Source organism: Marmota monax, unplaced genomic scaffold (genome assembly GCF_021218885.2).
Source record: "Marmota monax isolate L192 unplaced genomic scaffold, Marmota_monax_Labrador192_F-V1.1 WCK01_AAM20220418_F8-fsc00172, whole genome shotgun sequence".
NCBI lineage: Eukaryota > Metazoa > Chordata > Mammalia > Rodentia > Sciuridae > Marmota > Marmota monax.
In genome coordinates this window covers 3791457-3935635 of record NW_026693633.1, presented here as the reverse complement: position 1 = coordinate 3935635, position 144179 = coordinate 3791457, and the positions used below count along the sequence as shown (strand labels likewise).

Genomic DNA, 144179 nt, shown 5'->3' with positions numbered 1-144179 from the left:
GCTTTAGCTGGGGTTGCCTGGTTTTAGGTAACTAGTGCTGTTCTCTCCCCACCCTCACCCCCACCCCAGGTGCCCTTGGGAAGATGAGGCCAGTAGTAGAATTGCCATTGGACCTGTATGTTGTGACCCACATCTACCTCTTTTTGTGCTGATTAGTTTCTTTTTTTTTTTTTTTTTTTTGGTGTTGGGCGTTATTGGGGATTGAACCCCTGGGTTCTTTACCACTGAGATTTTTATGTTGAGATAGTACCTTGTTATGTTGCTGAGGCTGACCTCAAACTTGTGATTCTCCTCCCAAGTCTCTGGATTACAAGCATGAACCACTGTGCCCAGCTTCAACTTCATGATTTACAGGACATATCAGGGATGGGCATATGTTCTAAAAGTTAGGAAAACCAGCAGTGCTAGTTTTCTATGATTTCAGATCTGTGGGTGTCACAAACCATGGTATGTAGAAAGTTGTATCTGACTGAATAATACTGTCTTCTGGTTAAAATACGTTTAAGAACAGAAGAACCAATATATTTCTGAGTGAATCAGAACTTCAATGTGTGCTGTAAAATTTCTCTTAGAAAAATAATTGCTTTTTAGTGAGGTTTTTTTTTTTTTTTTTTTTTTGGAAAGTATTTCTGTGGGATTATGTAAGGGATTCCCCTGAGGGTTAATTTCTCAATGTAGCATTTACTGTTTGTTCTAAGTTTTACTTTCTTTTATGTTTGTATGGAGGGCGAGGGTACTGTGGTAGAACCCAGGCGTGTTCTACCTTCCAGCTATATTCTGTGTCTTTTTTATTTTGAGACAGAGTCTTGCTAAATTGCTGAGGCTGGTCTTTTTATTTGTAATCCTGGCTCAGCCTCCAGAGTAAATGGGATTATAGTCATGTGTCACTGTTCCAATTACTGCCCTGTCTCCCACCCACCCTACTATGGATTAAACTCAGGGGTACCCCCAGCCCTATTTTGTATCTTATTTAGAGACAGGGTCTCACTGAGTTACTTAGCACCTCGCTTTTGCTGAAGCTGGCTTTGAACTCCCAATCTTTCTGCCTCAGCCTCCCAAGCAGCTGGAATTACAGGCGTGCCTGGCCCTGTTTTTTAATTAGTTTTAATTTCAGTTTCTCACTTTGAGGTGTTTTGTTTTGTTTTGTTTGGTGCTGGGGATGGAACCACCCAGGCCTCCTTGCACATACCAGCTGTACATTCTGCCTTAAACTTCACCCCAGCCCTGTGATCTACCGCCCCCAGTCAAAATCTCAGACTAGCTGAAGTATAACCACTTAGAATTAAGCTCCACCAGGTGTTAAGCACCTTGTAATATGAAGAGGGTAACTGTCATCAAGATTAGAATGATCCCAACTTCATTTTCATTAGCTAGGCCTGCCCTTTACAAGCATAAGTTCAAAGAGAGAAATCTCTCAGTGTATTTAAAGCCTAGCTGAGTCGTAAGATTAGCCTGTCCAGTCCCCCACCCCCACCTGGCGTTTTTTGTTTTTTTTTTTTTTTTAAATCAAGCAGGGCCAATTTCTCACTACTTAACAGCTACCTGCCCAGCCCCTTCAGTAGCAGGCTGATGGTTGGTTTCTGCCCAGGGCCTCTGCTCTGGGGTAAGGAGACTGAAGCCTCAGACATGCAGTTTAAGGAGACATCAGAAAATATAGTAATCATGATTAATTTTACATATACTTTTTTTTTAATATGATATTAGTCATGGAACCTAGGAGCATTCTGCCTCTAAGCAACGGCTCTAGCCCTTGTTTTTAAATTTTATTTTGAGACAGTGGCTTGCTAAGTTTTCCAGGCTGGCCTTGAACTTGATGGTGATGATCCTCCTGCCTCAGCCTCCTGAGTAGTTGAGATTACAGGTGGTTTAGTAATATTTTCTTCCTTGTTCCCTTTCTCATTTCTTGTCTTCCTCCCCTCATACCCTTCCCCGCTCCATTCCTCTGAGGATGGAACTCAGGGCCTCATGCATTTTAGGCAAGTACCGAGATAAATCCTAGCCCAGTAATAGTTTCGGCACAGGTACAATTTTGGGGGGGTGGGTACATACTGGGGATTGAACCCAGGACCTTACACATGCGAGGCAAGCATTCTAGCTACCACTGAGATTCACTCTAAGTCTGATAAAATATTTTAAAAATTCAAAATGAATACCCCCCAAATCCACACAGAACAAAATATCAGAATTTCCTCTAAGGATGGGAATGAGCAATGTCAAGGTCAGATTAAGGTGATGCAAGGGAGGCAGAGCTGGGCCAGTGTGGGGGTCAGAACCTCCCCCTCTTCCTGCTGGGAGTGGCTGTGACCTGTAGGATCTGCCTTGGTTCTGTTTCTTTCACTAAGATTATTTAATTAGGAACTAGACATGTCACTAGATTCCAGGGCTTCAGGTTCCCTTTTTGTAAATGAGGGAGTTATAGATTGAAGTCTGTTGGCCTCACATGGCAGGAATCATCCCAGCACACTCCACAGAACCAGCACTGCTTGTGGAATTTGAGGAGAGTCCTTTGCCAGAGGGCTTAAGATGTTCTTCCAAATAATGTTTATTAAAAAAAGCAGAAAGGAAATCTGTTTCTTTAGTAAATATTTAAATAAACCATCATGAGTGGTAGTTAAATTAAAGATATATTCATTTACTGGCTCATGGGGCCATTTTATGCATCCAGAGAGCAGATTTTTTGCTCTTGGTTGCTCAACCTCTGTGCCCTCCAGCAGCAGAATGACCAGGAGGGAACTGAGAAACTTGGCCCTTCACTTTGACCAACTCAGTTCCCCACTCCCACCATTGCTTACTGTTGCCTCAGATTTTCTTTTAGATTGAAATTCTTACAGCTAGTATCTTTATTGTGGAGTATTTAGAATAGCACTTTTTAATTCAATTTTAGATAGCTTTTTTTGTCAGTTGGCTTATTCAACAAGATCAGGCGTTTATACTTTCAGAATAGCTCTCACTAATGATATTGGAGATTTCTTCAGTAAAATGTATACCATAGGATGGTTCGTGGGGGAGAAACATGAGGCACTAGGATTACAGGCGTGCGCCATCTTGCCGGGTTCCAACTTGATGTTTTAAGTAGTTATTGTGTATAGGCAGGAGGTAGGTGTGTACAGGTAGTGATTGATGCATGGTTTCATCTGGAAAATGAAATAATTTACACTGAAATTTTAACATATTCTGATATTCAAGTATTGCCATTCACTTAATTTAATAAAAAAGGTCTCAAATAATTGTTTGCAAAAATAAAATGTTTTAAAAATTGCCCAGTTGGTTGACTGTCCAGTCACTATAATGTTTTTTGAAATGTTGAAATATATGGTTTTATCAAATAATATGTGATTTAACACAATTACATATTTCATTATTTAACATTAATCTTTTTGGTGAGGGAGATCTAACCCAGGGCCTCACATACTTGCTAGGAAGTGCTGTACCTCTGAGCTAAGTCCCCTGCCCTTCTAGTTTTGGTACTATACTGGGGATTAAACATAGGAGTGTGCTGTACTACTAAGCTACATTCCCCAGTCCTTTTTTTTTTTTTTTTTTTTTTTTGGTGCTGGGGATCAAACCCAGGGCCTTATGCATGCAAGGTAAGCACTCTCTACCAACTAAGCTGTATCCCCAGCCCCTCCCAGTCCTTTTTTTTTTTTTTTTAACTTTTTATTTTGAGACAGGGCCCAGGCTGTCTGTCCTCAATTTGACACTTTGCCTTAGCCTCCCAATTTGCTGGGATCATAGGTGTGCACTGTTGTGCCTGTCATAAGGTTTAAATTTTTAATAATTCCATTTACCTGCTTTGAATCATAATTGTTTACTCCCTTCCCCTTCACGCTTACATTGTGGGTATAAAAAGCAAATTTCTCCTTTTATTTTTTATAAGGAAATTTTATTTTTTAATTTTTTATTGTGCTGGAGATCAAACCCAGGGCGTTGGCGTGCTGTACAAGCATTTTACCACTGAGATACATCTCAGCCCTACTTTGTCATTTTTTGACCACAAAATTTGTTAGCAGAAAAAAGGGTGGGGTACTGGTCATTTTTGGTTAAAGAAAAAATGAGCCAGGCATGGTGGTGCATACCCATTAATCCCAGCAACTCAGGGGTCTGAGGCAGGAAGATTACAAGCTTGAGGCCAGCCTCATCAACTTTATCGAGACCTCAAAATAAAAGGACTGGTCATGTGCTCAGTGGCACAGTGCCCTTGGGTTCAGTTCCTTGTAGCCCCCACAAAAAAACAAACCAAAACAAAAAACCTTGGAGGAGAACAAAATCTGAAGATTCTATCAATTGAATTAAAATTTTCATCTGTCAAATAGAAAAAATTATTATGTGGGGCATGTCCACAAATGTGTAAGCTTCCTGAAAAGGGTAGAATTGTGTAAACAACCTGCTGAGCATCCCTGAAATCTCTTCTCAATGTGCTAATAGATATTCATTAGATAGTTATTACCCATTAGGTGAGGTGGGGGTAGGCTTTGAGAATGTAGGTACATTTGAACTTTCACACCGAAGTAGCCCCTATGAATGGATATTTTAAATGGAGAGGTTAAAATAAAAGTGCTACATGTCAGGGCACTCCCTAAGTTGGACCCTAGGGTATATCCTTTTCTACCTCGGAGACTAACCTACTTCAGACCTATCTGCTCCTTGCAGCTCTAACCCTGGAATGGGAGAACCTTTAAGATGGTAAATGCTGTACAATGCTGTACCTCATCAGGTGTGGCTTTGGGGCTTTGGGCCTTTGTAAGTTTTATTTCCCACTCTTGCCTGTCACTCGTAGCCTTCTGTGTCTGCCCCTGACTGCTGCTTCATTCATATTTGGCTCCATCTCCTTCTTTTCCTTGTATACCCTTTAATCCAGTCTTTTCATACTGAAACTGAGTTTCTTGTTTCCTTCATAAACAGTCCAGGCCTTTTTGGTCAGACTTCACAGGCCTTCCTCAGCTTTCTCCAAGGTCTCATTCAGATACACTGCCTATTTCCCTCAGGGCCTTCCATGAGGGCACCAAGAGCAGGCTGTCACACCCTTACTTTGCTGTGTTCTGTCATAAGGTTTGTTCTCGTGCCTCTGTTATTACTCCAACTAGGTTGTAGTCCACTCCAAGCTTGAGCGTGAGGTGTGTCTACCTTCCCAGTGAGTTCTGCGGTATAGGTGCTTGGTATATAGTGTATTTAGTGTATTCCTCATGTATAGTGGTAGTTGCAGGTGTTTTGGGTCCTGAACATTTGAAAGTTGAAACCTATTTTGCAAAAAAAAAAGTTGTACAATTTTTTTTTTTTTTTAAACACAAGCACACAACATTGCTCTACCCAACAATTTTGTTTGTGTACATCTCAAGATTCTTCTGCAAGTCCATGAAATCCAGGTTAAAAACTTAGAGTGCCGGAAGGGATCCTTAAGCAAAAATTTAAAAATGAAATCTGTTCATTGTGGTTGTAATAATCTCATCTAACCACTTCTTGTTTTTCTTTTGGAAAGGTGATTCACAGAATATCCATTGAGATATCTTAATGAGGAGTTTAATTATAGTAATGCATTTGGATTTGAACTTAAAAAGAGGAAACAAAAGTAGCATGTTGCTGAGGCCTGGGTTTTGGTGTGAATTGATGTGTGCATACATTACTGTCCCTGGAACTGTCACGGATTGCTTAAGGACAACCACAGCTGCCAATAGGGTTGTGGATAAATTACATTACAAGCTTCTTGCAAGGCATTACATTTGACTTAATCACCAGTTTTCTTGGTAATATAATGACTATGACTATTGATTAGTAAAGTCCTTGCATTGGCCCTAAACTCTCCTAAACATCTGAATTTTGAAAAATTTTAAATCAACAGAAAAGGAGAGAGAAATACACAGTGAACACCCATCTTACACCCACCTCTCTTGTACCTGGAGTCTGTAAATTAACATTTTATAATACCTGCATGTTGAATATCTCCTACATGGAGCCATTCCCTTCCCTCCTGGGGGGAAGAATCTGGAGAATTTGGAAGGGCTTGTCAGAGGATCAGGCCTGTCTTTAGCTACTAACATCAGTCTAGACTCAATGTGAAAGAGGGATTTTCATGTATATGTGAAGAGTTCTGCCTTAGCAGGTTTTCATAAGATTTTTCTACTAGACTTGCCCCCTTGTGTTTTGGGCATGATTGTGTTAAGTTCTCCAGCATTTTTTGGTGTTAAGGTGCTTTCTTTATCAAGTGGAAGCATAGATTTGTACTTGAACAAAAAAAACTAGACTCCCCTTACCAAGCTTTCCTGTCTACCTTCCTTTTGGCCCTTTAATGAAACTTGCATTATAATGCACCTTTAAGATCTGACCAATGTTTTGCTAGGGGGGATGGCTTTAGTGTGGATGGGTAGTAAGCTGGAGAATGATTTTGCAAAAGGAGTCTTGATTTTTGAACTTTGTTTAGAAACTGTCCTGGTGGGGAATTTCACCTGTGGGTGGCACGGGGGTGTGAAGGGCCAGAAAACAAAACCTCTTTCAGGTCCCCAGCATGCTGAGCTGTCTCTCTAAGGCTGTGTCCTCCAGGTCGGCTCTTCAGGAGCCCAGCCTTTGTTCCTTCCTGTGCCCTCTTGATTCCTTGAGCAAACAGCTGGTCAGAGCCGCTTATAAGTACGGTGACCAGCCAGTGTATTGACATACTCAGACACAATAGAAAACTGCATCTGGAGGCAAGCCATTGGGATTTGCAGTAAATATATTACAGAACACAAGTGACTTGCCGATACTGCTTGTTTAGCAGTTCGCAAGGCCAATGGCAGTATGGATTTTTGAATTAGAAGGGAAGGGCTGTTCTTTCTCTGTGCGGGAACATCTAGTTGATGTCTAGGGAGAAAATTGATTTAGAGAACAAAATGCAGCCGCCTTTATTTGTGCCATTTGAAAGGCTTCTATGGATTAGTGAGTGAAAATAAAAAGGTCACTTTGAGTTTAGGGAAGGGGGTCTTAACATTGACCTGCATCTTGGTTTGGGATGGAGAAAATAAAGAATGGGACACCAGGATAGAAGCAGGGCATCCCGTCCCCATGCAGCCTGCAGCTACAGGTGCCTGCTCCATTCTCAGATGGTTGTCTTTTTCAGTTACTTGGTTGTCAAAAATCAGCTTATTTTATTTTTGTAGAATGAGCTTTTTCAGGGGGGTTGGCAGGGGGACATTAGAGTAAGCCATAATCCCCATCCATGGAACTCATAGGAATTGTTCTCCAGGAGCTGTCAACCTTCCCAACCTCCTTTTCTGTGGATATTAATTTTATTTCTCCTTTAAAAAGAAAACAGGCAAGTAGAGTTAGGGGATGACAACAGTACCTACCCCATTGGATACTTACGTGGATTTAGTTAGTTATCGTATATAGGAGCAGTTAACATTGGATCCTGGCACAGGGACACATAGCTCTTATCTAAATCTCTTAGCAATCGCTTTAGAACTCTATCCTGTCTGTTGGACTTGCAGGCTGTGTGAATCAGCTTTTTGTCACTGTGACTAAAATACCTGAATAGAACAACTTAGTGGAGGAAAGGTTTATTTGACTCAGGGGTTCAGGGGTTCAGTCCATGGTTGGGCAGCAGCATTTTTCTGGGCCCAAGGTGAGGCAGAATGTCCTGGCAGAAGGGCATGGTGGAGGAAAGCTTTACTCATGGCAGCTGGAAAGCAGAGAGAGAGAGAGAGAGAGAGAGAGAGAGAGAGATGTGTGTTTGGAGGAGAGGGAGAGGGAGAGAGAGTTCACGCAAGCATGCGCAAAGGGACTGCAAAGCAGATGCACCCTTCTAGCCATGGGCCACCCATTCAGTCCATTCAAACTGAAATGGACTGATTAGGTTACAGTTCCCATAACCTAATCATTTCACCTCTGAGTATTCCTGCATTGACAACAGGGGCTTTGGAGGGACACGTCAGATCCGAACTGTAACATAGGCCTTGCTTAATTTATACCTGTCTACTTCTTGTTTTTCCAAGCCTGGCTTCTTTCCTCTCTACTTCTGAATCAGTTCACTTTTCCTTTCCCTCTCTTATACTGTGAGTGTTTTATTTGTTTCCTTCTAAGTTCATAAGCATTTATCTTTAGGCTCAAAAGGAAAAATTTAAAAAACAAACAACTTTAAAAAAAGAAACAGCCTGCGTTGGCAGTCCCTACAGTCTAAGGAATATGAAGGAATTAAAATGCCTTATATAGACCAAACAGCAAAATATTCTCTCCATTTTTGACAACATTAAGTAATTAATTATGCTACCAGGGAGGACAAAGTTGTGTTTTTTCACTTAAGGCGCTGGATAAAGAAGAAATAGGATTTGGTTGTTTTATTGAATTGAGTTTTGGCAGCATAAAGGGTGGGTTGTATTTGAGATGTTTTTCTTTTTAGCATAATATGGAAAACTGTTCATTGAAGAATTTGTCATCCTGAAAACAGGATGGAGGGGAGATTGTGTGTGGAACTATAAGGTATGTTGTTTTCTTGGTTAGAGAAAGGAAGAGCCTCAAGCCTTGAGGGGGGTGTGTGAGTGTGTGTGAAATCTGTAAAGTGTGATATGAAGGTCTGAGTAAACTAATTGTGTTATTTCTACATCGACTGGCTCCATGGGCTTGAAATTTTTTTTTCTCATCATATTTACAGCTGATGCTTAGTGCTAATATTTTGGGGAAAATAAAAACCAAAACAAACCCTTACAAAGGAGAAAAGTAGAGCCATTGAAATTGGACATATGGGAAGTTGAGGCTTTTGACTCCTGTTGCCCCCTACGTTGCAGTAGAAACTTGTGGTGTGTCTGTAGTATTTGGGATAAAGGAAGACACAGCTCAGGCAAGACACCAGTACCTGCTCTCAGGAGCTTAAAAGCTCAGCCACCTGCTGATGTGGTGTGCTGAGGAGCTCCCTGTTAACATTTCTTTTTAGCTTGAGAAGTGGCCCTGACATCCTGAGTGTCTGTGGGGGAAGCACTGGGTTGTTGACAACCCCCTCGGCCTGCCAGTTGGCTGGGTTTCCAGCCTTTTCCATTTGTAAGCAGGCTGGCTCTTTTTACAGTGCCTGGGCCATGAGCTGCCTTGGAGCCTATGTCTGCCCAGCTTCTGAGAAGACGGGAATTGGACTACTGAAATGTATCCAACTTTTGTACTTTTTAGCTGACCAAAGGCCAAAATCATACCACTAACTCAAGATGGGAACTGCTGCTTTTTGATTCTTACTAAGAAACCTGTATTTCATAATTAACTACTGTGGATGCTGTGGTGTTTTTTAATTAAATGAAGCATAGGACGTATCAAATTTTGACTCTGGATTTTTCTAAGGGTACAGAGATTTTGAATGGTTGTTAATTTTGTGTTCATTTTATTTTTGCTGTTTTGGGAGTCGAACCCAGAGGTGCTCGACTACTGAGCTACACTCCGAGCCCTTTTTATTTTTTATTTTGAGACAGGATCTTGTTAAATGGCTCAGGGTGGCTTCCAATTTGGCGATCTGCCTCACTCAGCCTCCAGAGTCACTAGGATTACAGATATGCAGCACCATGCCTGGCTTGATGTAACTCAGTGTCAGAGTGCCTTCCTAAAATCTTGTGCAGTTATTGTTTTGGTTATTATTTTAGCACAGGTCAAATCTTTTTTCAAAGTGTTTTTTTTAAATTATTTTTTCTAATTAGTTTCTGAGATTACTCTTGCCAGCTTTCTCTCAAAATGCTGAAGTTGCTCCAAAGTTTTTATAGAATGAGTATCAATTGTTGCTTCTTGAATTAAAGCAATGTAAAAGGGAAGAAGGGCCTTCTGAGTAGACTTTGCACTCTGAGAATATTGGTATTGACACCATTCATAATTTGGAGTAGAGTTTGAAGACGAGATTCTACTGTTTGTCGCATACTGGTTAATATGGCTGTAAAGAGGAGATGAATGTGGCTACTTTTCCAAGTCTATTACTCAAGAGGACTGTAAATTTGATTGGCTGTTACAATTCTAGCAGAATCATTCGATTTGAGAGCAATAGAAAGATAAGATATCCAATTACCCAAATGATTTGCAGGGTTAGCCAACGTAGTCATGGAGACACGAGTTGGAACAAATTAAATTTTAAGCAATAAAATAATCTTAAAGCCCGTCTGGGAACAAGAAAATTTGGCAGTGGCACTTACCTGAATTGAATCTTAGCTTGACACGATGTTGTTTGACATTGATATACTGTGGGGGCCTAAGCTTATATATGGCACAACATTATCTTTAAAAAGTAACTCAGCCAAACCAGTGAAGGGGAATATTGGTATAAAATCAAGGAATATTAACATTGATTCCATGGCTTAAATGATAATTGGGCTGTGGTCTCTCAAGAATGTTTTGTATTTAAGGACCAAAGTGCCTTAATAATGTTGAAGCGCCTTTAATTGGACATTTGAAAAAAAAAAAAAAGATTTATTTAGCAGCAACATGCAGTTTTTGGAACTGCTGTTCCCCTTTGTGTGTGTGTGAGCAGATGCAATAGAAATCGTGTGGATGTCTTTTGGTGGGGGGTGGAGGTGTAAGCATGCATATATTTGCATGTACAAGTAAGGAGATTTTGGCACATGTCCCTGCACTGCAGATGATTCTTCTTATTGGTTAAAATGTCTACTTTTCAGTACTTAGACTGGAAAATTTTGTTCCAAACTTTAGCTGATGACCTAAAACCTGAATAAGCGCTGGTCTGAAGCTAAGAAGGTTATTTCCCCTTTTTAATATATTGTTTAACTGGTTCCTGGCTTGTGCCTCAGATTTGAAAGCAGCTGAGTGGCCCAGAAGGAGGGAGGGCTTTTTATCCACATGTCTATTAGACAGATGGAGATGAAAATTGGTCTGAGGTCAAGCCATTTGCAGCGTTTTCCCAGCCTTCGATTTTCCTCTCATCCTCACCACAGATCATCTCAAATGATTCAGTAATGACCAAAAGTGCAACATTGACCTTTATTCCCTGGTGGATTACTGTGTTTCACAGTCCAAATGGCAGGAAGTCTATTCTGTTCTTCCAGAAGGAACACAGCATTATTGAGCCAGCCCAGCCCTGTGGGAACCACACAAGTGCAGACCAGTGTAACATAATATGTGGGTTAAATTTGGTTTCTGGTGCTCTGGGAAACGAGAATTGACATGTCCTGGAACCCACATAATTAATGGGAGAATATCTAGGATGTTTTCTGAAAACACACACGGGCACATAAAGTGATTTGTCCACTTGTAAAGTAACTCGTGTGGTAACTTCTGGTGGCCCCTGGTTTATAAATTGTTCACTCTTCTGTTACCCTCAGTCGCTTCCCACTTTTTATTTAATGCTTCTCCAGTATATCTTGAGACAACGTTGTTAACACTGTATAATTTTAAAATTATAAATTGATGATGACTGGCATAAGGGACTTGGGCTGTTTCTTTGGCATACTTTTAATCGTGTATATTTTTGGTCAATCCGTGTAACCAAGAATAGAGTCTCTGACATACAACACACTTTTTTCTCCTGAAAGTAGGTTGATGGTTAATCTTGGAGGAATGGTACTTATTGTTCTTTTGCTTGGATTTCTCTACAGATTGTATTATAATGCTGTGATGGATGGTTTAAAAAAAAAATTTGGTAAAGAATTTGATTTGTACTTGAAATGTTACTCCTGTTTGCCTCCACATGCATCACTGAGTCAGTCAATACCCAGTGAAGCTGTACTCTGTCACATGTGTCATCTAGTATTCTTTTTTTTTTACCATCTTTTAAATATTTAAATTAAGCTTTTCCAAAGGTGTTTTCTTTGAAAATTTTAGCTCATATCCCAGATTTTCATTTTAATAATCCTCTGAACTGATTTATAAAAATGTATTGTGCTGGACATATTGATGTGCACCTGTAATCCCAGCTCCTCAGGAGGCAGAGGTGGGAGCAACTTAGCAAGACCTTGTCTCAAAATAAAAAGAGCTGGGGATGTAGTTCATAGTAGAGTGCCCCTGGGTTCAATCCACAGTATCAAAGATAAATATTTTTTTCCTGACTGTTGACTTAATTGTTCACAAGTTCTTTTTCTGTCTTAGTGTTTCCCAAGCTTTGCCTTTACTCCCACAGCTTTGAACTTGCTGGATACAGCATTGCACTGTTCTCAGGCCAACTTTGGTACCGGTTTTGAAAAAGAGCTCCATCTCTTAAAGATCCCTCTTGTGGCTACTCTGAGGTCGGTTCTGGAGCTTTTTTGAAGGTTTATTGACATATGATGTTCATTGAAAGAGAATTATAGCAAAGCGAGATTGTGCATGCCTGTAATCCCAGTGACTTGAAAGGCAGGAGGATTGCAAGTTGGAGACCAGCCTAGCAATTTAGTGATACCCTAAGTAATTTGGTGATACCCTGTCTAAAAACAAAGTAAGGCTAGGGATGTGGTTCAGTGATTAGGCACTCCTGGGTTTCAACCCCCAAGAGAGAGAGAGAATATGAATGAGAATAATTCATCTTCAACTGGGAAATGAGGAGCCTTGTCTTCCTTTCCTTGGCCAACAGCTGAGCCTTGGGGGAGTTGGAATACAGCTCAGGACTGGAGCTTCTCAACTGAAATTTCAGCACTGACACTGAATTTGGAGTATGGGGATGATCCTGCCCTGGGACCTTCCAATTTGTACACATAACAGATTTGCAGCTGTTTTGTTACCACTTGGCATGGTACCATTGGCTTGGGTCTTCTCGTGGAGTAGCTGCTTTCCCTAAGAAGTTGCTCAGGAAGAATGGTGGCAGCTGCCATTCATGAATGTGGGTCATTCAACTGTAGCATGCTTATAAAGTAAGGGAACCACTGGCCTCTGGTCATCTTGTTCAGGAAGATTCTCTCTACCATCTGCATTGGCTAAAAATGTCAGTGCATCGGGAAAACAGTCACTCCAAACTGCTTCTCCAGTGATCTCCAAACAAGATGTGGGGTGGGGACCGTGAGAAACACTAGTGCTAGTGATAACACTATAGTTGGGTGCACAGGGTGTTTGCTTTGTCAGGATGGAAAGCATGGAAATTGGGACCATAGACTGCTGGCAGTCTGTACCAACCAAACACAGATTACATAGGCCTAAGTGGTAGCTACAGTTAACAAGGAATGTTTTAGAGTTTATTCAAAGAAAGCAATGTTATAAATTTTGTGAAAAGTTGTAAGCTGGTTTCCAGCCATGGTTTGATTTTTGCAAATTCTTCTGCAGTCTTTGTCTTTACATAGGCATATTATAGTTTCATGGTTGCAATTTTAACCTTCATTCTGTGATGATGATGTAGTTGACTTTTCCGCCCACTAATCTTGCTGTTGTATGATATTATCTAATTTCTCATGAGCTGCCTAATTACTAGGATCTGTAAGGAGAGGTGAGGGTGTGGGCTTGGCTTTGGGGTGTGTTCAGGGAGAGGCATTCTCTTTCCAGCTGAGAACAATAGGTGGTGACTTCATGGTGATGTTTCATGATTCACCCTGTGGAGTTTGTCTTGAAAACTTTCTGTGGGGCCAACAAGTGCATTTTCCTTTAATGCCACCAAAAGCTGTTCGGTTTTTTTCCCCTATCCTGGGACAAGTCAATACTCTTTCCTGTGAACAGGCCCTTCCTGAACTCCATAACAAGGGTTTCTGAATAATGGAAATGTGCTAGTTAAGAACTGAAACAGCTGCGATGCTTTTGTCAAAGATGCATCTTTACCAAAATGACAAATTAAAGCCCAAATGCTCTGCTTGGCAACAGTTGGGTCAAAACATTTAAGTCATTAATTAGAAGGAATTGAAGGGGGAAAAATTTACACAAATACACAGCATTGCAGACTCAACTTCGTCTTGGAAAATGCAACTGAATTCTTTGGGGGGGGGGAATGAGGGCAGCCCTCAAGTGGGGCCTGGCAAGCTTGTCATTTGCAAATAAATCAAAAGACCATCATTGCTGGAAGGAGAACCAATGAATAGAGTTGCTTTGTCATTCTTCGATGGGCTCCACACTCAAGCCTGCTATTAAAAATGAATGCATTCAAGAGGCTCTGCATTAAGAACATAAACAATTAAGGGCACTTGAGTTGCTCTGCTGAGAGCCACAGCAAAGATAGGAGAGCTTTCTCCAGAGATGCAGGCCCCTGCAATCTGCCTTAGGAGCCAGAGAATGGGAGCAATTAGTGTTGCTATCTCTGCCTGTGCAGCCTTCAGCACAGTTTTTTTCTTCTTCCTCTCTTTAACCCCTCCTTGTTTTCAGAGAAGCTGTGAGTGTGAAAGATGAGCAGTGAAGGATAGGTAAGAGTCAGGGCCTGGTTGGAAAGGGTTCAGACGGAGAATGATGTGGGAGTGAGCAGCCCAGTGAGGGGGAGACAGAACATAAAAGTTATTGTCTGCCAGTAATTGGTGACTTATGTTCTGATTAGTTGAGCCACTAAAGGTTTCTGTCATCTGGTACTCTTTGTTTTGTTGTAATCATTGGCTTTAAGAAGGGGCGAGATTACATGGCCATGGGTGGAATAATTTAAATGATTATTGTTTGAGGTTTTCCTGCAGGAGGCAAATGTGTTCCTGTACCCTGGGTTTGTATTCTTGCCTTGGTCTCATTTTGTAAAAATGTGTAGAGATTTTGGCCCTTGTGATGTGACAAGGCTTTTGGGGAAAGGCTGGCCAGACCTCCCCACTAGTTTGTTTTGACCTTAGGCAAGTTATTTTAACCTTTTAGTCCATTCCCTCAAGGGACTTGGGGGTCAGGAAAGATTAAAAAGATGTCAGGAGACCTGGCAGGTGCTAAGCAGCAGGTTGCCTCAGTTGTGTGTGGTGAATAGATGGCAGTGATTGTCCAATGTGGCCCTCAGCCCAACAGCTGCAGGATCACCTGGGAATGTACTGGGAAAATGCAGGTTTGCAGGCCCAGACCACCTCAATCAGCAGCCCCAGGGTTAAGGGCAGTCATCTCTGTTTTAACAAGCCCTTTTAGGTGATCCTGGATGTGCACACATCTTTAGAAACCAACAACAACCTCATTTACCGTTATAACCTCAGCTTACAGATAATACCCATGGAGGGACTGGGATGTAGCTCAGTGGTAGAGTGCTTGCCTAGCATGTATGAGGGCGTGGGTTCAATCCCCAGCACTTCAGACAACATACAAAACTAACAGAAGAGTCTACTATGGGCTGGTGGCTCAGTGGTAGAGTGTGTGCTTAGGGCCCTGGGTTCTGTTTCCCTCACCACAACCACCATGCTCTTCCAACACAAAAACAACACACACAACAACAATCCATGCTATACACCCTTTAAATTTAGATTTTCCCAAAATGTGATTAGTGATTTTATTGATGGAATTATATTTTAAGCAGAGATCTACTGTGCTGTATTAGAATTTAAGATAAACTATCTTTTACCTTTGAGTGTATCTGTCAAGCAAGGTGCTACAGTAATAAATCACCGTTTAGTAGATATCCTGAAAGTTGTCTCTTGCAAAGGGACCTTGCCTCCTGTGGAGGGGAAGGAAGCACTGGATGATGATTAGCAGTATTTTTTTCATATCATTTTTGGTAAACTATTTTTTTTTTAAAGTTGTGTTGTTTTTCCCCATACTGGGGACTTAACCCAGGGGTGCTCTACTACTGAGCTACATCCCCAGCCCTATTTTTTATTTTGAGACAGGATCTTGCTAAGTTTCTGAGTTTGGACTTCAACTTGTGACCTTCCTGCCTCAGCCTTCCCGAGTTGCTGGGGTTATAGGAGTGTACCATCACACCCACCCAGCACACAGTTTGTGTACCTAATGTCCTACATTCACTTGGTGTATTCAATGTCATTTTCAGAAACTAGAGATGTTTTTGTGGATTTTGCTCCTTTGGGGGCAAGATTGATGTTAGGGTTGATGCATAATCCTCTCTGCCTGTGAGGAAGAATATGAAATGAAGTTTGGCTGTACTTAAGGTTCGCAATTTATGCCCGAAGTTTGTTATAAAATACCTCTTTTGCCAGGGTATCTAGCGTACAGTGTGACCCTATTATTGACAGATGGTGGGCCACTTCTTGTGGCACTATTGTTGGCTGAGGATGTATGGCCTTAGTCTTGTGTTGCTGCAGTGGGGCTGTATGACCACCCCACTGTATTGCTTTGCAAATACAGCTGAATTTATCAACTGTTCCTGGTCTTGAGTATGCCCCATCTTCCCACTGTGCTTCTTGGAGAAAGTGCTAGGCAGGATATATGGCTTCTAATCTTGCTTTATGATCTTGAGCAAATAATGTTTAACTTAAGTGATGATTTCTCCATATGTGATTTGAGGATTGTATGAGGCCAGATACCCAAATAGTAAGAGGTTTTGCTAGTATTATTGCATCTGGGTGGTGAGCCTAAATGCTCTTATCTCCCCTTCTAATTTTAAAATAAATTTAAACAGGGGCTGAGGCTGTAGCTCAGTGGTAGAGCACTTGCCTAGAATGTGTGAGGCACTGGGTTCAATCCTCAACACAACATAAAAATAAATAAAATAAAGGTATTGTTCATCTTCAACTACAAATATATATGTATTTTTAAAAAACAAAATTAAACAATAAATTAAGAACAGTGTTCATAAAGTCATTGGAGGTGGAAAAAAGTCATCAAAACCCCTACCACACTAGCATAATCTCTTTTTACTTTGGATATCTGCTTACAGTGCCTGGCCACTTGCATATGATTAAAAACACAGAGGTGTGGTGACATCATGTTTTTGTTCTTCCCTTCCCGCTCAGTCTAGTAAATGTGTTGGCCATTTTGGCATCATTATCGAAAGTATGACTTTAATGTTACTTGCCATGCCTGTGGGTTGGTGCTGTGTATTTAACTGTTCCCCTAGTATTAGACAGCTGATTTATCAGGAGGGCAAATGTTAAGTTTTTCAAACACTCTGCAGATGGTCGTGATGTGTTGAACTGCTTTTCCATCTTTACCTGGCCGTTTTTGTAATGCTTTTTGAAACTAGTGCTGCAGTGAACAGCTTCATGCATGGAATGCTTTTCATTTGAACTATTTCCTTAGGATAAATTCTTAGCTGTGGGAAGCACTACCAAAGGGTTTGAATAATTTCATGCTCTTGAAACACATTGCCCTGTTGCTTTCCAAGATGATGTGTGATTGTTCCAGTGTCTCCCTCTCCCCCAAGAGTCATCATCATTGGAATTTTTTTTTCCCCAACCATCTTAACTGGTTCCAAATGACCCACCTTACTTATATCAGAATTTACATTTTTTTTGATGGCTGGTGATGTTGAACATTTTTTCTGTGTTTAAAGCTGTCATTTCACAAACTCAGAAACTTCTGGTCAGAAGGGATTTAGAGATTATTATCCACTTATTTCCTTTTGTGTGCTTTGTTTTCCTATTCTTGCCCATTTATCTATTGCCAGATGCTTCTTACCAATACTCCACTGTTTTTCTCTTAGCTTCCCACTTGATTCAGGGAAACCAAGAGATCAGTTTGCCAGCCCTCAGGATGAGCACCATTTTTTATGATCCATCAATTTGGAATTTAATCCTGGTGGAGTTTCCCCTCCTGAGCTGACTTTGGGCAGGGTGCCATGGGATTGCTTTGAGACCCATTGGCAATTACTGCAGTCCTCACCCTGTTTTGAGCTTCTAACAACACTCATTAGCGGTACTCTGTGTGTAGTAGGGAGCACAAGCGTGTGGGGCAGGAGGAGTGGGCTCTTTAGTCTTGTAATTAGACAAGGCGTGAAGAGTAAGAAGGGATGGCAAGCCAAACTTTTAGGGATCAGAATCCTAAAACTCTTAAGTTCAGATGCCCAGAACATATCTTCAGCTTAAAAGCTTTGCAAAATATACCAGGTTTTGATTTGTTGTTAGTCTTTGCAATATTTGGTCATATTTTAGGTCAGTTAACATATACAAGAATGTGAATCTTTGTGTGTGGCAGGGTGGGTGCGCTAGGTATTGAACCTAGGGCTTTGCACATGCTGAGCACACTCTGTACTACTGAGGTACACCCTCAGCTCCAGTTGCATGAATCTTATACCTACTAACATTTCTTTCTGTAAACAGAGCCTTAACTCTAGCACTGTTCAGTAATGATTCATCTGGTTTTACCTTGGTCCATGTACCCATGGTCAGTTTTGGTGAGCAAGGTCTGGGGAAGAAATAGAGTATTTAGTGGGGGTCTTGTTGTTAGCTTCCCATATTGTGTTGAGAAGACTGGTTGCAGGAAGCTCTGAGGAGACTGAGGGAGCTTTATGTAAGGTGGTGGTGGCAGCATGTAGCTTTAGTTTATCAAATGAGAGTAAGTGCTATGGAGGATCTTGAAGAGGGTAGAGAAGAGTGTGTTTATTGGTGGCACAGGGGAGGCCTTGAAGGATTGGGAAACTCTGAGATTTGTATAGCTCTTTGGAATAGTAGACCTGTAACTTATATTAGCTCACTTGATTTTGATGAATCTCTGAAGTAGGTTAGAGATGTTCCTATTACTATCATAGAAGGCTTGGGACACCTAGCTCTCCTTTGCTGGGATAGACTTCAATTTTTGGATCATGAGGGCTAACTCTATCGTATGCATATCAGCCAGAGGAATTGGCATGGGCAAAGAGCATAAATGATTGTCCTAGATAGGTGATTTGAACCCCTGCTTTCTGCTGCCCACTGATCAGGCAGAGTGTCTTTGAAGTGAAGCTTGATGATGGGGCATTTACCCAGCTCCTTACATTTCTAAGTGGGAGGATTCCTTGCACATTTGGTTTGGGGATAACTCATGAGTGCTGATTTTTTGTTGTTGTAGTATCAGAAATGCAAGTTTATGTACATCTTATGTAGTATCAGAAATGCAAGTTTAGGAAAAGTTTACTTATAAACATTGTGGTCTAGCAGGTACCAAATACATTCAGCTTTGAGCAGGAAAATAATTTCTGGGTGGAAAATACTATTTGCCCACAGTTGCTACTGCTGCTGCTACTGCTGCTGCTGCTGCTGCTTCTTCTTCTTCTTCTTCTTCCTCCTCCTCCTCCTCCTCCTCCTCCTCCTCCTCCTCCTCCTTCTTTTTCTTCTTCTTCTTCTTTTTTTATACTAGGAATTAAAACTCAGGGGTGCTTTATCACTGAGCTACATTCCCGGCCCTTTTAATTTTTTTTTTTTTTATTTTGGGATAGTTTCTCACTAAGTGGCTGAGGCTGGCCTCAAACTAGAATTACAGGCATGTGCCAGCATGCTCCATCAGTCTGCAGTTTTTTCCTGTGAGTTTCTAATCTTTGGAAGAAGTGAAAGGCAATGTGTGGAAAGGTCATAGAACTCTCTCAGTGTTGGTTTAAGCAGGGTCCAATATCCAGGGAATCCTATCTGCAGACTCTGTGACCTGCAGTAGGGTGGGAAACATTGCTACTTGCTAGTTGGTGCTAAATTAACAATTTTATCAGAGTGATCTTGGGTTGAAGTGAAGGTAATACCAAGAATTTCTGTCAGGTTTTGTGCTGCTGCCATCCAGACTGTTGGACAGAATGGGGAAACTTATGAGAATTCCCCCTAGGGAGGGATGATGGTGCTTTTGGAACTCTCAGAGCATTGTCAAGTGCTTGCTGCGTCCTCACAGGACCAGGAGGTAGACTGTTCCCTGTGCAGGGTAAACCAGCTTGAAGTGGAAGCAAAACTTGAATTTAGGTCATCTGGCTCAAAAAATCAATTTCACTGGTCAGTATAGTTTTAACATTAGGGTTTACAGAGAGAGACTATGGCTTGGATAAGATCCTCCCCTGTGGCTTTTATTTTCATATCTTTTCCATACTATTTATTTAGAACTTTCAGGACATATGGCACAGCTTTTGATGATTCTACATCAGTTTGAGCTTTGATCTGTAACTTTCTTCTTCCCATTTCAGTCTTACCTAGTCCAACCCAGTTTATATCATCTTTGCTTTAATCAACTTCTTTTGTTATTTATTTATTTATTTATTTATTTATTTATTTATTTATTTATTGGTACTGGAGATTGAATCTAAGAATGCTTTACATTAAGATACATTCCCAGCTCTTTTTATTTTTATTTTTTATTTTGAGACAGGATTTCACTAAGTTGCTTGAATATACCAGTTCTCCTGCCCCAGCCTCCCTAGTAGCTGGGGTGGTGCCTGACATTGTTTACTTTTTGATCACTTTAATCTTGCTAAAGATTTACAGTATGCATTCATCCCACTCAGAATGGGTCTTAACTGCCCTATGATGATGTTCAATTCTATTTTCAACCTGTTCTATTACATAACACATAGTTACTATTTAATTAGAAATGAAGGAATTTTTTTTCTTCCTAAATCAAAATAAAATCCAGAAGATCAGGTAATTGAGTATAAAAAGCATAGCCGTAGCAGCACTAGAAGACAAATAAGGATGGCTTGTCTAATTTTGGTATGTTCCAATCCTTACCCAAAGGCTAGAAGCATAGGAAGAAATTTCTTTGGTTTGGCCATATAACAACTTACTAGGCAAGGTTGAAAGACAAGTCGCAAGCTGGACAAACTGTGATGAGGGGTTAATATTTGTTTTATGTAAAGAACTACAAAAAGATAAATGATGATTAAACACCAGCAAAAAATGAGAAAGGAACGATACAATGGGCCAGTAAATATATGAAAAGATGTTTAACTTCAGGAAAAATCCAAGTAATTCAAATAAAAATGGGGTCATTTTTTAATCTGTTAGATGGATAAAGATTAAAAAAAAAAAAAGGTCAAGAAAATCCAATATTGACATTGGGAGAGCAAGCACCTTTGTAGACGGGCAGTAATGTGCATTGGTGCAGCTTCCTGAGGGGCAGTTTGGCAGCATGCATTATGATTTTAAAATATGTACACACTTTGACTCAGATTTTCACTTTCAGAAACTCCTTTTAGAGATCTTGTGGAGGGTTATTTGACATTGAGTCTTGTAATTGTGGAAAATAAATGAAGATAAATACCCACTGGTGTCAGGAATGCTTAAATCTTGGTATGCTTATATGGTAGAATATGTTCATGATGTAGTCATTCATACCTGTGTGTATTGACTGGGAAGGGGTCTGTGACCCATTTTTTGAGTGGACAACAAATTATAGAAAGCCAGTGTGTATAGTGGGACCCCTTGGTCTTAAAAGTATATTCTCACTAGGGGCTTCTGCGTGTAAAGTGAGACCCTGAAAAGATGGTGTCCCAGGATCACCAAAATGTTACTTATGGATATTTCTGAATGATGGACTTAGGGTTATTTTAACTTTCTTTTCTTTCTCTGTTCATATACATCTGTGTGCATGTGGTGTGTGTTCAAAGGGAGTATATATCTTAAAAAACAAAACATCACCAAACCTGGTGCCTCATGCATACTGGGCAAGTGTTCTACCACTGAGCTACACTCCTTAGCCCAAGCATATATCTTTTTTTTTTTTTTAAAGGCACTTTGGGTTGAACCCCGGAATATTGTACCTCTGAGCTACATCCCCTGCCCTAAACTATATTGAGTCTTGCTATTTTACTGAGACTGCCCTCTAAATTACATTCTCTTGCTTTAGCCTTCTCAGTAGCTGAGATTACAGACATGTGTCACCATTTCCAATGCATCTGTTAATTTTAAAATTGGAAAATGTTAAGTGGATTTTTGAGAAGGGGAAAGTATAGAATGTATGTGTTGGAATCTGTGGTAGGTGGGTATGGAGACTTAACCTAGGAGTCCACAAAGAACATCCCTACTCCTATATGCACGTGTGTGTGTGTGTGTGTGTGTGTGTTTTGCATAACCTTGTTCTAAAGGAAAGGGAAGCCTGCCGTGCTTTCGAGGAGAGCCATGACCTTGAGTTAACTTGAGTGGGTGGCTGTGGTCAAATGAACTGGGTGGGGCTGACCCAGTTCTGTTTTTGCACCTGGTACAGCTGCACCACTTTTGCATATATCTGTTTGCCCCACTGGCTAAAGCAAGGTCATAGGGTTGCTTTCTATACCAGCCATTTTCCCTTAAAGTACTTTTCTTCCATTGCAGGATCTATAACCTTTTCTCGTTGGTGATCTGTGAGAACTGGGTTATTTGGGCTAAATCCATCCCATAAAACCAAAGACTTTGATGCTCAGTTAACTGGATTCATCTTAGAGGACAAAAAGGGTCTCTTTTTTATATACTTGATTTTAAAATTCTTGGGTTTCTACCTTATCTTACTTAATTCTATTCTCTGTTTCTCAAGGGCATGGCCTGTTTGCTTTGTAATTTTCTTCTCTTGATCCTCTTCATTGTTCTAATTCAGTAATAGAGGCGGCATTTAGTAAGCACAGACAGAAAATGTTGCAACAAATAAGGTCAATGGTAGGTCTCTTTACAGATGCTTTTTTTTTTTTTTTTTTGGCAAAGCAGAACTGGTTCTTCAGAGTTAGAGGAAAGCAGAGCTGCTTTGCATTGCTGTAGGGTACTGGAGGTGGTGCAACCAGATCCTTCCCCAGGTTGGAAGCCTCCATTCCCTCCCTCACTGGTTTGTCCCTGTAGCAGAGGGACTGCTGTGGGTGTGTAGCTGAGTAGGTACTTTTCCTGGCAGACACTCAGCACACATGCTCTTATGTTCTCTTGAACCATTGGCCTTTTCCTTTTGGCAACACTCTCCTGTATTCCTTGACAATCACTCTAGACCTGAGTTGTTTTTAGTGATGTTTTCTTGGTTTGTTTGAATTTTAAAAAAGTGAAGGATACTAGCATTAAAATTCTCTTTTCATTGTGCTAAAGTTGGGACATCGTGGGTGGGAGGTCAGTGGGCCCCTTTGTTTGATAAGATTTCCAACACCAGTTTGAATGAACCTGCTATAACTATATATAAATGTGCTATGGTATGCCATCATTGAAAAGTCTATTATGGGCTTGCAGTCTCCAGATTTAAACCTGAGAGCCTTAAACCACATGCATTTTCTGACTCAATTCAACTACACTAAGTAGCCAGTAAGGTGTGCAGTTGCACTTTTGTAAGGAGGGACTGATACTTATTTGTTATCTAAAGATAAATATTGGTAACATAACCTAGGGAAACAGTCTTAAGCCTTCAAGTGTAAGAATAGAGGAGGAAGCAAGTGTTGAAGGTATAAAGTTGCACCTTTTTGAAACTTTTTGATTGTGAAGTATTCTAAATATTTGTATGGCTTTGTCTTTATAGACTGAAATCGCCAAGAGATTGAATACGATTTGTGCACAAGTCATCCCATTTCTGTCTCAGGAAGTAAGTAAAACTGTTCAGCTGTTAAAGTGCAATTATGTTGCTTCTCTGTTTGCAAATTAGCTAGTTTTAAGATGTTAATTTTATCACAAGGAACAAGCCTGAAAAAACATCTGTTACAGCTGAAGTGTGTAAACCCCCTGCTATTCTGTCTAACACGTTTGAGGGCACACTGTAGAATTGGTGACAATAGTTCAACCCCAAATTAATTTTTTTCTGTGGAAAACTGCAAAATGCCTTATCAACATAAAGCTTTTGTTTTGAGTAGTATAAGCTTGATAGCTACTGATGATTCTGGTGTCCTTTTTATTGTTTAAGTAGAGAGTACCATGGAAGTAGATCCGTTTTTTGTGCCTATATATCAGATTGGTTGACTGAATGCTGTCCATGGAGGAAGTGGATGAGAATAGTCAAAAGAGTAAAATTACTTTTTACATTCTATCCACTTAATGAGTCACATATGTAGATAAGCCAAGCCATTTTATTCAGATACAATGTTCTTGAGGTTTAACCTTACTCTTTTGAGAGGGAAATCTCTTTATATGAATAACCTGTGAAGTTGACTGTATTTTAGTTTTGCTTTGAAAAGATTTACCTTCCTTTTGGATACCGCCTTATAAATGCCATAATGCGTTTGCAGTGTGTGCAGGATGAATGTATCTTGAGGCAGTGAAGTGCTTATTGGACTAGGAGTCAGAATTCAGGGGTTAGATCTAGTGGACACCTGCTGTTCCAGGCTGATTTGTAGGCCTTGTGAATCTACTTGTTTAGACTTAAGGGATCTTGGCCTACATACTAGTCTCTTGCCTCCCAAACAAACCTGTGGCTTTTTTGGGGGGCGGTGGGGGGGGTGTAGTTGGGAAGTGTGCAGGGTGAATTTCCATCCTCTGAAATTGAGGGTGGGTCTTTCTGTTTCCCCTGGGAAGGGTAAAAAAAGGCTAAAAGAACAAAAGGAATTCCTAGAGTTTCCAAAATCTGCTGATGGGTCAAGATTTATTAATCAGAGAAGTGCTCACAGATTTGATGTTTAAATTTCAAGTATTGAAACAGTTGTTTTAAAATTGCTGTAAACTTCATCTGCCTATTTTCATCACTGTAAACCTGTTCTGTGATCCAGGGTGGCCTTCTAAATTCCATTCTCTCTGTTGTCTAAGGCCTTAAGTTGCCATTCTTCATGTCCTATTTGGCTTTCTGCCATTCTAAGCCAAAAATTACCATCAGAAGTTAAGTTAGAAATTCAGGGAAAGCTGGGTGTGTTGGTACCTGCCTGTAATCCCAGCTACTGGGGTGGCTGAGGCAGGAGGATAGCGAGTTTGATGCCAACCTGGACAATATGGTAAAACCCTGTCTTCAAAATAAAAGGGCTGTGGATGTAGGTCAGTGATAGAGTGCCCCTGACTAGTCCCAAGTTCTGGAGTGGTGAGAGAAGTAGAAGGAAGCACCATTCTTGGTTTCCTGCTTCTATGTTTTTGGAATACTGTGTGCTGGAGAAGTGCCCTGTTTAAACCCTTAAACTTCATTCAGCTTACACAGCACGCAGCATTTGTGTTTTTGTTATTAGAATGTAAAGGGACGTTCTTGGCTGTTGCTAACATGTTTTCTTCTCCCTGTTTTCAAAGCATCAACAACAGGTGGCCCAGGCTGTCGAACGTGCCAAACAGGTGACCATGGCAGAGTTGAATGCCATCATCGGGGTACGTGGCCTACCAGGTCTACCTCCTACAGTGTGTATAACCAGCTTTCATTTCTTAATAGTTTGATGTCTTAATATGTGTATATGTATAATTGTGTGTAGCGTAATGTTGAATTGTTTGATAAGGGAGGGTAGCAGGGGATGTGGAGTATGCTGAGATGCACAGGGGAAGAGGGCTTAGCATAGGGAAGCTGATAGGAGAGATGTTTTGGAATGGGGAAATCTGCTTTTCCATGGGAAAATAAGTGTAGTTCATTCTTATGACACTTAAACCACCCTTGCTCCATTAGCTGAGTAAAAGCTGTAAGTCAAGAGTTTTAAATACTTTCCTATCTTCTGTCTTACAGCTTTGGACCGAGGTGAGGGTCAGGCCAGGTCTCTGAATTACCATTTCACGGAGTTCTCTTTGTCTTTGCCTTTTCCTTTCTAGGGTATTCTAACCTGTGTAACTGTTTGCTCCTTTGCTTTCTTGTGTCTCTTTCATGAATTTTTAAGTGGCGCACCAATGAAAGAGCGCTCTCTCGCCATGGAAGAAGTGTTAATTGTCTGCCCTACTGCTCTCTAGCCTTTCAGTGGTTTCCTGCTCTCTGTTGAGTTCAGCTAGTGCTTCTTGCTGACTGGTTGTCAATAACAAGTCATTTGCTCCGCATTAAGGAACCTGGTGAACTGTGTCTTCCATCCCCTGCATGAGTTCATCCCTCTGCCCACCACAGGACCCAGGATGGTTCTCATGTGCTGTCCCCCTTCCAGACCAGGGGAAAGAAGTTGCTGAAACAGGGGAGGGTTCTTTCTGATTTTATTCATATGTGAATGCCTTGAGCAGATTCAAATCACTCATTTATCAATTTATGTTAATTGCTTGTGAGAAGATGCCCTGCTGGTCTTTATAGTTCCCTCAGACACTTTGTAATGATAATTAGACATGCTGCTGTACAGATTAAGAGTGCTATAGTCCAATGACGGCCACAAACAATGGAACCAGTTAATCCATCAGGGCTTAAAATTACATCCCAACTGGAGATGGAGAAAAAAACATAAGAGCCAAGGAGGATTAAAGAATGAGCCTCAGCTTGAAAACTCTGCTTTCATCAGTTTCTCAATTGCAGATCTGCAGTTGGGTTGCCTGTGGTAAGCTATTGGCAGTCAATTAGGTGAAATAAACTGGGAGGGTGACCTTCATTTCCTTTTAATAGCTTTTTCCTCCCTGAAATGGGGAGCTTCAGTGGATTTTCAGCTTAAATTTTATTCAAGCTGCTTTATTACACTTGACAGCTTAGCTCTGCATAAACAATTCTCCCTCCTCTTCCCCCAGATCTAGGCTCTGCCTTTCTTCCCCTTCAGTATCACATTTTTGACTGTTACTTAGTGGGCTCTCTAATCACATTCAACAAAAAACACAATTACATCTGCATTTGTCTGCTGCCTTCTGTACCCTTTTCTTGTGTAATGAATTGCTTTATTTTAGAGATCAAATCAAATATTCACTGGTACTTTTGCATGTACTGTGTTTGATTAGCAAAGACTAATAGCGAATTGTACTTGTAGCTGGAGCACAGAATTTTTTTTTAACCCAAATGAATGAGGATGGAAAAGCCTGTTTTGATTAAAGGAAAACATATGCAAAGCAGTTCTCAAGTACCCAGTTCAACTTTGTGGAACATGTTTGTTTTCTGAGCAGCTCTAAATTTTCACATGTAATTTTTCAATGGTAAAATGCTTACATTTAAATTCTCAAAAGCACTGCCCAGGACCCGTGAATCTCCTTTGGACCTACACTTTAGAAGGGAGGAAATTGCATTAACCAGATGTTTATAGGTAATACCCATTTTGAGCTGAAGCAGAGAGTAAAAACAGGTCGTTTTAGAAGAGCAGATGAATCGCTAATTTTACGAATGGCTTTGGTCCAGGGAAAATGTTGTTGAGATTAAAGGCAGATTAGGTCTGATAGTGGAGCAACAATAACCCAAATTGGTGAATTGAGCCCAACACAAGACTTATGCCCCTTGCTTGTCTTCAGTATCCTGGCCTGGGTAGCTTTTGTCATTGAAATTTTTACATCAGTATATTAATTTATGTCAGAAGGTTCTTTTAAAGTTTGCAGTGATCAATAATTATTTCACACCATAAGTTTAATGCTCTGGCATATGCTTGATTTTTGCTTGAAAGGAATTGTGTGCATCCTGGAAAATCGAAGTAGCATAAAATTGGGTTGACAATTCAGTGGACCTTTGTACCCCTTCATTGAACATGCAGTGTGTCAACCTGTCTCCCCAGAGGGGAGGAGGTACCAGGAGACTGTCTGTTCCTACAAGCAGCAGCTGCACGCAGAGTCAATGCAGCCTAGTTTGATAGCAGCTGTCAGTATTGTTCAGGGACCGACTTAGGGTAAAGAACAATGGGAGAGGCCATGCTCTCAGTCTGCATCGACTTTCAGGCTAAGAAAAGAAATAGTAATTTAACGGTTTAGACATCTATTACAAGTGTGAAAGATCATGAAAGAGTACCCTTTAAAATGCAAATGAGCCGAAACATTCTCATTCCCTTTAAGGTACAATCAAGGAGCTTACTGCTTGCTTGACAGGGTTCAAGATATTTCTCTTCACCAAACCTGGAAAAAGTTAAATGTTCTGAAGGACTCCGGGCTCCTAGGTCAGCTCAGTCTGTCCTTGTCCTGTGGGTTCTCTTCAGAGGAAAGAGACAAGTCATAACTCTTTTTTGGCCTCAAGTCCTTGTTGAGTAAATGAATGCTGCCCATTTTGCACAGAATAGAAATCTTAGCTTTTCCTGACTAACAGAGAATACTGAATTTTAATTCTTTTCCACCTGCCTTCCATTTAAATACAGTACCTATATTTAAGAATGATAAGCTTTTTAGTTGATATTTGGTGAAACTACTATTTTTGTTAATGTTTTTCTTTTCAGTACTGGGGATTGCACTCAGGGACTGTCAACCATTGAGCTATCCCCAGCCCTCTTTTTATTTTTTGAGACAGGATCATGCACACTTGCTGGGGCTAGTCTCTAACTTGTGATCTTTCTGTCCTCAGCCTCCCTGGTAGCTGAGATTACAAGGGTACACCACCATGCCTGGTGTGATTTTATTTTTTAAAGAGAACAATTGCATGGTTGTTTATTTCTAGCCACCTGTTGCCCAACTTCATGGTGTTTGTGGTAATACATATAACATTGTTTGCATGTATTGCATTGAATAAAAAGCATGGTCCAGGATCAGAGGGACTTGGGCAGGACACTTGACTATGTGACTTACTGCTTTTATGACCTTGTACAGTTAACCTGTGTCAGGGTCCCCATGGGTAGGTGGGTTAATACATTCACTTCCATGGCTTTTGTGGGAATAAGAACTTGGTGGCAGCCCTTACATCCTTACACCCACCTTTTGGTCTCAACTCTGATTGCAGTTTATCTGGTTTCTCTAAGTGTCTGTAACAGATCTAGGGTCCAGTTGGCCAAGCCCTTGTGGGGGTGATTGCTCTGAGCAGCAGGTCACCTCCTCCTTTGCCTTTTCTAGTGGTTTCATGGAAGTGGGTATTTGAGATTAGACCAGCCAGATGCTCTGCTCCTGCCATTAAGCTGTTGTGCTTGAGTGCCTTTTAATAAGGACACAGCAGTGAAAAAGCTCTGCCATTTAGCTTTTGATGAACAAACTTAAAAGTTCCAAACCAAGAGGAAAAAGTTGCTTTAAGAACAGATGGAGACAGAGTTGAGGGCAAAATTGTGGCTCAAGACATTCTTAGCTTCCTCACACAACGTAAAGATGGAGGGCAGTGCCTTTGTTGACTCAGAGTTACAAGCACCATTGTAATAGAGTTGGAAGGAGAAAGAAAGAAGAAATGGACAGAAGACCAGTGGAGATTGTCCTTCTATCCACAAAATACCAGATTTCTAGTTGTGCTGATTGTTAGGTATAAGGAAATGTGAAAAAATTTCCTATAGCAGTGCTTTTGAATTTGGGGAACTCAAGAAATTTAGGGTTCATGTAAGCAAACTTGATTTCTTATTTTCATTTACTTGGCTGTAGTATGACTTATTTCCATGAGTAGAACTCCTGTCTTGGCCTGTGGTGGCTCCAGTTTCTGGTTAGATTTGTGTATTTCCACTTCATAGACAAAATTTATAACACTCTGCTTTCAAGCAACTTAGTATGAAATAAAAGTAGTGGAGGGTATTAGGTGATATCTGTGTGTTTGTGGAGGGGATGGCCCCGAATACAGACTCATGGTGTGTTCACAGGAGGTGACTTTGTGTCCCTAGGAGACTGAGATGTAGACTGGAAGGGCTCTCCACTGTTGCATGAGATGATTGGTTTAAGGATTAGCAAAATGTTGGATTTTTTTTTTCCACCTTTGGCTGTAGCTGTCAGCTGTCTATAGAATTGTAGTGTGTGAAGTTTAAGAGGGTGAGGTTAGCCTCTTATTCTTATGAGTATGTAGCTAATCCCTGGAAAGCCCATCAGTAACCCAGCTGTAAATTTCTTTGTAAAACAAATTCACCCGAGGAGAATAAAGCTGTGTATCCTGTTACCAAGAGAAGACTATATAGCTACAACAAACGGGGATCTTCTAGCTCCACCAATTTAGGTTTAGTGACATACCCTCCACTTGCATTCCAACGGCCTAGTCCTTTCATTAAATTTTCAAAGGGAAGGAGCAGCATTGCAAGGAAGTCTTTTTTATGCCTTTGTCTCCTTTGGTTAATTTTTAAATTTTTTAATTCAGAATACCACTGGGTATCTTTGACAAATGCAGGTCTTGGCCTCAGTATCTGGATTTTTCTGTGTAGTCATAGTTAATAGAAAAGTTGCTGAAGCATTATTTTTAATATTTCTCCACATATTTCATGTGATTTTACTTGATGTCTTTGGAAAAGGCATTTTAAAAATTTTCCCTCTTTATTCAGAAAGAGAAGAATGCTCTAGAATAGAAGCTGAATATCTGTTTTAGGGATTATGTCTCTGTGTGTTTGTTATTGAGATGTAATTACATACTATCAAATCCTTTATTTTAGCTTGCACTTTAGTGGTTTGTAGTATATTTACAAATTTGTGTAACCATCACCAGTTTTATTGTGTAATAAAAATTCTTGAATATTTTTATTATACTCAAAAGAAATCCCATGTCCCCTCCTCTAACCCTTGGCAGTCACCAGTCTCCTTTCTATCACTGTGGATTTACCTATTCTGATCATTTCATATAAATGAAATCATATTTCTATGTTGCCTTTTGAGTTAGGCTCCTTTTACTTAGCTTAATGGCATAAGGTTTTTAAAGTTTTCCAAATTCTGGAATGCACTAGTACTCAAGTCCCCTTTTTTATTGGATGGGTGATCATATTTCATTGTGTCAGTATACCACATTTGTTTATCCATTCATAAGTTTGTGGGCATAACTTCCCATTCTCGTGGTTGTACATGATGTAGGGTTACACTGGGCGTGTATTCATTTTTTTTTTTTTTTTTAAATGGTGTCTTACTCTTTTGCTCGGAGTGGTCTCTAAACTCTTAGGCTCAGGTGATCCTCTTGCCTCTCAGCCTCCCAGTAGCTGGGGCTATAGATGCACATCTCCACACCTGACTGATCATTTATATTTAACTTTCTGAGCCTATTTTCCATAGTGGATGCACCACTTTACATCTACATTTAAAATTCAGTGTATGAGAATTTTGGTTTCTCTGTATCTTCTCCAGCACCTCTTGTCCATCTTTTTGATCGTAGTCATCTAGTTGGGTATGAACTGGTATTTCCTTGTGGTTTTAATTTGCATTTCCTTGGTGGCTAATGATGTTGAACATGTTTTCATCTAAAGCTTGTAGGGTTTTTGAAGTGGATCTACCTAATCATGGGTTTTTAAAACTTAACTTTAATTTAGGCCTTTAAGTCCTGAGGCTCTGATGTTTTCCATGATCATTAGGGTCATTCAGGGAAGGTGGGATGAGCAAGGGCATGGTCATAAGGAATGAGTTGGCCTGTGGATTAGCGGAAAGACAGAGTAAAGATGAGTTCAGATTGTTAAGGTTCAGGCTCTTTGTTTTGGTACACGCCTGCTTATGTGGAATCAATTTTGCTTCTGGTGTTACTTGATGTTTTGATGTATGTATACATTGTGAAATCATCACCATGATCAAGTTAGATAACATATCCTCACATCACTTTACTTCACAGTTACTGGGTGTGTGTGGGTGTGTAGTGAGAATAGTTAAGATCTACCCTGTTAGGCAAATTTCACGTGCACAATACAGTGTTATTAATTGTAGTCCCCGTGCTATACTTTAGATCTCCAGAACTTATCTTGCATAAACTGAAAATTTGTACCCTTTGACCAGTGCTTTCTCATTTCCTCCAACCCTTGGCAACTACAACACCCTTGTACTTTGTGCGAGATTCTACTTATATGTGAGATGGGGTATTTGTCTTTCTGAATCCTCCGTATTTCACTTAGCATATGTCTTCCAGCTTCATCTATGTGGTCACAAATGATACTATTTCCTACCCGCACCCACCCCCCCCTTGGTACTAGGGGCTTGAACCTTGAGGTACTCTTCCATTGAACTACATCACCAGCCCTGTTAATTTTATTTAGAGAACAGGGTCTTGCTAAGTTGCCCAGGCTGGCCTTGAATTTGCAAGCCTCCAGAGTTGTAGGTATTTCAGGCTTTTGCCACTGAGCCTGGCTTATTTCCTGCTTTTTAAAGGCTGAATATAATTTCATTGTGCATATGTATCACGTTTTCCTTATCAGTTCATTTCATGGTGAATTTTTGGGTTGTTTCCATTTCTTGGGTATTGTGAATAAAGCTGCATCAACATGGGAGTGCAGATATTTCCTTTGGACGTGTACCCAGAAATGGGATTGCTGTATCATATAGTTCTATTTTTAATTTTTTGTGGAACCTCCAAATTGTTTTCCATAATGGCTTAACCAGTTTCCTTCCTAGTGACAGTGTAGAAAAGTTCCCCTTTCTTCATACCCTTAACAATATTTAGCTCTTTTCTTTTTAATAATAGCTGTCCAAAGAGGTGTGAGGCCTATCTTATTGTGATTTTGATTTGCATTTCCCTGGTGACTAGTGATAGTGAGCATTTTTTTAAAAAATTATACCTGTTGATCATATTTATGTCTTATGAGAAATGCCTAATTTAGGTCCTTGACCTTTTCTGGGAGGTAGGCCATGTTGGGGATGAAACCCAGCACCTTGCACATGGTAGGCAATTGCTCCTCCTTGACTGAGCTACATCCCCAGACCTGTCCAGTTTTTCAATGGGTTATTATTGGGTGGGTTTTATTTTGTTGTTGCTGCTGCTGTTGTTTGTTTTTCTATTGTTCAGGTGCATTGTTTGCAAAGCCTTTCTCCCTTAGATAGTCCTGGTGTCAATTTCTGGGGACTCCTGCATTGAGATGGGACCTTTCAGTGCACTGTAACCTTTTTTTTTTTTTTTTTTTGTCTTCAAGTGGCTTCAAATTCTTGGCAAAAGTAAGCACTTTCTACCTTTTTATCATCCTTGCCCCTCTTTCCTCCTCTTTACCAGAGAGGCCATTCACATAATGGGAGGTTTGCAGGCAGCTCCTACAGTGTCCTTGATATTACTGCTGCCAAGCAGCCCTTCCCCACTTGCTTACTGATTTTCTGTTTTCTACAGTTCTCCCACAATAAGAACTGAGTGTGTAAAGGAATAAGGAAATAGCAGAAATCATAGAAGAATGATTTGGAGAGAGCTGTCAACAAATGCTGCTTTTCACATTTCTGTCCCCTTTGAAAAGAGTTTACATACCATGTGCTATAAATGCCACTTACTGTCACTCTTAGCATTCAAGATGCCACTTCAGGGCATGGTTTTAGGTCTGATTGGGTCAAGTTTGTGATTTTTGTGACCCAGTTTTTCCTAGGGTTATAAGTGGGTTACATTTCAGAAACTCAAGTTGATTCCCTGGTCAGTGGTATGTAGCCAAGCATCCGTGAGGAAAAGGTGGGTGTTGGCCACCTTTGGGAAGGACCCAGTGTCCTCTTCAGTTGTATAGGCAATTCTGTGGCGATAAGCCATGTGTGTGTTACACCTGTGTTTTAGAAGCCAAAATGTGGAAACCGCTACACCATTACATTACAGCTTTGAATGTAAACAGCAAAGTGAATTTCATTATAGGAACATAATTGACCCAAGCTGCACTAAGTAAAATGTGAATTAAAACTGTAAATGCGTGGCTGTTGTTTGACATGGATGAGGTTACTTTATTCCTTGTGGGTTTTCGGTATCATTAACTCTGGGTTTGGTGTTTGTTTTTCTTGTCTCATTCTCTGCATATTCAGATTGTTTCAGTTAGAGCAAGTGCGTGTATCTCCTTATCCTCAAGCCTAAACCTTTCCATAATTTCCTTTGAGGAAATAATATGTGAAAAGTTCTCAGGGTAGCTCTTTCCCAAATTGTTTTATAAAATATACGAGGGTGTTTGTTGTTGGTGGTGGTGGTTTTTAATTTCGAAATTGTTAGTGGGATCTCTGGAAAGCAGATGTTCATTTTTTTGAGTTGCGACAGGGGCCTCAGATGGTGATGAAGGGACAGTCAAAGCTTGAATGTTGAAAAGTATTTTTATTTCTTAAACAGCAGTTTGTTAGTCATTTGCCATATAAGAACATGAATTCAAATGTAATGGGGCAGGGCTGGGGATGTAGCTCAGTGGTAGGGTGCCTGCCCAGCATGTACAGGGCCCTGGGTTCAGATCCAAGCAGTGCAAAAAGAAACAAAGACAAATGTAATGGGACAGGATTCCAGCTTAGGTCTTGATTGTCATTTCTCAACCTCAGACTGTTGATGATTTGAGTGCAAAAGTTCTCTGTAGTGGAGCACTGTCCTGTGCATGTAGGATGTTCAGTAGCATCCTTGGCCTCTATCTGTTAGATGTCATTAACACCCACCCCTATGTGATAACCATCAATATCTAGACAGTGTTAGGAGTCACATCCCCAGTTATTTTTATTTTTATATTTATGTACCAAGTATTGAACCCAGGGGCATTTAACTACTGGGCTACATCCCCAGCCCTTTAAAAATTTTTTTTTTTTTTTTTTTTTTTTAATTTTAAGACAGGGTCTCACTAAGTTTGCTTAGTGACTAGCTAAGTGTCTGAGGCTGGTCTTGAATCTGTCTTAGCCTCCTGAGTCTTAGTTTTTGAGACGGCACCTCACTAAATTGCTAAAGCTGGCCTTGAGTTTGGATCTTCTGCCTCAGCTTTCCAGTTTTCTTGGGTGCCAGGCATGTACCACAATGTCTGGTTCAGAAACATCTTTACTAGTAGCTATATAAATTATTTTGCTTGTGTTTCCCGCAAGCGTTAACTTTAAAAATAGTTTCCTGATCCTTATAAATTAGTGACCACATGGAAGGTTGAATCTCCCTTGCTGTCATTTTGTAAAACATCTTGTAGTTTTCCAAATGGTGGAAGCAGATTTTGGTCCACAGAGGACATATGTATGTAAGTCCCCCTGATTGTGGAAGCCATTGGGTTTTTGGCTATAGAGCAAAGCCAGTATCACTTTTGCCCTAAAATATATTTTTTAACTGGCATTCATCCTTTTTCCTTTTGGTGAGGGTGGTGAGTATCATATCGTCTTGGGGGGCCATGTTGCATGGACGGTGTGGGCTGCCCTTTTGGAGTTAACCATTTTACTCTTTAAATATGGGCTCTCTATATTCATTTAGATTAATTTTAAATGAAAAAAATACTTTTTACTTATAAAGTATCTACTTCTGGAAACAACCCAGTACTATCTCTGGAAGCTTGATTGTACTTAAAAATTTCCTTGGAAGAGAGCGGGAGCAAATGATGTCCTCCTTTTTTGCAGAGGTAGGGACAGGCATTGAGAAGTGAAATGAAAGAGGTGGTGCTCATGAAATCTATGAACGAACTTACATTGGTCACTGCTGTTAAGGCTGGATAGTGGTGGTGGATCTGTCCCTGGGTGCATGGGACTGGGTGCTTTGGAGAGCATCTCACAGGCTGGGCATGGAGAGAAGGGTGAAGTATCCAGTGGAAACTGCCCTCTTTTGTGCTGGCAACAGGACTGGGTTGCTGGAGTTACAGGAGAAATGCTCTTTAGAGCGTGTTTTACAAAACAGAAATTTGCAAGTCCTCCCACTGGCTCAGAGCTTCCTGGCTAGACTGCTGTGAATGAGTCTCATCTGGGAAAATGGGAGTCCAGTACCTATGTTTCCTGCCTTAAGATTGTTCTCAGCTCAGGCTGGATAATGAGCATGGATATATTATAGTATCCAGGAGCACTGCCCAGCAGGATCAAGAGATAGAATGTGAGGCAGTAGATCCCCATCTCCTGGAACCACAGCATCTTCCACAGTGGGGACCCATCTGGTTGCTACTTACTATTTCTAGTTTGATAAGATTTTCCTTTTCTTCATGAAGTTGGGAGGTGGGGGACGCAGCAGCAGCATTCGAGATGGCTGAGCTCAGGATGAAAGAACCCAATGCCTGTTTCTTCTAGTGATAGACAGCTATTTTCTTCAGGGGGCCTGGAAAGCCAGAGTAGGGTAGACATGGGAGTTCTCTGTGGCCAGGTATGCTGTTGAATGTCCCTGTTGCTGGTTATCAGCTTAACTGTTGGGTTTAAAGCATAGATCTACACAGATTACTTCACAGCTGTGACAAAGCCCTGTTGTTACATAAGCTAGTCCTTCTTTTCAGTAATATGTCAGGGTCTGCTTTCCCATTTATATTTCTGGAGGCTAACCTGGACTTTGGGGGTAAAGTCTCTACTTCCATTTCGTGTTTCCAGATACAAATCTGGTACATTTGATCCCATCTCCAAAGGGGCCCTTCCAGTGGCTCCATTCTGGATATTTTGGGGAGTGGGGATGCAGAGAGGGGATAGAATGCTGTCTTCCACCCTGTAGTTACATCTCTTCCCCTCTGCTTGGCCTCTCTCATCTTCTTTTAATCAGTGCCGTGCTTAATTACCCCGCTGCACTTGCTTGTGTATGCATCATTGCCTTCCCCCCCAGAAGCCGGACATAGCTCTTACTCTCCAAGTAATGATAGTAATTGCTGGTAGGGCAGACCTGCTCCTCATCCTTCTCTGAGCACATTTCTTATGGCAGGTGTCTAGTTCCTAATTAAGTGCTAATGAGCATGCCTAGTGGACCGTGATGCCGCTGCCAGCTTCTTCAGTTTTATGTCTCACTGCTGCCCAGCCCTTAGAAAGTGACAGAGCAAGATTTAGTGTCTTTGGGATGACAGGAAGGCGATTTTACACATAAAGAAATTGTTATTATGATCTCAGATGGTGAATGAGTAGTTTTTAAATGCTTTTCAGGAATGCTGTTAAGGTCACTCCCCACCCCTTTTCCATTTCTCCCTCTAATTTCAGTGAGGCTCTCTAAAAAAGGAATGGAAGTTTAAAGATGTTGCACTCTTAAAGATTTTTTTTTTTATGTCCACCATGGTGGTGCAGGCCTATAATCCAGCAACTCAGGAGGCTGAGGCAGGAGGATTGCAAGTTGGAGGTCAGCCTCAGCAACTTAGCCAGACCGAGTCTCAAAAAATAAAAAGTTGGGGTTGTAGCTCAGGAGTGGAGCCGCCCCTGAGTTCAACCCCCCTGTATGTACAATGTGCACAAAAATTTCTTTTAAAGGTTATAGGAGTGGTTGAACATTTACTGTATAATTGCAGCAGCTACTGCTTTCTGATTTTAAGATGGTGATTTATTCTTGGGTGGGAAGCATGTTTGGGTCTCAACTAAAAATCTGTGGTCTGGGTGGAAGTGACTGTAGATCTGGCATGAAGATTTAATATATTCAGTACGTGCAAAGGGATGATAAATAAAACGAGTAATTGAGTCCCAGGGAAGTGAGCACAAATCAGAATCTTAAGAATTTTCTAACATTACACCTTAGAAATTGAGCTTTAATCGTTTTTACTGTCTCATCAAAAACGCGTTTTATGTTGGACAGCTGAAATGTGTCCAGATTTATGATGCAGGGACCATTTCTTGGATACTTTACATGCTTTTAAATATAATATATGAGAGAAGCGGTTCTGTATAATGTGAACAGATTTATGACCTTTGGAGTGGGTGATGCGACAGAGGCCCAGTGCTGTGGTGGGTGGGGGCCCCGGGTCTCCCTGACTGGAGTCCCATACCGGTCAGTGAGACGTGTTTTCCTTGTCAAACTTCTTATCCTCTCTGGGTCCCAGTGTCAGTGTTTTCATCTGTTACAGGAAGAGTGGAGTTGAGGTAGGGGGTTTGGGAGAAAGGGCCCGTAAGCAAAGCTTTATCTCTGAGGTTTCTTTTAGCTGTCACGACCCCTGACCCCCACCCCCAAGGAACGGTATGAGAAGGAGTGCAGCTCTATGGGGCTTTGGAAATGACTGCAGTCCTTTGCTGCCTCAGGTGGGGGGAAAACCTCAGTAGTGCCTTTGAGCCTGGGTTCCTTCTGAGAAATGGGAACATCGTGCTTTCTCACAGTTCAGGGAGGACTTGGTGACACAGGGACACATAAGCCTGAATGGTGCTGGAGAGAGAGCTAGACACTACTTTGTTTTTTTGGGGGGGCTTCTGTTGATTGAAGGTAACATTTGATTTTGTCTCATCATAGCTTGTGTTAGGGTAAAGTGCAATGACCAGGTCACTGGGACTAGTCAGGGTGTGGTTGTTGCACTGTCGGTTGAACGTTACTACCCCCAACTCCACTGCTCGGAAATCAAGAGGAGACTTAAAATCTGCAGCATCTTAGATTCAGTGACACACTGGATTTTGTCCCTGGAGGCGCTTAGAGATGAAACTTGTGTTTAAGTGTTTACTGACTTAGCCAGACTTGCTTTATCATAAGCATCTCTACTCCCAGGGCATGAGATATGCCAGGAAGTGACAGTGTAGATCGGAGGGTTTGATTTTTGGGATGGTGGGGAGAAGTTATTGCAAGGGTGAAAGCTTTTGATGAATTGAAAGTACTAATCTTATTTTCCCCCCTTTCTTCCCTGTCTCTGTCCCTTCTGTGTGTATGTCCAACGTCCTGTCTGTTTCTTGCATCCTCTCTTGTGTTTCTCCCCTCTGGGTGTGCTTCATCCCCACCACCACCACGTCCTCCTCCTGTTCCCCCATCCTCTTCTCACCACCACGAACAGCAGCAGCAGTTGCAAGCTCAGCATCTTTCTCATGGCCATGGACCCCCGGTACCCCTAACGCCTCACCCTTCAGGACTGCAGCCTCCTGGCATCCCGCCCCTCGGGGGCAGTGCCAGCCTTCTCGCGCTGTCTAGTGCTCTGAGTGGGCAGTCTCACTTGGCAATAAAAGATGACAAGAAGCACCATGATGCAGAGCACCACAGAGGTGAGAGGCCGGGCAAACCGGATTAGGACTTTGACCTCATACTCAGTGCTGCAAAGTTGCGTGCATCGCTAACGAAAGCCCCAACCTATACAGAGAGCAAACAATGAGATAAGAGGAACTGTCGCAAAGCTTTCACTGACACACAATTCAATTCACCCTGGAAGTTTGCAGGGTTTGCCGTGGGCATCGTAGATTTCTCGATCTCACTAGATTTGCAGGCATCTTGACATCTTGGCAACTGCCTAGTTAATGCCAGTGGCCTGTACCATATTATGGAAAACTGTTAACTGCTTAATTGGGTAATTTTCAAAGAAAGTAATGTTGTTAAATGGGGCGAAATAAGAAGTTAAATTTGAAAGTGAATGTGTTCAAATGAAAGGTTTGATAATTGCATCTGTTACTACTTAGTTTCATAGGCTTTAATTCTAGTATGCATTAAATATTGGGCAAAATTGCACTTGACTAATTTTTTGAAGAAAAGTAATTTATTCTGTCAAGAAATTAAAAAAAAATAGGCTTTGTGAATGGTTAAACTGTAAATCTTATGTTTACAAAATACTGTAATTTTCAGGAAATCACTGTATTAGGAATGTGCAATGACTTATATAAATAAAAGCCATTTTTAAAACTGTTTGGGGCTTGTGTTCTAATTATTCCCCCCTTTTTTTTATTTCTGTTCTTGCCTCTGTGTCTGAACGGGCATGTCTGTGCGTTTCTTGGTAACCTCGGGAGCAGACAGAGAGCCGGGCACAGTAAGTACCCCAGCGCCTGCTGCACACAAACACAGCCCCAACACCTGCCAGCGCCCTCTGCGAACTCAGCGCAGTCAGGCCCACACTCCCCATCTCTCATTGACCTGGGTTTTTCTTTTTCTTCTAATTAAAAGTATTTGTCTTCTATGACTATTTCCCCTCTTGTCTTTTTTTTTTTTTAAACAAAATTTGTGTTAGACGAGAGGGGCATGATTTGGAGGTGAAGCTGTTTGCAGTAATTGCTTACCTGGAAATACACTTTGATCTGTATGTATCCAGGACCCACTTTAAAAATAGGCTTATCATTGCATTCTGAGACCTGGTTTCATGTAGTTTAAGAATATTCATTTTTATCTTAAATCAGCTTTACAGGCAAGAAGTCACCATCCATATGTGAAGTAAGTTAGTGATGTGTTGCTTCTACTTAAACCATTCATTATCCTCTGCAAACACATCTTAGTTGCTAGGTTTCCATATCTAGTTTTCTTTGTATAATTGTTCTTGGAGTACGAACTTGAATTTCCATTTTATTTTAGATATCTAAGCATCTGAGCAAATGCTTACAAACAAGGAAATTCAGTGGGCAGGGATATGTGCTTACAGAGCTCATCTTTTCACCAGACTAAATCGTACCCATTTTATATGATGCACATTTGGATTACACACGCATCTGCTAGTTAGCTGTGGGTATACCTGTGTTGCAAATGCATCTCTCAAATATCATGGAGCGAATAATGAATGAAAACTTTACCCTCTTCACTTAGGATTGCTACAGTTTTTGCCTCTTTCCCCTTCTTTCTGAACATAACACTATTTTAACCATTTTTAAGACCGTAAAAAATGTGATACTGAATTTTGGAATTATTCTGATACTTTTTCTTCTCATGCTGAGGATGGAATCCAGGGTCCTTAGCATGCCAAGCAAGCGCTTTACTACCGAGCTGTACCTCCCAGCCCTGTTCTGATACTTTGTTGTTAGGAGTTTGGGCAGAAGACATAATTTTTTTCAGTTTGATAATTTTTTTATTTCCCCCTCTCCCTCCTCTGTCTAGAAAAATAGTTGCTTTTAAAATTGTCTTTGAGACAGATCTTTGTGTGCTTCATGTATTAGGATATGTTTAGAGGAGGGGCATGGTTAATGGCAGAGGTCGCTAGTTTTTAAAATTTTCATACTACAAGTTTTCTCTGGAGAACATTGGGAGTGGAAAGGGAGGGACAATATGTTATAGCTAGGAAATAAAATACCCAACACACAAAGTACACGTTTAAGTAAACTTGCTTTGATTTATGGAGATGACCTTTATATGTTTTGCCGTCTCGGTATTCCTATAGCTCATCATTATTTTCTGCCAGGTTCATTCAGTAGAGTATCATATCAGACCTAACCCTGGACCAGAAAGCACATGGCAGAAGAAGTTTCGTTGGAAAAGCCCATGTTTACCATTTTGGGGGTTTTTTGGGACTTATTTTTTAGCTCTGGGACTGACTTCTTATCCAACTTCCCCCCTCATTATTACTTTTAGACCTCAAATGACTATATTGACTTACACTACATGTAAGGCACTGTGGGATGGGTCTGCAGTTTAAGAGGTATGTAGGCATGTAGCACAATACCTTTTTCAGAAAACTGAGGAGAGATGACAGAAATACAGAAAAACAGAAGAATAGAAAGTTTCAGCAGAAGTTGTGTAACATTGGCATCACAGTTGTGGGAGAGATGCAGCATGCCTTGTGGCTCTGAAATGCTGGAGCTGTGAACTCTGAGGTTTGCACACTGAGGCTGGTACAGGTGTTCCTCACACCTCTGCATATGTCTATATTTCAGTGTCCAGTAATTTTGTTTATTGGCTGAAAAACCTTATTTATTGGGGGAGTTTACTTCATTGGGTGGAGGGAGGTTGATTAGTGTGTCCTTAAAAGAAATACAAATAAGTTCTTGAATTTCAGGGGACTGTATTGTTTTTAAGTGCACATATTCAAGTTAGTAGTCAGTCAACTCTCCAGTCAAAATGGAGTGGGTCATTGCATAAGCTGATCTGTGCAATAATGTAAATGAAGTGGTGACTTACGTGTTATTGACTTGTATGTTTTTTCATATCAAATTTGTAACGAGTTTTAGGGGTCATTTCAATGAATGTTTTCAGAATAGTACGAGTACCTGTGTTCTCTGCCTAATTACTGCAGAATGGTGGTGGTGATATGAAATGGGAAGACTGCACTAACTTTAACTGAAATATTTAATTCAGTCTGTAAAGAGGAGTTAAATTGTTCACTGTCCCCATAAGGGGGATTTTGCATTACAGTTATATAAAATTAAAGAGCTCTTCAAACTTGGTATAAAATTGAGTACAAGAAACGGTGAATAATGTCATGTGTGTACTATTAGGCCCTAAAATATAAAAATATACATAAAATATATATAAAAATAGGAACTCACTTATTTAATAAAGTGGTTTGAATTATGAAGTCTGATTTCACTTGGCAGAGAAGTCAATTGATTGCACTGCTGCCTCTTTTTTTTTTAAGCCAACAGAGGTAAAGGGCCTCTGGAGCAATGTTTTTCAAAACTTATGGTCTCAGATGTTTGTTTCTCCCTTCAAATTAAAATTGAGGACCCCTAATAACTTGTTTTTCTTGATTTTTTTATTGAATTGGAAGAAAAAATTTAAATCACTGTAGGATAAGTATCATTAATGAGAAACCCCATTTTCCAAAACAAATTTTTTAGGGTGAATTGGCATTCTTTTACATGTTTGCAAACTTCTTTAGTGCCTGGCTTAAAAGAGGTTAGCTAGTTTCTGATCAGCTTCTGTATTTGATTTGTTATGATACAATTGTTTTTGTTGTTTGGGAAGGAAATCTGCCATAATAGAGATCAAGGGTCTCTGGAACACTCATGGGTCCTTGGACCAAACTCTGAGAACCTCAGCTCTCAATGAGACTAAGACTTATTATTACCTTTTTCTGTTCTATGTTGAATATACTTAAATCAAGTGCCCCCAAAATTCAGAGACTTAGGTGAATCTAGATGGAATTGCCGATATGTTTGGATTTTTAGCTGTGAGCCTAAAATGGGTTGGTAGATTGTGTGTGTGTGTGTGTGTGTGTGTGTGTGTGTGTGTGTGTGAGAGAGAGAGAGAGAAAGAGAGAGAGGATTATTCAGTTTACTTGTTTAAGCTTTTATGGTAGGAAAACAAATGAGCCTTAATATAAGCAATCTGTTTTGATGTAAAACCTGGAAAATGAAAGTAATAACAGTGAAAATATGAATACTTAAGTTCCTGTTTCTGAGCAGGGGACATGATGAAGCCAGTAATTTTTTAGGGATGTTCTGTGTTTTTGTGCTTGGTTTTAAATTTGACTCTTTTTTAATTCTTTGAACCTCTTTCTTTCTTCCTTTTTTTTTCTTTTAATGTATAAGTTTCCTTATGAGAGCAGCTGCTGAGCAAAGATAGATGAAATGACCTTAAGAAAGGCTGTTATTTCTTCAGTAGTATATGATAGTAATAAAAAACTTTAGATGTTTCAATTAATTTAAAGATAAAGAGCATTAGATGTTGGCTGAATGAAATGTCATTTAAATACATCTGCTTGAAAGACTTGGGACTACAGAATCAACAAAGAGTTGTGGCTTTTAATGAATACAGTAATGTGTGTTTAAAAAAGACCTTGATTCAGTTAATAAATGCTTGCTGAGCACTCAATATGTGCCAAGCATGGTTTGAGGTGGTACATACATTTGCTGCCATTTTTCATTCATTCCCCTTAATATCACAGATAAATGACTTCTGTAATAACACTGAAATCTAATTCATGTGATTGGTATTTGAAAAAACAAGGAGTACCCTGGGGTGTCTGGGGAGACTCTAGAGGATAGATAGGATGTGTTCATTTAGGCAGGGCTCATGATTGGGCTCTGAAGGTGTGTGCATGCTTGTTGTGGGTCAGTGACCTTGTGTGTGGTTCTGGGGACAGATCAGATCTCAGCAAAATTTTAAAAGGGGTTCCTGATCCAGAAAAGTTTGAGCACTATTTACCTACCTTGTCAGTCAGAAGTCAGCACCATCATTTTATCAGTGAGACAGCTCAAGGAGACTGGTGCTTCTAGTCACATGGTTACATGATAATAGAGGTTGAGATTTAGATCATGTCCTAGGGACTGTGCTGTCACTCCATAACTGACCTTGAAAAGCTTCAGGGGTTCATGTTTGGAACTTAAAGGTAGTCATGGCAACCAAAATGGTCACTTCCCCTCCCCCCCCCTTTTCCAGCTTTTCTTGACTAGCTAATTGACAGAGCTGGGATTAGCTCCAAATTCAGAACCACCCAAAGTTTTTATTTTCTTAGAATGACATTAAATGTTATAGAGGATCAGAAGGAAATTAAGACCTTTTTTTTTTTTTTTTTTTTTTTTTTTAGAAATTAGTATGGGTCTTTTTCCTGAAAATTTTTGAGCCACAACAGCATTTAAGGGTGGTAAAAAGAAGATGAATTTTGGTGAAGGCAGATCCCTGGGAGTTTCTGGCTCTTAGGCAAGGCTCCCCTCTGTAACTGGTGAGTACAGTAGTGGTTGCCCAGCAGAGCAGGCGGGTGCTTCAGGAGTGGTCCTCACCCATTTGCAGAGTAGCAGCAAGGCGATAAGTGCTTTATCACTTGCAGTTAATGCAATTATTTGTGGTTCCTTCCTTGTAATCCCAGTGGCTAAGGGGAGGCTAAGGCAGGAGGATCGCAAGTTCAGAGCTAGGGTCAGCAACTTAGGCTGTAGGTAACTTAAGGAGATCCTGTCTCAAAAAATAAAAAGGACAGGGGGATGAGGATCAATGATAAAGTGTCTTTGCGTTCAATCCCTAGTACCAAAAACACACAAATTGTATCGGGGTGCAGTAATTTGCTAGATCTACCTGGGAAAGTTAGCAAGACCCCATGTCAAAATAAATTTAAAAGGACTCAGTGCCATGCCCCCCACCTCCAAAAAAATGCAGATTTTATCAGGAACTCTGTGAAAGTGAGAATCTGTGTCTTGGGGCACTTACTGATGGTTCTTTGTGTCAGCATCTTGAAATAGCCCAGCTCTTATTAACTCATCACTTTCACCTAACTTACAGGGACTAGCAAGAACTATTTTTGTCCGGTTTTTTTGGGGGGTGGGGGGGCTGGGGGAAGCTACCGGGGATTGAACTCAGGGCCTCTTGACCACTCAGCCACATCCCCAGTCCTATTTTGCATTTTAGTTAGAGACAAAGAGTCTCACTGAGTTGCTTAGCACCTCACTTTTTGCAAAGGTTGGCTTTGAACTTACCATCCTCCTGCCTCAGCCTCCCCAACCACTGGGATTATAGGCATGCCCCACCATGCCCAGTGCATGAACTGTTTTGCCCAAACATTTATGGGTTAATTTTGACCTGGCGTGTCAAACTATGGCCTGGAAATAAAGGCTAATATTTAGATGAGTCACCTAAAATGTCAATTTTTAGACACAGAAGAGAACACTTAAGTGTTCTTAAGCTGTTGCCTCTGCAGGTTTCTCTTGTGGGATTTTAAACTGTGCTTAAAATACAGATCCTCTTTGGGAAAACTGACATCACTGCTGAGAGTAGGATGAATTCCTGAAGAAAGAAAAGGTCTTGGTTGTTGGGGGTTGTGTGCACCTGTACCAGGTAGAGGTGTGTTTCATGTAAGTGCAGCCACTTACCAGATGTATGCTGGGGTCTGGGTGTAATTAAAACCAGGTTTAACTCACAGCAATTGCAGTGAAAAAAGGGATCTTCATGCTAAAAAAAAAAGCAGGTAGAGAACATTTTTCTTTCTTCCTAAGTCATTTTTACACTTCAGTTTTTTGTTTTGTTTTATAGTGGCAGGGATTGCTTAACCACTGAGCTGTATCCTTTGCCTTTTTATTTTTTGTTTTGAGAATGGATCTTGCTGAGTTGCTTAGGGCCTCACTTAGTACTCGAGCCTGACTTTGAACTTCCTGTCCTTCTGCCTCAGCCTCCCAAGTTGCTGGCATTATAGGGGTGTGCCACCACACTCTGCTTGCCTAGCTGAGAAACTGTTTTTAAGTAATTATATTTATTGTCTCCTGCAGCCTTTATATTTCTTTTGTTTTGCTTTACCTGGAGGAGATAAAAGGACACAAGGGGTATGAGATTGACAGGGAAGGCATTATTTGACTTTAGGTGCCGACCACCTCCAGTATACACTGGCTCTTTACTTCATCTTAGCAGAACATCCACTTTTCCTGAGTCCTCCTGAGTCAGCCATCTGCATTTGACAGTGTGAGTTCCTAGGTGGAGGTTCAGCAACTCTGTTCTTTCCTATATTTTGCACGTGAGCTAGGAAGCACAAATACACAACCTTCAGACCTGCTACAGTCCAGTGTTCTGAGCTGTGATGTGCTTGCCACGTGGACACATTCTCTACTTTCTACATGTTGTTGACAACTGAGGATCCCATTAGTTTTATGGGTTAAAAGTACATTTGTCGAAATGTCAGGGAAGAATACATGAGTGACCAGTTGGACGGCAGCAAAAAAGTACAGCGCAGGGTGATGGCTTAATTGGTACCAGGTGTAGATGGAGCAGGCACACAGATGTGTTGGGGTGCGCAGTTACCTAATTGTTTTAATGTTCACAGAGAAGCTAATTGTCAGTGTAGAGTATGCTAGCAAATTAGGTTCCCACTGTCTTAGTGTAACTGAGGATAAATGAAGTGTCACGAGTTTCCAATCTGTACCTCTGACACAAACACTTTTCCTGCGGGGAAGAGAAAGTTCCCAAGGGGAATCAGTGTGGCAGCTAAAGAAAACCATTTGAATAATGTGCATTATTTTCACATTAGGGAAACCCATCTAGCTCTGCTGTATCCATGAGTGGGTTTTCCTTTCAGATTTGCTTCTGGTGGTTTCAAGGTTTAAAACTTGTTGGCAGAAGAGTTGCTCTGAGTCCTCGAGATACATGAAGGCTGCTGTCACTAGTGTTTGGTAGCATTACAGCATTGACAGTGTAACATTTCATTAAACCTTTCTTTCATAGTTTCTGGAGTTATTTTCCAGATTTGTTTCAATAGACAAGAACAGCCATTACTGTTAGATTGCTAAAGAAAGCAAAATTCCTGGAACAAGACCATAAAAGACTGGGCTTTATCCTTATTGAAGCACTGAGGGTTTTGCTATATTTATCTTGAGTGTTCAGAGCATAAAATGTGAACATCCCTTTCTAAAATGGTCAACATGAGGGTAATACAAAGTCCAAATCTTGATGTTTTCTTTTTATTCTTCTGGTTACTCTCTGAAGTTCAGTAGACTCTTCTACTTTCATTGTAAGTTCTTAAATGGAGGTGTGATTTTATAATTGTATTGGGATCTTTGGTTTTTGTTTTATCTAATAGGCTGTATTGGCCGCTTCTGCCCACTGGGTTCAAACACTTGGCCAACTGTCTAGTTAACTTGCACCTATTCCACCACTGCAGGGGGAGGTTGGGTTCCCACAGTTAGGAAATTGTGCTCTGGTTTGTCTCAAGAGAGAGCATGCAGGTCCTGTTAAGGGAAAATCTTTTTCTTCTGACAAGCTCTCTGCCTCACATAGCCATTCTGCTCTGTTGGGTGGATGTGGACCCTTAAGAAGCATCTAATTATAATACCAAACAATTTACCTGTTGCCCCTGAAGGTGTTCTCTAAGATTTGATGTTCTCAAAAGAATTCTAGGTTTTCTTAAGAGGGGGAGAGGTCCTTTCTTGCTGTGGAGCATGCCTTTCCTGTCCCTTAACCTGCATCTGATCATCTCAGTTGTAGTTTCTATGTGTAAATGCAGCCAGGCTTCTTTCTTTTGCTAGCACTGAGCATTCTGGGAGGATCTTTTCTTTCCTTTTTGAGGCTTATCAGATTTGCCTTTCCCTGTACCATTTTACTTGGCTCTACATCCTTAAGCGTGTGCAACCATAAGGTGTAGAACATCATTATGGTTTTAGAATTTAAGTTTGTTTTGAAAACACTGTGTTTTCGGATCTTGATTTGCTCAGGTTTGTAATATCTCCCCTAGGCTATATAACTCCCTATTTTGAGTTCCTATAAAAACACAGGTAAATAAGATGATTTTGTTTATTTCTTAACAAAATCTTAAAGAGAAACTTATATACAGTCTGGAAATCCTAGTGCTTGGGACATTTGTGATAGAAGTCTGCCCAGTATTTACAGTGTTTGGAAAGTCCTGGCAGATATGTAAATTTCACCAGCTGCAAGGTGAAATAAAACACTGAGTTTCTTGGCTGGGACGAGAGTCTGTCAATCAGTGTGATAACAGTGGTTCTCATGTTGATCAAAAAAGTCTTATTCATAATTAAATATTTATTTGGCAGATAAATATTTGAAAAATGAATTCCACTTGATGAATGCTATTTGGTAGATTGAAATCTTTAAAAAAAAAAAAAAAGGACTCTGGGAGGAGACATCTGCAGTGGCAAATAGGTCTGTAAAACTGTTACCTGTGGGGATTGGCAGCCTGAGGGACTGATGCTGAGTATAGGTGGACTGCTGTGGTTCTACTGGGCTCCTTGATAGGATATAGCTTAGGTTATGAGCAGCAGGATTTATGAGGAATTTTGAACTATTCTCAGTTAATTTTATTTTATTTTTATTTTGAAAAATTATTACTGCTAGTTAGTGGCAGATTCTCACTGTGTTGACCAGGCTGATCAGTTCATTTTAAAGTAGGCTGTAAAATGTCCAGTTTTTATAGTTACATGTTGTATTTTTGAAGTGATAGGCATAGAACCAGATTGTTGACTGTTGGTTAGGAGGAGTATCAGAGAAGCAGGCGTGAGACATTGTCAAAATGTTAAACACGGCAGTTTAAAGAGCCAGTGTGGGTTTTAAGTGATTTTTACTTGGGTATAAGTGTTCTGGGTACAGAATCTGAGCTGAGAAATCTCCAGGCTGGGAGGGGTGGCACTTCGACATAATTGGACTCTGTAGGTGGTAGGAAGAGCTGCTCTAGGCAAATCACCCTGGCTTGGACATCATAGTGCTCCAGATAAAATGAGGGGGATGAAAAGTATCTCTTGAAGGTTGTTTTGGTCTCTTTCCTGGTTTGAGTCTAATTGTCTGGAATGTATGTGACTTTTTAAGTTACTTAAAGCAAAACAACCTCAGTTTCATTCTTTTGCAATTCGGTCTCCTCTTAAATGTTTTTCAGTATGTACAATAGTTACCCTATCAACACAGAATCCTAAATTTTGAAGAAGCTAAAGGATTTTCAGTCGATATCAGGTATCGTCTCTTAATACTTGAGATTCATACGAGTGGTTTATCGTGACTGGCAAAATGGCTGTGTTCCACCCTTCAGCCAAGGAAGAAGTAGCAGATGGTGCATGAAGGAAAAATATTTTGGGTATCTTGAGACATGTAGCAATACCCACGAAGTCACTTTGGGTTTCTGGAGAACAAATGAGGGAACGACAAAGATAAGGATCCCCTAGACAGTAGTTAAGAAACCAGACGGTTGCTGTTGGCTGCCAGTGCAGCTCATTAGGCTGGAACTGTTTGCTTATATCTAGAACAACCACCAGAGCAGTGTCAGGACTAGAAAGTCGGCCAGTCACCCACAGAACTGGGTTGCAGGAAACAAAGGTTCAAGGACGTGGTGTGTTTTTGGTGGGGTGGTGCTGCACAGCAGTGGGAGCCCGGGATGCCCTGGATCTCACCCCCATGACTTTTCAGCCCCCACCCCTTTGCTGCCCTGTTTTGAGTGGGTCTTACAGCATCAAAGGTATGAAGAGACATCTTGTTTCGCAACTTGTTGAAGTCTGCCTGTTGAATGGGGCCAATTTTCAGATAAAGCAGGGATGCTAATTACCAGCCCAGTCCAAATTTAGAGGAACTTCAGAGCTTTTCAAAACCCATTCAGATTATAGACTTCATTTAAGCTGCTCGTGCGGAAGTTACAGTAATGACTTCTAACTTGTAGAAGCAGAGGCCTGAGAGCCTTAAAGGGCCAGCTGTAGAGATGTTTCTAACACTGTGTAGCTCCTAACAGAGGTACACTTTACTTTTGACGTTCCCAATTCCACTAACATGATTTTTAAAATAAGACGTTAAGAAACCATTTTGGAATGGTGAGTGGTTTGGATGCCTGGTGCTAATCACACAGGAGGGCTGTAAAGATAGCCTCGTGGAAAGAGACTTTGAAATTGCAGCGGACCTGGATTCTTTGACATGTTTCGCTGGGTACCTGTGCAGATGGGAAGTAGAGTGAGATATGTGCCTTTCCCTTGCTGCATTTGCAGAGCCGGAGGAGACTTTGGGGCTGAAATGATTTAGAACAGAGGCAGGTGTATTTAAGCACTTCCTGGAGTTGTGTTAATTCTACCGCATCCTTTGTCAGGCTGAGGGACTGGGTTGAAGAGGTTAGTTTTTAGCAGACATTTATGAAGGTAATTAGTTCAGGGATGCAGCCATCTCACCTTTCAGCCCCAGCCCCTGTGGTAAAGCCATTACTTTGAGCTTCTCCATATTGAATTGCCTAGTTCCCTCTACCTCCTTTTATCTGATCCTCCTGGCATTTGTGTAGCTTCAACAGTCAGGAATAAAAGAGCTCAGCTCACTTTAGAATCAGCCCCTGAAGTGGGCCACGAGGCTTCGTGTTGCCTTCTGGTCCTCCGTTTTGATTTCCTCCTGTGTGAGGTTGAGCTGGGAGCACTCCCATGGTGGGGTCCAGGTTTTTCCCAGGGGAGATTTGAGAGCCAGCCACCTGGCTGATTGATTACCTCTGTCTGGTGGGGATCAAAAACTCATGGCCTTAAAAAATGGACCATAAGATTTTTTGCTGCTGGTATATATTGTCACCTCCGATGTGGTCTAACCTGAAGATTTCCCCTGCCCTTTTTTATTTTAAATTGTGACACAGGAAGGTAGCATAATTGTCTGTTGGCCTGGACACCTGCTTTTAGTTCTCAAACATCTTTCAGAAATTGGGGTTATCTGGGCTTTGTGAAGGGAGGTTTTTGCACAGCTCATTCACAGTCGTTCAGGGCAGTAACACATCACTGAACAAATTGCCTCCTTGCATATGCTAATCCTGCACTTAAAAGAACTCATTGTAACATGTTCTCATGCCTTAGCCTGAGGGGAGATGGGAATTGAAAGGATGTCAGATCATGTCATGTGACCCCAAAATATCTCAAATGCCTGTTTTCTTTGGGTCAACTGTTCGCACTCAGCATATGCCAATGAAAGTATCCTGTGTGGCTGGTGGAAGAGATTAGTCCTTGTTCCTGCTTTGTGTGTGGGAGCTGGTCTTGCTATTGAAGCGTCACAGGCTGAGATTTCTTCCCCTGTGGGACTTAAGTTTCAGTGCTTCTGGCGAGCAACACCAAATCTTATTTTCAACAATAAATTAAAAGAATTCAAAAGTTCCTTTATCGTTGCCATGGAAAATGTGATTTGCCTTTTAGGAAACCATGCTGTTAATCCCACCTGTTTCTTTTGTGTCTGTTTAGAGTGGTACACAGTGACTCTTAAGAGTTATGGAATATGCCTAGTGGCGCAATCTCAAGATTTGCTTATCAGTCCTTCATATTCTTGACAGAGTAAACACACATCCACTCACAAACAGCAAGCTCCCAATTTCTCCAACACCAGATAGAACAGGAGCACATTTAGAGTGAGCAGAGCCTGAAGGATTCACCAGGATTTGTAAGGTTTGATACCAAAGGCAGGGTCCTTTTAAGTGGGGAAAGCTCTTTAAATGTTTGCCATCAAAGTCTTCAGACAGATGACTTAAATGGAATAAAAGGTTGTATAGGTATCACCTTTCTAAAACAGTTCCCACTTCCAGGTAGGGTTTTCATGTGTATAAAGAGACCGGCAAAGAAGCCTTTGAGAGAAAGATATATATACATTTTTTTTTTTTTTTTTTTTTGTCTTATAGAGTAATTCCCTTTTGGTCCCAGACAGTCTAAGAGGTACAGATAAACGCAGAAATGGGCCTGAATTTTCCAACGACATCAAAAAACGGAAGGTGGATGATAAGGATTCTAGCCACTATGTAAGTAAATAAAGGACTTTGAATACTATTTGTTTGCTTACTACCTACTTTCTACGTGAATGTCTAAGTGTAATCTAGAATTTCCATTATAATTCCACATCCCTTAAGGTAAGGGTAAGTTCAGAGCTGGGCATGGTAGTACATGCCTATATCTGAGCCTCCTGGGAGACTGAAGGATCAAAAGTTTGTGATCAGCCTGGGCAACTTAATGAAACCCTGTCTCAAATTAAAAGACAAAGAAAAAAAGGCTGGGAATGTATATAGCTCAGTGGTGTTAAGGCTTACCTTGAGTGTGCCAGGCCCGGGGTTCTGTCGCCTGCATACACACAAAAGAAAACATTAAAAAGAGGTAAACTCTTATATTGTAGAATATTCTTTTCCTTTAGGGCTGCAAATTATGCTTCTTTTGGACTTAATTTTACATTTTAAACTGTCTTAGTTATTCTTCACTTAATCTTAGCCAGAAGTTCAAGAAGTGATCTGCCAGAAGGACTTTGAAAATTTAGGTGTGGCTTTGTGGACCATATGGCTGCACTGGGCCCTGCTTCTAGAAAGGTCTCATCCTACCATCATTGAAATCTCAGTTTTTGAATGAGGGCTTTGCATTTTCATTTTGTCTTGGACCTTGCAAATTTGGTAGCCACTTATGCACAAATAGAGTAAAAAATTTTAAGCCAGGCGAAGTGGTGCACACCTGTAACTGCAGGGGCTCAGGAGCCTGAGGTAGGAGGATTGCAAGTTCAAAGCCAGCCTCAGCAATTTAATTAGAACCTGTCTCAAAATAATAAAAAATTTAAAAAGGCTGGGGTTGTGCCTCAGTGGTTAGCCCCTGAGTTCAATCCCTGGTACCAAAAAAAGAAAAAAAAAAATGGCAGCACAGAATATTTTTCAAGATGCTCTTCAGCTAAAATATCCAGGCTTATGTTAGGTTTAAGGTAGAGTTTATGGTCTTCTGCAGTGGGTGATCTTAGTCCGTGGTAAAAACAGATGAAACATCAGAGGATCTAGTTCACACCCTGCAGATGAGATCGCTCACCTGGTTGACGGACGAGAATTCAACATAGATCCATAGAAGTCACATTCAGAGGAGAGCAAGTCAGGCCAAGTGGCCATTGGCTCTGGCCCTGGAATCATAAACATTATTGCCATGATTTAGCTTGGACTTGCCCTGCATGTCTCCACCAGTGAGTTCTCAGGAACAATATGAGAGTAGGATCCTGAATTGGGCCACTTCTTGTCATCCCTGGTGGAAGAAGTGTCTACTGGGCAGACTGTGGAAGTTTAAACACTGACCTCGACCTTCTGAGGCTTGCTCATGCCAATAGCTAGCAACAGGTAACATTTCTTGAGCGCCAGTTCAAACTAGTTCCAGCTGCCCTGTGTTTTTATATGGGTTATTTCACTGGATTCTTACTGTAACCCATTGAGTTAGCTACCGTCATCTCCATTTCGTACATAAAGAAACTGTGGCCTGGACCTTCAAAGTGGTTTGCCAGAGGTCCTGGCTAGTGGCAGAGCCTAGAGGCAGTCTGACTCAACCAAAATTTGTGCTCTTAATCAAAATTCCTACATCTAGTCCCACACAGGATTGGTATTTTTCCACAGTTCCTCAAATCAGTCCTTTTTGTACTATGGTGTAATAATATCCTAAGAACCAGAGTCATTGGTTCTCCCTGCCCCAGCCCAAGCTTTTTAATACATACCTTCTCCCCTTATCTGCTGCCCAGTGCTGATGTCCCATGTGTGCATTTCCCTTTGAAAAACTAATTTCAGAGTTCCATTAGAGAGGGCAGGAAGGCTCAGGAATAGAGGGAGGTAGGACAACAGGTCCTAAAATATCCTAATTTGATCATTACACAGTGTATACATGTATTGAATTACTACGCATGTATCCCATGTAAACATGTATAATTATGTGTCAATTAGAAAAATAAATTTTTTCTTTAATGTTAAAAAGAGTAATATTTTAAGAATTTGTTTGCTACTTTTTAACCAGTTTAACCTATATACTGCACAGTTATTTTTATAATTTTTTTTTTTTTCTAAAAGGGAAACCCTTTTATTTTGTATTCTTTTGCCACACACTTAACACCATAGAACATTTGTGGCTCTCTGTGGGCTTTCCTGCGAGAAAACAAATTTTCTTTATTATTAGTTTTTCTCTCTTCTTTATGAAAACATTTTTTTGAATAGACTGTTATTTTGTATTACCCCGGCTTCCTCATTGGTTGTAATTTTATGTTGTTACTGGTGAATTGCATGGTGCCTTCATAACAATGACTAAAGTATATCTTCTAACACATTATTGAAGAAAGTGAATAGGGTCTCCCACGTGCAGTTCTGGGTATGGTTGGGAAACAACATTTGAGATCTGAATTTAGAGTCGAAGACTAGCTTGGACTGTGGGTTCACGGAAGGCCATTGTGGGTAATGTTTGCACTTGTATGTATTAACATTTCTCAAATATTCTTTGTATAATCCTAATGACAGTGACATCAGAAAAAGAATTGTTTAGATCATAAATTTGGGTTCTACTTATTTTTTAAGAATTTGGACCCATCAAGAGGTCCTAATTTCCACATGCTTATTGTATTTCTCTGCACTAAAGGATATAAGGGTTTTTGAGTAAAATAAAAAACAAGAGTTTTACAGCCTGCCCCAAACTTTGATGGAGGAGTCATCACATCATTAACTGAGCAGCTTTTCTGAATCTCTTCCAAACTCAGTACAACCCCAGAATTTCTTCTGATTAGCAGATTTTACAGTTCTATTGAAGAGTCAATAAAAATCCTACTGCAGAATGGCAATGCCCTCCAAACACTGCCATCTGTATTCCTTCCATCTCTCCGAAAAGCTGATTGCTGAAGAGGTTTATTCTTGACATGAGATTGGATCTTTTTTGTTTTCTGCTGTAACTAGAAACCCCATGGAAAAATGGGTTAAGTGAATTTGTGTCTGTTATATGAATTGTCTATGAGCGCCAGATTGGCTGGCCATCTGCCTTCAAGGTGAGACGTATAAAGATAATGACATGAAATTGTGTACTTAATTTGAAAATCAAATGGAAGAAGAATGCGCATGTAAGGGTATGCAGATATCAGATTATAAGCAAGATTTTAGATCACAGAAAAGATCTAGATATTTATTGAAAACATTTATTATGCCTTTATAGTGCACCATATTTTTGCAACTTGCCTTCTCCTGTAAGCAAATCGTGATTGGAGAGCTGGTTTGCTACTGCAGCAGAATTCCTGAGAGCAGCTTTGCATAGCTTCGGGTCAGATGAGAAGGGGAAGGTGGTATTAATGGGAAGGGTTGGCAATCTGGAAGTGAGCCCACAGGCATGTTCCATGTAGTTTTCTAGCTTGTGTGCCACCAAGAACTATAGAAAGAAGTTTAACTATGTTCACATCCATTCTTAGTCTTCATGAGACAGTAAAATTTCTTTTTTTCAGGACAGCGATGGTGACAAAAGCGATGACAACTTAGTTGTGGATGTGTCCAATGAGGTAATCATTGTTTTTGTCAAAAAGTGTATCTTCAGAATAACTGGCATAGTTCTAATGTGAGAAAAGCCCAATAGCAAATGTATGAAGTAGAACCACAGTGTCTTTTGCATTTGTATTCGTTAAGAACCTAATGGTTGTATGTGGATGGAGCAATAATAGTCTTAACTGACATAAATTATTATTCCCTTTATTAAAAAAAAAAAAAAAAAAAGTCTGGGCTGAGGGTATAGCTCTAGCACTGGCCCAGCATTTGCAAGACCCTGGGTTTGATACCCAGCACCATTAAAAAAAAAAAAAAAAAAAAAAAAACAGAAAAGAAAAAAAAGAAAAGAAATTTGTTGCCCTGGTTATTTTGGATTTCTAAGTTGGGTGTCTGGCTCCTCTTTCCAGTGACTTCTAGGGAAAGTACTTGGACACAAGGAGGAATTTGATAATTTTCTTTATGATAACTTTCATGGGTGTTCAGCAGACACCTTCTCATTCATTTATTATAACATCACTAGGCATGTCATGCCCTCCCCACTCCAATCAAAAGGACTTCCAGTATTCTCTTATAATTAGAGAATTAGTGTGGAAAAGTTTGTCTGCTATAAGCTAAAACATGAAAACTTTTGATTCTACTTGTTGAGGACCCTTCTACTCCACGAGCAAGTCCTGCCCATTCACCTCGGGAAAATGGAATCGACAAAAATCGCCTGCTGAAGAAAGATGCTTCTAGTAGCCCAGCTTCCACTGCCTCCTCGGGAAGTTCTGCTTCTTTGAAATCCAAAGAAATGAGCTTGGTATGTAAAGAAAATTGGTAGCCTATTTGGCAGTGCATTTTTCTTTGTGGACTAGAGGACACTAAAAAAATTTGAAAGTCAGGGTTTTGCTGTTTGAGGGTTATATCTGTTGTTGTTTTGGTACCAGGGATTGAACTCAGGGGCTCTCAAACACTGAGCCACATCCCCAGCTCTTTTTATTTTTTATTTTGAGACAGGGTCTCACTCACTTGCTTAGGGTCATGCTAAGTTGCTGAGGCTGACCTCCAACTTGTGATCCTCCTTTCTCAGCCTCCTGAGCCCGGCTGAGCATTATATTTTCAAGTATTAAAAAGCGAAACTCCTTTTCTTGTTTTTACTGAGTCAGTGTGTTTACTTTTTCTTCTGTAGTAGTCTCTTATGAATCGTGGTTAGAGACACAAATCTGTGAAATTTACCAGTTGGCACATAGTTCAGACCTCTTAGATCTTAGGAAGTCTTGACTTTGTTAAGCTGTGCACTTACTGGGGACACTGTCCCATCATGTTGGGGCTTGCTGGGAGCATGCCCGATATTAGAGAGCTCATTAGAACAGTGATGTACACAAGGAGGCCTAGAAAAAACTGGTGGTGTTGGGGTGCATCAAAGCCCATCTGTGTGGTAGTGTATTCTTTCAACAAATGTTGTAAAGCTTGTCATCTCTTCATTCATAAGGGTCCCTTACCACCCTATTTAAGCCTTACACAGTCCTCCAGTTGTTACCCCATGTCACCTACGTACGGGGAGGAAAGCTGATGAATTTGCTGCACCACACAGCCTACCAGGTGCAAGACAGAGTGCTGGGGTCCCTTGCTGGCCCATGATCTTTGCCATGGGGGTCCTGAAAAGTTGAGAGGCAGAAGACACTGTCCTGCCACCCTGTTGTTGTTTTGCCTCCTGTAGTGCTGATAGCAGGCTGGTGTTAAGTCTCCCCTGCCTGTACTGGTGGGTCCACATGCGTTATGTAAGTAGGTGGGTGGCAAAACCTACCCCCAAAGGTATTCTTCTTAGTAAAGCTTGTTCTGGGGCTTTTGCCTCTGAAATGCTAGTTTGCTTCTCACGTAACTGATGGTCTCGCTGTCTTTCGTCATTAGTCTCAATTCTGCGGCTACCCAAAGGCAGGATTAGAGAAAGGAGCGTCCCTTAGATGTTCCTGTGGCTGGTGCCCACATTTCCAAGGGACTGGGAGTTATTCTCTGGGTGGTCATCATTTTGACTTGGCAAAGAGCCTGAGTCCACAAGCCCGATGGAAAATTCTTTTCAAAATAAAATCTGCGGAGGAAGAAGTGTGATCATGTTCTCTGTCTCTAGCTCGAGTTTTAATTCTGGCAGGAAGAGGAAAGGTCAACATTTCTCGCTCACAAGTTAATGCTGTCAACATTGTGTGGATTTATGAAAATTGGCTGAGGGAGTAGCTAGAAGGTGCCCAGTGTCCCAGCTGCTGTTGTGATAAATTGTGTAATATGGCTTGGATTAAAAATAATACTCATTTAATTTGTTTAATGATACCAGCATGAAAAAGCCAGCACGCCCGTTCTGAAATCCAGCACGCCGACTCCTCGGAGCGACATGCCAACGCCGGGCACCAGCGCCACTCCAGGACTCCGTCCAGGCCTGGGCAAGCCTCCAGCCATGGAGCCCCTCGTCAACCAAGCGGGTAGAGCATCGCCTCTTATTATGCTGCGTTGTGTTCCTCCCTCTCCCAGCTCAGTAAATTGTCTGTTAATCTAGTGATGTGATTTCCCCATGCATATGAAATGCCCTTGCCACCACCCTCCTTCCTGTCTCTGAAAAAGGCACGGTAAGAAGCAGATGTTTGTCCTTGGGTCTCAGCAGCTGCACCCTGTTTGGTCTCCAACTGTTTACATTCAGCTTTTCTTTTATTTCCAAATAATCTAAATCCTAGGGACTTCAGTCAAGTTTCCGATAATTATTCTGTACATAAGCTTCTGACCAAACTATCATTGTGTGTCTGACTTCGCTAATATTGACCGAAACGTCCAGGTTTGAGGCTAGAGCGTGCTTCTTGCTGACTGTGGTTGGCTGGTTTTCTGTTAGCACACCCCCCAAGAATCCGTAGAAATCAGGAGGGTTCCACTCAGTCTCCAGCCCATGAGTAAACTCATAACTTTCCTCTCTGGGCAAGGAAAAAAGTAACAACCTGAGTCCAACGGAAAGTAAGCACCAGAATATTCCTCCTAAATCCATGCTTTGGTTTACGTGAATCTAGGATTTGGTTTTCATTTGGAATTGGTACCAGGGAATGGAAAATTCGGACTGAAGGAGAAATCTTGGATTTTATCAAGAAAATCTTCTTTTGAGATTAAGTCAGGTAAACACTTAGTGTCTGTGCCTTGGTTTGCTCTCTGAATTGGGTACGATGATGCTGATTAATTCCCCTGGTGTCCCAGCACTGCCACATATACCAATGAGAAAATCTGTGGGTTTTGCTTCTGGGGTCCTTCCTGTCCTGGAGATTAAATTAGCTCTGGGGAGGATTGGATCCAGTGTATAAATTAGAGGTAATCTCCCTGCTGCCCGGGAAGCCTCTTTTCCTCCCTCCCCATGACAAATGACACTAACAGATGACTCTGGAATTGCTGGTCAGGCTTGACTGGAGTGGGCAGTCGAGTGACATGCGGCTTGTGTTTCCTTTCAGCCGCCGGTTTGAGGACGCCCCTGGCAGTGCCTGGCCCGTACCCTGCTCCCTTTGGGATGGTCCCCCACGCCGGCATGAACGGCGAGCTGACCAGCCCCAGCGCCGCTTACGCCAGTTTACACAGCATGTCACCCCAGATGAGCGCTGCCGCTGCGGCCGCCGTGGTGGCCTACGGGCGCTCCCCAATGGTAGGCCACTGCTGGTGGGCTTTGCTTGGGTGGGAAAAGCCACATGCTTCACTGAGTGCTGTCAGCCCCGGGGGCACACAGGCCTCCCCAGGCTATGGGGGCAGGAGCAGCCGGCCCCACACACCTCCAACACAAAGACGCCAGTGTTCCCACTGCACCCTTGCCCTCCTCTTGTCAGCCTTCATCAACATGCTGGTTCATTAAGTGAGGCCCAAACGCTTTTTGTTTTACTGTTTTTGTCCATGAAAAAAGGCAGTGTTTAGAAGCTCCTTCAGTGGTCCTGGGGACATCTGGTTTTCTCCCACCAAAGTAGATTTTTTTATTTAAAGGCGATGAAATGACTCTAGTGGCTCACAGAAGCCTTTTCATTCATTTTCTTAAGTTTTTCTTTTCTTCGCTCTCTCTTTCTCTCTCTATTTAAACCTTAGGGGGAAAAAAAAAAACATTTGAGAAGTCATAGCATTCTCTTTCCATGTCTATATATTCTTTACACCCAATAGCGTGGCTCATATCTTACAAGTGATTTGTGTATAACAAGTAGAAAGACAGACCGTGAACCTGCGAGGCTGGGCTGTCGGTTTCTTCTTGCCCTACCTTCTGCTACTATGCAAATAGCCCCGTTTTGACTGAGAAGAGATAAACAGCTGCATTTGAAGAGTGAAATTGACTGTTGTCACTGATTGCAACAGGAAAGGGTGTATAATATTAGGTATCAAACAGAAGCTCTGTTGCTATTTTAAAATACCGCCGTCACATACCTCTCTCTCCTTTCCCCTCTTGAAAATAACATAACACCCTATGATTGGGGGAGATGTTAAAGTCATTGTTTTTTCCTTCTGTTGTGCTTGTCGGAATCGATGTGCAGTGGAAGGCAAGAGTTCAAAGATGGGCAGCAAAGGGACTAGATGCTGCCGTTAAGGTAGACAGAAATAGGGAATCCATGCATGAACTTAGATAAGTGGTGCACAACTGAGGAGTTTTGCCCCCTGGAGACATTTTGATGATCACAACTGGGGAGACGCTGTTGCCACTTGAAAATAAAGGCCTCCCTGCAATGGCCAGGACACCTTTCAACAAGGAAAAGAATTATCTGGCCTGAAGCATCAGCAGTGTGAAGGTTATCAGCATTGCTCTCTCTGCACCTGATTAGGGAAAGATCAAGTCTATGGGAAGGATTTATCATCCGAAGCTGGTTCTCATTGCACAAGTAGATCGCACCCCTGTTCCACCTTCCAAAAGGCAGTGTGTCTTGTGGTGTCTAGAGGTGATTATGTTACTTAATTACATTAGACTTTTTCTTTAAAAAAAAAAAATGCTAGCCCTGATATTGTTCCCACTTATATTGCTCTGGGGATACACTAGTTTCTAATGGAAAGTCAGTGCTGAGAAAGTGCCTACCTTGCATAAATGAGTCTGCCATGCCTTATTTTTATTTGCAGGTTGGTTTTGATCCTCCTCCCCACATGAGAGTACCTACCATCCCTCCGAACCTGGCGGGAATCCCTGGGGGAAAACCGTAAGTATCTCTGTGCCTCGGTTTTGGTTTGCTTCACAGGCGGTTCCCCAGCCACAGTGTCAGCAGACTGGGATTCCAAAGGGAGTACAGGCCTGGGTGTTTCCAAGGAGACTTCTGGTGTCTTTGCCCAAGAAGTGTTAACACTTTCTATAAATAGGCAACTTGTAGGTGTCATGCCTCTGTCTTCTCCCTGTGGGTGAGCTCATACACTTAGTTATTTGAGGGCAAGGTGGGAGGATAGAGCTGGAGGTGGTTAGCCCTCCTTGCTTGACCTGTCTTCAGAAAGCTGCTCGGCTTTGCTGCTTGGTTGGAAGGTGGCTGCTGGATTTTCACTGGCGCTGTGAGTGGGTAGTAAGTTGTTACGAACTCTTAACCTCAGAGATTTGAAGTGTGTTATCTCTGTACCCAGCTCAGTGCCTCCTTTTCCTTATTTTGCTGGAACTAAGATATTTGAAGGGTAGGTCCTGTGGGAGGCCAACATCCCAGGTGAAACCCCAGTTACAGTTGCTTTTTGTGTTTTTTCCCCCAATTACAGTTCTGAGGAGTGATTTACTCTCAGACTTGGACTTACAAAAAGCAAAGCGGCTTTATGGGGAAGCAAGACAGAGGTTAAGTGGCACAAAAGCACTCAGAATTTGGAAAAACTTGGTTATTCTTTCTGGATCACTTTTTAAAAAATCACTTGCTTTCCATGATCTTAGTTATTCAAGGCCTGATTTGAAAGAATTTCTGAAATTCTCAAGTTTTATACAAAATGGAGTTGAAATAATGGAGGGGGGAATCAGTCTATAATTTCAGCAAATATGCTGCCTTTTCTTATGATAGAAATGGCAGATGACCTTGTGAAATGTTGTCTTTCCAAATATAAGAGGTACTGTGGTCGAGTCTCAGACCACAGGTTGGTCTTTGTCACCCCCGTGTCAACATGGCTGCTTTCTTCATTGTGTCACTTGCACGTCACAGCGGCACCATTCTCAACTGTCCATTCAGCCTTGTGTGATTTTGTTTGGAGCCTTGATACAAAGAAACCACCAACCTGAGGAAAAATAAAATCTCTTGGCCTCTCACCTGCTTTTTAGGGAAGCAGATTCCCCTTGTTCTGCTTTTACTGTGTTGTTCTGACAATTTGACTGAGATTTGATTCATGAGGAAACAAGGCTTTGTCTACACTAGAAATTAGTACAGAGGATGAGAATTTAAGATGGCCTGGAGGTCCCGCCAGGGCAGGGTGGGTGGGAGGGGGGCAGTGTTGCTGAGTGCTCCCTTAGGTGGTCCATGTCTTCCGGGACAACACCCATCAACAGCCATGATGTGTGTTTTCCTGGGAATGCTCACTGCTTCCAGCCTGGGAGGTCCTTGGGGGCAATTGTGGGTGCTTTTCCCCTATGATTTACAACATTGTAGCTGTTGGTATCCAAATGGATTGGTCAGTGGATGAAGGGCAGACTGGTAATGCCATCTTAAGAAGCCATGATAATGTTAACTGGTGAGTCTTTGGGAGGGGATTAGTAGGCAAAAAAGGCCAACATTGGCTAAGCCTTAGAGAAAGCCAGCTTCATGAGTTAGGGGAGTATGGGGGATTTTCCAGCTGCCAAGACCCTATCTTAAAAGTGATATGAGGGGGTTGGGGTTGTGGCTCAGTGGCAGAGTGCTTGCCTCGAATATGTGAGGCATCACCACATTAAAAAATAAACAAAATAAAGTTATTGTGTTCATCTACAACTAAAAATATTTTTTTAAAAAATGAAGAAGAAAGTGATGAGGGCAGTTGGGGCTGGAAAGCAGAACTGTTGAGTTTCAGTGCTGGTTAGAAGGCTGGCATTCAGGGTATGCTCAATTTGGACTCTGTTCCTTATAGAGGTGTGGGGTGAGGGAAGGGAGATTTGATGCAAAAGAAAGTGATATGCCAGTTAGAGCCAAGTGGTTCGTCCTTGGCTGTGTGCACCTTACCTTTCTCAAAGCTGTGTGAACGAGGATTACAGGGTGCCTGTAGACATGAACAAGGACACAGTGGCAAAGTGGTGAGACTCATATATAAAGGTGCTTTTCTTGTCTTGGTCAAAATGACCTTTGGTCTCTGTATCTGTGCCTCCTGTTGTCTCTCAAACAGTCAATGTATTTTTTAAGATTCTCTTGATATTTGAGGTGAGCCATACTATGTGAGGAAGACGGAATTAATTAATAACAGAGGGTTAAGTGAATTTCCCCATTGCCAGGATCTGGGCTATACAGTCTTATTGCCAATATTAATCCATTAACTAGTATGGGAGGACTTGCTGTTTTTAATCATCTAGTAAAGTAATATTGCCTCACAGTATTTCCCAAACCATTTATAGTGACAGCCTGGTATTTTCCCAGCATATCAAAGATTGATAGGTTTGAAACATATAATAAGAATAAACAGGGGGGAAAGCCACGAAATCCAAGTTTTGTCAACAGTCATAAATGCCTGGCAAGTTGCTGTGTGAAGGTCTCTAGATGTTTGCCCTCCATGACTGTGCTCATCCATTACAGGCCGTGGCTAATGTTTGCAGACAAATGTATGGTCTACTTCGAGAAATGGGGACAAACCAATATGCCCAGGGTGGGGTGTATGAACAAGGTGTTAAAGGTTATGTAAATAATTCTCTGGGAAATGCCAGTTCATCAGATGTTTGGGTAGGGCAACTGGAAGACATGATGGCTGTTCTTGGACTCTGTTTATGACCTGAGGGTCAGGCGTGGTGCATACCCTGGGCATGCTCTTCTGGCTTTGGGGCTTGATGATGTAGTCACTAAAAGAGCAGCAAATACTGTAGTTAAACTTATGACTAGTGCTGTAGAGGCAGAACAGTAGGTGATAGACAAACATGTCAAGAAGTGACCAAAGTTAAGATGGGGACGCCTTCCTTGGGGTCAGGCACATTCGTGAAGCTGAAGCCTGTGAAGGAAAGAATGGGTCTGGGAGGCGGAGGGCAGGGGCTGCATGCCATGCAGGGAGAGAGCTTGAAGGATTCATGTGCAGATGGACGAGTGCCTCCTAAGAGTGTTACAGCTGACAGTTCAGTTGAGGCTGGAGGGACCTTCAAGTCTCGTCATTATGAATATGCATCTGTGGTTCAAGTCTGCTATGATGGCATTACCAAGTGACAGCGTGCCTCTGACCCGCGTGCCTCTGTGCATGCCCAGGGACAGGGATCCACTGCTGTCCAAAGCAGTGTACTTTCTGTGGCTCTGTGAAAACTCTTCTCACCCTTGAGCAGAATGGGTCTCCCTGGAACACTGACCCATCTGTGTTTGCCTTTCTAACCCTCAGACCTTATATGGACTGCTAATCTGTCCTCTGCTTTTAGGGAATTGAACCTAGGAGTGTTCTACCACTTAGCCACACCTCCAGTTTTGAGCCTGGCCTTGAACTTTGAATCCTGCTGCCTGAGTTGCTGTAGGCATGCACACTGCACCCAGCTTCCATCCTCCTTTCTTTGTTCAGATATTTGGAGACCTCTGTTTCACCATGAGGCTTCTCTTCTGGCTGATTTTGCCCATTGCTTCAGCCCTGTCCTGCAGGATGTGATTTCAAGTTCCTGCATCATCTGCTCACTGAATTCTAGACCATCACCTCCCTCCCATTCATGCTTCTACAGATTTTATTTAGACCTACTCACAGGCAGAAGGGACTCTGGTAGGAGCTCACAGTCTGGGAATGGTGTCTAGGGGAAGAAATATTTGTCATCTGCCTTCTTAGAGTTTCTAATGGGTATAGGAATGAAAATCACATAAGGCAGGTTAACGGGGAAAAGCACACAAATTTTACTAAAATTTTACATGTATATGGGAATCCATACAAGAAAAGAAAGAGGTCAAGAGGGAACCAAAGCAGGCAGCTCAGATACCTTTTATATAAAGGAGTGATGAATTTGTGAAGTAATGACAAGAGAAAGGGGTTTGGACTGGAGGTAGTCAATTAGGGGACAGTAACTGAGACAGAAACTGGAAAAACTAAGGCAAGGTGAGAGTTATGTTGATAGGTTTGTTTGTACACGTCCATTTCAGTGCCGATTCCCTGACTGGCAATAAGGGACAAAAAGACGTATCATGAGAAGTTTTAGGACCTGTTTTTTAATTGTTTTGCTACTGGGAGTTAAACCCAGGGGTGCTTTACTACTGAGCTACATCCTTAGCCCTTTTTGTTTGTTTGTTTTAGTTTTTGATGGACCTTTATTTTATTTTTTTGTATGTGGTACTGAGAATTGAACCTTATGTCTCATGCATACTAGGCAGGCACTCTACCACTGAGCCACAACCCCAGCCCCACCTTTTTATTTTTTGAGACAGGGTATTACCAAGTTGCTGAGGATGACCTTGTACTTGCAATACTTCTGTCTCAGCCTCTGAAATAGCTGGTGCACAGATGTCCACCACTATGCCTGGGAGGGACCCATTTTTATGCAGAAAGGGAGGTTAGAAGGTCTTTCCTGTATCTCCCTTTGCTCTCTTGCCTTCAGCTCAAAGTACCATGTCAAAGTGGCATATTTGGGAGTGGCATATTCAGGGGGATGGCATTAATCAAATAATCTCAAAAACTAATATAGAACCGTAGTGTATGTAAGAATTATGGCAGAGGGGCACTGTTGTATGGAAGTGTAAGGTAGTGGGTAGAGGGGCTGATCCCACTGAAGAGGAACTCTCTGCAGAATTGTGTCCAGAGCTCCATGCACCTAGTAGGGGCAGGAAGTGAACCTCTGCAGGGAGGCACCAGCTGATGCAAAGGCCCTTTAGCCTCACCCTGTTCCATACTGGCTTCTGGTGTAGAAATGACCTGAGATCTCAGTAGAGCTTCCCAACCACCCTGGTTTCCATCCCTCATACTCACACCAATGTTTCCCAACTGCTCTTTATTAAGGCATTGTCCCCTTCTCTCTGACACTCAGGCCCAAGCTTCAGCCTTAGATCCTTACTTAATTCATTTATTTTTTACCCAGTCTTATCCTTTGTTAGGACCCCATATTTTCTCATAACCACTTTTGTCAACAAGAACCTGGGTGAGTTTTGTGTTCTCTCTCCTCACCCTAATCAAATCCCTGTTAGTTTATTGTTATTAGAAACCACTTATCAAACAAACCAGATATGGTGTCATTTTCTAGTAATCCTAGTGACTCGGGAGACTGAGGCAGGAGGATCACAAGCTCTAGGCCAGCCTGGGCAATTTGAGACCCTGCCTCAAAGTAGAAAATTGAAAATAGGACCAGGGATATAGCTCAGTGATAGAGCACCCCTGGGTTTAAGAAAATAAAGCACTTATCTGATAGGATTTCTGTTTATCTTATCCCATCCTGTTTTATCAGAGATGTGATCTTGCAGTGATGTCTGGGCTGGACCCAGTGAGGTCCCAAGCTGAAGTGATCTTCCCATCTTAGCTTCTCAAGTAGCTGGGATTTCAGGGGTACCCCACTGCACCTGGGTTAGGTCCCATTTTTGTGCAGAGATCTTTCATTGTTGACTAATAAGTGATGTGACATGTGATGTTCCAGGACCCACCCGTGATATGGCCCCAGCCTGCTTTTCTATCCTCATGTTCTATCTTTTATTTTGTGTTAATCAAATGCCTCTTGTGCTAGAAGCACCTTCCCTTCTTATTTATTTTTTTTTAATTTATTTATTTTTGTATTTCTGGGGATTGAACCTAGGGCCTTGCACATACTAGGCAAGCACTCTTCCACTGAGTTTATTTATTATTTGTTTGTTTGTTTATTTATTTATATCCTCCCTTCCCGTCTCATAGTCTTCACTTCCTGTTTGAGTTAGTTAGCTTTCTGTTAATGTAACAAAATGCCTGAGGTAATCTACTTAAAAGGAGGAAAGATTTATTTTAACTGACAATTTCAGAGGTTTTTCGTCCATGATGGGTTGACCCAGTTGCTTTGGGCCTTGCTAAGTTTGGGCCTGGGTGAGATAGCACATTATGGTGGAGAGTGTGTGGAAGAGTGAAGCTACTCTCTTCATGCTGTCCAGGAAGCAAAGAGGGACAGGAAGTGGGTGGTGGTTTCAATACCTCTCCAGGGCACACTCTCCTAGTGACCTAACTTACTTCCTCTAGGTCCCATCTCCTAAAGGTTCTACCAGTTCCTATTAGCACCACAGTCTCCTGACCAAGCCTTTAGCATATGGGACTTTATCCACACCATAGCACTGTTTGAGTATTTTCAGTCCTTCAAAGACACTTTGGTTGCTTCCTTCTTCATGAAGTGTTTGTGGGCGCCTTCCCATCCATGATGTCTCTCTAGTAGCATTTAGTAATTGATGTCTTTAGACACTCACACTTGGACCTTGGGTTATAATCACACGTACATTTCCATCTGCTTTGTCCTGGTAGATTTGAAGTTCCTGAAGTTTCCTTGTCCCCTCGAGCAGAGATACCCAGTTAACAAATGTTAGTTGCATTTAGTTGGTGGTAGGTGAGTCCAGAACGGGGTGAGACTGTGTGATTCATTCTTTTTGAAAGAAGACTCGTATTTTTTTGCACTTTGGAAATAAGTAGTGTTGATTTATAATAGATCACCCAAACTTTGTTTTTAAACCCTCAAGGCTAGAATTAATTGGTATTGTTCAGTCAGCTTAACTTGAATTCATTTTTAGTTTTAGGAAATTTATTCCCCTGAGCTCTGGTGGGGAAATTTGAAAGTTAAGGTAGACTTTTTTTTTTTCTCCTGACCCGATAGCATTACTTTTTTCCCTCCAAATACCTGGGGGCCAAAGTCTGCCAGCCTCGTATACTAGCACCTTGAGGTCAGTAATAACTCAGACTAATAACAGCTTGGCTTCAGATTCTAGGTTAGTTCCAGGTCCCTTCACCCTATGTTTTAATACCAGACATGTAATTCAGAAATCTTCTACCCACTTGTTTAGTGCTTAAATAAACCTTTAAAATACCTTTTAGGATTTGGAGCCTAAAGGGAAAAGAAAGTCATAACTGCTTTTGGGGTAAAATTGCTTGTTAGGAAAACATGTTTTGCAGCAGTGGCTGGAGACCATCCCTCGGCTTCTAGCCGAGGAGACAGCTCTGTGGCCGGGAGCTTTTCCCCACACCCGCTTTTTTTCTGTTCCTGATCTTTCTTCTGGTTCCTCTGTTGACCAGTCTCAATTCCACAGCTGTCTTATTTAGTGGACTTGAAAATCCAATTCTCTTTTACACTCTGCATGATTATATCAGGGTTCTTTGGAGAAACAAAACCAATGTGATAGCTAAACCGAAATTTATTAGGAGGAATTGGCTCACATGATGATGGAGACTGAGAAATCTCATGATCTGCTATCTGCAGGCAAGAGGTTCAGAAAAGCCAGCAGTGCATTTTCCACTCCAAGTCTGAAGGCCCGAGAACCAGGGGACAATACCCTTACTTTAGAGATTACTTTTTATTCTGTTCAGGCCCTCAGCAGATTGGATGATGCCCAGTGAGGCCCACCTGCATTGAAAGGGTGGGTCTTTTTTACCACCTACCACCTAGAATGCTAATCTCTTCAAGGAGCATCCTTCTAGACACCTAGAAGTATTTTGCCGGCCATCTGGGCCTCTGCTGGTCTGGTCAAACTGACACATAGAATAAAAAGTCTCCCATCTGAATGCTTTGAAGTCCTGTACTTGTAATTATATAATTTTCATCAATTTCTGAAGGAACCAGGTAAGCCCAGCTCTCAAAGTCTCCTGGGCCCAGGTCTCTGGACTCTGAGCTCCATAATGAACCACACTGATCATGGTGACTTGCCTGGCCATGTTCCTTGTATGTAGGGTGGGTGCCTCTGTTCTGACAGGCTCCACATTATCCCTCTTGAGGGGTAAATCAGAGTTAGTGCTGATGTAGGTGCCAAGTTCAAGTTTAGGTGCTCCACTTGTAGGTTGGTTGTGCCACCTAGTAGCTACATGGTTGTAAGTGTGTTAGCTTCTCTTGAGCCACTTCTTCCATCTCTAAGTAATGAGGGCCAACAAATTATCTTTTTGTTATAGAAACTAAAGATTGAATATTGATTGTATTTTATAATTCTCTTGAAGTACATTCCAATGTAGCTTCATGTACTCCACACCTTAGCAGACCTGTTCATAGACACATTTTGTCAGGACACGACATATATAGATAGGAAAAATGAGGTCCAAATAAATGAAATTTGGTCCCCACTTTTTTGGGCAGGATACTGGGGCGTGATCACAAAGGCACTTTTCCACTGAGCTACTTTCCCAGCCCTTTTAAAATTTTTGAGACAGGCTCTCACTAAGTTGCTTAGGGCCTTGCTAAGTTTGCAAGGTTGACCTCAAGCTTATGAACTGTCTCAGGCTTTCAGATTGCTAGGATTACACGCCTGGTTTCCCCCCATCTTTCTAATGACTAAATCGAGCCGTAACCTGTGTCTCCTTACCTCTTGGACTCTGGTGTCTGAATTGTGCTTCCAATGCTGAGACCCAGAATGGAGCCAGTCCCCAGTGCACTGTGGTTGTCTCTGCCTGGCTTGCTTTGTGAGCATCCAGCATCCACCAGATTTAGCTCTCCTTCAACCATGGCTGCCTCAGTGTCTTATCGTGGTTGACATTATCTCTCCAGGGACTGCCTTATCCCTGGGATGGTTGATACCAACTCTTAGTCACATTTGGGATGAATGCTAGATATTCCTTGGAAGTTGGCTGGCATGACCCAGATGGTTAGAATACAGTTGCTTACCTTCTCATTTTAGCTTATTTTTCTCACCGGAGCCACCTTTCTTTCATGTCTCAGTATATAAGTGACCAGGTAGCAGTCAATGACTTGTGGGGTTCTGATTCATTGTTGGAGCACCAGCTGTATATGTGCTGGTGAAGTCATTCCTGAAGAACTCTGGAATAAAGGACAGAAATGTCGAGTGTGATAAATGCTATAGTAGAAATTCATAGGGAAAGCCAGGACCGTGAAGAATAACCACTCTGCCTGGGGAGGTACTGGCAGGAAGAGGGAGGGAGGAAGTGACATGTACCCAGGAGGGAGGTAGTGTTACTCTAGGCAGGAGGGAACAGTCTGTATACACCTTGGGGAAGTGACATGTGATATTTTATGGGAATGGCCTGCTGTCTCACATGGCTTGAAGTTTAGGGTCACATCAAGTAAGACTTGTTGACACTAAATTGTAAAGGGCCTCATGAGCTTTAAAAAGCTTGAAGTTCGAGTGGAGGTTTTTGTCGTGATCGGATTTTTGAGACTTGTTAATACAGCAAGAAATTTCACATCAGCAGTGCCGAGTCCCCAGGCACCAGGGGCTTGGCCGCAGTCCTCATCTCTTGGGGTCCGTGCCTCTTCATTACTGTTTACTGGACTCTGCCACTGCAGTTCTATCTATTTCTAGCAAACTGACAACTCTGTAAACACCTGTTTTCCTTTGGCTGCAGAACACAGCATTGTTTTATTAACAGGAGCCACTCTGCCCAGGAAAAACAGCCTGCTTCCTCCAGACTCAGTCTTGTTTTCCAGCTCACCACTGCTGTGAGGAAGCCCAGAGGGGGCTCCTTCCTTTGAGTTCCTTCACCTGTGCTACGTGCCCAGTAAATGAAAAGTCCCTTGCTCCAAATGAGTGTTGATTTCACTCAGTTTTTCTTTTGTGTGTGTAGCGGGGGAAGGCACTGGGAATTGAACCTAGGGGTGCTCTGCCACTGAGCTACACTCAGCCCCTTTTTGAGAAAAGGTCTCAAGTGATTGCCAGGCTGGCTGAGAACTTTGGCTACTCTTGTCTCAGCCTCCTGTGTTGCTGGGATGGCAGGTGTGCACACCGTGCCCACCCCTTCTTCTTGAGTTCCACCACCAGAGTTCAGAATGAGAAGTGAAACTGACCTGCTGGTGCTGGGGTCAGAAGGTGGAGTAGGGCTAGACTCAGTTGTGAGGCTGTCTTAGGAGTGGGCTGCTGACCTCGCCAAGGATCCAGGGACTCCATCTTTCTGCCCCACAGCTTGCCACACACCTATCCAAACAACCTCATCTCAAAGTTTTCACATAACTTTGCCAAGTGTCGTCTCTCCTGTGCTCATTTTCTTTAATTTTTTTTATTTTCCTTGTCCCTTCATCTGCTTTCCCGATTCCCACTCTGCATCTTCCTCCCCTTTAGCACCCTGATGCTCACATTTGCCCACTTGCGGACATTTGCCTTGATTCAACACAGCCTACTTTCCTTTTGTTAAAGTTATGGTTTAGTAATGACAATGTTTCACAGATGGCATCTCTTTTAATCCTTTTAATAACTTTATACTTTACTATAAGGCAACTCTTACATTTTATTATTCCTGTGTTATAGATCAGGAAACGGACACACGGTCTGCAGGCTAGCCAGGTAGTAAATCCACAGTTGGTGCTTTCGGGGACCCAGAGCTCTGCATGTGAGGTCCACTGATGCCAAATGCTAGGCTGTCAACTTGGCTGTGGACCTAATCTAATGGCTGATAGGTTAGAGGCCTTTTCTCCGCTTTGTCTTGAATAAATAAACGAATCTAAATTTTAAGAATTGAGATACGATGTGTGTTTCATGTATGTATAGCTCAGCTGCTTTTAACTAAGGGCTCCCACCCATGGAACCAACCCTGGATCAGGGATCCTAAAGCCTTCATGTTTCCCTTCATGTCACCAACAGTAACCCCCACCCTGACCTTCAGTATCACTGATGACTTTGCTGGTGTCTGAACTTGTGTAAATGCAGTCATACCATGTATAGTCTTTTGTGTTTGCACTCATTCTGAATTCAGGTTTGAGGGATATTTATAAATACTATAGTTCACCTTATCTTATAGTATTCTTTCTCATGGTTTCAGTTACCCGTGGTCAAGTGCAGTCTGAAAGTATTAAGCAGAAGTCCAGAAATAAACAGTTTACTCTGTGTGTGTGTGTGTGTGTGTGTGTGTGTTGGTCCTGGGGATTAAACCCAGAGGTGTTGTACCACTGAGCCACATCCCCAGCCCTTTTTATTTTTTAGTTTTAAAGCAGGGTATCACTAAAAGATTCTGGGCTTGAACTTGGACTCCTCCTGCCTCAGCCTCATGTGTTGCTGGGATTACGGGTGTGCACCTCTGCACCCACTATAATTCACAAGCTTTAAATTGTGTGCATTTCTGAGTAGTGTGATAAAATCTCACACTGTGCTACTCCATCCTGCCTGGAATGTGAATCATCCCCCTGTATGGTGTATCCACACTGTATATGCTACCTGCACTATAACAATTGATCTGATAACTGCCTTAGTTATCAGATCAATTGTTATAGTGCTGTAGTGCTAAGGTAACCCTTATTAGACTTACTAGAGGACCCAAGGCACAAGAGTAGCAATGCTGGCAATTCAGATATACTGAAGAAAAGCTGTGAAGTGTTTCCTCTATGTGGAAAGGCAAAAAGTAAAAAATTTTGAGAGAGATCGCATTCTCATAACTTATATTAGCATGCATTGCTATAATCATTGATTTTATTATTAATTTTATTAATCCCAATATGCCTCTTTTGAATATTAAACTTTACCATAGGTATGTATGTACAGGGGAAAAAAGCACAGTAAGTATAGAGAGAGTTCTGTGCTCTCTGGTTTCAGGCATCCTCCAGGGGTTTGGAAATATACCCGCCATGAATAAAGGGGGTTGACTTACCCCTATCTCTTTATAGATTCCCTTCCTTGATTGTTTTTACTTTTTATAATTCATCAACCAATAGAGAAGTTTCTTTTTCAGACTTCTTTAACATTTTCATAATGTGCCATTAATATGGTCTCTGAGGAGGTTCCTATTATTTTTGTAGGTGAATAAGTGATGCCTACATCTGATTCACCCCACTTCTTTTCCTTCCGCTGGATTTCTCCTTGAGACCATCAGCCCTTTGCTTTGTTCTGGTTTGTTCATTCGATGCGGCTCCCCAGCACAGCGGGTGCTGCCTGCTTCCTCAGAGGCCCCCTTGACTGATGTATTAACATCCATATGGGTTTCCCCTGGGACAGACAAATGTTCACAGCTTCTGGCAGCAGTTCGCTGCACTGTGAATCAATTTTAAATTGCCTCAGTATGATGATCGCAGACCTCCTGTGCAGTTTAAAGAAGAGGACACCTGGGAGAGAAGTGGGTGTCTTCCAAAGACCAGCATACAGATCTCCCTTCTGTACTTCGTGCATCTATTTTAATCTGGAACATTCAATTCTATAATAAGCAGGGTTCCAGTTGAAGTAAGATAAAATTTTCTTCCCCTGAAAATCTGGGATTACTGAAGGGGCATCTGATGGGAAGTTGGTGCCCACCTTAACTGATGGTGCACAGAGAGCAGGACCTACCTCCACCTATGCCATTGCTGTCATAGCAAGGGGACTTTCAGAAGAAGCTCCCTTCTCCTCCTTAGCTATATATACAACCCAGTTGTTTTATTTTGTAGAATTTCACTTGTCATTTCTTCAACATCACCTAGAAAGTTTGTCACTTTTGCACCCTGGTCATGGTGCCTGATATCTGGTCATAGAGCTAGCCACTGGACTTCACTCTACTAGAGTTATTGGGAATCCAAAATTCTTGTAGGAATAGGATTGAATAAACTAAAACCCCTGCAGTTCAGCAGTCATCTTTAAAAACAACAAAGTACGATTTGATTATAATCCCCATACTAAGTGGCATAGCTACCCATTCATCTAACTGTAATATTCATATATTGAAATGTTATGTGAACTTTGTATATTGCTAAGACAACCAAAGAATCCTGCTGGATAAAAACATGAGATTTAGCCTGACATGGTGGTGCACGCCTGTAATCCTAGCAACTCTGGAGGCTGAGGCAGAAGAATGGCGAGTTTGAGAGCAGCCTGAGTAACCTAGTGAGACCCTGTCTCAAAGTGAAAGGGCTGGATATGTAACTCAATGGCAGAGTGCTTGAGTAGTACACATGACACCCTGAGTTCAATGCACAGTACCACCCCCCCCCCCCCCGCAAAAAAAAGGATGTAATGATTCAGTGATGGGAGGGCTTTGAGGTATATTGTTTTATATGCATAATTATTTCTCAGACTATTATACATGGTTCCCATGATATGTGCTCATTTTTCAAACCAAGAGTGATATTAAATGAGTTATTGGAACCAGTTTTCCAGGAGATAACAAATATAAAAGATTGTGTTTTTTGAGGAATATTAAAGTCCATGTATGTGATATTTTGCTTTTATAAAGGGAATATAATAGCCTGCATTTTATTTCCAAGGAAAAGTATGTGAGTTTAAAGCTTAGGCAAATAGAGACTTGATATCTTATTATCAATTTTCAATTTTGTACCTGCTAATTTATAGGACAGAATTTGAGTTAGTATTAAAATGAAAATTTTAATGAGCGTAATGCATTCCACTATTGTCATGTATTTAATAAATAAATAAATAATGAAAATTTAAGCTCTGCATTAATAACTCATGATGTTTACATATGTAAAGGTGTCAATGACAAGTTCCAGAAAGGACCTAGGCCTACCCAGTGGGGTTGTGAGAAGGAGGAGATTGTACATACTCCATTTAGTGTTTATTGTTTGAACTTCTAGCTGTCCTGGTAATGCCTCAGATAAGACAAGGAAAGTTGTAATGTTCACCTGGGGTATGCAGAATTCTATCCATTGGGAGGTGGAGTGAAAACACTTCTTTTTTCTACCATCCTTTCTCCTGTTTTTGTGCATGTTTTATAATGTCCATAATATTTTTTTTTCTTGGAGCTTAAATAATAATTTGACTCTTGACATGGAAATAGAAATGTGCAACTAGGATTCAGTTCATTTGTTTGTAATGGGAGAAAAGACAACCTTGTAGCTTAAGTAATATAGAAGTTATTTCTTTCTCTTTCCTATAAAAGACACTGCCAGCAGCCCAAGGCAGGTATCAGAGCCCCATGATATAACAGGGTCTCTGCATCTTTCTGTTCTCCCTCCCTTAGCAGTTAATTTCCATCTTCAAAGAGACCTTGTGGTCCCAAAAGGCTGCAGAAACTCCAGTCATCTTGCTTGTAGTTCAGGCATTGGGAAGGAGCAAGAGAAGAGACCAGGCATACCCTCTCTTTACTTCTTTTTTCTTTTAAAAAATTGATAAACTTCGGTTTTTAGAATAGTAATTTTAGGTTCACAGCAAAATTGAGCAGAAAGCACAGAGTTCCCTTATGACCTTTTCTCATCTGTATTTCAAATGAAAAACTTAGGTAAAGTGACACCCAGCAGCTTCTGCCTACACCTCATTGGTCCTGATATGGGCACTACCTGGCCAGAGCAGAGCTGGGAAGAGCAGTCTTAGCTGGGAGCTCTGCTGCCTGAGGCTAAACGGGTTAGTGATGAAGGTAGGCAAGGGAGATTGTTAAATAGGAAACCTAAAATCTCTATCGCAAAGATTTTAGGTTTCCTATTTAATTTGCTTTTTTTTTTTTTTCTATTTTGTTTGCTTTAAAGATTTTAGGTTACCTAAAATCTTTAAAGCAAACAAAACAAAAGTCTTACTGGGAGCAGTGGCACGTGCCATGGTCTCACTGAGCCCAGCAGTTTAGAGACCAGCCTGGGTAACATAGCAAGACGCACTTTAAAAAAATTACTTAAGTAAATCTCTTGTCACAGAGTCACTTGATGTAAGAGAATCTCTTTTTGGTTATTTAGAAATAGTTTGAGCCTCAGCTTTAAATGAGTGTGTTTTAAAAGTTGTGGTTTTTTTTGTTGTTGTTCATTAGCATTGAAATACACGACTTACTATGTGTAGTTATGAGTTCTTAAGGGCTTTGTTTTAAACCCTGAAAATGATCATTTTAAATCATACTAAGAAATCATACAATTATATGAGATACATGGGAGGGGATATTTTATGCTAATTTGGAAGCACATTGTTTTATAATGTGATTTGACAGAATGCTTTATAGAATGGGTAAGCACAGTTTTTTAGTCTTAATTTTTTTTTTTTTTAAATAGAGTTCAAGAGAAGTTTCTTTTGGCACGTCCTAGATTCCAGCTATCATTTATTTTAGATGTGTTCCATCAGTAAGCTCTTCAACTCGAATTGATTTCAAAAGGGGAACCATCCCAAGGGAAGCTTTGCTCTTCATCGCCTTCCTTCTAGAGCAGAACCAGGGTCATGACTGATTCCTTCACGCTCAGTGTGTTTTCTCTCTTCTCTCCAATTCTCCCCTCTCCAAAAGTGCCTACTCCTTCCACGTCACTGCAGATGGTCAGATGCAGCCTGTGCCCTTTCCCCCCGATGCCCTCATTGGACCCGGAATCCCCCGACATGCTCGCCAGATCAACACCCTCAACCATGGGGAGGTGGTGTGTGCAGTGACCATCAGCAACCCCACGAGGCACGTGTACACAGGAGGCAAGGGCTGTGTCAAGGTCTGGGACATCAGCCACCCTGGCAACAAGAGCCCTGTCTCTCAGCTTGACTGTCTGGTGAGTGAGCAGGAACTGGTGCACAAGGGTAATTTCTCCCCCGAGACTCAATAAGGAAATCGCTGTCCAGGCCTGGGTTTTATTCCCATTAGGAGGAAATGGAAGCCCCTTCTGTTTCCTGTGTTAGCTGCATAACCCCCCACCCCTCCCTTAAAAGTGAAGGTTTCATTTGTTGCTGTTGCTGTGGTTAGAGCCCAGTGTTGATGGATTTCTTTTTTAAAATATTTTACAGTGGTTTGCAGAAAGCTGTCCTTGTGTAGCTGTGTATTATAAAGGGGGGTTTTCCAGTGAGTGCAAGAAAACACAGTGAGGCCTGGACTCTGATCCCTGCAATCCATTCCACTTTTAATTTCCCTACAGCCTTCAAATAAATATTGAATAGTAAACATTGGATAATGTGGCATGAAAGCCATTCTGAACAGGGTCTGTGTTGTTAGGGAGAGCTGGAGAGCTGGTTTGGTTTCACTACCTTAAGTTCAGGAAAGGGCTGAGGGAGACACTGCAGGGGATCAGGATGTCAGTCAAACAGGAGCAATAGGAACACTTTTACAGGGCACATAAGCCAGTATCTGAGGATGCCAGTTTGCATTTTTCTGGGACATAGACACTCCAGGACATATTCTGGTCTCTAAAGTGTAACCCTAGGATTTACAGACCTTATACCATTGCCCTTACGCACACTGTCAACTGGGCTGCCCTGCTTTGCCCATCCAGGATGATGTCACCATCTCAGATGGCTCAGTTTACCCACTCCCTGTCTGACTGGAAGAGTGTTTCCAAAAAGCCGAGTGGCAGTGTTTTTGAGATACACAGACTTGGGGTAGTTATTACTGTATTTTTTAAATCAAACAACATAAAAATATCTCCTGTGGAGGGAGGAGGAGTGGGAACATTTAGGTTAATTTCAGGGCATGAAATTGACCAAATGATGTCACATGCGTGTACGTATATATCACACTGAATTCCACTAGTATGTGTAATTATAATACACCAAGAAAATTTTTAAGACAAAGACCGCCTTTAATGAAACTTACACTTCAACATATTCTGTAGTAGTAGGAGTTATTCTCTTTTAAAGTTGGTGCTTAAAGTTTCTCTGATCTTTGAAAGATAGGCCACTTTTAAGCATACCCATTGGGATTCGAGTTGGAGGATAGCACATCCATTGAGGTTCTAGAGGTGGGTCATATTAGGCCCTTTTTTATACATGTTGGGTTGATGGCATGATGTTCTTGGACTGATTTCCTGGGCTTTTGGATTGAGGGGCTCACACATGGATAAACGCTATGTTACAATTAGAGAAGCAGCTGTTACATTTTTAAGATCCTCTGACTAAGAAAGATATAGTTAACAATAATGGAAACCAGAACATGCACAGTGGGTCTGCATTTTTTTCCAAACAGAGGGGAAGAGGTAAATGATTGATTGACCAGATTCAAAAGTGGTGTCTAGGTGTAGCAGTGCATGCAGACCTGCCTTACCACCTGGTTACTTTCAGGGCTTTCTGAGGCAGGGAGTCAGGAAAAGTGATCTGACATCACACATGACTGAGCAAGCCTATGAGTTAGTTTGGAAGGGGACAGTGGCAGTTGGGCCCTTATATTTACTATAGAAATAGGAGTCTGTGAAATGCCACTCTGAAGTCAAAACCCATGATAGCAGTTAGTGAACGCGGCACTGTTATTGCTTGGTAATGCATCATAGCAATTGAATTATGTTTATTTCACAGAATAGAGATAATTATATCCGTTCGTGTAAATTGCTCCCTGATGGCTGCACTCTCATTGTGGGAGGGGAAGCCAGCACTCTTTCCATTTGGGACCTGGCTGCTCCAACCCCTCGCATCAAGGCAGAGTTGACATCCTCGGCCCCTGCCTGCTATGCCCTGGCCATCAGCCCTGACTCCAAGGTCTGCTTCTCATGCTGCAGTGATGGCAACATCGCCGTGTGGGACCTACACAACCAGACACTTGTGAGGTGAGCACCAGCGGTTTACTCAGAGAGGAGTGGATGGCCTCAGGAGAAGACCCCTCTGCGCCTCTGCTTCTCTGGCTGCCCCCAGGCAGCAGTCCATCTGTGAAGAGCCTACTGTGTGCCAGGTGTGGAGCTAGGTGCTCCGGGGAACTTTTGGTCCTGGTGCTGTGCCGGACGGTGACCAGGACTTCATCCTTTTCTTGTTCCTATTCTTCAGTGTGCATATAGAAGCCAAGTTTAGCTTTTGCCAAGGGGTGGCATAGCATAACATGAATTACATGGAAGCATGAAGGGCTCTCAATTCTAGATGTTTTTGGCCTTGTCTAGAACCTTGTTTATGCAAACAGAAGTCAACTGATAAGATAACCAAAAAAAAAAAAGTCAACAAAAGGACATCAGAAAGGAAAAAAGGAGAGTCCATGAATTGAATCCACAAAATGGTTTTAAAATATCCATGTTTCTCAATAAGTAAATAAAAGACTCATTTAGGGGTCGTTCCACTCAGGAGTGAACAGGGCTCTGCTTGCTTCCTGGAATCTGCCCTCCTCACCCTGGCAACTGCTGTGGCTCGGCTACCCTGGCTGGTGCTCACACAGAAGCATTACGGGAAAGTCTTCTAAAAGTAAAGCACTAACAAAACATCAATGGTAGAAGTCCGGGTGTGCTTGGCTTTTTGCCACATTTTATCTGTGCTCAGAAACCATCTTGTTCATGCTGTGGTTTGAGGCCTGTGGCTCATTAGGCTGGCCCCCTCTAATGCTTTTGGTTGTGTGTGTGCACAGAAAAGGGATGACCCAGAGACATCATCGAAGCAGCGCACTCTTTCTTTAAACCTTCTTGTAGAAACCCAGTGTCACCAAGCCCAGCTCTGTCTCTGCATGCGAATGACATTTGTGACATAGTGCAGAGTGAGCAAAATGGACTTGTGGAGCTGGAGCCCAAAGTCCCTTTTAGCCTAGCTACAGTTACTTGGTTTAATTTTTTTTTTTCCTTCCTCCTTTTCTCCCTCCCTCCCAAATTCAAATTGTAAGCACTTTTCAGATATTAGCCCATTTAGTTCTTATAACATCTGCACTGCTATTCTCCACATTTTGTAGATGAAAAACCTGACGTACAGAGTTATTTGCCATGGGTCACACAGTCAGATACGGAAGAGCTGAAATTGGAGCCCAGACATCCTGCTCTCCTGTCTGTGCCCAGAACCCCTGCTCTGTGCTGGCTCTCTTGAAGTCAGTGCCTATTAGATGTAAGAGGGTAGGGCTCGACACATCTCTTTCTCAATTTGGACTGACTGCATGTGACTGCTGTGTGTGACAGGGCAATGAAGAATCTTTGTGCGCCTGTGACCCTGCACATTCTGCCTTCTGGTCTGGTAGCTTGGGAGTAATGTGGAGATATTCTCTTGGAGGGTGGTAGGATGGAGGAACATCCATTGGGAGCTGTGAGTTGATAGAGAGTGATATTTAGGGTGAAGGATTAAACATTTGCTGATTTGAAGAGATGAAAAGAAGTCAGACTGGAGGGAAGAGGGAATCCCTGAATTGCCAAAACAATTTGAAGGAAAGAAACACAGGCAAGGCAGTGCCTGGGGGACTTGTAGGGGGGACTTGGAGGAGTACTGGCCTGGTTGGGATGCTGTGCCTGGCTACAGTGGGGGAAAGATTTGGGGCATGTGGGAAAAGAGGTCCTGGGACAATTGTAGATATTCAGAATAGCTTATAGAGGGTAAATTTTTTGAAATAATGGTTCTCGTCTTGGCTCAGGGCAACAGTGGTAATTTTTCCTTCCCTTATACTCTTTCAAATTCCAAGCTCGTCTTAAAAGTTTGGAGCTCTGAGTGGGTGCAGTAGCATACACCTGTAATCCCAGCAATTTGAGAGGCGGAGGCAAGAAGATTGCAAGTTCAAGGTCAGCCACAGCTACTTAGTGAGGCCCTGTCTCAAAATAAAAAGGACTGGGGATGTAGCTCACTGGTAGAATGCTCCTGGATTCAATTCTCAGTACCCCCCCTACCCCCGCCCCCCCCCCCCAAAAAAAAAAAAGAATTTGGAGCTCGGTGGGAATAATTAGGGTTGCATTCTAGAGGAAGAAAAGGCATGGAAACCTTCTTCTGAATGTCAGAATTCCCAAGCACTTCTTTGCCAGGTCTTGCCAGGTTCTGAAGGTGGATCCTGATCTGTCCTGGCCACTTCTGCCAACTCCCTCTCAGCATACAGAACCAAGTCCCTGATAGTCACCATCATGGACCACCAGCCTTGGTGACCTCCCCATAGCAGGTCCCACCTGTTGCCTTGTATGCCACTTGAGCTCAGCAAATCCCTGTCCTAGTTGGTTTTGGTGGTGCTTTTTGAATGCTGTATGAGATTTTCCTGTCATGAAAAACCTTGTGCTCAGCTTGAAGACAAGGTCTTGCCAAAGTGTCCACCAATCTGCCTCCGTAATTATTTTGGTCTCTGCCCTGTGCCTCTGAGGTCAGGAGGCCAGCGTGACCCTTTGTCTCGGGGAGTCCAGATTTCCTAACACAGGGCTCTTTTTAATTCAGAAAGCAAGGTTGAGCAAACAGGTGATCTCATGATTTGCTGGGAGGAAGGGCATTGCCATGTTGATTTGCTCATTGAATGAGAATACTTCTGTCCCAGTGCTTACAAGGTAGCCACTTTCCTGGATTCAAGTTTCACCACTGAAGTACAGTACCTTAATCTTTCCTTAAGGCATACACTTGAGATTTTGTGTGTTTGTCCTTTGTTTCTTTTAACACTTAAACACTTTCCAGAGCTGGGAGGAGTTTTCTCTTCTAGACAGATTTCATCAAAGAAGCCATAGTAGCATATTTGACTTCTGGGTAGCAACCTCCAATGGCAGTGCATTTGTTTAGCCCTTGGATTGTGAAAAAAGAAAATAAAATCTGCAGGTGCTGTTTCCTTTCCTCCTCGGGGGAAGGTTAGTTTGATCTTACAAATCAGCAGACACTGACGAGATGACATACAGAGAGTCCAAAACTAACAACACAACAGTGTTTACCTTGAGCTCTGGCAGGAAATCATTATTCAATCTGGTTTGTTTTATCAGGCAATTTCAGGGCCACACAGACGGAGCCAGCTGTATTGATATATCTAATGATGGCACCAAGCTCTGGACGGGCGGTTTGGACAACACAGTCAGGTCCTGGGACCTGCGCGAGGGGCGGCAGCTGCAGCAGCATGACTTCACCTCACAGGTACTGAATGGCTTTCGCTTGCCCTGGAATCTCTGAGGTGGCCTGTGTGGGACATCCTTCCCACCCCAGGATGATGGCAGTAGGACAAACAGATCGGGGTTAAATCTGAGAGAACTGATTCAAAGAAACAAACCAAAACCCCCTGAAACTCCTCAAGTGGCTTCTAAAATCCTGTGGGTTAAAATATGTTAACTGCTTTATTTCCAGATGTGTTTGTTTAGGGAATTCATACAGTGAAGACTATATCCAGCTCTGCTGGTGTGTGGTACCTATTCTTACCATCTAATGTGGAGTGAGAGATGATTATTTGATTCTCATTTAAATAGAGCTTGAAGAATATTCAGGGTAGGGAAAGTCACAACAGCTCTGAAAGTTCATTCATTTGCCCTGAATCAAGGAGCCTTAAAAAGTGTAGTAGGCCAGGCACAGTGGCAGATGCCTGTAATTCCGGCAACTCAGGAACCTGAGGAAGGAGAATCTCAAGTTCAAGGCCAGCTGGCAACTTAGTAAAACCTTGTCCTCGAATAAAAAAGGCTGGAGATGTAGCTGAGTGGTTAAGTGCCCATTGGTTCAATACCCAGTACTTTAAAAAAAAAAAAAATGCAGCATTATCTCAGTGGATGCCCATCTTATTACTTATCCTATGAAAAATGGACTCATGGCCAGCTAGATTATTATAGAGTTTTGAAATAATATAAAAATGGCAACTTTGTGGATTGTGGAAAGTAGTTTTTTGAGTGTCTGGCTCTAGAATTGTTTTGGGTTAAGAGTGTGCTTGCCATTTTAAGTGCTTTCTGCTGGTAGAATTGTTCTTTTGATCATTACTTGGCACTTTCAGACCCTTTTTTGGCATTAAAATAATGCAGCCCAGAAAAATAGGACTCCTAACACATTTTATGTTTCTATTAGCATTTGGTTGATTTTTTTTTTTTTTTCATAATCTTCCCTGTGGTACCCTTTCCTTATATCCTAATAAGTAGGATATTATTTTTGGCTTCTCTTTTTTTAAAAAAAAATTATGGAAATTTTCAAATTTATACAAATATAGAAAGTGTTCAAATGTATCTGAAAATACAGAGTACTGTTTGTAGATGCTTATCCTTCAGCTTTGGTGGTTATCAGTTCATGGCCAGTCTTGTCTCTCTGTCATCCTCACCCCAAGCACAGTAAATTCTAGATGTCATTTTATCCCTGAGTATTTTCATCAGTGACTCTAAAAAGATAGGGATGGCTTTAAAACACACAAACAGATGCCACTATTATTAAGAATAATTCCTTAATTTCATCACGTATGAGGGAAGTGTTCAAAGTTTTCCAGCTGTTCCATGAAGGTTTTTGACACTTGGTTCGTCTGGGCTGGGTCTCTTGTCCTTGTCCACTTTCCCACAGTCTGGATTTGGCTTATCCCCTCTGTCCATACTCCTGCTCCCCCCACCCGCCTTTCTGGTTGCCTTTTCACTTCCTAAGTTTATTGAGCAAAATAATCAGTGACCCTGTTCTGCTTCTTACAGATCTTCTCCCTGGGATACTGCCCAACTGGGGAGTGGCTAGCTGTGGGCATGGAGAGCAGCAACGTGGAAGTGCTGCATGTGAACAAGCCTGACAAGTACCAGCTGCATCTCCACGAGAGCTGTGTGCTGTCCCTCAAATTTGCTTATTGTGGTGAGTTCCACTGAAAGGAAACTGGAGGTCATTGATGGCCTAAATGGAAAATACTTCTAAAAAAAATCTGGTTAGAGATCCTATCTGGAAAAAATGTTGTTCTCCGAGCAGCTGGATGCAATAATTCTATTGTTTTAATATGTTCCTCCAAGCATGGTAATGTCTGTTTCAGTCTGTTTTGCTAATTTGAGAAAAGTCAGCAGGAGATAAAATTGCCTAATACAAGGTTTGGACACATACTTGTTTTGAGTGGGGGTGTGGGTCAATTGTTACCACTCTGCAGAAGAAGGGCAGGCAGGAATCTTTAGAAGAATCGGGCAGGAACAGTGGAAGTCATTGTGAACTGGCCAAGATGAGGAACCCAGGGTTAAAAAGGGGGGGGGGGGGTTAGCTATACCTTTATTCTTCCATGTTACAGCAAGGAGAAAAGTTCATGTGAAGACTGTACTTGTGCTCTGGGTGGATAGGTGAAAGGATAAAGGGATTAGTTAGCTGACATTCATTGAGCACAATCTATACGCTGTATAACATGACTGGCATTTTGCAAAAGTTCAACATTTGGGGCTGGGTGTTAGGCAGTATTGGGAGTTGAACCCAGGGTCTCATGACTGCTGAGACTCATACCCAGATCTGTTTTTTTTTTTTTTTTTTGAAAGAGAGAGAGAGAGAGAATTTTAATATTTATTTTTTAGTTTTTGGCAGACACAACATCTTTGTTTGTATGTGGTGCTGAGGATCGAACCCGGACCGCACGCATGCCAAGCAAGCGCGATACCGCTTGTGCCACATCCCCAGCCCCCAGATCTGTTTTATTTTAAAATTTGAGACAGGGTTTTGCTGAGTTGCTTGGGGCCTTATTGAGTGGTTGAGGCTGGTCTTGAATTTGCAATCTCCTGCCTCGGCCTTCCAGGTCACTAGGATTACAGAAGTGTGCCACTGTGCCCTATTAAATTCAATATTTAATTCTTTGCAATCCCATTTAGTCATGAGGAGACTGTCCAAAGTGAAACAACTTCACTGATTTCAATATTTGAGGGGCTACTATGTGTTGAATATGGTCGTACAAGTCGTGTCCAGTGACTAATGAGGTTGTCACCCTCTTCTACTGGGATCATACAGATAATTTACTGGGGAGCCCACATTTAAAACCTCTACTCAGGTCATAGACCAATTCTTTTGATATGATTATTCATGCAATAGCAGTGCTCTGTTTGATTAAGTTCAAGGTGCCAACACTATTATAGGAATTTTAATTTTGTTTAAAACTTTGTATTTTTTGTTAATTCTAGGTAAGTGGTTTGTGAGTACTGGAAAAGATAACCTCCTCAATGCTTGGCGAACCCCGTATGGAGCCAGTATATTCCAGGTATGTAAAAACTCCTTACCTAGTAGAATGGTAATTCGACAACAGCGTCACCTGTGAAACCAGAAGTGAAGGAACCATGGAGGGAGCAGGGCCCCTTTGTACCCAGGTTCCACATTAAACACTTGCCCATTGTTTTCTCTTCCAGTCCAAAGAGTCCTCGTCAGTGCTCAGCTGTGACATCTCTGTGGATGATAAATACATAGTCACTGGCTCAGGGGATAAGAAGGCCACAGTCTATGAAGTCATCTACTGAAAACATGGAATTTAACGTTTATAGTTGAATTGGGCCAAAATGTTTTGAATTTGTAGAAATAGAAAAGTTGTAACTTTAAAAGAAAACACACACACACACACAGACCTGTTTCCAAACCTTGACACAAAACTACTTTGAGTCTACAAAGAGGAGGCAACGACTCCGTCAACAGAAGGTCGCCTACCTAGACCAAATGGAGCACCGCGACCACCTGGACAGAGGAGCCAAGGGGCGTAGGACTGAGGAACGGAATCTGCCAACCTGAGCTGCAGCCGGTTCTCGTCTCGCTGGAGGATCTGTCGCCCACACCTGGCCTGAGTGAGATTTCCTTCCTGTCCTTGCACTTCACCTTGCGTTCCGTCCTTTGTAGAGCAGTGGTGTCTCCAATGAACTTGTTTCCTGGTTTTGCATCTTGTGAAATGTTTTTTTTGTATTTTTGTTGAAGGTTAAACATTTGTATAAATTGTAAATATATTTGGTTTAATACAGTAAAGCCTTTAGTACCAATAAGTGGTTCTCCTTCTCCTTCTTTACTGTTGTTAATCAAAGCTTTGGGATCATCCACGTGGGTTTGGTAAGTAGAGTCCATACATTTGTAGAAGAAGTTTGAAAATGTGTTTCTTTCTTCGTGCGTGTGGTTGTGGACTCCTGCTCGTGAAAACAGAACCCATCAAACGCTTCTGACTTTCTGGAAACTCAAGAGTAAGAATCGCGAGCAACTGAAGGTATATTAATGGCAGTTTAATTTAGGAAACTACAGTTACTTATTCTTCAAGAGTCTTTTTTGTTTGTTGTTATGAAACTCTTCTGCTTCAAGGTCACAAATTAAGGTCTACTTTTTCCTGGTGATTCATTGGATGGCAGAATATCTCTTTTCTCTGGAAAGTTCCATCTTTTCAAATCTATATGTCTTCATAAGCTTCACATTTCAAAAAATGTTAGGTGACTTGGGTTTTATATTATAATTTATGCTGCTCAGAGAGCTCCAGAGTTCATGTCCCCATAAGAGAAAGGTGGAAAGCTGACCTGCTTCAACTTCATTAATACTTATTTAATCTATTATATAATTTACTTAATCCAGCCATATCTAGCACTCAGCCCCACTCTCTCATTAAGGCTATCCCTGCATTTCCAGCCATTGCAATCTGTCATTATTCTTTGGTCTTTATCTTTGTGAACAAGGTTTTACTAATTTGATTAGATGAAATCTGTAACCCTAGGCTTTTAATAAGTTGCCAAGCATGTTTCCCCCTGGAAAGGCTACATGACTTATTCTTCATGTACCTGTTATTTACTGTTGTATTTTAGAAAAGAATGGCTAATAATTTTAAGCCAATTTTCCTAGCTATTTAAAAATAGCACCTAAGGAATTTTTAATGTTCTTATTTTCTTATGATGCAGCAAGTTGTTGGCAGTGTGTCTTAATATTTTTCGTTTGTCATTAAGGCCTTTTTTATATTTAAAAATGTTACTTTGTTTGCTTTTTGCCAAAAGAAATATTTATGTACAAAGTGTATTAAATATTTTCACTTTTCACTAAGTGAATGGCAAACCCCTAATTACTAAAGCTGATTTCTCTCTCACCCCTTCCTTGTAAGATGAAGTAGATTTTTATGCTCCAGATTTGGGTGGCTTATTAATGTAGCATTGACTTTTTCTGTTCTCTCTTCCACCTGCCTTCTGGTTTTCTCTAATTGTAAGTTAAAGTTTCAGTTGCCGTGACAGAGGGCTAACAAACTCTAAATGACTAAAGGCCACAAGGGTTTGTTTCTCTCCCATCTAAAACCCAGGGGCTCAAGGCAACAATGTGTGTAATTGCAGCAGTGGAGACGAAACAGATGTCTAGGGAAAGGATTTATTTCATTGCTTCCATTTGCCAGTCCACTGGCAGAGATAAGTCCCAGGGCAGATTGACAAAAGGTAGACTGGGAAGTGTTGGTTCCTTGTTGTGTAACCACAGCCCGCTGAGAAGGGGAGGCACATTGAAAACGTTTCCTGGTAAAGAAATGGTCTTGTTTTTGTTGGGGGTGGGGGGTGGGGGCATTCTTTATCTTCCTTCATGCTTTATATACAGTTTTCTAGCCTCAGGTATTCTTTTTCTAATAGGGTTTTTCTGAGAATCTTAATTCATACAATTTTTTTTTTTTTTTTTTTTTTGGTACTGAGGATTGAACCCAGGGGTTCATGAACTGCATCGCTGCACCTTTTTATTATTTATTTTGAGACAAGGTCTCACTGAGTTGCTCATGTTGACCTCAAACTCGATCCTCCTGTCTCAGCCTCCTGAGTTGCTGTAATTACAGGCATACGCTACTGTGCCTGACTTCATAGATTGTCTTCAATCTAATGGAACCAATTCCATTTGACTTTGGATGGGAGACTGGCTTGATGGCAGGAGTCTTGTATGAGGTATTCTAATGCAAGCTAGGCCCATTGTTCATGGAATTTAGAATCTTGGAAAATGGGCCAGACGCTTGTTTCTTAGTGAAAATGATTAAAAAAAAAAAAATTGTGCCTGCTTTTCAGGGTCTTGGGGGTCAGAAGTGGGCATGTGAGCAGGAACATGAGTGGTGGTTGTCTTGCTATTGGAGGGCACGAGTGGGAAGATTTTTTTCCTGAGCTGTGGCGTGAGCAGTTGCCTCTCCTCTCCCTCAGAAGGTTGGGATCATGTGATTTTTGAGAACCCATGTGCCAGATGTTCCCCTTGGTCTTGAACATGGAGTACAAAGTAGGAGTCAGCAATTCTGAGTCAGTGGGACACTGGTCATTCTGTGTGTCAAGGACTATGCTGCTAGGCAGTTTTACATATAAAAATCTCAGGAAATGGTATCATTGTCCCTAAAAACTAACCAAATCTCAGGGAAACAATGTCCCCATGGGCTCAAAGGACATAGAATTAAGTTCTGGTTTTACTATGGGCTCTGTGTTCTTTTACATCTTAAGAGTGATGTGTGTGTGTATGTTTTCCCCTAACTCTCCCAAGTTTCCTCTTCATTTAATTTAAATATTTACAGTGTGCACAGTTCTCTTACATACCATGCAATGTAATATTGTAGGTATATCAATAAGTTTGTTTTCACTGATTTATGTAAATATTTTCCTCAATATTTTTATCAGCAAATTATATATCTTGATTTTTTTTAACCTCTCTCAGTCTTTACACCTTGTTTGTTGGTTTCTACCACATAGCTCTTCTATGAAACTGAGCAAAAAAAAAAAAAAACTAGTAAGATTGGTTTGCTAACACTTTCTTTATAGCTAGTTATTTCCTGTATTTCATAGGACAAAAACTATTATCAGCATGATAATTAGCATTAAGTTCCTGTACAAAGTGATATGGGAGGTATTTTGTGGTTAAGAGATGGTATTTTTGATGTTTAACTCTTTTAAGATGGCATGACTGGTAAGCAGCAGCTGTTTCAAAACTGAAGACTATTCAAACAGGTATATGAATAATTGCCGTTTCATTTATATGGTATGACTTTCCCAGAGCTTTCCAACAGACCACAGAGAGGCATTGGAGCCTTAACTGTACATGGTTTCATTCCACCAAGAGACTGCTGCTTCTATCATGATGAGAAGTTAATTAAGTGGTGCTCTTTTAAACTCTGCTCTGCCAGGGCTGGTGGTTCCGTCCTGGGATCCCAGCAATTTAGGAGGCTAAGGCAGGAGGATCTCAAGTTAAGGATACCCTCAGCAATTTCGTGGGATTCTGTCTCAAAATAAAAAGGGCTGTGGGTGTAGCTCAGTTGTAGAGTGCACACTGGTTTCAGTCGCCAGGCCTCCTGCCCCGCAAACACCCTCTGCCCCCCAAAAAACAACCCCAAAACAACACACATTCCATTCTGCTATGGGCCCATGGGTTGGTGACTTCTTGATATCTAATCAAATTGTCCAATTAATTAGGGAAGAGCAAGATGAAACTTTGTATAAGGTTCTTTTTCTTCCCCAGGGAACTTTATCCAGATAGCCAAAACTTTTTTGCCTACATGTTTTTATTCTAGTGCTTAATAAACAGCTAGATGTTTTGTTCTTAATTGGTTCGCATTTCTAGGGAAGTTGTCTACCTGAGTCTGATCAGAAGGAGTACTCCAAAATTAGATTTCTCAGATTCTAGTCAGGGCATTGCCAGAACAAATTCTCAGGTTGTCCTGAGGCAGCTGGTTTGGAGACTACACTGGAGAACTGCTGATCTCGAGCAAGTATATGTACAGTATATCTTGTCAACTTAATAATAATAACAGCGTGCATTTGTATTCTAAGATGTGGAGCCCTCCTATGCTTTAGGCCTTGTATCCAAGAATTAGAACGCAAGGTTAACTCTACTGAAGTTTTGTTTGACATCTGTTCTGATAGTCTCTTCTGAAAACTTATGATGCAGAACATTATGATAGGTCCAGGCTGTAACTGAATTATTAAAAAGGTGCTTCTCCGCTTACACATAACTGAAAGGAATATGAATCTTTAAATATAGGGGAGGCCTCAAGAATGTACACAGTGTTTTACTGGGGTGGTGATGCATAGTTAGAAGTTATTCTTTGAAAATTAGAACACTTACTACATGTAAAACACCAAAGCTTTTTAGAGTGTTTTCATTCTTTGAATGATCACATTAAATTCCCTCAAAAATCCAAAGTTTATTGAGAATGCAACTTCAATAAGTTGGCCTCTGGGCAGGTGACTAATGTGGAATTTTTCCAGTGAGAGAAAATAGGGAAGAAATTACCAATAATAAAGGAAGGGGTGTGAGCACCCAACAATGCCATCCCAGCAAGTGTTTGGGATAACTCTTGTGCGTCATCGAGGCAATGTGCCAAATAATTCCGTATATTCTCACATGTAATTACATTTAAATACTAGGTATCCCTGTGTACTAAGAAAAATACTTGTTTTTATTGATGCTTTAAAAAAAATCACAAACATGTTATTTATCTGATTTTTCCATTTGGAAAATACAACATGATGCAATGAAGAAAGTAAAAACATTGTTCCATCCAGAAACTATTGTTTTTTTTTTTTTTTTTTTTTTTTTTTTTTTTTTTTTTTATGCAAGCTATGTCAGATATCAAAGTTATTACCATTGCTAACATACGGTGAGTGTTTACTACATGCCAAAGGATCATTAAGCAATTTATGTTCTCTCAACTGATTTTCACAAAAGCCTAATGAAGATAGTTAACTGGGTTCAGATCATTTAACAGATAAGGAAACTGAGGCACACAAAGCATAAATAACTAGCTTACGGTCACACAGCCAGTGTAGAGTAAGATTTTAACCCAGATAGTCACACTCAAGTCTCTCATTTTGGTGTTTTACTTTTTTGGTAGTGCTGGGGATGGAACACAAGGCCTTATAGACGAGGCAAACACTACCACTGTGCTACATCCCTCAGTTTCTTTTTCTTTTTTTTTTCACAATTTTTAAAATTGGGTATACAATTATTTGCTTATTTTTCACTTGTTAGGTTAGCTATATAGACTGTTTTGAACACTGAGATATTATAGTCCTTATAAAGAAAATGTTCATGTGTCTTTTTCTCTCCTTATTTCTATTCCTGTCCTTAGGAATACTCCCAAGAAGAGGAATTGCTGCAATAAAAGATAAAATATTTCAGGCCTTTGATATAACACACTACCAATTGCTTTCCAGAAATATTGAGCTTAATAATACTGTCCCCAGCAAAGCATGGGAATGCCAGCTTGCCCCAGGTCAACCTCAGTAATCTTACTCTTACAATTTTTTTTCCCTAATGATAGCCAATAAATGACATCTTATTTTCCTATTTAGTTTTATTCTAGCTTAGACTCATTCTTTTAAAGGACTCTGAAGAAGTTAGTCTATTCCCATCATTAAGAACAATAGATGTTTGTTCTAACAATTCCTAGAAAAGCTTTCATAGACTTTTTTATACTCCTAATAGCTTTTTTTAGACAAAGTAAATGTCTAATTTTCTCAATATGCTTCTGTTGTATAAACTTGTGTTCTATTTTCAATATTAAGAACCTATTGTTTTCAAGAATTTATTAGTGTGATAATTATTTTTCATCATTATCCCTTTCTTGCCTCAAAGGGATATTTCAGTACATTAGTCAGCTTTCTAATACTGTAACAAAATACCTGGGACAATCAACTTTAAAAGAAAGGTTTATTTTGACTCACAGTTTTGGAGGTTCCAGTTCATGATTGGGCAAACCTATTGCTTTCAGTTAGAGTGGGCAGCACATCATGGGAGGAGCGCATGGCAAAGCCAACCATTCACCCTATGACCAGAACAAAAGAGGATATGGAGGGGCTGGGTTTCATTATCCCTTCAAAGACCAGAAGACTTCACTAAGCCCCACTTAAAGTATTCCGCCATCTCCCAATAATGCCCAGCTGAGGACTAAACCTTTAACACAGGGCCTTTGGACCCTTTGAAGGGATGTTCCAGATCCAAATTATAGCATTTAGGAACTGCAGTGATTGTAAACCTTAATAATAAAAGTAGGGATCTATTTTAACCTAAATAATAGAAAAAAAAACTACCTCAGTATAAAATTAAAAGTATTTCTATGGCCCCATAAGCCATTTTTCAATGAGAACAACAATTAGAAACAGCCCAGTGGAGATTGGTGTGTTAGGAAGAGCTCTGTTTGGAATCAAGTAGACCCCGGCTATAGTTCCCAGGTGTGATATATATTTATCATTTCTCTGTAGCCCTGAGCAATGTAGTATCCCATCCCAGAATCTTTCTGCAACTGCAAAAGGAGAACCAAAGTACCTACCTCACAAGGTTGTTGAAGGGATTAAATAAAATACTGTGTGAATATAACATGAATTTCTTTGAGAAGTTGCCAGTTAGGGCCCAGTTAGGCTGATTAATGAACCTACCACTTGTCATAACTTGTGATTGCCTAGGGCAGTTGGGAAGCCATCCCAAGGTAGACGCTAACAACACCTTGCAGACCATGTGACTAGGGCCATGGGTGACTTGTTTAGTCTGTTCAAGCGCATCCTTGGTGGTTGTAGTGAAGTCAGACCCCACTACAATGTCCAGGACCCTTAGAACTTTGGTGTCTTCTAGAAATAAGCAAATCCATGTGTTATCTTCTAAAGAAACTCGCAGAGCTTCGTAGCGTGCGCACTTTTCAGTTCTGACATGACTGGTTGACAACTGGTATTTGTCTTCTCTGTGCACAGCTTCACTTATCTCTGAAAAAAAGATGCTCCTGATGTCAGTAAGTGGTTTTACTTAATGGGTTGAGCTGGGAGGGTACCCTTCATTTCTTAGAGCAGTGATAATTCAGACCATTCTCCCTCAGAAGAAAATATGTGTTTCAGTATCTCTTAGAGTCTGGGTGGCAAATTTTAAAGTTTTTTCTACTCATTTTAGTCAAAAGGAGTGAGCACAATTTCCACCTGCTTCATTAGTTGTCAAAATGTCAACAATTTTTTAAATGTAAATGGTCATTGCCTTTGCGGTGAACAGGGCTATGCTATTTTTTTATCCTATTTTCCTTGCAGTGTGTCTAGTTAGAAAAATAACTAGTATAGAGGTAACAAAGCATTAAAGAAAAAAAAAAAAACTTCTCTCCTAATGATGCTATCTTTGGAATATTTCCTTTGTTTTCACAAGCTCATATACATAAACACAAATATACATTGCTTTTCACATTCTGATTTTGTCATTAGCTAGTCCTTATTTTTCCCTCATTTCTGCATAGTCTGCAGTTCAAATGACTCAGCATCATATTTAGACTACTTCTGCAATATTTCATGGTTATTTCTAACCATGTTTTATATCTAATGCTGTATTAAACATCTTTGTTAGAGTCTGTAAACAAGTCAAAATAACACCTGCCAGGGGAATGTTAGAGTTCGTAAACAAGTCTGGATGGTGCCTGGCAAAATGCCAGAGGGAGTGGTTTGAGAAGTAACAAAAGCAAGCCATTAAGTGTGGAGATTCCTGATTGGTTGACTGCTGTATCTAGTTTATTAGATAAGCTGTGTGGAATGTATAAGTACTGCTCCTGGCCTGCAATAAATGGCTCCCACTCCTGCTGTATCAACGTACACAAGTTATTCGTCACCCCCTCCCCCCCGTTATTTTGCTGCAGCCAGACTGCGGCACATCTTCACATATAGAATTTCTTTCTTTTGAACTATTATCTTGGAATAATCTCAAAAACAGGATTGCCAGACCATAGGGCGTGAATATGAATGTATTTTTCATTTGTATAGTTGGCTCTCTTATTTGCATGTAAAAATCTAATAACTCCGTCCAACACAAGCATCTCAATCAAGAGTTCTATTTTTTTTATCAAGCATTTTACTTATAACCTTTCATAAAGAATGCTTTATGTGGCAAAATTAAAGAAAAGGGGCAAACTCCATAAAGAAACCATCGGCACCAGTGGGGTCTATACCAAAGCCTCATCCTTCTAGTTCTGGTATTGCATGAAGTGACCCATATCCTACTATGCATAAAAAGACAGTTGATGAAAAAGACAAAGAAAGCTCTTATTCTTTGGGTGAGTGATTCATTGGTTGATTGCCTAGAGTTTTCCACTTGGGAGCAAATTCCTTCTGTGGTTTCCAGAGCTTGAAAAGACATTAGTTTGCTTTTCAATTTACATGGCCATTCTACTGAATCCTCTGCATAGCACTCTGCAATTGTAATAGCCCCGATACATAGCTTTTACATTTGGAATGTAAAGTGCAACCATTCTTAATAGTTTCTTAATGGCTACTCTTTTCTTTCCCCTATGGTTTCTTGAATATTATTATTTTTTTAAGCAGACAGCCATTTTAGTGCTACCACATTCTCCATTTAACATACCCTCTGCAGTGAAAAAATCTTTTTAAAAACAACTATAGTCCCTTGGAAAGCCAATCACTCCATATGAAGAAACATTGATCTTTGGGAAAAAATGACCTAATGAGTCCTTGTCTGCAATTTCCCTTTTTCTCTTCTAAGAAAAGTGAGCATGTTGTATAAGAAAGTGCTGAACAGAGGCTAGAGATGTGGCTTTGTTGTAGAGTGCTCACCTAGCATGCACAAGGCCCTGGGTTCAATCCCCAATATTACAAAAATAAATAAGAACATACATGAGCAGGTGGACCAAGCCTGAAAGGAGCTATGTGGCCCTAGGGGTTAGGTGGTTAGACTTCCCTGCCTCTATATTTGTTTTACTTGAATGACTAGATTTTAGAATAAAGAAAATTTGTATTTTTCAAAGTTGCTTAGGAAGTTCCAAGCCACTTCCAATTCTTTTTCTTCTTTATGCCCTTTTGGTTGTGAGGAATTGTGACTAATAGTTAGCCAGCTGGTAACTGGCCTTCTGGTCCAGCAAAGTAAGCCTCTCAGCTCCCGGAAGGTGGCATCCCTGATTCTGTTGCCAGGGTAACCAGTTTCAGATGGGTACAAAGAAGGAAAAGGACAGCAACATTATATTTGAAATAATGTAATAAAAACACCTAACTCCTCCTTCCTCCACCTATCTAATGTCAATTTCCATAGAAACAGAATGAGAAAGGCCACTGACAGCCAGCAACCGACAGTACACTCAAGTGTCTCTCTAGGTGGTGGGTGTCCTTTTGATATCTGCAAATGCCAATTTGTACAATCCCATGACATATCATCTGGCTGGAAAGACTCTTATTTGAAGAGTGGATAAAATAGAGTACACCTAATCAAGACATTTGTTTTTTTTTAACATTTTACAATGTTTTATCAAAAAATAATTATTCTGGAATATGGCCCAGGTGATTTTTATTGCTTTCCATGGTACCCACTTTGTCAATGTGTAAAACACTTTTTCTACAATATTTGTGTTTCTAAATTCTGCACTAATAGTTAGCAACCTGGTAACCTTCTACTCTGTGCTGTAACTTATATCAGATATTTTCAGATTTGAAAGATGTGGACTTCCTGTACTTTCAGTGGTATGTTTTTTAATCTCTGCATTGGTGCCTAAAAATTTGGTCACATTGTCTAATTTATTTCTGTTGTAGATATTTTGACTTCTAGAAGACATGGGTTCTCAGGATATAATAATTGGCAGTGCTGGGGACTGGACTCTTGTAGAGAGTTTCAGTGTGCTATCAGGGAATTTCAACTCTTAGCTTCGCCATGCGGAAATGCTGAATCACTCATGTTATGAATTTTAGCCTTTCCAGTTGTCTTTGGTTAAAATAAAGATACAATGTAACATATAATCTACTCTGAGCTCCTCTATTAACATGAGACTTAAATTGTTTAAAAAAAAAAAAAGAACTGGGCACAGTGATGCACACCTGTAATCCTAGTGGCTCTGGAGGCTGAGGAAGAAGGATTGCAAGTTCCAGGTCAACTTCAGTAACTTAGTGAGGCCCTAAGCAACTTAGTGAGACCCTGTCTCAAAAAATAAAAAGAAAAGAAAAGAAAAGGGCTAGGGTTGTAGCTCAGTGGTAAAATGCTCGTGAGTTAAATCTCTAGTACAAAAAATAAATAAAGTCTATTGAAAGGTCACTTTAACAGTTTTAAACCTCAATGAATGACATACACTTAGTATATACCAATGGCTACCTATTGATGGTAGGAAAATACGTATATAAACTATACTTAGCACAATGCTTACCTGTGTCATAACTCTTTTTTATTCGTAACATTTCATATGTGAACATGATATAATAATATGATTTGGTCAATACTGTTTTCTGGTGTGTGTGATATAACTCCTACTGCAACCCCTAGGTATGAGGAGCTCAGCACCATGGCCAGACTGTCCTGACGGCCACTTTTGGCATCAACAGCTGAGGGAAGGCTTCATGGTGGCCACAACTCAGGAGGTTTCTGAGGGCTACTGGGTGATGAAGTGTTGTTTGGTTGAATGACTCACATGGGGAAAGTGCTGAAATGGATTTCGGTGGCTGTCTTTCTCCCCCTTTCTGGGTGCAGACAAATGTTAAAATAAATAGTTAGCTATTATCTGAAGCTAAAAACTATTAAACAGACTACACTGCTTTCTCTTCTCCCCCTCCTCTTGTACCTTCCTCCAATTGACTGTGAAATGGGCTAGGTGGTCTTCCTACCTGGGCTCAAGCCCTTGATGCACATATGATTTCTTTTGAGTTAGGAGATGCTGACGTGTATAAATAAGCCTTTGATTTGATTTGAACAGAGATTTCATTGTATGTAGTAAATGTAGTTCCTTGTGTGGGCAATTGACAGCTGTTCAAAAGCAGGTTATTAAATGACTTGCCATGTGTAATTGTGAGAACTTCTGGGATAGCTTCTTGGCACAGTCACAAAAATATCAGTGATTATCCTGTTAGAATGGGAAGTGTTCTTTCAGCCTTTCCATCGGCCTTCTCACAAAATTCAATGGTCAAAGTGTCATAACAGACAACTGTTTTTTTTTTTTTTGTTTTTGGTTTTTTTGTTTTGTTTTGTTTTGAGCTACATCCTCAGCCCTTTTTATTTTACCTTGAGACAGGATCTTGCTAAATTGCTGAGACTGGCCTTGAACTTGCAATCCTGCCTCAGACTCCCAAGTCACTGGAATTGTAGGTGTGTACCACCACATCCACTGTCTGCATTTTGAGCTAAGCTGGTTTATGGCTATTCCAAGCTTAACAATTATAATACCATAATTTGCCAGTCCTTGGAATCTTTTAAGTCATTCAAATCAACAATTCAATGATTCTAGAAATTTGAGGAAAATTACAGAAGAAATAAATACTGATCTTTTTAAATAAAACTAGTTGATTAAAAACATTGGAACAAACTCTAAAGTCAGGATTGGATTATATACTTTATTTTTTAAAAACTTTAAATAGAAAACAACCACAGTGACATGTAGCCATGTGGAAGAGAGGCTGCCTGGCGCACTTTTTATTGAATCATAATGTTATTTTCATCACCAAGAGAGTCTCAGAGAAAATGCAAATCCTCATTGCACTCCATCACAAGAAAGGCAAAAGAAACTGGCTTTCTTCCAGCCTAAACCAGAGATCTTTTCTGCATCTAAAACTTAGTGGAAGCATTAGCTACCTAAAGCATAAGACTAGACTTTTTCAGATGTCATCTTTGAAATGTTAGAGATGAATATAATACATGAACAGGTGCTGGGGCATGGTGGTGCATCTCTATAATCCCAGCAGCTTGGGAGGCCAAGGCAGGAGGATGGCAAGTTCAAAGCCAGCCTCAGCAACTCAGCGAGACTTTAAATAGCTTAGTGAGGGCTGGGATGTTGCTCAGTGGTTAGTACCCTGGGTTCAATCCCAATATCTCCCACCACCCCCCCCCCCTAAAAAAGATGCAGATAGGTCCCAATTAACAGATTGGCAGGGACTGACAGAACAGACAACAAGATGCTTTTAACATAGATGACAGGATTTTAGGAGCAGGGACATGGAATAAGAGCTTGCTCCATCTATTCCATTCATTGACCTTGTATTGCAGTACCCAGGAACAATGCACCCTACTCCACAGAAAAGAAGTAAGTGAAGTAATAGGATACAGATGTTCCTTGGCTTACCATGGTCTAATTTACAGTTTTTTGTTTTTGTTTTTGTTTTTTACTTAGAGATGGTATAAAAGCAATAGATGGCCAATAGAAACTATGTTTCAAATTTTGAGTTATTTTTTCCCGAGGTCAGCAATATGCAGTTCAATAATCTCTTCTGATGCAGGGCAGTAGCAGCTGTCAGTCACCCAGGCGATCTCCAGGATAAATGACCAATACTCTGCAGTGTATTGTGTTGCCAGTATTTATCGATATTGGGGTGATTTTTTTTGCACCCGTCCTGTATAAACTGCCCATCTGTGTGTATAAACAAGATATTGAGCACTTTTTAACAAAATGGGCTTTGTGTTATATGATTCTACTCAACTGTAGGCTAGTGTTAATGTTTGGAGTATGTTTAAGGTAGCTAGGCTGAAATATGATGCTTGGTAGGTTAGGTGTATTAAGTGTGTTTTCAACTTAATGATAACTTTTAACTTACTATGTACTTATGGGCATGTAACATCATTGTAAGTCTAGGGGCATCTGTATTTCAATTACATAAAAAGCGTTTACTTCTACAAACATTTACTGTATGAAAATAACTGGCAGGTACTATTTGAGGGACATAATATTCATTACTATGATTAAAATTCATGGAGCATTTAATGTATGTCAGACACTTCACTAGGACTTTTCTTGCTCTATTTCTTGCACAAGAAGAAGAGGAAGAGGAAGACAAGAAGAAGAAATTGTTTCTACCCTGGAAAAGCTGAGCCAGGAGGCAGGACTAGGGTAAAGTAAGGAAGCAATGGCCTTGGCTCAGAATTTAGAATGGCACCAAAAAACTCGGTGACAATCAAAAGTAATATTTTACAACAATATTTTAAATACTATAGTTAATACAAGAATATACATGGTGATATGGAATAACAGGAACACTCTCATTCATTGCTGGTGGGAATACAAAATGCTACAGACATTTTGGAAGACAGTTTGGTGGTTTCTTACAAAACTAACCATATTCTTTCTGTAGGACGCAGCAATCATTTTCCTTGGTTCTTACCCAAATTGGGTAGAAATGTATGTGCATACAAAAACCTGCACACAGATGTTTTATTTCTTCATAATTGCCAAAACTTGGAAACTAAAGATGTTCTATAGCAGGTGAGTGAATATAGTGGTTAATTTATTTTGTCAACTTGGCTGGGTCATGAAGTGCCCAGATATTTAAATTAAACATTATTCTGAGTATGCCTGTGAGGGTGTTTCTAGATGAGATTAACACTTTGGTAGACAGAGCAAAGTAGATTACACTCCCTTTGAAAGCATGTACAGATAAAAAAAAAGGTGAGGGAGAATTTGTTCTCTGACCATCCTTGAATTGCAACACTAATCCTCTTCTGCCTTTGGGCTCTCCTGGTTCTCCAGCCTTTGGACTGAAACTTTACCATCATTTCTCCTGTTCTGAGTCTCAGCATGCCAACTGAAGATCCTCAGGCTTCTCAGCCTACACAATTGCTGGAGACAATTCTTTATAATCAACACCCCTTCCCAAAGACACACATACACGTGTCCTGTTAAAAAACCCAGACTAATACATCCCAGTGGATAAATAAGCTGTGGTACATCCAAAGGAATCTTACTTAGCACTAAAAAGAAATGAGCTGTCAGGCCATAAAAATCCATAAAGGAAATTTGAATGCATATTACTAAATGAAAGAAGCCAATCTGAAAAGGCTACATATTGTATGATTCCAACTATATAATATCCTGGAAAAGGTAAAACTCTTGAGGCAATTAAAACATCAGTGGTTACCATTGGTTACTAAAAAGGGAGGGATGAATAAGCAAACACAGAGGATTCGTGGGGCAGTGCAACTGTTTCTTATGATACTAATTATAAAATAAGCTATCAAATAGTGTATTGCATTAAGGTAATTGTTGTAGTCTAAAAAGATAAGTGTGAAAGAGGATCCAGTAGAAGTATGGAAAGATAAGATATATGTACATGATTAAAATATATATCTAAAATAATAAGGCTTACTAATATTTAATATTAGGTTTGACAATATAACCTTTACTTGGTTCATGTGTCAGCGGGGGACATGTCCCATTCAGTTTACAAGCTATCTCAAAGGATGGCAGGGTCAGAGAAGGGGAATTGACCATAGCAAATTGTGATGTGTTGCAGATTGTATGCAGGTAATGCAAGTTTCTGTATTAACCTATCCTGACTTTAACCCTTACCAATTGTACAGGTATCTTAAAAATCTTCTGGTAATGGAGCTGGAGGTAGAAGATAATACTAATAAAGCAAGCATAAGAAATTTAAAAAAAAAAATGCCAGAGCTGACAGTTTTCCTTCTTGGAATGGTTGGAACTCATCATTAGCCAAATTAAGAGGTTAAAAATATTGAGGTTTTCATCAGATCTAATAAGAAGTTCGTCCTGAAGAAAATTCCAGAATTATCAAGACGATGGGGGAAAAAACAACAGGGTGTTTCATCCACTCTAGTTGTGGATGCACTTAATCTAATTGTTGGATTCTTTTGTTAAATGATCAGAGGTAGGAATTCTTTGTCTTCTTCCCCATCATCTCACCACCAGATAATGGAGTTGGTCATTATAAAAATGACCTCTGCATCATCTCCTGTGGCAGAGTCTCTTTGCAATATGACATTGCTACTGGTCCCATCACAGGACAGGATCTATTTTTCTGCCCCCTGAGTTTGTGCTGGCTTTGACTTGCTTTAACCAATGGCATATGTCAGAGTGATGTTGAGCTTGTTCCTCTAGAGACCATTTAGCTTCCACTTTTGGAAGCATGAGGTCATCATGCTGTGACAAAGCTTGGGGACTGACATATGGTCCATCTATTATATGTAGTGTAACAGAGGTGCCCCCATCAACAGTCAGCACCAATAGCCAGGCATGCTAAGGACAAGTCAGTGATCAAGTCAACAGATCAGCAAGTCTTCTCCTTGGATGGGGCAACTAGACAACTCTGTTAATGGGGTCATTTAACCACATGGGGTTCTGCAACTGGGATACTACTCTGAAGATATTGAGCTTTGGCATTTCTTGGGTGTTTATTTTGCTTTATTCTTGCAGAATAATTGTGTTGCATGTTATGGTTTGGATATGAGGTACCCTGAAAACTCCTGGTAATGCAGGAATATGCAGAGGTAAAATAATTAGATTATGAGAGCTGTAACCTAATTGGTCCATCCTAGTTTGAATCGACTGACTGGGTGATAACTGAAGGGAGGTGGGACATGGCCAGAGGAGGTGGGTCAGAAGTTGCAAACCCTGGTAGGATGCATCTTCCCTGAGGCCCACCCTCCTTCCTGATCACACCATGAGTTGAGTAACTTTCCTCTGCTGGGCTCTTCCCCCCATGATATGCTATCTTACTTTAGGCTCAGAGCAATGGTGTCATCCATCTATAGATTGAAACCACTGAAATCTGGAACCCCAAATAAACCTTTCCTCCTCTAAGTTGTTCTTGTCAGATATTTTGGTCACAGCAATGCAAAAGCTGACTAAAACTTGCATAATCGTAGTAACCAAACATACCTCTTGAAAACATTTGTTTTCCTCATGAAAAAGTTCAATCTAACATTCCAGTGTTAACTAAGGAACCCTCTGGTGCTGATATAGATGATAATATTTGGAGCATCTGCAGAATCTGAAGAGTGGACTTCAGTCTAGAGTCCTTTACTTCCTAATTATCTGTCCCTGAGTGGAGATTCCCGATTAGAGTTTGTGTTAACTCCCAGTTACCAGGGAGACTGATGTTAACTAACATATGTGTGTATCACTGATTTTGTTTTCTCTCTCTCTAGGCAACAACGCTAACATTGTCCTATACAAGGCTAGTGAGCTGAAAGAGGATAGGAATTATTCAAGGGGAACAAGTAAGATTGATGGAGGAGGGGCCTGTCACTGTAAGGTAGTCCCAGGAGGGTTCTCCAGAGGTAGAGGAGACCTCTAATAGACCTTCCAGGCTCTTAACATGTTGCAGAAAAGAATTTAAAGAAGTATCAGATATGAGTAAAAGTGAAAAAGATTTACTATAAAAGGAAAGTACACACAAGAATGGGAGTGCAGACAATCAGAGAGAGAGAGAGAGAATAAGTTATCTTGGTCTGAGATCTAACATTTATACAGGGACAGTAACTAGGGGACTGAACCAGAGGTGGAGTCAGTGCAGAATTACACAATTTTTCTCCAGTTTTCCGTGAGCATTGAATGATCTAATCATGCTACTTCCTACATTGCACATCTCATTAACATCTTAAGTCTCCACCCAGGGGTATACATCTTACTATTATAATGAGCCTAGAATCATTTCTGGGTTACCAAAGTCTTTGATGCATATGCTTCCTAAAAAAGAATGATTTCTTGTGACTTGTTGTTTGTTTGCTTTTTCAGCCAATCAGCAAGTTGCAGGCAAGAATGTGAGCATAAGGACATTTGCTGGGTTGCTTATGAGTTGCTTGTTCTGCAACTCTGCCAAGGGTTCATGGACATTTCTCGTTTGTGACTCAGTGTTTTCTCTGTAACCTTAAGCTCCTTTCTCAGGCCCACCAAGGAGAAGCCATGAAAATAGCAAGCAGGCCTGGGCTGTCTTTTGACTCTCAATCTTCTCCAGGTCTTGGCACAGCCACAAAAGGAAAATATGTGTAAGATTGTTCTGATTTGGATGTGAGGTGTCCTCCCAAAGCTCATGTGTGAGACAGTGCAAGAAGTTTCAGAGGAGAAATGATTGGGTTGTGAGAGTCCTAACCCAATCCGTGAATTAAGCTCCTGATAGGGATTAACTGAGGGTTAACTGTAGTTGTTGGGTGTGGCTGAAGGAGGTGGGAATTGGGACTTGGCTTTGGGGTATATATTTGTATCTGGCAAATGGAGTCTCTCTCTGCCTTCTGATCACCATGTGAGGTGCTTCCCTCTGCTACACTCTTCTGCCATGATATCACCTTGAGCCCCTAGAAATGGAACCAGCCACTTATAGACTGAAACCTCTGAAACTGTGAACCCTAAATAAACCTTTCCTCCTCTACAGTAGTTCTGTTCAGGTCCTTTAGTCATAGCAACAAAAAGCTGACTAAAACAAAAATCTAATGGAGTAATAGGGCTAGGGTGTAGCTCAGTAGTAGAGCATTTGCCTAGCATAGGCAAGGCCCTGGGTTTGATCCCCCATACCTCAATAAACAAATTATAGAAAATAGAGACTACTGGTACTGTGTATCCAACCACAAAGGGCTGTTTTGGATATTTGTCTTTTATTAAAGAGTCCTAATTTATAGTTTTCATAATTAACTAAGTGAAAGTTAATTGTTTCAATAATCTGTAGGAAAATACCTCTTAAGTTCACTGGAAACACTCTATGCAGAGCACAGCCTGGTCTGTGGGTCTTGAATCCAACCAGATTTATTTGCAAAAATACTCAGTAGGGATGAGCAGAAGAGTGGAAGAAAGGAGACAAGTCTAAATCCATGGGAATTTAAAATTCTGTATTTTTGACAAAAGATTCCTTTATTAGTTCCATAAGCTATAAAATAGATGCAAGAATATAAGTAGCTATTCATGAGTTAAGTGAGAAGTTAACAAAAGGAAGTACAAATCCTAATTAAATCAGAAACAAAAATCTCTGAGCGTACCCATTAGCTCTCTCAAATTAGGTGGGTCTAGATGCAACTCAATCACAAGGGTAAGGATGAGTAACTGCTGTGTTCCAAGGACTTCTACATCTTACTCATTCCCTTCAGCATGATGGGACAGTAGCCTGTCCCACCTCCCATCTTTTTTCTTTTTTCTTTTTTTTTTTGGTACTGGGGATTGAACCCAGGGGTGCTTAACCACTGAGTCACATCCCCAGCGCTTTTTGTATTTTATTTAGAGACAGAGTCTTGCTGAGTTGCTTAGGTCCTCACTAAGTTCCTGAGGCTGGCTTTGAACTCACAAATCTCCTGCCTCAGACTTCTGAGCTGCTGAGATTACAGGAGTGTGCCACTATGCCTGGCCCATCTCCTATCTTAAGACTCAAACCAAAAACATAAAACCCAAGTTCCAGAACCAAATCAAAACAAAATTTTTCTGAACTCTATGGCCCCCAGGGCACTGCTGCATTAGTCTTCTGATGAAGTGAGATCTTTTCAGAATAATTTCACCACTCTGTTTCTTCAATCTCTGGAGTTAGTTCAATGCATTTATTAGGCTTTTAACCCCACTCTTGCCATGGATGCTGCTCTTGAGAAGGTCTCCAATGCACTCCTTGCCAAACTCACTGGTCAATTCTTTATGATCTTCTTCAAGAATCTTATTTAAAACAAGTGATGAGACTGGTCTGCTAACAGCACACCCTTTTCTAGGCTACAGAGACACCAATCCTCCCCGTTTGCCTCTTGCCTCTCTGGGTTCTGGCTTATCCTCATTGACACTTTCTCGTTTCTTTGCTGTGTTCTAGTAACACTTGCTTCTTTCAGTTTCTGAAACATGCCAGTCCTTTCCCCTTCCAGACCAGCACTGTTGCACATGCTGTCCACACTGCCTGGTGCCACATGGAGGTTCCGTCTCATGATTCAGCTGAATACCATGACCTTATAGTGTTCCTGCTCTCATTATTTAATGTCACCCATCTGCCTCATCCCCCTTTTTACATTATTTCACATGTGTTTCAATCTGAAGTCCTTATTTGTGAACTTGTTTACTGTTTGTTTTCTTCCACAAGAATATGAAGTCCTTGAAAACAAAATACACTCTCTGTAACAACCCCAAGGTGCGTGCTGCAATAGCCAGCCTCCAAGATGGCCCCGGTGATCTTTGCCTCCTGTAATTCATGCACTTGTGTAGTTTTGTTTCTATGGTGTCTTTTTCTTTTTACTTTTTATCTTTTTTCTTTTTTCACTAGGGATTGAACCTGAGGTGCCTTGTCACTGAGCTACATTCCTTGACGTTTTTTATTTTTTTTTTTATTTTTAGACAGGGTCCTTAGCTTCGTTGCTGAGTCTTACTGAGTGCTGAGACTGGCTTCAAACTTGTGGTGCTTCTGCCTCAGCCTCCTGAGTCACTAGGATTAGAGGTGTGTGCCACCGTGCCTGGCTGTCGCTGAATCAGTGCTAACCTATGTGACCAATAGAATACAAATAAAATGACATCATGGGACTCTGTCTTGGTCTCTTAGATTGCTTCCTTTAGGTGGAAGCCATTGCTATGCTGGAAGGAGCCCTGTGGAGAGGAACTGAGGTCTTTGCTAATAGTCAGCACTAATTTTTTGGCCATCTGAGTGACCTATCTTAGAAGCAGGTTCTTCAGGTCCAGCCAAGTCTTTGGTTGACTTCAGTCTGCCAATATCTGACTGTAAACTCATAAGAAACCCTAAGCTAAGTCAGAACTGCCAGTTTTGCTGGTCCAAAATTCCTGGCATATAAAAACCATGAAAGGTGAAAAATGAATATTGTTGCTAAGATTGTTGGTGGGGTTTTTGTGTGTGTGTTTGCAGCATTAGATAATTAATATAAATACTTATATTTATTCACTTGAGAAGGATGCTCAAACTATAAATGAATTCATTCCTGCATATTATTTGATTGAATTTGGCTTCAACATAATATCCATCAACCTATCAAGAAATGTCTATTGAGCACTTGCCATATGACAAACACTACTAAGTTGGAGATGCAGAGCAGAACAAGGTGGTAGTTTGATCGCAAGTAGCTCTTGATGAAGTTTGCAAGATAAGACAATGTCTATTGATATAATTTGGAAGGCAAATAAGAACATATGAAAGTTAACAAGAAATAAAAATATAAGAGATGATGATTTTAGCTTGACATGGTGGTGAGTGCCTGTAAATCAGCTAATCAAAGGCTGAGGCAGAAAGATCACCAGTTAGAGGCCAGCCTCAACAACATAGTGAGATCCCTGTCTCAAATTAAAGTAGATAAATAAAAGGCCTGGGGATGTAGCTCAGAGGTGGAGTGCCTCTGGGTTCCCAAGTATGGCCACACACTACTAGTACTAATACAACAACAATGGGGGAAATGATGATTTACAGGAAAGCAACAGATCTTAGCATCTTAGGGTTTGGTTAACATGAAAAGTTTTCATGGTAGAGATGGACAAAAACCTACGTGAAGTCAATCTAGGTGTAGAATATTTGTGGTTCTTAAACGTTGGAACACATCAGAATCACCTGCGGGGCTTGTTAAAACTCATGGATCCTATTCCCAGAGTTTCTGATTCAGTCTGTCTGGGTTGGAAGTTCAAAAACACATTTATGACAATTTCTCTGATGATGCTTGTCCAACGGCCCCACTTTGAGAAGCCATGCTCCTTTATTTGCCAGCTACTCAAAGTGTGCAGTATCTCCTGGAACCCTGTTAGAAACGTACCTCTAAGGCTCTACCCCATATCTACTAAAATCGGAATCTGTAAGATAACAAGAAGTTAACCAGGATTCCTGGATGACTCTTGTACACATGAAATCTTAAGAAGTCCTGTAAAATACACAAGGAAGATGGGTTATGCTCTCTTCAACACAATTGGACACAATACCTTTATTTAATTTATTTATTATTTCTATGTGTTTATTATTTCTATGTGTCTGAGTGTTAAGAGCTGGATTTGCCTTGCACATCTGCAGTCAGGCACAGACTGTAAAGAGAGAATTTTTCTCTATGGTCAGCCCCACTTGGGTTTCATTGATTTTCTTGGGCACACTTTTTTCCTCCCTAACTCATTGATTTTTTTCTGCAGCCTGTGTCTTCCTCATCAGTTCTCTGTGTGTAGTTTCAGTTCATTTTGATTCACTTCCTCACCAGCTTGGCGTTTCTCCACCAGCACTTGGCAGTACAACTAATAGTGCTTGCCTTCGAGTGACTGGATATGACACAATCATGGAAAATTGCAAAAGGTCAAGGGGCTACTGCCCTGGACAAAAGCAGAGAGGCCAGGCTTCTGGAAAGCCAGGGAATTTGAACCTGGGCCAGGCTGGGGAGCCCAATGATGTTCATGCTGTTGGCTAAGTGTGAAGCAGGTGACAAAATGAGCCTGCCTGTGGCAATGCATGAAACACACTGAAAAATTCTCTGCTAACTTGAGGCAAATGGGCTGTCTTCCTCTGCTGATTATGAGATAGATATGGTGACATTAGCTGCTCCAACGTTCAACCAAGGAATTTTATCTTGTGCCTTTTGTGCTGACAGGAAGTGGCCTTCCCACAAGCAGAGGAGGTGACTGAATCTGCTAGGTCATGTCAGGACACAGGGGAAGCCCCATTCCTCAAATCTTCTGATCCCAATTCTTCCTTCCTTTTTTCTTTATTGTGGGGTTTCACATTTTTAACATTTTTATCCCATTGACTGGAATCACACACCGATTTCATTCTTCTGGGAATAACAAGCTCCCTCTTTAAAAAGGGATTTATGTTGGGCATGGTGGTGCAGGCCTGTAATCCCAGCTATCAGGGTGGTTGAGGCAGGAGGATGGCAAGTTTGAAGCCAGCCTGGGCAACTTAGTGAGACCTTATCTCAAAAAATAAAATAAAGACTGGAGATATAGATCAGTGGTAGGGTGCTCATCACTGCAAATAAATAAATAATTAGAAGAAGAGAAAAAAATAAAGCAAAAAATAAGCCATTTCCCCTCTTTGTTCAACAGTCTTTTTACTGACTTTGGACAAAGCTAAATAAGACCATCCCTTCCCTCAAGGAGGAGAGACATGCTTATTTTTAAAAACTGCAAAATAGTATGCTATATAGTATATAAATTCTGAATTTTTGCAACCATTCCATTCTCTTAGGTAGAGGCTCCCAAATGTTCTCTTTTGCAGAACACAGTAATTTTTAAAAAATTTTTAGTTGTAGATGGACACAATACCTTTATTTAATTTATTTATTAGTTCTATGTGGTACTACTGAGTGTTAGCATAATTGTAGCCATCTTCCTTTTCCCCCACCCCCACTTTATGAATACTGTTTGTATTCCCAAGAAATAGAAACTAGCCCGAGATAAAACCTACTGACCTGGAGACATACCGGTTTCTCCCTGATCTTTCATTGAGAGATAGGAGACAACTCACAGGGCCCTGAGATGGGGACATACTGGTTTCCCTGTTCTCTCCTTGAGAAAGTAAAGGGACATGCCGATTTTCCTGCTCCCCTTCTGAGAGATAGGAAAACTGCCTGTCTGTGTTCCCAAGAAACAAAACTTGCCTTCCACAAGATCAGGGGATGCTTACTATGTCAGTCAAGACTAAACCCACCCCTAGTATGCAGCCATGATTCTAGCGTATAAATGGTAACATTCAAGGGGGAGTTGCTGCTGCTGTCCCTCTATTTGTGCAAAGCAGCCTTGTCAGGCTCCTGATAATAAACCCACTTCTTATCCCAGGTGTGTGTTTGATCAGTCCTGCGCCACTTCTCTTTCACTAAGGATCAAACCCATTGCTTCCCACGTGCTAGGCAAAAGTTAGCACTGATCTACATTCCCAGCTTCACAGTAATATTTTGATGATACCAGAAACCTTAAAGAACTTTCTAATAGCTCTGCTTATTAAGTAGTTAGGCCCAAACAACTTAATCATACCCATATCTATACACTCGGTAGATGTTTAAACAAATACATATAAAATGACAGAAAAAAATTAGATGACCACACCTACTAATGGGATGTTCCTATTAGTTGGGAACTTAACAATGTCTTCAATTTTGGAAGCAGATTGTGTACCACATCCCTCAGTTTCTGTTTCATACTAACTTTTGTGACCTAATGTTAAAATTGTGAAATAGCTGGAGTGAGCCTTTGATACAATGTCTGGCAGATATTGAGTTTCTCTGCATTTCCCTTGAAAATTTAAAATATTTAAGGGTATCCCTGGGAGTTCCTGGGGTGTTTTAGGGAACCATGAGGTCTTATGTAAATGTGGGTGCCCCCCTATGGCTCTGTCTCTTTATGGACTTAAATTTAGGGGAAGCAAATTTCAATTAACATGGGTAGCTATAAATGGAGTACAGTTTTTTTCTGATGTTGTTGAGATTCATTATCCCAACAAATTCAAAATTTCACCTATTTTAAGGTCTCTAATATTACAGAGTAAATAATTTTGTTGGTTCAGAATTATGCTTTGTCATGATTTTTTTTTGTTGTTATATGTATAGTAAAAAGAATATATTGGCGAGTGTCATTTTACTGAATGTTTGCAGAGGTGTTCATGATTGACATTTGGGATGGTTAGTTTTATTTTTGTGTGTGGGACTGTCCTGTGCAATTCAGGATTTTTAGTAGCATCCCTCGTCTCTACCCTATAGGTGCCTGTATCATGTCCCCTTACCTCTAGTCACATAATGTCTCCAGACATTGCCAAATATCTCCTGGGGCAAAATCATTCTCAGGTAAGAATCATGACCCTAAAGTTATGATATTCAGCCAGTAAAAATACAAGATAACCAGTTAACTTTGAATTTCAGATAAACAACAAATAATTTTTTATACCAATGCATCCTCAAAATTTGGTGGGGTGTCCTGTAGTTTATCGGGCAAGGCTACACCACTAAGCTCAAGATATGGAACATTTCCAGAACCTTAGAAGGTTCCTGTGTGACCTTTTCAGTCAATACTCATGCCAAGGCAGCTGCCATTTTGAATGAAGTCCATCTTTATGTTCTTGTGAAACCCATAGCAGCATTTCTCAACAAATCCTTCCTCTATTGCCTAATTTGTTTCTCCCCTGAATGACCACAAAGCCTTTTACTTCTGAACTTCAAGAATCTCCTAGACCCAACCTATGTACATTTCTGGTCTCCCTCTCCTCTATCATTCTCTGTGACCCACTCAGCTTTTTTTTTTTTTTTTTTTTTTTTTTGCTTTTTCTGCCCCACTGATTGATTCCCTCTACAGAAATTAGGAAACAAGAGCTGACCATGCAAGCAGATATCATTCTGCATTCCTGTTGCCTCTCTCATGCTGTTCCTGCCACATATTTTCTGGATTCTGTATGACCACAAAACAGAGTTAGGCTGACAAAAACAGACATCTCTGGAGGGAAGAAAGGGGTTTGGAGGGCATATTTGGGAAACCTGGTTGATAGTCCTCACCAGATTGTACAGCAGCTGTTGGGGTTGATATAATCTTTAGAACTTTGGTAGCAATTTCCTGTCTCCTTCCATTAGGTTTCTATCTGATATCTATGGGATGAGACTAAAGGATAAGGCCTCAGGGTCCCTTGTTCTAGGAAAAGGAACAAGCTCTCAGCCTTTATGTTGGCTCTTCTCTATCATATATTCTCATTTTATGACACTTATTCACACCCTGAATTATTTTGTTTTTCTTGTTAATGCAAAAGTGTCATGTCAGTCATTTTTTATAGGTGATTAATGGAATAATTTAAATAGGGCTGAACTTGCAGAAATGAAGTGAATGTTTCTGAGAATCACTGTCATAACTAAGATTTCGACATCAACTAGTGAGGAATGACCTTACTTGGGTGGATCTGATTCAGGGAAATTTCCGGAGGAGGTGATGCTAGAACTGAGGTTTTTCAATTAAAATTTTTATATTTTTGTGGTACTATGGGGTCCTCTTATCACTAAGCTACAGACTATTTTTAAATTTCTATTTCAAACAGGGTCTTGCTCAATTGTTGATGTTGGCTTGGAACTTTTTTTCCTTCTAGAGTAGCTGGGATTACACAGGCATGTGCCACCACACCTGGTTTGACTTCAGATTTTGCTAAATGGTCACGAGTGGCTTTGGGTTGTAACTCAGTGGTATAGTGCTGCTTGCCTAGAATGCATGAGGCCCTGGGTTCAATCTCCAGTTAAGGAGAAAAATAATATGTTGTGATACAGGAAGTGTGCCCTAAGTTAAGAAAGTTTAGAAGAAAGGTAAATGCTTCAGTTCGTGTTCAATGACAGGAAAAAGAAGAAGTTTAAATCCTGGGCAGATGTGGTATCCAGATAGGGAGGATGGGATACAGGTGGATTGAAGGTGGGGACTTGAACATTTTCTTTGGGTCACAGGAAACCACCAGAATCTGACCATGCTTTCATTTTCAAAAGATCATCCTATATGGCTCTATGGAGGTGGCCTAGAAGGCATGGGTCAGCTAGGGGTCATGCAATTTAGGTCAAACAAGTCATATATATATATATATATATTCCTCATATATATATTCCTTTCCTCCAAAACTCTAGTTGGCATTAACATTTTTAACATTTTAGAAATGACCAGTGGATATCGTTAGGTTTTTCAGGCTTGGTGGAGGAATGTCCCTTGCTGCAATGGTGCCTGCCCTGAAAACTTTCAGTCACTGAACACATAAAAGTTGGGACAAAGAGATTGGGGTGGGACTAAAGGAAGAGTGGAATGGACCAAGGTGTCCCGGGTCCTGAGTCTGTATAGGGTAGGCATCAGCCCCATAAGTGGTTATGTCAATATGGGACATTGAAATACTCAGAATCCAGGGTGACAAAGGGGTGGTGTCCCCAGAACTTTTGTTCTGGTATTTATCAACATGTCCAGGAATGAGTACAAGATTAAGAGAACAAATAGTTTGGAGATTAAGTAATCAAGCACTGTTAAGGCAGTCCCCGCGGTGCCTCGTTTGATCAGTTTAGCAGAAGCAGGAGACAGTGGTTTACAACTGCAAAGCATAAAAGCTGCTCTTCCAGAAAGTTCTGAGTTCCTGGTAGAACAATGAGTTTGCAGGCTGGAAAGGTCACAAAGGGAAGTTAACCCATAGCATGGAAAACTGAAAAATGACTTGCTACATCCCTTGTCACGGGTCTAATTTGTTTAAAATCAAATCCATCTGTTCATTTCACACCCTTTGTTCCATTTCCTTGCTGCAATCCACAGTGGACTGCTCCATTACTTTAAAAACTGGCTGCACTTACAATAAGCTAATAACTTACTTTGTGGTTAACTGCATCAAGATATTCTGGAACATGACCAACATTCATTCATTCTCTTTCTTTCTTTCTTCCTCCTTTTCTCTCTCCTCCTTTCTCTCCCTCTCCCTCTTCCTCTCCTCTGTTAGTGTGACACATTGACAGGGAAAATCCTTTAAGTCTCCTTCACAAAACATACTCTTAACAGGCTCTGAAGTGCCACAAGTAGGGGAAAAGATTCCTGTCGCTCTTTCAGACCTTTCTCTTACTCCTCAAATAACCTGCAAACGCCTATTTGCCTCCCATGGGCCATACATTACAAAGGACTTCTTGGCTCAATTGATTCCATTTATGATCTCCAAATCTTAATTTCAAATGAAGCTTGCTCCTTTTCAGGAAAGAATTATCTTCTGTGCAATAAACCAGAGTCCCCTGAGGCATTCATTTGAGATGCATCGATTCCCTTAAGGTCTCCTTACCCATTAAAATATGTACAGTATTTCTGGTTAACTAATGGATCATTGGAAAAATGGGATTGCATGCAAGATATAATTCAAAGAAATACACTTGGGGTTGTTGGCCAGTCCATTCATAGGAACATTTGCTGATTGGGAAAATATTTTATTTTTTGGCTTAATCCTTTGCCAGACCACACAACCTAGTAAAGGTCATTATTTTTTATTTGTTGGACCTAATTCTGAAGACAGAGCAGCAATGGAATTTGTGATTTTGTCACTGCCCCTCATTAAGAAATGACTGGCTTGCATTTAAACATGGTAGGGTTAGCACAATCCATGGACAGTACCTTTTTTTCCCCTTGTCAGGTCCAAATTCTAGCTAGATGTTATTGTTTACTCACTCCTGTTTTGCTCTGAAGGGCCAAACATTTTGGAAATATCATATTTATCAAACTGAATATTAAAATGATAAGTGGTTTAAGCTGAGGAGTGGGTGTTGTGAGATCCCAGCACAGGCACTAATGGTGATTTTACATTTTTCATTACTGAGGTAATTAAAAAATTCCTTGGGGCTGAATTATAGTAAAATTTTATGTATCCTTATACTAAGCATAAACTAATTTTCTTTCCCACTGGACAGAGTTAATTTAAGTAGAAACTATTTTTAATTCTATCTCACTTATTCTTATCACGAAGAAATGTATACCTTACTAATCTATTAAATATAATGTCCTTCTAAATATCCTAGAACTTAGTAATATACATATAGCATTAAAGGTTAAACATAAATGAAATATGTATATTTTTGTCTTACCAGTGATGTTTACTAATTTATTCCTAATTCTTGGGTGCCCTCAGAGAATTTATAGGGTCTAAACCATTTGTTCCTAGGTTTCTAAAAATGTGGTCATAATGGTCATAATTTTTTTTTTAATTTTAAGATTGTGGAGTATATGAAATGCTGTGTGATCTTGGGCAAGTCTTTGATGTATCCTTATGAAAGAAACTTAATGAGCTAAATTCTCTCCCATAATTAATTAATTCCTTGTCTTCAAGTTGCAAGTACAGAACTCAGTGAGTCAAAAGGGGGCCATTTTGTGTACTATTGTTTCACTGGCATTAACTCTAGGGCTAACTTTTCAATTACTTATAGAAAGAGAGAAGTGAATGTAGCATACAAGAAATGATACAGAATCTGATTAAAAACCATTATACCTACAAATGACAAGAAGGAACTGGAGGCATCTATTCATGGAGTAATAAAATTCCCAAATGGCTTGCTCTTTGGAGAGTATAGTCAGTCCTTTGTATCTCCAGGGTCCACATCCATGGATTCAACCAAGGGTGAAACATATTTGAAAAAGAAAAATTGTTCTGTACTGAATATATACAAACATTTTTGCTTGTTATTCTCTACACAATATAGTATAACAATTATTTATATATCATTCACATTGTATTAGGTATCATAAGTAAGTTAGAGATGACCTGAAGTATGGGAGGATGTATATCGGTTATGTACAAATGCTACACTTTTTTTCATAAGGGAACTTGAGCATCTGTGGATTTTGGTATCTGCAGGGGTTCTGGAACCAATCCCCTGTGCATGCTAAGGGATGGCTGTATTAATATTTTAGTTAAGGGACTCTTCATTCTCTTCTGTCAATCAATGTATATGGAGGATTATTAGAGGCTTAGCTCTGGACACTTTGAGATTAAAAACACTCTGTAAGACTCATGATAATCAAAATAAGTCTTCAGAATGTGAATAAGTATGGATGGTGAAGTTTAAGATCCCACAACTGGTGAGTAGAAGAGATCTTTTGGGGTAAGTGACCTTGCTGAGACTCCTTACATTTCTACTGCTTGGGCAAATCTCCTTGCCTTCCTCAAGTGAGGCAAAATGAGCCCTGAAGAACTCCTTGAATCAACCCTGCAAATCACAAGGTTTGAAAATTTCCATGCTGAAACTTGTTTCTTTTTCTCTTTGAGATGATTTTTTTTTGTCTAATGTCATGCATGCCTGGTATGATAATAAACTAATAAATAAAGCATCCTCATAGTACTTTTTCAACATATCTGCAGTATCAGCAAATATAGCAGAGACTACATACTCCTTCTAGCAGCCAAGCCATCCAGAGAGATGGGAGGTGTTTCTGCCTCATTGTTTACTAATCTGTAAAGATTAGGTGCTTCCTAATCTTTAGGAAGTGATTAACCTTTCTGGAGTCTCCCCCCCCCCCCCCAATTAAAGTTCTTTGGAGATAGACATCAGTTGGGAATGAGTTTTACAAGATTAACTAGGAATTCTGCATTTCTCTCTGGAACACAAAGGTTCTTAATCCCTAGCTGTGTGGGCTCCTGTTACCTGAAGTCTCAATCCAGCCAAAACTTGTTTCTTTTTCCTCTTTGAAATGATCTTTTGACCTCATGTTATGTATACCCAGTATGATAATGAACTGACAGATAAAGCATCGTGACACTACACCAGAACAGGAGTGTGCAATTGCCCTAATGTTAGTGCAATCATCAGAGCACAAATTGGGCTGTCCAAAACATTTGTTTACACGCTTTTCAAAGGACAATCTCTAGATGCAAATAATCATAGAATGCATTGGTTACAATTTCCACATCAGTCATCTCAAATAGAACAAGGTTAGGAAAGCTGAGATGATTGAGTCTTGGCTGTTGATTTACCTGCCCTAGCTTCATCTGAGCTCATCAGCCTCCATCACAGTTGACTTCTGCAGGCATCTGTTCCCCCTTTCTTCAAAAGTAGCATTCAGGCAACAGCCACCACAACATCTTGCAATTTATCTGTTCACATGCCTGTCTTCTTCACTAGACTGTGAAATCCCAGCAGCAGGGCTCCTGTCTTATTCAACTTTGCAGCTTAGAACTTGTTTTGCCTGCCACAGAGTAGGTCTTCTATAAATTAATTTTTAAATAATGCTTGAGTTACTATAATGACTAGATATTTCTTTAATCAGAACCATCCTCTTTAAATCTTTTAGATTCAACATGGATTATTTAAGCAATAAAAAAAAGAAAAGATTTAGATCTGGGAGTGTAGCTCAGTGATACAGCACAGCACGTGCTTAGGATGCACAAGACCCTGGGTTTAATTACCCAGCACTGCAAAAAAAAAAAAACCTTAAATAAAATATGGACATTTCCATTTAATTACATGAAAAAAATCTCTACTGTTACATTAAACTATTAGCTTTAAAAAAAAAAACAACAACAATCTAGGCAAAGTGTAAATCAGTGTTGCTAACATGTTTTGCAAGCATTTATATTATTTTTTTAAATGAATATATATATATATATATATATATATATATATATATATATATATATATATATATATATATAAAATATATGCCCACGGACCTACTACATGTAAGAACAGTCTATTTGACAGCCAAAGACTGCAACCTGTTGTCCTGTGCCGCCTTCATTTCTTTTTGGATCTTCTTTCCAACATTCCTACACCACTGCTTAAAAATTACTGGCTTAGCCTTAACTTTGTAAACAGAAATTATTGAATGCTAATTATTTCTCGTTAGCATTCAGGAAACATTTAATATATATATATACATTTAATATATATATATATACACACACACACACACACACGCACACACACACACGCACACACACATGATCCCTCTTTTTATTGCAATTTCCAGGGAAAGTGCTACAAAGTGATATGTGGCAATAACAAATTCAGTAGGAAGGGAATATGAAATTCAGCGAGCAGCGTGAATGATTTGCTGTTAGCATGGGGCCCAATAACACTACAAAGCTATAAACTCTGTCGATCTAGATTGCCCAGTTAGGTGGCAGAGATGCAATTTGTCTTTTCTGAAGCCGCCTGCTGCTTGCTAGCTCCATCTCCTGTCACAGCCTATTAGCTCCCCAAGAAAATTGGTGGGAAATTGCCTGCAGATTGTAGGAAATTGCATCTCCAGGCCCTGGAAAAAATGTAGGATAGCACAACACTGACCCTCCCAGAGCAGCTATTAATACAGCAAAAACTGACCTTTGACTTTCCGGGAAACGACTTTGCTATTTGCTGAATAAAGACTGTATTATATGTGGCTGAAGGAGGGTGCAAATGATTATCCTAGTGAGACTCGCGACCAACCTGCTTTTGAAAGCTTAAATATTAGAAGTTTGTCGTTACTGTTGTTTGGGTTTGGTTCTGATTTATTTGTTTGTTTTAGGCGGAGAGGGTTTGAGTGCTGGACCTCTGCAGGGGAAAACAGTCCAGTTAGCTTGTTTTTCAAAGCACCTTTTCCCGGAGTTAAAAAAGCAAGAAGTAAATTATCTTAAGGAAATGTTCACGAATCTCTGAGGCAAAAATCCAGGAAGTCAATCTTTCAAAGAGGAGATTAAAAAACAAGGATGAGCACATTTGAGCACTGTTTCGTTTCTCCCTCTGTTCTGCTGCGCATACACCTGGGGCTTTTCTTCCCCTCCCTAATTGCATTTTACAATTCCATCTATTTCTACTCACTTCTGAATTATTTTCTTTATAGACCATCCCCAGAAGTTCAGACATCAAGATAATTCAGTGTTCCACAGGGGTACATATTGTGCATATTTTAAGCATCATTAACTTTATGTTACAAAAAAATAAAGATCTTGACATGGTATTTACAGGCCTGCATTTCTACCTAGAAGGATCTGAGCTCCCTTTTACAAGTGATATTTTGGACAGGGAGAAGAACACATTAGCGGCTCCTCAGTGGGTAGAATGCCCTAGCTGCTGCCATACCCTAAATATTGTCCCCTCAGCATCATTCCCACACCCCTCCCTGTTATTGTGTCATTTATTCTCAGTACCCTTGAGGACAAAGCTGAAATGAGGTGGCAGGATGAAGATCGTTAGAGCTAGTAAGCAGGAAGATATAAGCCATGTTGACAAGAAGAAACCCCACTCAGGCAAAAATGACTCCAAAGGTAGCTTCACATAGACACATGGTAGAAAGCCTTGTCCATTCATTCCCGTGCTCATAATTTCAAATCAAAATTTCTCCCAGTTTTGGTTTCTCTGCCTTTGTGAAGTGCAGTATCATCCCCTTTATTATTTACACAGATTTAAAAAAATGCTGGACAGAATTCCTTCCTACTTTTCCAGGGTCTATAGGTTTTCTTGAGATCTGCTGCCTTCTTACAATTAGTTTTTGCTTCTGGAGAGAAAAGTATTGGGCACCATGTTGTATTAGATGTAATAGATGTTGATGCTGTAGCTGTGATAGCTATGATCTTGAAAAGTTTTTTTTTTTTTTTTAACCTTCTAAGGCATCAGTTTGATTATTAGGGGAAAAAAAGGATGAGCTTTAAGAATTTTTCCAGATTCAAAATTTTGTGGTGAAGGGCCGAACCTGGTGGAAGAAATGAAAACTGAACTGGTAATCCTAAATCAGGCTCTGCCACCCTGCAGCTGCCGACTTCTCATGTTTGACTGACTGTCTTGGAGAAGGGTTTCTGTTTATCCAAACCAATATATTCAGGAGCCTATTGTACCCAACATGCAACCAGCTCATTTACTAATCATTATATATCAACGAATCCTCTTGTCTAACTCAGAAGAGTCCCAAGGAATTCTTAAGACATGGCCCCTGGAGACATTGACTTCCACAGTGAACTGTTTGGGTGTAGAATTTAGGTACAGAGTCAGTCTATACAGCTCCACATTACAAATATAGGAAGGAATATCAAAAGAGGTCAAGTTAACCTTGAAACATATGTTTAGTGAAAGAAGCCAGACACAAAAATGTCTCAAACTGTATGATTCCATTTATATGAAATATTCAGAATAGGTAAATCTATAGTGATACCAAACACGTCAGTGGTTGTCAGACCCTAAGGTGAGGGGGTGTGTGGAGACTACTTAATGGGTTCTGTTTTCCTCTGGTGTGATGATAATGTTTTGGAAGTAGATAGAGACAATGATTGAACAACATGGTGGGTTTACTAAATGCCACCGAATTGTATACTTTAACATGGTTGATTTTATATGGTCCAAATTTTACCTCAATAAGACAAAGCACTCTAGTTAAATTAATGATCGAAGAAACAAATGCAAGAAGCCATAATTATTTCAAACATAAACCGGAGACTCTGGCCCAGCAGTGTAACTCTTGGCGGGATACAAACTACCCTATCACCTTTCTTATCTGCCTTTGTTCCCACTCTCGTCTTTGACCATGACAATAATGTGAGAAATGACTGGAAATTGTCAGGTGTCAGGACCCTCAATAACTCCACAGCTTCAAAGGCCAACGCTAGGGCTGGCTCTGAGATATTTCAATTTTCAGATGATTTATGGGCATCATTTTTCCTACAAGCTCCTTCAAAATCCAATTCCAGTGGCACATCTTTTCTGAAAAGTTTCCAATCCCTCCAGCTGAAAGAGATCTCAGCCTTCTCTGAACAAATGGCATTTATCGACCCTTCTAGGGCTTTACTCACTTCCTACTGTGGATTAGGGCTGTTTATTTTTCAGACATGTCTTACCTCCCCTACTTGAGGCCAGAATCAAATTCTCCTCACCTTCCTATCCTCCCAGCCACCAGGGCAGTATGTGCTCAGTAAACATTTGTGTTTGGGCTCTTGTTTTCTTCTCTACCTGAAATGTGCTTCGTAGGAGAATTTCTCAGCAGTCCTTTCCCCTCCTTCTGCTGACCTGCTGGATTTTCAGGCCCTGATCCAGATTGGGCTGATTGCCTCCCTGTTTACACCCTGTTCCTCCAAACCATCTCCATGGGTGAGCTCATCAGCAGATTCCAAATCTGAGACACTTTCCACAGTGATGGCAAATTTGGGGCCCACATAAACCTTGGACAGGCAAGTGACCATTTGCCACAGTGTGGAAAGATCCTGCCTGGGAATAAGACCAACATGAAGAAAAGCAGGGCCAAGCAATGGAGAGAGACTGGTTCCAGAAATATTGCTCAGATCCAAGATCCTGCAAACCGAGAGCTAAGCTTGCCCCTGAACTTCCTATTTTTATGAGCTAACCATTTCCTCTTCTTTGCTTGAGCCAGCTGATTTGGCTTTCTGCCACTTGGTATTGAAAGACTCCTCCGGTCCTATACATTCTTGGTACCTCCTCATCATGTACAAAGATCCCCTGAAACTCAGGTAAGGGCCAGTGTTCTCTGGGAAGCCCTTAGCATCTCATTTTTAATTTCATTCACCATGTTATTCGTTATTCTACTTTCAACAGAGATTTATTAAGCAATAGAACAGAATTAGATATAAAAATAAGATTTTTTTTGGTCTAGGGAATCATATTTATAGGAAGCCTTATGTTTTGTCAATTTTGTATAATTTTTATCTCCTTTAATCCTTATATTAGTCTTGTGACATGAGCATCACATCTGCACTTTATAAATAGGGAAACTGAGGATCAGAGAGGATCAGAGGTTATAAGATTATTCAAAGGAATATGCCAACAGTTTGATCATTTGGACTCCAACTCAGACATCTATTTCCTTTGTTCTTATAGTCAGTCTGCCTTGCATTGTAATTTATGTATGTTTTTCCTCTTCTCTCCTAGGCTAGGTTCCTTGAGGACAGGGACTATGGCTTACTTATTTTTCAATCAATCACAACTCTTGGCACATTTAATGATGATAGAGTTCCACAGGAATTTGGGGGTGACTTGATAGATGAGTAAACCACAGCTGAGTGAAAATTTGTGTCCTCTGAAGTCCAAACCAAAATACACATCTTCAGATTCAAGAAATCTAGAGACACCAAAAAACCCCATAGCTGCAATCCACAACACTGTGTACCTGTTCGACATGCATTTCCTTTGGGCTTTCCCCTGCTCCTTCAAGGGGCAGCGTGGAGCTACGAGAACTCAGAATCAGGAAAGAACTAACTGCTGAATGAAAGACGCTTAAACTTCGGGGCTGCTCACTTGTAAGATCTCCATAAAATTGGCAAAAGTAAATGACTTTAAACACATTGTTTAAGATCATTCCAACTTTGCCTCCACTATTCTTTCTCTTGTTCAAGATGGCATTGGGATGGCTGTGAATGCTGGCAATCTAGGTAAGAGGAAGTTGAGTTTAGCAGAATGTATTTCTGTGATTCACAGTCACTTTTGAAGACATAGTAAATGTTTACCTAGAAGGGAAATTAGGCCAACTGTTCTGTTATGGGAATCTTCTAGGAATACTGTCTATTGACCTAGTGTGCTAGAAAGATGTGGGGAAGAATTATTGCACTATGAGTGTGTCTTGTAGAGCCCAGCATTGTAAGTATGGGAGAAACAGATGCAAAATGATTTGTTTTACACTGGGGATTGAACCTAGGGCTTCATATTTAAGTGCTCTACCACTGAGCTACATCCCCAGCCCCTTCCCCTTGCTTCTTCCTTGTCCCCGCCTCTGTTTTTTCTTCTTTGTTTTTATTTTGAGACTAGATCTTGCTAAGTGGCTGAGGCTGTCCTTTAACTTGTGATCTTTCTGTCTCAGCCTCTGAGTAGCTGAGATACTGGCATGTGCCACCACTCCTAGCTGGGAAAAATGAAGTTTGAAGCATAGAGTCAGAAGCTGGTATGGAGAATTTGTCCAATCCTCGTCTCTAAGTAGAAAATTTAGTTCTCCCTGAAGCCTAGCACATGGAAGTTCTTTTTTCTCAAGAATACAATTCAATAATAATGCAACATGCAAAATTATTGGGACACAGAAAGTTTTTTTGTTCTTTGTAGGATTTAGGGGAGCTACAAGAGTAGTATGGAACCTTGTGTGAGGGGCTTTGATGCTAGAGCTTCATGGTAAATCCACCTCTGGAAAAAGTCTTTTTTTTTTTTTCAAAATTGATGTGCTATGAAGACATGGATTGGGAATTTAGATAAAAAATGTAGAGAAAATATTATAGCATAGTACCAGTTACATATATTAGTATCTTCATGTATTTTGTGATATTTTCTATTGAAAGTTTATAGTGTGTTGTGACTTTTTTCATTCTATAGACATAGTCATTAAGTATTCCCTTTACTAAAGAGCATCTGCCTTTCTCTCACAAAAATATAAAGGCTTTAGATCTCAGAAAATCTGGACTTGTCCCCGAGGGGAATAAGCATCAAACGACTTTTGTTAGGTCATTCCCCAAAACACTTGTGAAATTCAACTCTTAGTGTTTCCTCCCGAGAAGCATTCCCTTTCGGTTTTCTTCAGGGACAGGGACAGACATGTTTGAGATCTCTCTGTTTTCAATTCCAGAGTGACAACGTTCCTCTTGCTTTCTAATTGTGTGGTGGTTTCTCTGGGATCCAGCTTTGGAATCTGATAGGGCATCGTTTTTTGCCGGTGAGCAGTACACAAGGCAAGGCTTTTGGGCTTGCCCCCAAAATGCTAAAATTGTGTATTTTAGTGGAGTATTACTAACTAAAATTTATGCCCAAATAGGCTAAGGCCCAGGGGGAAAAATTTGCTTTCCCCAAGTTCATGGGATAATGAATATCAGAGCTGCAATTATAGTTTTCTGACTCCCCCCCAACTGTACATGCAATTTGCAGGTTTACAATCCTGTGTAAAAAACCGACAGAGAACACAGATGGGCTTCTAACCCCTGCTAATGAGAGCATCACTCTTCATTGCTGGGATAATTAAGCAAATATTTAGTGGTCAGAACCCACCCAGAGTTTAAATAAAATCAATCAACCCCAATCCCCTGGGAGATGTTAATTTTGGAATTTTTTTTCCCCTAAACTCTGAAATGTGACTCCTTATTTGTGTGTGTGTGTGTGTGGGGGGGTAGGTAGTTCTTATTTTTATTATTAAGAGCAGAAGAGGGTTAATCCAATAACCTATGTCTATTGAAAAGTCACATTGCCCAGAAAGGCCTTGCTACTGACACTCAAAAGACACAAGGTCAGGAGAGCATTTCTCTTTGTTGATTGTGCTTTTATCCCACTGAATTTTCGTCCTTCCTTATGGAATTAAACCCTTTAAGTAAATTGCAAACATTCCCCCCTGGTGTGGAGCGATGTCTAGCCGCTCATACTGCCTGACACAATCGTTGACATTTCTCGTGTAAATAACAGCAGCAAACTCAGCACTTTCAAGAAAGGGGGGTTGAAAAAATAATGAACTCTTGTTTTTCAAGATAAAATGTACCATGCTCTTTGGAAATCAGAAGGGTCCGAGGAAGGAAACAGGGATAGGTTAATGCATGATTCTTGTGTTATTTTTATTTCAACCTGTTCCTTCTGCTGTTCCAATTCTTTGTTCTCAGCTGTACTTCTGCTTTTTTTTCCATAGGGCTTATCACCTTTGGACAAACTGTAGACCATATTTATTTATTGTGACTACGGTCTATTATCTGTCTCCACCTGCTAGAAGATCTAAGGGGACAAGAATTTTTATCTGGGTGTATCCCAAGCACCTAAAATAGCACCTGGCATATAAGAGGAGTTTGGGAAATAGTTTTTGAATGAGTACATACTGTGTGTCAGCACTTGGAGAATAAAAACTGAGTATGACATTATACCCTCCCCTGCGGAGCTTAATTACTTTCTCCATGGATTGAAATTCTAGAATCTTGGCATTCAATATTTATGAGATTCTTTCCTGTCCTTACTCTCACAATCTTGATTCTTTATTATTAATAATTTTTTATCACACTAGGATTGAACCTGGGGGTACTCTACTGCTGAGCTACATCCCCAGCCCTTTTTATTTTATTTTTTAAATTTTGAGACAGTATCTTGCTAAGATGCCTAAACTCAACTCAAACTTGTCATTCTCCTACTTCAGCCTCCCAGCAGATTCTTTTCTTTCTTTTTTTCTTTTTCTTTCTTTCTTTTTTCTTTTTTTTTAGATAGCAAATCACTTACTGCAAACAGCCCATTTTTCCAAATTTCTTGTGGTTTTTCTCTCACTTCATTAGCAAGGCATATGTCAAATTTTGTTTGGAGTATCTGAGAAAGTTTTTTTTCTTCTGATAAAGATATTCTCATTTCCTCTTCATCAATTTTTTTTTTCTTCTTCCTCCTTGGAATGTGGATGTGATGCCTGGAGGAATGGCTGCTATATTGAAACCATGGGGATGAAAGTAAACTGCTAAAAGTGGCAGAGTGAAAAGAGAAATAGAATAGGATGGCATGCACATTCCTGGACTTGTTATGAGAAACATTTAAATTTTCTTGGCGAGGACTTTTTATGTGGATCTACATTACGTTGACTGAAAACAAGCTTAGAAAATACACCCATGTCAAATCATGCCTTAGTTAACTTTAATATTTTTCATAATTCCAATTTTTCAGAAGTTAAGTCGACTGGAATAATTGTACATCTTGGTGCCTTATTAATATGAACCCAGGTGTTCTCAGAAATAGAAGGGAGAATGCCTAGAGTGCAGAGGATGGCAGTATTATCTGCTACAAGGCATCAACTTAACAAAGACATCTGGATTCATTTAAAATGTAGATGACGAAACATATCTACCATACTTGCTCTTCAAAAAGCAACCTATTTCTAGCAGATTTCTTTTTGTTTGTTTCCTCCCCTCTTCTGACACTAGAGTATGATAGATTTTTTTTTTCTTTTCTTTTTTTTCTTTTTTTTTTTTTTTGCTGTGCATGTTTAGGGACCAAGAATAGATCTGACATCTGAAATTTCCTGTAATAAAGCTGAATCATCTGGAAGTTTTTTGTGCTAATATGACTCACACATGATTTACATATACACATGTATGTTGAGTGTGTAAGAGTGTGAGAAGGTGTGAGAGTCTGCCACAGTAGACGTTTCCTCCTTATATCCCTGAATCAACTCAAATATTTAATTCTTTCTTGAAAACAGCCAGGATAAGCCAGGCACCATGCACATGCCTGTGATCCCAGCTATTCTGGAGGGTGAGGCAGGAGGATCTTAAGTTTGAGGCCAGTCTCAGCAACTTTATGAAACCCTGCCACAAAACAAAAAATAGAAAAGGCTAGAGATGTAGCTCAGTAGTACAGCACCCCTTGGTTCAACCCCAAGTGCTGCCAAAAAAAAGAAAGAAAGAAAGAAAAAAAAACCTAGGATAATTATTACTACATCACTGTCATTTTAATATGTGCACCACAGTGCATTTGGATTTTTCTTATAAATTACCATAAGTGCCATAGAATGAATAAACCATATCCCTGATTTCTGAGAAATCGTGTACAACCATATTATGAACTTTCTGATTTGTTGCTCTGATTTCTTTTTTTATTGTAAAGCTAATCCTGCAAAGAGAAATTCACAGACCCTTTTCACCAAGAGCATTTAAAACATTAACTGTGTGTTTTTTAAAAGATGCTCCCTTATTACAGAACACGTTCTTTTTCAAACCTAAAGAATTTAAGATTGCATTTTTCTATTCATTAGTCAGAAGCCTAAGAGAAAAAAAACAAAAAACAACAGCCCACTTTAGAAAGAAAGAAAGAAAGAAAGAAAGAAAGAAAGAAAGAAAGAAAGAAAGAAAGAAAGAAAGAAAGAAAACAAACCCTGGTTGATTATTTCCTTGTTTTTCCAGCTCTGTGGGAGTGCGTTGCCACCATCCTCTTTTGAGGAAACTTGTGTTATAAGAAGCAAAATGAAAGGAAACAGAAAAGAAACGTCAAGGCCGCCTCTGTTCTGATCTGCTTTGTCTCTCCTAGGGACTTCAGGTTCCCTGGAAAAAGAACTGTAATTTAATTGCAGCCTATATGATTTCTTGGTTTTGATTCTTCTCTTTTTCTTACTATTTAAGAAATTAGAAAAAAGAAAAGAAAGAAATTGACCCCTCCGATTTCAAATATTTTCGAAACTTTTAAAATGGAACATTGAGAACAAACAAAATAAAACTGATTTATTTCACAATATGTCTACAAATCCTATCTTACTCAGCAGAAAGATGTCCCAGGGACAAGCATTACCTTGATTCTCTCTTTGGGAGTCATCACAGGGTTTGAAGATAAAGGCAGAGCTTACTCCCAATTCCCCACTCCCATATTTATTCTTCAGTTTTTTCTTCATTAATAGAACCCTGGAACTTAGAATAAAGAAACATTTCCCAGCATTCTTTTTTTTTTCTTTTTTTGGGGGGAGTTGTGGTATAGGGGATTGAACCCAGGTGCTCAATCACTAACCACATCCTCAGTCCTTTTTACCTTGTATTTTTTTTTTAATAATTTTTTTTGGTAGTTGTAGATGGATAGCATGCCTTTATTTTATCTGCTTTTTTTTTTTTTTTTTTAAATGTGGTGCTGAGGATTGAACCTACTGCCTTACACACGCTCGGCAAGTGCTCTGCCACTGAGCCACAGTCCCAGCCCCTTACTTTGTATTTTGAAAGAGGCTATCACTACATTTCCCAGGCTGACCTCAGATTTGCAATCTTTCTGCCTCAGCCCCCCGAGTTGCTGGGATTACAGGGGTGCACCACTGTGCCCGGCCTCCCAGTATCTTTAATAGCTAGATTGTAGCCAGAATTGATATGTAGAATTTCTGGGAAATAGAAAGGGCTCTTCTTTTTCCTTTTTTTCCTCTTGTATCTTGGCTGGACTATCTAAAGAAAACTTTTTTCTAGAGTGTCTTTCTTTTGGGGGAGCCACAGGGACAGTGGGAATTCTGACATTAAACCCACGTAAATAAAACTTGTACTTAGAAATTCTTGAGAAGGTTTAATTTTTTTCCACCCTACTTCACCCAACTCCAAGGCAAGGCCAACAGAAGCATAAATGCCAAACATCTCCTCTGTAACTTGTGTATGTGGAATAGGTTTCCTCCTGGGTTGAGAATGTGCATATCTGGGTGAACCAGCCCTGTGCCCAAGCTCTCTAATCAGACCTGTTCCCTTGCTAGAGTTTCAAGTTGTACTGGGCACAGCCCAGTAAACTATGAGCTGTAGGCCCCTTGAGGGTTGTTAGATGGCTTCTCTACTGTTTGCTTATCTTTTTAGATTCACACTTCATCTCTGGCCTCCAATCCATCTCTATATTTTCTTGCCAGCCAAGTCATGCATTCAAATGACATTTTAAATATTTTATTCAGCATTTTAGTTCTGCCTGGAGGGATTAGTTTGCCATGTTTCTGGAAATAGAATTCTAAATCTTGTTTTGTCTCATCTTCAAAAATAGTGCTTACTTGATCACTTTGTATTCATTAGCATTTTCAGACTAGTCTCTGTATGTCGGACACAGACAGCTATGGGTCTCCCTTAATTTTCTTCTTTCCTAACATCTTTCCTCCTTCTCTTTTTTATCTCTTATTTTTTCCTTCTCTCTCATTCTTTCTTTTCTTCCCTCCCCTCCTTTTCTCCATTTCTCTTTCTTTCCTTTTAAGGAATCTAGAACCCCAGAGCCCAAGACGCCAATGTGTTTTAAGGGAGAACTAAAATAATCATTGTCTACTGCTCCAAACAGGAATAATAGTGAATTCTCAATTTATGTTCATTCATATTACAAGATGTCTTGGTCAGTGTGGGCTGCTATAAAAAAAGGACCGTAGACTGGGTAAACTATAAAGAACAGAAATTTCTCATAGATCTGGAGGCTGGAAGTCCAAAATCAGGGTGCCCACATGATTCAGATCTAGTGAGAATCCTCTTCTGGGTAAAAGACTACCATCTTCTCATTATATCCTCACGTGGTGAAAGGAGGGTGAGAGAGCTCTCTGGGATCTCCTTTAAAAAGTTACTACTCCCATTCATGAGCTCCCACCTTCATGACTTAATTACCTTCCAAAGTCCTCACATTCTCTTATCATCCATCTGGGGGTTACAATTTCCATACATGAATTTTGAAGGGACACCTTCAATTTATTGCATAAAATATATCGCATCTTATAATTTTGTATAGATTAAAGAATATGATTTATTTAATACATATCCATAAAGTATCTGCTATAAACCAGTGACGGAGGACCCAAGAAAACATGAGGCTTGGACCCTGCCCATGAAACCCTTACAATTCAGGGACACACACTACTTTAATCACTAAGCATTTGCCTCCTACAAAGTGTGTCTCTCACCTGGCTTCAGAACAGTGCCAATGATTAGAGACAGGAAGAACAGGACAGATAGCCTCTTGGCAAAGGAAATGAGCCTTCTTATCTCATCACAATGGGCTTCACTAGACTTTAAGTATCATTGCACAATTGCCTGAGACTTTGTCTCATTTATTTACCCAGCGCACATTTATTGAGAGCCTACTATGTATGAAGCACCGTGGTAGGCACTGGGACTCCATTGTATGAGTAAGTTCCTGCCCCCAAATAGCAAGCTGCATGGGGTATACAGTGCATGGATGCTGAAAGCCATAATGGGGGAAGCACCAGGTGCTAAGTGAACACAGAGGAGGGGCAGAAGAGGAGCTTTCTAGAAGAGGACATTATTAAAGGTAATCTGTTTATGGGTGTTCCTCTTTAAGAGACCCCTTCTCCCCCATGAGTTAATCATGAAGTTTAGGAATGAGTGACGGGCATAGTCTGGTCCCAGAATTGGGATTTTTATCTGGGAAAAAAACATCATCTAATTATTGCTTTATTACATTTGTATGAGATTGTTTTTAGCCTAAAAAAGAAAATCACAAAGAGTTTTTCTTGTTGGCAGTACAGTTAAGCTTGCTTTCACATTCAGGGAGAACAGAAGAATCTGCTTTGAATGATTGTGTAAACTGAGCAGGGAGCTCCGAATTAAAAAAATAAACCTTCAGTAAGTCAAAATGCAGACATCAATTCAAAGAATAAAAGCACTCTCCATGGGTTCTTTACAACCACAGCTTGCTGACCTCAAGTAGCTCTTTTTACAAGAGTTGGCACTGGCCATTACAAAAAGTATTATCTTACACTTCAGTATTTGAAGAGTTCTGAATTGGGATGGGTAAAATAACAGCCCAGAGATAGGACTGTTTCTACAAGCTCATTTTCCATTTAGCACAATGTAAAGTGGAAATAATTGTTTGGTTAATATCCATCATGCTTATTCTGGTATCCCATTACATTTGAATTTTTATTAGCATAAAAGTGCAAAAGAAGACAACAGATAATTCATAGAACTGTAGGTGGGTGGGCATTTCCCCAGATGTACTGCCTCTGTTCTTGGTGTACCAGTTGGCTAGAGTAGGGCCCAGCCGATGACGTACTGCATGTAATCTTGGTTGTACATCACAGCTGAACAAACTGCTCTGGAGTCTGAAGGGTCAGCGCACTGTAAACAGAAATCAGCAATGACCTATGGAGTCGTCTCAAGACATAATAAATACTGTCTTCATGCTCCTTCCACCTTCTGCTGATTCAGGTATTCTCCTGCACCATGGGGCTTGTCTCTGGAACAATATTTCAAATCCAGCAGACCATTGTGTTTGGAGCAGATTTTCTAACTGTGCTTTTAATTTTGGCAAAATAGCTTCTAGCGTCCTCTGAAAATGTCATCATGAACATGGAGCTTCATTGAGAAAGCATAAAACACTTTTTTAGAACACTCCATTAGCTTTGGCTGCCATTAGTTTTGCTATTCTGGAAGAATTTCTTCAAGGTTTAAGGGATAAAAACAGAGTTCATTTTTCAGTCCAGAATAAAATTTGTGGCAGAATCATTAACTTTTCATCTCCTTGAAATCCTTCAGTGATCCTGTATACCTTTATTAAAGGGTATCTTGGCCAGTATTAGCTCCTGCCAAAGTAGGGCTGGCTCATATCCATCCTGATCCCTTGCCCAGGACAGCCACAAATCAGCCAGGGAACGTTGTTGTACTAGTCCCTGCCCATGTTGGTTAAAATGACTTTTCAGATTATGTTCAGCTACAGGGGATTATGCTCACCTATGGGGGTATTTTAAGACAGAGCTGCTCACCTGGGCTTGCTGACTTGATCTGGTGAGAAAACAACATATCTCCATGTTTCCTGTGCACCTCAGGGAAGAGGAGTAAAGGTTTAGGAGGCTGTACGAATCTACCTGAGAATATTTTCTGACTTCCACCATGGGCAAGATTCACATAGATTTGCTTATCCAGGGGAAAGCCCTGTATAAGGACTAAGTCTGTTCTCAGAAGAGTAATATCAGACGCTGTACTGCTAGACATAATGTAAAAGGGAGATGGGAAGAAAAACTTCCGCTACCCAAACCAAACAGAAAGCTCAATCCATAACCTACAATAACTTAATCCAGATGGTCATATTTTCTTTAGACTGTAAATCATTTCCAGTGAATTTACTGTTTCTTCTTTTCTATTCTTATAGTTAACATTTTGGCTTGCCAAGTTCTAGTCATCCAAGAAGAGGAAAGATCAGATGCTTAAGATTAAACAGTTCAAAGTCAATGATATTTGGTTAAAATAAACAAGTGGAATAAAATGGACTGCAGACACCCAGGCCCCAAAGCTGAAACTTGTTGACTGGGATTTATGCTTATTAGATAGTTGGTTTTTACTTGGAAGTCAAATGGTTATGAAAGATTAAGCTAATGATAGTGGCATCAAGAAAAGATGGATGCATTATACAAAGAGATGGTCTAAACTCACCGATAGTATGGCCTCATTTAAAATCCCAGCAGAATTTCCCAGTGAAATCAAATGACAACAATAAGAAATTAAGAGTGGGCTGGCATATGTCGATCATTTACATCTTGAACATAGAGGCCTGTGATCCTGAGGTAGGAAATATTCATGAGAAGAAATGAAATTAGAAATTTTAAAAAGAATGAAAACTCAGAGAAGCCTGACTTCTGTTTACATTTTAGCAATTCTTCACTTTGCTCGAGATGTGTTTAAAAATGAAAGCTGAGGGTTTTGTATGACTGGGTAAAAGTAATTTTAAGCTCACTCATCAGTCATTTTTACCGAACACCACTTGATTTTTAAACTCATTGCTTTGCTTGGCAAATAAGGATATTCTTAGCCTATTTAAAAAAAGAAGAAAAAAACGTATTTATTTTTATTCATTCATTATAATTATGCACAATAGTGGAATTTGTGGTTATATATTCATACATGCACTTAACATAATTTGGTCAATGTTATTACCCATACCTCTCCTTTCCCGACTCTCTTCTGCCCCCTGGATCCTCTTCCTCTGCTCTCCTCTAATCCACTGGCCTGTCTTCTATTTTCATGTGTATTTTTTATATTTTATATGTGGAAGTTGCAGGGTGGGGGAGTGGGAAAATAAAAAGGGTGGGAGGACTTTTTAGCTTACCTTGAATACCATTTCTTCTTTGGCCTTCCTGTCTACCCCGTGCTCACTCCCTTCACTTCCCAGGCTCCCCTCCCTGGCTTCTTGACAGCACTGTTTAAATGTAGCACCCTCCTAAAATGTTTCCCAATTTAGAAGATCCTACTTATTCTTCAATACAAAAGGCCACATATCTTTCCTGGACTTCCAGACATCATTCTGCACATGTCCGTGTGGTCTCAGTTGGCATATGCTGTGTAAGGGCAAGAACCATGTCTTTTGTAAGCTTCTGTGGTTTCTGCTCCTGTGTCATGACCCGTGTGGGTGCTCAATAAATGTTAAATCAAAGTGAATTGCTTTCCAGGGCATTTATTGGCACATGTACTCCGGTGGGTCAAGATCCATCTCTTTCTGCAGTGCTCAGTTGTTTTTCTTTTTGAATGCATTCCCAACTAGGCCAGAATTGTTGGAGGTCTCTGAAAATTGTTCACAGCTTGCTGAACAAGGAGGCGACATGACGGTATTACTGCATTGCCTCCATGCTCCAGGTTTTACAAATCAAAGAAATTCCACTTAGGTTGTACAAATGGTTGTCCTTTCTCTTTTGTTCCCATTTGCTTCTTCTTCCTCCTGGCCTCCCTCCTTCTCTCCCTTGCTTCCTTCGGTCTTTTCTTCCCCTCTTCCTCCCCTCCCTCCTCTCTTTCTTTTACTGTCTTTCTAACAAAGCTCTCTTGTGAAGCTCAGACACTCCTAACGGGATCAAGGGCAGTGAGCTGTCTTTTTCAGCCCCGCACAGCTAGACAAATGCATCTCCAGAAGCCGGGCCTCCCACCTCAATGGAGGAAGGAGTCAACAAGTCTGAGCTGCCTCAAGGTTGGCCCTGCTCTCTGCCAGGGTGGCATTGGCCCCATCAGCGGGAACACTGAGTTCCAGCTTCAGGCTTTCAGTTCTCCCTATAGCTTAATGGCTCACAGACCTTTTCTGAGACAGCCGGATAACAATGTACCTTTTTGATAGCCTGACTCTTTTTTCCCCCTGTTGAAATCTCAAACTGTACTGTATAAAACATTCTGTCTCCCATTGTTCCATCAACAAGGCCTGAATAGCCAGGCAAGCACTCCTGCCGTATTCATGTATTTCCTTGGATTCCCCCCCCCACCCCCCCTCCCCACCATCACAATAAAAGAATAAGGGGAAAAGACTAAGGTTCAGGGTTTGTATGATGGCTGGTAAAAGCCTCTGTGTGAGGTCCTTGGCGAGATAATCTCATTCTAAAGATCTGGGTGACTGGAATTTCCCTTCCTCCCATCCCCCGCAGACATCCCCTCCCCAACATCCTGCTAATACAAATCCTTAAGCATTAAGTCAGGCGGAAAATGAGTCTACTCTACATTTATCTTCCTGAATGGCAGTCAACTCCTGCTTAATCTTTCAACATATATTTGTTCAATGGATCAACAGATTGTGTAAGCAGCATGACGGTTGGGTTTAGCAATGTGTCTGCTCATGTTTGGTTTGTGCTGAACCACTGACCATTTTGTTTGTGAATCCATCATAAATTATATTTCTGCGTTACCCAGCACCAGGATGGGGACAGAGGGCAGTGCTCATACAGGCAGAAAGACTGTTTTAGTCACTGTCATCTTCCAGCACTGAGAATGCTGACTTGTTTTATTTTGTGAATGCTTCCCCCCTCAACTCCCGCAAATCTTTTTAAACTAGAAAATCTTAAATTTGTTTCTTTTTTTCTCAAAGATGTCTCTTATATATTCTTCTGCCGTTCTTTCTTCATTAAAATAAGACTTTTGGGATACAGAGTAGGTAATAAGAGAGTATGAAATATGAATAAGAAGGATAAGAATTAAAAATCTTATGACTTTCCTAATTATAATTTCCTGATTCCCTATATGGATATATTGATTCAAATCCTTGCTTCTCAAAAAATAAGAAGAATTTATTAGGGTGTTAGGAGATTGAAGAGTTGATCATTTGATTCATGGCATGATTGATTTGACCGTGTTCTTTAGAATAATAGTTGTTTTGCTGAATTTTCAATCAGCCATTATTTATTGAGCATAGAAAGACAAGAACAAATTTCTTGGCTTCAGTAACTTAGAAAAGTAAAATATAATATATATATTGTTAAATATATATTTAATATATATATTATATATATAATATATATTATATATATTAAATATATGTTATATATATTATATATAATATATATATATTAAATATATATTTAACAATATTAAATAAAATGAGAGGAAGAGAAAATTTTTATATGTGTTATAGTAGCTCAGTACACAAGAAAGAAGTTTTCAAGAAAGTTTTTATACTCATTTAAACAATGTTTGGTAATATTAATTGAACACCAGTGTTTTTGATCATGGGGCATATAGTGTAAAGTAAAATAGATTTATCTTCCATCCACATGATGCTTAAGTTTGAATTAGGGAGACAAGAAGTATGGCTGAGGGGGAAAAATTGATATCAACCATCATGTCCAAGTCACGTCCAGATCAGACCTGAGAGCAGGAACAGCAAGGAGATCACACTTTCTGATTATGATGAGAAAAATTCGCATGAAGTGGAGACTTACTAGATAAAAGGATATTCCTATACATTTTGAATGTCACAGTCTTGCATGTCAAAATGGAAGCACAATCACTACTTTGAAATAATCAAGGCATAATTGTACCCAGACCAGTAAATAATACTAATATTATATTATATTATATTATACCAGTAAATAATAATAATAATAATTTTTAAAAGCCTATTATTGACATTGTGTTTTAACTATTCAGTTACCTCTAATAACTATGTTAACAGCTTGGGAAACTATTGTTATCCTCAATAGAAAGGTAAGGTAATTGCAAGTACAGGTGGACAATTTCTAGTTAATGGGAGATTTGGCACCAGAGTCTAGGTCTCCTGATTTCTAGTTCTGACCTTCTTCTCTTCTATATACACCATTCTTCTACTAAGCTTCAAAATGAAGGGTAAGAATATTGATTTTAAAACTCATTTATTGATTCTTTATTCTGCTGGGGAGCAATGACCAGTATTTTTCTAAATAAAGGTATGTTTTATTATTTATCAGTGAATCCATGTACAGATGTTAAGACAAATTCTTTGCAAATGGAGATAACCCTGCTATGATGATATAGCACTGACTTTTGCCTACAAACACATCGATTGTGGAGTAAGTAATAAAAGAATAAAAGAAGTCACATGACATCTAGTAAACAAAATACCAACAAAAAATCCTTTAGGAGGTATAGAATTGAGAGTCATTCAGGTATTGGTGCGTTTGCCTAAATTTGATGGCATTGAAAGAATCACAAAAGCTGAAGTTCTAGACCCAGAATTGGTTGTGATAGTTCCCTTGAATGCAGAAAGAGAAACTCACTGTAGCCATCCCAAGAAAGGAAAAAGGGTTCTCTGAGGTTTCTGAAGGTATGTTAGGAAATAGAGTTAACAATATGAACTTCTAGGTCCTATTTCTGGGAAGACATAGGAACCTTGATCTTCCCTTAATAATGTTGGTTTGGGCAAACTTTGGATCCATTGGGTCCAATCATGTAAAGGTCCCAAGGTATTGTATATCACTTTATCTCTTCAGAGGAGGGTGTGGGCAGAGTGATCTCTATCCTCTGTTAGTGATAACCTTTCTATTCTCTTTGTTTTACACCACAGCTGATGGACTTGATAGACTAAAACTTCCTCCAATTTGATTAAGGTTGATCTGGTTACTTATAATTGTGAGAAGCATAACATCATTTTGCTTGTACTATATTTTATTATGTAATATTTGATTTCCTCTAAAAATAGAGGAAAATTGTAATATTCAAAATGACCATATTAGTCAATGGCAGGGACAGAAATTAGAATGCCGCATACTCTGGCCATATGGACAATGGTTATGCCAATGTTTCTTAATACAAGAAAAGAATAAAATTATCCATTATTTAGTTATCTCTGATAAATAAAGAATCTTTGCTAATAAGGGAGAAAGGACAGAGAAAACATATGAGTTAAGTTTTCTCTTTCTCTACCGTATTCTCTTCTTCTTTTTCTTTAGTAGCTTAAAAACCATGACCAGTATTTCCACAGTTCACCAATCAGAAATGGTCTTACTGAGCAAAAATTAAATGTATCAGCAGGAATATGTTCTTTCTGGAAGCTCTTACCTCTAGACTCAGGGCATATAGAGTTGGAGGAACTAGAATTGAGGACTCTAGTAGAGTATTATATTTCCTTTTCATCTTCTAGAAGCTTCTTGCATTCCTTTGTTAACGACTCCTTCTCTATATTCAAAGCAAGCAGTGTAGCAACTTTCAGTCTCTTTTCTGACTGCTACATCTGCTCCACCTATTCTTCTTCACAGAGAATTTCCCAAAATAATAATACTTGATTTAGTCTTTTCTACCTCTTCTTATTCCCATGTACATTTTAATGGAGGAGTTCTCATCACCGAATCAAAATCTCACATTCTTTTTTTTAATCCCCTTTTTTGGTACTGCGGACTGAACCCAGGGCTTCACATATGCTAGGCAAGCCCTCTACTACTTAGCGATACCCCTAGTTCTTCTTATTTTATTTTAATCATAACTAAGTTTCCAAGGCTGGCCTCAAACTTGTGATCCTCCTTCCTCAGGCTTATGAATAGCTACAATTGCAGGTGTGTGCCATGTATCTGGATTCTAGAAAATCACTTAAGGTGAGTGTTGTAGACTGGATGTCCCCTTCAAAACTTAAGTTGAAGCTCTAACTCCCAGTGTAATTTTTCTTTAAGAAAAAGCCTTTAAAGAGGTAATTAAAGTTAAATGAGGTAGTGCCCTAATCCAACATGAGTGGTGTCCTTATAAGAAGAGAGAGAGAGAGAGAGAGAGAGAGAGAGAGAGAGAGAGAGAGAGAGACCTGGATGCCTGAGCACAGAAGAATGACCAGGTAAGAACATAGCGAGAAGGCGGCCATCTTCAAATCAGGGGGAGAGGCTTCAGGAGACAATAATTCTGCTGGCTCCTTGATTTTATACTTCTAATCTCCAGAACTATGAGAAATAAATTTCTGTTGTTTAATCCTCCTACTCTGTGGTATTTTGTTATGACAGCCCTAGTAAACTACTATAGAATGGGGATTTTGGAGTTATGTCTATTGGTTGAAAAACATAGGCTAACACATGTCATATAATTAAACAAGTCAATTGAATATTTGCACTGATAGCTCATTTCTTATTACTTATTACCTATAGTATATTTTTAAATAGAAAAGATATAAATATTTTTTTAAAAAAGTAGACCAAATAGAGTAGTTATGAACATGTACCTCTCAGATATTAGACTTCAAGGAGCATAATCAACAGAGAACCTAAGCTGTTATACACTGAAGTCCATCACCAAAATCCTACTTGTTCTAGCTGTTCCCTGCCATTGACTGGGGTAGAGGTGCTAAGTCAGACCCATTCCTGGTGGAGACTCCTGTGATAGGAAATCCTAGCTCTAGGATACCCATCTGCTTTGCTACAATTTCCCCTGAACGTCATGGCAGTCCAGGCTTCCTCCTCTCTACTTTGCCTTTCTTTCCTCTTTACTTTATGGGAGTCAGACCTACCCGTGGTTTGATGGCTCTCAGCTTCCTCTGGCAAAGGGGAACTTTGTTATGGTTTAGATCTAAAGATGTACCCCCAAAAGCTCATGTGTTAGGCAATGTATCAATGTTCACAGATAAAAAAATCAGATTTTGAGTGGTAAAATTCATGAGTGGATTAATCAACTTGATGGATCAAGAATGTGAAGGGGCTACTGGGTGGTAACTATAAGGCAGATGAAAATGGCTGAAGGAAGCATATCACTGGGGATGTGGTTTTGGACTCTATTTGCCCCTGGCTCCTCTCTCTCTCCCTCTCCCTCCCCTCCCTTTGATTCCCAAATGCCAAGAGCTGAGCAGCTATCCTCAGTCACTCCTTTCTATCATGTTGCTCCTTTCTACCTTCATCCCAGAGCAATGGAGTTGACTGACATGGACTGAACCTCTGAAACCTGAGTTCAAAATAATCATTTTTTTCCTCCTCCAACTTGTTCTTGTCAGATATTTTGGCCACAGTGATGAGAAACTGACTAACACATCCTTGTTTTCTTTCATAGGTGGCTTGCTTAGTAAATCCATTTTTTATCTTTTTTGGAGTGGGTACCAGGGATTGAACTCAGGGGCACTCAACTGATCCATATCCCCAGCCCTATTTTGTATTTTATTTAAAGAGAGGGTCTCATTGAGTTGTTTAGCCCCTCACTGTTGATAAGGCTGGCTTTGAACTCAAGATCCTCCTGTATCAGCCTTCTGATCCACTGGGATTACAGGCGTACGCCACTGCACCTGGTTAGTAAATCCATCTCTTGCACATTAATTCTTTCTTGGAATCTGCTTTTTGGAGAACCCAATCTGACACTGTATTTTTTAAAACACAAGATTCATGTTTGGGTTGGTGATTAAGAAAAAAACCTTGTTGGGAAAGTCTTCTCTTTATCTGGAATATTTTTTTTTTAATCGTTACCTTGGTAACTCTTACTAATAATTATAAATTCCCTTTAGTATCATATCCTCTAGAAACATCAAGAATATCATTTTATTTTATTATATTTTTATCCTCTCCTACTTCTCTACCCGAAAGACATCTGGATTCATCTCCCCTCTCTGTGCTCCCACAGTACCTCTATCAGCAGGAACATTCTGTGCCTTCACCATTCTCTCCTCTTACACAGTGACCTCCTTCCAGCTTGTGACCTTGACTTTTTCTCTGAACTTCCAGGGTCTAGCTCAGGGCCACCATGTGATAATTACTGATCAAAAGGTGAAATAAACGGTGGTGGTGGCGGGATCAACCCCTAAGTTAATTCATCTCCAGTTCACTGTTTTAGGAAGCAGCCTCAAAGAAGAATTACAAAGGACCATAGAAGGATAATCATGTAAACATGGGTTTTCAGCTCGTCTGGCAAGAAAGAGGTTTTGGTGGAGTGGTTTGGGCCTGTGGGCAAAGGCTGCTTTGAAGAAAGGTCTTTCTGAGAGCTGCAGGTCTTATCTCAGGAATAGCACCCTCAAAATGCACCAGCCAGTTATCAGCAGCACAGAGGTGGTGACAGTTAGCCTCTTCACTTCCTGAGTGAGCTTCTCAGTCACTTAAAGACCATTGGGAAATGTATGGCTCCACCCCCCCACCTTGAACTTCTTTTCGCTTGGGATGAAATGAGTAAATCTTGCAGCTCTATGATCTGAACTATTATTCACTGTTATGGGGCAAAGTGCCTGTTAAACATAACTACATTGCTTGAAAGGGAAAAGGAGCTCAGTCAAGATAAGTACAAGGTCCTTGACTTAGTGTTCTGTACTGTTCATAGGTTGTCTCATTTACATATTATACACACTTTGTTATTGTTGTCCCATTTTTTTTTAAATGAGGAGGCTGAAATGCTGAGAGACTAAGTAATAGATTACAAAGATATGAAGCAGAAAAATCAGAATTTGAAAATAGATCCTCTTTCCTGAATTATAAAATGAAGAGCTTATCCTACCTAGTCTAGCTACTTAATATCCCCAGAACTTTTGTGTTAAAAACTGTTACTGCCGTCATTGTTACAGGCAAATAAAAATACTTGACAAGGCCACTAGCAGGTGGTGAAATGCAGGATGAATAGGGTATGGTGATGCACACCTGTAATCCCAGAGATTCAGAGGTGGAAGCAGAAGTATTATCAGTTTGAGGCCAGCCTCAGCAACTTAGTAAGACCTGCAAGTTAGTGAGACCCTGTCTCAAAATAAAAAATAGAAAAGACTGGGGATGTAGTGGTACAACACCCTTGGATATGATCCCCAGTACCGAAAGAAAGGAAGGAAGGAAGGAAGGAAGGAAGGAAGGAAGGAAGGAAGGAAGGAAGGAAGGAAAGAAATGTTGGATGAACATGAGGCCAGACAGAGAAGAATAATAAGAAAATCCAGAACCTGCTGGCTATGAGGATGGAGAATTGGAGGGCCCTGGAAACTGTCCTCCAGGCAACATGTGAGGTGGCACTAAGGAAGTCACCACTTCCAAGAGGAGCAAAGAAATAGGACCATTTTAATGGGAGTTTAAAATGGAATTGGGGAAGACAGGAGGAAGCTCAGCGACCTCCTCCTGTGTTCAGAACTGAGGCTGCAGGAGCTGTCCAAGAAAGTAATCTCTCCTGGAGGGGGCTGAGTTAAGAACAGAATTGGCAACAACATTGCTGTTCAGGAGATTTTGAAATGCTGCCAGTTAATTTAACAACAGTCTGCTTTAAAAAAAAATATTGCATGGGTTTACATAGCCTTCATCTGTATTTGCTAAGCAAAGCTTATCACACTTTCCCCTTAATTTTTTATCTTCCTTGTACAATGTTCAATGTTGAATTTCATCAATATTTTCTTTTTTATCCTTGGATGGTGGAAACCTCCATTTTTTCCCCTTCTTTCTTCTTTACTTTAGAGAGAGGAGGAACACTTAGAATTTGCCCTTGAGACACAGTGTCTTCCAAATATTAGCTCAGGGAATAGAAAGGCTCTAAATTGCCATGTGCTGTTGTTTGCTGGAATAAATAATCATACAAAGGACTGTTTTTTTCATTCCTCTTTTTTCCAGCAGAGTTCAAACCAGGGTTATTTGCAGGTATCCTGTTGAATCCAATTGAAAGACTCTGAGTATCTCAGCTTACAATCTTGTGCCTTCTTTTCCTTTACCACAACCTTTTTTTTAAAATTTCTTTATTTCTTTCAAATGATCGGAGCTCTCCTGTGTGTGAGTGCATGCATGTGGGCTTTTATGGGAATGCATGTATCTTTGTGTGTCTGTATTTTTGTGTGTGGACATATGTGTCTGTGTAAATGTGTCTGAGTGTGTGGTGTTTCCTTCCTTTAAAGGAAATGCTGATTGCTTCACTGCTGAATTTCTAAAGCTCTGCCATCCACAGTTATAATTTACTAAGTATTCATAAACTGAAAGTCAAATGAATAGATGAACTGCTATATACATGAAGATCTTAAATATTCATTCTCCAAATCCATTGCTGTTTAGAAAGTTAAATGCACGAAGTGCCTTGGGGTGCCTTGAGGGGGTAGAGGTTATGGTAGTCTGGGCTCAGCGTTGTCAAATGTTCACTTGTGCACCTGCTTTTTAAAAAGCAGGTATTTCTTTCCTTTTTGAAAGTGGGAACACCTTACAAGCTGAAAGTCATCAAAATTCTGCCTTTCCCTATTCATCATGCATTACACTCGCCAAGCACAGATTAAGGCACATTATTAACCTACTCAATTACAATGGAACTCCTATGGAAATGTCTATTACAACCACATTAATATCTCATTAGTTCATCATGTTAATGTTATTACAGTGGTTATCAAAGGAATTGGCACTGATTGGTACCTAATTTTGAAGGGTTGTTGCCCCAAGCATCATTGGAGAGGGAGGCTCAAGAGCAGGGGTGGAAATCTGCTTTCTGTCTTCCTCCCTTGAAAGAAAGGAAGAAAGAAAGAAAGGGAAAGAGAGAAAGAAAGATAGGGAGGGAGGAACAAATGAACATTCCTGGCAAAAACATGCTTCAGAGGCTAAGGTTCAAGATATAAATCTATTTTGACAGGTGCAGTCATTATTCTTATCAGCTAGGATAGCATTATTCTTTTGTTTTAATGGCAGAGATAGCAAGAAGACAAAATTTATTTTCACATGAATGCCTAAGAATGTAATAACAATTAGTTAATATAATTAAATTATTACTAATGGTGATAATATCATGTCTGTGACTTTACAATGAACATGTAGCTCTGCTTATTTACATCTTTCCCCAGAGGAGTTGAAATAGATTTACAGAAGTTAAACCACTCCCATTTTCCCATTAATCTGCATACATTAAAAGAAAGAAAGCACAGGAGTTGATTATGCCATTTTATAAGGCATAATGACTTGCAGTTTCAAGTCATTCATTTGGTTGGTAATCTTCCAGGCTCGAGCAGTAAAGTTTGTATAATGCTAAGGAAGTGAAACCAAGAGTCCAGGTTCCATGAGTAGGGGTGAGTTTTAATCTCCGTATCTGCAGGGCCTCTTCCTGGGGTGTCCCACTCTGTAAATCAGAGCTTACTTTCAAGATGGAAAGAAGAGAAAGTCTGTTAATGACGCTGCCTCTATTCTATATTTTCCCATCTGTCTCCTTACTTTTCTCAGGTATTCAGAGTGCTCATGGTTTTCACAATGACATTTTGAGATGGGTTGTCAGAGTGGTTAACCTTGTGGTTTGCTTTTATTTTCTTAGGAAAGAAAAAGAAAAAAGAAAAGAAAAAAAGAAAAAGCTGATAATAAGGAATACAGATTTGTTAGAAGTTTGTATAGAAAGGAGATGATCAGTGGAGTAGAAGAAGAGGATTGAGCCGGAGGGAGGATGGACAGGAAAAGGGGAGAATGATGAAATGAAATCGGGCTTTGTTACCTTATATGCATATGACTACATGACCAGTGTAACTCCACATCACATACAACCAGAAGAATGAGAAGTTATACTCCATTTATGTATGATGAGTCAAAATGCATTCTACTGTCATTTAGAACATTTAGAACAAATAAAAAGTGGTACCATATGTCAAAATGCATTCTACTGTAAAATAAATTAAAAAATAAATCAATAAAGAAAATATAATTAATTATGTTTAAAAAAAAAGAAAATAAGAAAGATGCCTTGAAGGCATTGCAGAAATCAAGAAAACTCACCCATTCCAGGACTCAAGAGCCTATCCCATAAACTCATTTAAAAGACTCCCCAGCATATATATATATATATATATATATATATATTTTTTTTTTTTTTGCATTGAGCTATCTAGGGAATTGTTTTTTGGATTAATTTCCCCTTGTTCAACTACCCAAGCACAAATAGGTGGCTGCAGCTGTGGCCCAAACAGACTCAGCTATTGGAAGCAGACCTTTGTGTTATCCATGTGATGCTTGTTTTTATTTCATTTTGTTTTGGTACCAGGGATTGAACCCAGGGGTGCTTAACTCCTGAGCTGCATCCCAGCCCTTTTTATATTTTATTTAGAGACCCGGTATCACTAAGTTGCTTAGGGCCTCACTAATTTGCTGAGGCTGACTTTGAACTTACAATCCTCCTGCCTCAGCCTCCCGAGTTGCTAGGCTTATAAGCCTGGCATGATGCTGGTTTTTAGGTAAGCAGAATGCAGGAGTTGGGTCATGAAGGATTCTGCAGAGATTTCAAAGGAAAGTGTGGGGGGCTAGGCAGAGCACAGCAGGGTCAGAGAGCTTGCAATTAGTCCCTAAAAGGGAAAAAAATGAAGTTGTGAGAGTAAAACTGAAGCTGAACTGGAGACCCCAGGAAATTAGAGATATCAGGAATGTGGAGCATCTACCAAGGAAAGCTTCAGACAGAGAGCAGAGTCAACCAAAAAGAGAGTTCATGTGGGCTTCAGCCAGCAAGGCTATAGGGGAAGAGCGGCTCAAGCCTTCTGGGGGGGGGCGGGGAAAGGAATGGTGAAATGAATCTAAATTTTCCATACATGCACGTGCACACGCACACACACACACACACACACACGTGTATCTCACAGCGACTTCCACCTTCATGTATGTCCACAAGGCACTAATTTAAAAAATATGTAAATAAATATCTATTCCCTTCAGTACAGGGAAGGGAATAGAGGGAGGGAGGAAGAGTGAGAAAGGGGAAGTACTGGGTACTGAATCAGAGCAAATTATATTCCATGCTTGTATATGATTATGTCAAAATGAATCCTAATATTATGTATAACTAAAAGGAACTAGTAAAAAAGAGAGAAAAAAAAAGAAAAAAGAGACATGGCAAAATGGGCCCCCTAAAGTGTAGGAGAGAAAACTGTGTCAGGAGATTATGAGGTTTTCTTCTGCAGTGCTCAGGACATAGGTGCAGGCGTGTTGTTGGCTTGGGATTTTGCTGGGCGGGTACAACTAAAGGAGAGGGCACAAGGGCACAGCAAGTGTCTGCAGGGGAAACATGATGATGGATTGTGGAATCTCAACAGGGTGAGAAGACAAATGAGGTCATGAAAGGTATAAAGAACGCTGAAAAATGATAGGAGAAGCCAATGGGAGATTCCAGTGGCAGTTGAAGAATATTGAATCAAGATTGTTGGAGGGATACAAAAAAAAAAAAAAGGAAAAGAAAAAGAAAGAAAGAAAAGAGATGATGATGGTGATTCAGGTTGACTCTTTAAAAATTTTTTTTTTTTTTTTTTAGTTGTAAATGGACACAATACCTCTATTGTGCTGAGGATCAAAACTAGGGCCTCATACATGCGAGGCAAGGGCTCTGCCATTGAGCCACAATCCCAGACCCCAGGTAACCTCTTAAAGTGAAAATTTTGGAGTTAGTAGAGGAATGACATGGTCTAGAGCATTCATGAGTGGTAGGTAGATTATTGCAACAAGGGCAAGTTAATCTGATTATTTAATCTGCTAATGCATGTTTCTATGTAACTGAGCAGGTTTAGAGATGGGGGGCATAGTTTAGAAGCAGAGGTAAGGAGCAAGGGGAGAACCTACTCATCTTCAAGCCTTGTTGAACATTGAGTGTGAAAACAAAAGCAGCCATTGCTTGAAAAGGCTGACCTTGAAGTGGAGGCGAAGGCAACTTTCAGAGAAAAGGTTGCAAGCATAGGGGATTTTGAGTTGTACAGGGAACAGAGAAAGGTGTTAAGGAGTTATGAGAAGTGGTAGAGTCAGATTAGAGGAAGTACAGATTCCCATGGGGATACAGCATAAGGAATGAGACATGAATCTGAAGAGTGGACTCTGTCCAGACTGCAGTGGCAGAGTGCAGTCCATGATTCAAGTAGTTCTGATAATTTTGAGGAGCCATGGAAATCAGATCTTATCATAGCTTCCACTTTGTGAATGATGAAAGTCAGCTTTTCATCATTGTGACAAAAATACCTGAGAAAAATCAACTTAAAGGAAGAAAAATTTATTTTGGCTCACAATTTCAGAACTTTAGTTCATGGTCAGCTGGCTCCATTGTTTTTAGGCCTGTTAGGAGGCAGAAACATCATGGCAGATGGAAATGATGGAGAAAAGCTGCTCACTTCATGGCAAAGAGGCGGGGGGATAGATAGATAGATAGATAGATAGATAGATAGATGGGGGGGGAGTAGTTAAAAACAAGATATATCTTTCCAGGACAGGTCCTAGTGATATACTTCCTCCAACTAGGCCCCACCTCCTACATTTTTAACTACCTCTTGATAGTCCATGGAATATCAACCCATCAATGTATTAATCTACTGATGAGATCAGAACCACAATGGCCCACCCCCACTCCCTGTATTCTAAACATTGCTGCATTGGGGATCAAGCCTTTGACACATGAGCCTTTGGGGACAATTTCATATCCAAATTATAACAGGAAATATCTGTTACATATTGTGTAATGTGAGGTTGGAGTTGTGCCCGAGTGAGATGAGATGATCTTGAGAGGTACACAAAAGTTTCTCTGGATGTTCCTTACATTGTGTTATGGAAACTTTAAGAGTGGGTGAAGCTTTGCCACATCTACTGCGAGAATGAAGACCATTCTCAGCAATCAGACTGTTGACAGTCCAGAAAATGTCGATATTACTCTGAAGGGACGCACAGTTATTGTGAAGGGCCCAAGAGGAACCCTCTGGAGGGATTTCAATTATATCAATTCGGAACTCAGCCTCCTTGGAAAGAAAAAGAAGAGGCTACGGGTTGACAAATGGTGGGGAAATAGAAAGGAACTGGCCACTGTTCGCACCATCTGATCCAGCCCAACTGATCATGTACAGAACATGATCAAGGGTGTTACATTGGGCTTCCGTTACAAGATGAGGTCTGTGTATGCTCACTTCCCCATCAACGTTGTTATTCAGGAGAATGGGTCTCTTGTTGAAATCCGAAATTTCTTGAGTGAAAAATACATCCACAGGGTTCGGAATGAGGACAGGTGTTGCTTGTTCAGTGTCTCAAGCTCAGAAAGATGAATTAATCCTTGAAGGAAATGATATTGAACTTGTTTCAAATTCAGCCGCTTTAATTCAGCAAGCCACAACAGTGAAAACCAAGGATATCAGAAAATTTTTGGATGGTATTTATGTTTCTGAAAAAGGAACAGTTCAGCAGGCTGATGAATAAGATCCAAGAGTTGTCCAGTCACAGAAACACGTCCTGGAGTCAATTTGATATTTCAGTGATGCAATAAAAGATCTCTATTGACTTTAACAAAAAAAAAGAGTGGGTGAAATAAGAAGTCTCTCCAAATGATGAGTTTTGTTTAGAAATTTTGAGGTAAATATTCAAAGAAGAATGATAAGAGACAGCTAAGAGTTATTTGAATTTTTTTATAATAAGCTTTTGGAGCTGCTTAATTGAAAAAAAAACTATATATTTTTATGCTATGATAAAAAGCAAAGAAATAAAAACATATTCATAATTTTTAGAGAGGATGTGAATTATTTTATGGAAAGAAAACTGGATAAAATGAAATGAAGCATATCTGCAAAGACTGCCAATTGCCCGTCATAACATCCATTCACCTCTTCCCCCTTAATAATGGAACCTCAATATTTAGCAGGGCACATTGCTTTTCAGGAAGTATTTTCCCAGCTTCCCTTCAAACTAGATGGGGCCAAATTATTCTGGCCAATGGTGGATTCAAGATAGCCACAGATTATTTGGCCCTCCTTCAACTGAAAGATGGTCTATAGCCCCCACCCCCTTTGAATTGGTCAGATGAGAAACACAAACTATACATAGAGGCCATGCACAGATGTCCTAGTTAAGAGTCCCAGTTGAGCTCTCTACTGACAGCCAGTTATGTGTGGAAAATGTCATAGACATCCAGCCCAACTGAGCCTTCAAATGACACAGCTCCATCTAACTGTAACTGCTTCTGAGTGACAACTTCCCAGTTGAACACATTCCATCCACAGAACTGAAGATAATAAGAAGGCTAAGCCATTATGTTCTGGTACAGTTTCTACACAGCAACAGGTAACTAGACTGGTGTCTTTGTGGTAGATGGCACTGTTGTTTTAATTTTTATTGTCTTTCCTTTGAGAGGATTATACATTCATTCCTATCGCCACATTACATACAATGCCTCCCTCTAGGAGAAGTATTCCCCGCTTCTCAGTTAATGTAAGTCTAGTCACATGGTTGGCTTTGGTTAATGGAATATGAGCACAAGTGACAAATGGCCCACTCAAGTAGATACTTTAAGAGAAATTGCGTAGATCAGCCATTTCCTTCCTCTGTCATCAGACTGAAGGCTGCTCTTCAGTTTGGGTTCCTGTATGAGTTTTCTGAAGTTGATCAAATACCATTGAATAGGTGGCTTAAATTGCAGAAATGTATTTCTCATAGTCATAAAGAACAGAAGTCATACATCAAGGTGTCCTCAGGGTTGGTTCCTGCTGAGAGCCATGAGGGACGGATCTGTTCCAGGCTTATGGAGGCTCACCTTCTCCCTGACTTCATTCTGCACCTGTGTCCTAATTTCCTCTTTTTTATAAAGATATCAGTTACATTGAGTTGGGGCTGTTGATGGAATTTAATTACTTCCTTCAAGACCCCGGTTCTGTAATATGACTATATACTGAGGTATTACATGAATTTTGAAGGGACAAATTCAGCTTACAGCAATCCT

General features: G+C 40.4%; 1 protein-coding gene and 1 pseudogene across 5 annotated transcripts; both read left to right on the top strand.

Annotated features, from left to right (window-relative positions):
• The first annotated feature begins 22735 nt into the window (after nucleotides 1–22735).
• On the top strand, nucleotides 22736–84005 carry Tle1 (TLE family member 1, transcriptional corepressor). Of its 5 annotated transcripts, none has more exons than XM_046459715.2 (17): nucleotides 22736–23145; nucleotides 24762–24866; nucleotides 37985–38186; nucleotides 38922–38938; nucleotides 50861–50977; nucleotides 54433–54486; nucleotides 55116–55268; nucleotides 56778–56922; nucleotides 57496–57597; nucleotides 57925–58112; nucleotides 59552–59628; nucleotides 74774–75023; nucleotides 76753–77000; nucleotides 80067–80214; nucleotides 81726–81876; nucleotides 83166–83242; nucleotides 83388–84005. In XM_046459715.2, the coding sequence occupies exons 2-17, from the start codon at nucleotides 24810–24812 to the stop codon at nucleotides 83493–83495; spliced, it is 2094 nt and encodes a 697-aa protein (XP_046315671.1). In that variant the 5' UTR covers nucleotides 22736–23145; nucleotides 24762–24809; the 3' UTR covers nucleotides 83496–84005. The 5 variants fall into 5 exon arrangements, with proteins under 5 accessions (XP_046315671.1, XP_046315673.1, XP_046315670.1 ...); XM_046459717.2 differs by having other exon boundaries at nucleotides 22737–23145; nucleotides 24762–24836; XM_046459714.2 differs by having other exon boundaries at nucleotides 22737–23145; nucleotides 37982–38186.
• Nucleotides 84006–142067: 58062 nt separating this feature from the next.
• Nucleotides 142068–142747, top strand: LOC124103225 (large ribosomal subunit protein uL6-like; annotated as a pseudogene).
• Nucleotides 142748–144179: the final 1432 nt, after the last annotated feature.

Coding starts and splice junctions, on each gene's coding strand:
- Tle1 (XM_046459714.2), top strand. CDS start 24,810: ATGGCAGAGTTGAATGCCATCATCGGGGTACGTGGCCTACCAGGTCTA. Junction 59,629..74,773: donor GGAATCCCTGGGGGAAAACC/GTAAGTATCTCT, acceptor CCTCTCCAAAAG/TGCCTACTCCTTCCACGTCA. Junction 75,024..76,752: donor TCTCTCAGCTTGACTGTCTG/GTGAGTGAGCAG, acceptor TTTATTTCACAG/AATAGAGATAATTATATCCG.